Source organism: Hemicordylus capensis, chromosome 2 (genome assembly GCF_027244095.1).
Source record: "Hemicordylus capensis ecotype Gifberg chromosome 2, rHemCap1.1.pri, whole genome shotgun sequence".
Taxonomy (NCBI): Eukaryota; Metazoa; Chordata; class Lepidosauria; order Squamata; family Cordylidae; genus Hemicordylus; species Hemicordylus capensis.
Window position 1 is genome coordinate 789,756 of NC_069658.1, and position 138,044 is coordinate 927,799.

Sequence of the window (138,044 nt, forward strand, 5' to 3'; positions counted from 1 at the left end):
TTGGGTCTCCCAGCAGCAGCCCTCGAGCGGCGGCGGCAGCAGCTCTGGGTCGGGCCCGCCGCCTCGCCTCTGGCTCAAGCAGTGGCTGCAGCGCCTCTGGTGGAAACAGGGGCAAGCTCCCCGCCCCAGACCAGACGCAGCAGCTGCTGCCATAGGGCGGCCCTCTGCACACAGCCCCCTTCCCGCTGCCCACAGCTGGAGGCACCCGCCCTGCTGCCGTCGAGAGGAAATCCCCTGGGAAACTAACTGAGGCACACACTTCGCTAGTTCGGCAGAGGTTAGCCCCCCCCCCCCCGCCGCTCCTTGGGGGCTGGGGACCCCTGCCTGCTGCCCTAGAGACCCAAGCCCGGCAGGGAGCAAGGCAAGCTCCTCGGCTGGAAGGAACAGCTCCCCCCTGCCCCGGATTGCAGAGCCAGACCACAGCGCGGCGGGGGGGGGGGCCCTGGGGGCTCCTCTGACCTGCTCCCAGCCGCAATCCCGACCCGCCACTCCTTTCTGGGTAACTGCACCTGTTGGGAAGCTGCTCTGCCCAACTGCCACTTTCCCGTCAGGCAGTGGTGAAAGAGAGAGGAGTGCAGGCTGGTTTGCAGCAACCCTCCTGGCATGGGCCCGCCCTCCGCCTTGCAGCAAGCCAGCCAGCAAGCCCCCTCTTTGGAAATGTGCCACAGCGGCAGCCACACAGCAGGCCCAGGCCAGAGCGCCCCGCCCCACGCAGCACCTCCCACCCTCCCTCCAGCTGGCGTGGAGCCATCAGGGAGTGCTCTGGCTGGGTGCTGCTGCTGCCGTTCAGCCCGCGGGGAGTCCATTGGACAGCAGCAGCGCCTGGTCCTCCGCACTGTGGACAACTTTGTTGAAGCCGTTGCGGAACTCCAGAGACGCTGCGGCCATGGCACTGATTGATTCCTCCTACATGGCACAGCAGGTTAGCCTCGCCCGGCCTGTTCTCGGCAAATCCATGCCAGCGCAATCGCCAGATGCTCCCCTAAGTGCTCGCTCACAGACAGGCTGGGGTTTGACCAGGCCGCTTGCTGGCCCCTTCCTTTCACCTTCCCCCTCCCACTTCTTGAAGTGAAGGTGGGGACCACCCAGGCTCCTTCGCTCCTGTCTTTGCACACCTCACCTGTTCCCCAGACAGAGTCCTCCAAGATGACCGGCAGTGCCGTGGTGCTGAGACCTCACAAGATCTTCAGGTTCCCTCTGCAGTAGCCGGGGAAGTATGCCAGGATCTGGCCTTGGAGGATCCAACGCCTACAAGGCCGCTCGGTAGGTGGCCTTGCTTCGTCCCTTTGCCTGCCCTGAGGTTGGATGGCGCAGAGGAAGGAGTCTGCCACGATCGTGGTGCTTCCTAAGTACTCGGATATTTGTACTGGCCATTTCCATCTGCTGATAACAACATAAGGCTATTGAAGTCAGTGCAAATTGGCGGGAGGCAGCAACCCAGAAGAAGTCTGCGGAGGAGCAGTAGCCACACTTAGTTTTCCTGGATTGCACCGTTTCAAGCTGGGATAGGGCTGCCTATCTGAATATTCACCCCCCCCCAAACTCACATACAAACAAAAGGAAAGCTTCTCCCCACGACATGTCGTGAGAAATATAGCCTCTCATGAGGAATGTTTGGTTGAACTCTTCTCCCTGACACGCTCCTTTCCCGTGTGCAGGAATATTCTTACGTGAGGCAACACTGAAGTAGTGCTGTCCAGGAAAAGGTTTGCCACTTAATCCTGCTGAATGAAGTGAGCTGGGTCTGAACAATCTCTGTGGAATGGTGGGGTAGTGGTCACCCCCTTCCTCCCTTCAGGCAGCAAAGTTTCCTGAGCACCCGCGTGAGGGCTATGCATGAACACTCTTGTGAGCTGGACGCTGCGCTTCTGCTCATGCCCAAGATTGCATTCGCTTTTTTAGCATCTGCACCACACTGCGGGCTCATGGCCAACTTGTCCACTAAGAGACCTGGATCCTTTTCATGTGTGCTGCTGCCAACCTGGATCTTCCCCCTCCTGGAACTTGCATATTTATTTTTTGTCACCCAAACTGCAGAACTTTGCATTTCTCTAGCTCTGCTGAACTTCATCTTGTTACCTTGAGTAAGTCCCATTGACTGAGGTGGGGCTTACTTCTAAGGAGACATGTATAGAATTCCACTGTATTATAACATTAGATTTAGAGAGGGAGAAGTATCTATCTATCTATCTATCTATCTATCTATCTATCTATCTATCTATCTATCTATCTATCTCCTAATTCGAGAACAGATCTAGGCTATGTTGATGAAGCAAAGCCATAGAATTAGACAAACTAAGACCATAAGGACAGCCCAGCTGGATCAGGCCCAAGAAGGCCTGTCTCGTTCAGGATCCTGTTTCAACGCAGTGGCCCCACAGGCAAGAGCTGAGGGCATGTGCTCTCTCCCCCGCCCCCCGCATCGTGCCTCTGAGGCTGGAGGTGGCCCATAGACAACTAGGAAGGATTGGGAAGGAAAGGCTTCATTCTTAAAAATGGAGAGCTACTCGGCTATGCTAAGGTGAGACCATGTGACTGAAGGGGGAGCCTTGCAGCCTCCTGGCAGGTCAAATCTGTGGAGGTGGCTGTCACGGAGTTGCCACGGGGCCACCACCAAAGGCAGGACTGTCCTTAGGGAGCCCTGGCAGGGTGCGCAGCCCGGGGCACATCAGCCTGTGTGTGTGTGGGGGGGGGCGCCTTCCAGTTCATTCTAATGGGGGTTCAAAGAGCGGGGCCCGGGGCAGCTGTCCTGCTTGCCATGCCTTAAGGACAGCCCCAATCAAAGAATGGATGACTGGAGCAGAATTACGCAGGTTTAAGCGACGGGGATCCATTTTGAAGGGGCTCTGGTGACTGGAGTTGCTTAAACCTGGAATCCTTCCCAGGGAGATCTGGCTGGCAGCTGCCTGTGAAAGCCTAAAAGCCTCTGACTGCCTCCTGGGGCAGACCCAGGCTCGGACTGGCCCACAGGGCATATTCCCAGTGCGCCCCAGTGCACTCGGCAGCAGTGAACACTCCCACCCTTAATTCCCTATTCGGCTCAAAACCCGCCGCCCTCCCCACATACATGCCACCGCCCTCTCCGTGCCCCCAGCCTGGCCCTGGGCAGACTTGGGCTGAGAGTCCCCCTGGAGACTCTCCTCTCATCCTGGGGAAGAGTTGGCTGCCCTCCCCAAGGGACAAGGGCCTCTTCCACCACCGTAGTACAAGGCAGGTCTGAAGGTTGCTAGACTGGCTAGTCTTAACACACACACACACACACACACACACACACACACACACAATCCGTACATCTTCAGGCATGCTTGGGGTGAGGAGCAGGCTGAAGGGAAGTCCTAGTTACGTATCCGGGGAGATGCACCAAAGCCAAGGGCCAAAATGGGCTGCACCACTGCCAGGATCAGAGAGCAAACGAGAGAGAGAGAGAGCGAGAGAGAGAGCAAGCACACGGGCTTTGAAAGGCCCTTGTATGGGATCCAAGACATGTGCTCATTGATGTGAGTCACTGAACACCTAGAAGTGTTTCTGGCTGGGTTACGAAAGCCAGACAAAAGGATGTGGTTTTCTTGATGATGGCAAAAATGACCAACCGCTTCTGAGGGAGTTGGGGAAGACCAAAGGGGTGATGGGCTAAGCCATCATGGTTAATGGGCAACCCAGCAGGAAGACAATGGAGGCCAGGCCAGGTATGGGCAAAAGGAATGGTCCAGAAGGTGCTAGAAAACCTCTACGGGAGATGGACAAAAGAGCCATTCTCCCTGGGGTAAACAGAGTGGACCCAAGAGGAAACTGGGCCAGTAAGGCTTAGGGTTAGGAAAGGAGGAGGAGGAGGCAACATCGTGAAAGTAACAAAATATACTATTCCAAACAAGAAAATTAAGAAATACATTCTGACAACTCTCCCAACTCTAGGTTTCACCTTTCTGCTCCCCATCAATGCCCAATTCTGTCCCTTCCTCACCAATATCACATGCGCTTTGTTTACAAATAGAAGGATAATGATGTTGTAAGAATGGTTGAGGTAATGTCAGTGACGCAGTTAATATATGACCCTCCTTTGGGTGCTATCAGCTTTCAAGGCAAATATCGTTGCTGCTGGAAATGGGCTTCTAGCTTGTGGGGACGATCTCCTTAAGGTGACCATCCACCAATGTTAAAGTCCAGGCCTGATTTATATACTAAATCTGCTTATTAGCTAGCATACCAAATTAGGCCTGGCTCATAGTGTCACCAAGTGACCAAGTTCTTTTATATGATGACCATGTAGGATCTGGGCGCAAGGAAGAAAGGAGATCAAGCCAATCCTCAAAGATTCAATGGGCTTTATTGAGTATAAAAGAGTAACAATATAATCTAGCAGAAAGCAGAACACTCTATCAATATTACTAACAGTATCTAAACAGAACATCCTAGCCAGTACCAATATCCAGCGTGTTCCTAACTACCGTATGTGTGTGCATTAAATCTTCCTAGAGCCTAATACAATTCAGACATAGATGGAAAAGAGGGGGGAGGAGAAAAGCTGAGGGCTGGCATAGTTCAGGAATTAGTAGAGGGAAAGGGTGGGGGGGGAGGAGGGGAAAGGATGGAGGGGCCCAAGGCTTGCAATGGAGCAGCATATTTACCCGGATCAGAGAGACTTGAGAGCGGTGGACTTCTTCAGCTTGAAGGAGTGAGGCGCTTGGCAGGAGACAGGAGCGTTTGCAGTTGCTCAGACCATGGCTGAGAGCCAGAGCACCATGGCTGGAGAAGTCTTGACTTCTCACTGCACAGTAGAAGTCACAGACAGCTCCTGTCCATCAACAGAGTTCCTGCTTCTGCCCCGCGGCTTAGCAGCAAACTCTGGGATCTTTGTGTGAGCAAGATTGCCCGTAGGCATAAGTCTGCTTGTAGGAGACAGTTCCTGTCCATGGACAGAGTTCCTGCCTCTAGCTCCGTGGCTTAGCAGCAAACTCTGGCATTGCTGTGAGCAAATCTTGCTGTAGGCACAAGATTGCTGACTTTCTGTCTAGTAGCCTCCTTCTTTATAGTGTATTTTCCTTTGATCTATAAAAATCTCATCTTTTCCTGGGTCCCAAAAGGTGACAACTTGCTGCTACCTTCTGAAAAATGTCTTTTTAATTATTCAGGATATTGGCCAGTCCAGAGAGATCTCAATCTCATCTTCTGTAAACTGTGCGCTTAGGAGGGGAGGGGGGACATTGCCCAAAGCAAATCTGCATCTCAGAGCTCCAAATTGCATCTTCCCCCAAAAGGTGTTAAAAGTCAGGAGTTAGTGAGAGAATTAGTTGTGAGACAGCAATTACATTATTTCTTGTGTAACTATAATTACCTAGTGTGTAATTATAACATGAGAATATTTAAAGTAACATGGCTAGGGCAGAAGCATCAGTGAGGTAAGAATTAAAGTCTACAGGCAGATCTCTGTATGCATCTTCCTATGTTGAATCTCTATAGAGAGCGATTGAGTTAATCTTTGGCAAGAATTAGCATGGATTTCTTGCAACAGGAAAGAGGAGTTCAGCCCCTGGCCTCTTCCACAGACATCTGGCAGTCAGTGGCATTTTAGCATATGGATATAGCATTCAGCATTCAGGCCTGGCTTTTGTGTTTCCTTGCATATCCATTTTTACAATACAATGCTGGATTGCCTCCTCCCTTCACAGAGCAGGGAGAGCAGTATGCCAGTTCACCTTGAGTTCAGGAGTTAATTCATTTCTTAATATAAAATAAAATCAGACACAGGCCTATATTTCACATACTTCTGAGTTGGTACCTCTGGTTCTGATATGTTTATGGACCATCCATAACACCAAGGTTGGTTTAGTGGTCATAAGAACATAAGAACAGCCCTGCTGGCTCAGGCCCAAGGCCATCTAGCCCAGCATCCTGTTTCACACAGTGGCCCATCAGATGCCCCTGGGAAGCCCACAGGCAAGAGATCTGTGCCTGCCCTCTCTCCTGCTGTTGCTCCCCTGCAAGTGCATTCAGAGGCATCTTGCCTCCGAGACTGGAGGTGGCCTATAGCCCTCAGACTAGTTGCCACTGATAGACTTGTCCTCCATAAATTTATCTAAGCCCCTTAACATCTTTTACATCGAGGGTGCACAACATACACAAGAACATAGGAAGAAGCCCTGCTGGATCAGGTCCAAGGAGTGATGGCTCCCTGACCTGTCTTGACTGACTGCCCAGCAGCTGCGAAAATTACTCTTTTCAGAGGGGAACGGAGAGTAGTCACAAACGGTGCCAGAAGTCAACACCGGGAATTCCACAGGATCAGGGTAAACACGAACCGGGGCCAGACAACAACAAACAGGTCCAGATTTCCAGGTCAAGGTTGCTCAGGGTAGGGCTGGTCACCACAGACCAATTATTCTTTCCAGCACAGACCCAGCTTTCGGGCGGCTTTAAACAGGCAGTGTGGTGAGAGCCCCGCCCATCACTGCAGCTGGGCCTTGTCCGGGAGATGCAGCTGGGTCAGAGCTGGGACACCTGCTCCTTCTGGCCAGCCTCTCCTCCCTCTGAGCCTGTACTCTGGCCAAAGGTCGACTTCAGCGGAGGCCTCGGAGGCTTCATCAGGAGGGAGGGGAGGAGGCAGAGGGGCCTGCAGCCCAGTCGGCTCTGGCTCTGCTGAGTGGACCGGCGTTCCAACCTGCCCGCCCCCCCCTGTGCTGGGTCTTCGTCTGAGGGATCCTCCTCCAGGACCCCCATTGGAGTCATCACTAATACCCACTTGACCGACACCCTGCACAATTCCACACACCTGTCCTGTCTCATCCTCTGCCCTTCGTTCTGAATGAAAAAGGCCCAAAGGCCCTCCTGGTCTTCCCTCCTGGGGTGGGGAAGGGGAGTCGCTCCAGCCCCTGATCATTGGGGCGGCCCTTTTCAAGGGTGCATGATGACCATTTCTCAAACCATGGGCCACTTTAGGCCCTTCGCCACCCACGAGGGCGGCGTTTTATTTGCTGAGCCTGCAGTTGGAGTGGTCTTAATTATGGGCCTGAGTGAGGCTATGACTCTGGGGAGTGCTGCTGGGGGTGCCCCCATGAGAGTGGTTATGGGGAGGGAAAGAGGTGGCATGAGGGCTCACTTTTGCCCGGAGAGGGGGGAGCCCCCAAATCGTTAGGCGAGACCAGTGACAGGCCCAGCAGGCCGGCTGATCAAGGAGGGGGGGGGGTGGAGAAGGAAGGCAGCATCACGGATCTGAACAAAGGGAGGTGTGTGTGTGTGTGTGCAATTGTGTGTGCGTACCTGGAGGCCCAGCCAGACGCAGGAGGCAGTCTTGAAAGAAGGGGGGGGGCGGAAGGAGGCACCTGGTTGCACCAGCTAAAAGCAGGCAGTGTTGGGGGGCAAGGTGAGAAGGGCAGCCTGCATGCCGCCCCTCCCCACCCCCAGTTCTCAGCTTCTGGCACCCCAAACGGCCAACAGCCAGAGCCCCCTCTCCATGCTCCCCACCTTTTGGTTTTCCAAAAGCAACCAGGGGTGGGGCATTGTTCTCAAGCCAAAAAACCTCGCTGCCCCACCTGTGTGCCATTCCTTCCCAGAATGCACTGGGGAAGGACGCATTGTGCTGCCCAATGGGTTTTCCAGCTCCCAAACTACCAAGACGGCCACAGCCACGGCTGCTCTTGGTGTCTGCAGCACTTCTTTGCGGGGGCATGCCTGCCGAAAACACCCCCCTGCTAGCTACCAAAGGTAGCGGCAGAGTGAGGAGGGAATTGTGAGGCCCACAGACTCCGGAGACCAGTTGCAATGGGGCAGGACAGGCAGCCTTTGCCCTCACCCACGGCGGGCAAAGCCTTTTGCTTGTATTATCTGGATGTGATCCTTGGAAGGCCAGTGGGCCCAATGGTCATCCCTACATTGCTGGGGGGCGAGTGGCAGCGACGCACCTGAGGCCACCCGATTGATTTCCCACTCAGCCCCATCTCAACGCTGCTGCCGCTTTTGTCTTACAGTCCAGGACTTCAGGAATGCTTGAAAGCAGAGCAAGTGGCGGCCACCCAAGGAAGGGGGCCTCTGAAGCCGGGAGTGGCTCTGGCCCCTGGGCAGTTGCTGGCGGCCTGTTTCCCCAGCAGCACCCGTGTCCTCCCCGGCCCGCAGCAGCAGCAGCAGCGGAGCAGAGCTGGGCAGGCCGCCCAACCCCTCCCCTCCCCTCCCCTGCGGGGCCAAGCCCCACCCAGAGATCTCCGGCCAGCCCTTGGGCAGGGCGCTCCAGCCGGGGGGGGGGCTCCTCCACAAGTCGGGCTGCTGGACTTTGGCGGCCATCAGGGGAGGCTGCTCCACCGGGGCCCTCCTGCAGATGTAGGCCTACAACTCCCATAATCCCTGGCCACTGTGGCTGGGGGTGCTGGGAACTGTAGTCCAAGAACAGCTGCCATTGAGCAGCCCAGCACCCAAGGCTCAGGCAGCAGTTGAGGCCACTTCCAGTCGGAGTCTGGAAGGGGCTGAGGTGAAGAGGCCCCCTCCCCCCCCTTTACTTCTGGCCAGCGGCAGAGGGTGCCCCACTGTAGGGCAGCCATATTCCGGCTTTCCAAATCTGGGTGCCTAATTTGCATATTATGTGGCTGGGAAATAATTCCTGAGCAGAAGAGCGACGGCACGTTTTGCTCCATCATAACTCCACTTCTACAAGGGCTGGAGCTCAGCTTTTAAAACATTATTATTTAAATGCAAGCTGAAATCCAGGCGAATCTGGGTGGGCTGCTCAACATCCAGGTGCAACCTGGGATTTGGGGGGACATGGCAACTCTATGCCCCAGCTTGCCTGTCCCCCTTGACTGGCTCTCCTGGAATGCCGGCTGACCCCTTTTCTGCTCAGGCCCCAGAAGAGGAGAGAGGAGGCTCCACAGAGAGGGGAGTTTTATATCATGTTTTATTAACAATGATCCCACCAAAGTAACCCCCGAGGCTTGGGAACGCCCACACATCATCTCAAGGCCCCACCCTTGGCCCACGGCAACCGTCTCCCCTTTCTGGACCATTGCACCAAGTGCCCCATGGCCCTGCGTCTCCAGTGCCCCCTTCGATGCCAGACCAGGAGGGCCCAGCACCCGCTGGGAACCAGAGCCCAGCAGAATCAAGCTAGAGGGTGTACAGCTTCTGTTCCATCCCACTCCCCAGCAGGGGCTTTCCTGCTCACCCCACCGACAGCACCATCCTACCCAGGGCCTGATGAAGAGCTGTCATCCCTGCCCCCTGCCCAGTCTGGAGTCCGGGGGGGGCAACTAGGAAGGTGTGCGAGAGCTGGCTCTGCCCCTCCCTGAGCACACCAGACACATCTGGCCAGGCGCCCCCCTCACCCTCGCAAGGGGAGTGCCGAGAGGGGGGAGCCCCAGCAAAGTTGCCTGTGCTCAGAGGACTGGAGGCACGCTGACTCCCAGGGTGGTGTCCTGTACTCGGGGGCAGGGGGTGTGCGGAGATCCCACAGCCAAAGGGTGGACTCTGGCAGGAAGGGAGGGGGCAGTGGTGAGGTCCTGCGGGGTCACCCACACCCAGATGGCCACTGATGCTTCCCCACGCAGGGCGGGGGTGTGTGTTGGGACACCTGTACGGCCAGCAGCACCCTACGTGTGTGTGTGTGGGGGGGGGCATTCAGCAAGCCCACCCAGCCAAGCTGTTCAGAGGATTCTCCCCTCCATGAGCCGAAATGCCTGCCAAGCCTTGCCTTGCCTTGAGCCCAGAAGGACCCCCTCAGGGACTCAGACCCCAAGATGCCCTTCAGGAGGCGGGCAGAAGGGAGCCTCCCTCCCCTGGCTTGAGCGCATCCAGGCCTCTGCCTTGGTCACAGACTGTGGGGGGGGGGTGCTGAGGGGCGCAGCCTGTGCATCATCCCTGCAAAGCTCCCCCACACACTGGGGTGGCCCTTTGTCAGCAGGTGGCTTCCCAGCTCTAGCTGGCTAGAAAGGTGGGCTCAGGGCTTCTGTGCACGGGCTCCTGGGGACGTGCCCAATGGCCTGCAGCATCCACTCCACCACTTGCTTCTGAGGCGCCCGAGATGGAAGAAATGGGGCTTGGAGGTGGTCTCCAGGGTCTCCTGCTGGTTCACTTGACTTGGCGGCTGGTGGCTTCCTAAGCCACTTCCCGCCGAAATCCCCCTGCACGGATCCCTTTCCCTTCTGCCTGGTCATCCCCTGTGAATGCCTGGGCTGCAGCCGATGCAGACCTTCCTGGGAGTAAGCCCCACGGAACCCAGCAGGCCTTCCTTCCAGGCAAGTCGGGGCCACAACGGCCTCCTTCTTATATTTCAGTGTTAAATGGCAGCTCTTTCACTCATGGGGGGGGGGCTGGAGAGGGGTGGTGGGACCAAGTGGTGTGGCACAATATTGCCTGTGGGGTTTTAAAAAATAAAACGGGGGGGGGGGACGGCAGGGGGGAGAGGAGGAGGAGGTGGCTCCATGAGAGGCTGCAGCCGGTGGGGGGCACACGGGGGGGGCAACTCCCCTCCGTGCTCCCTTGTCTCTTTCCCCAGCGCTTTGGCCACAGGCTAGAAGGGGAAGTAACCAAAACACTCCTAGCTGCTTTTTTTCTTGCCAGCACAGAATGAGCATGTTAGACCCACGTGAGGCCATTATCCCAGCCAAATTTCAGCGAGATGGGTGCCTTCTTACGTGATCAACCTGGCACCGCTTTTTTTAAAGGGCCAGAACCAGAAGAAAGGAGGACCCCCACCCCCGGGAGCCAGCCCTCCCACCGCCTACCTACAGGCTGCCTGCCGAGGCCCTTCTCTACAGCCCCTCCTGCTCCTGCGCCAGGGCAAGGCCGGCCTCTTTCCTCATCAGCGGAGACTGGAGTGGTCTGACCCTGGTGACTCACAGATCAGCATCCAGGTCACACGAAGAAGTTAAAAGGAAGGGCAGGATGTCAGCTGGACCACCTGCAAAATCACCCGCAAGACACGCGGTGCTCAAGTTGGAAAAAAAGCACCCTCTGGAAAGAAGAGAGTGGGAAGGAGACTTGAGGGACTGATCTCTGGCGGGGGGGCGGGGCGGGGGGGCACGGAGACTGGTCAGTTTCATGCTCTAAAAAAGAAGAGGCCTTGTGAGATCACGCCTGGGCCACGATCCTGCCCCATCAGAGCGTGCCAAGGACCAGTCACCACCCTGGGGAAAGCACCCGCTGTCAGCCCCGCTCTTGCCTCTGCTGCCCTGGCAGGGGGGTAACTCCCATGAAGCAAGGGGAGGCGGCTGCCTGGGGGCCCCCACGCCTCGAGGGGCCCCCCAAGGCAAGTCACATGTGAAGTGAGTGCGCGTGTGTGTATCAGCGAGGGGCCCGTTTCAGAGCGTTGTCTCTGGGCCCACTGCAGCCTCCTCGTTACGCCCCTGCGCCTTGGCCAAGGGTGGGCTTCCCTGCCCCATATTCCGGAGGGACAGCTGCAAATGGAGCCAAGCATGGCAGGGAGTGGGCACCCTCTTTGTCTAGGGTGGGGCGCTCTGGACCAGCCTGGGCCCTTCGGGGAGGAAGGCTTGCTGCTGCTGCTGCTGCTGCTGCTGCTGTGGAGTCCACCTTTGCCCCCCTTGGGGCAGGACTCTGCTGGGATGGAGCCACGGTGGGAAGAGGAGGCTGCTGCGTCTTCCCCTTTCTCCACTGGGCGGGGGGTTGCACGTGTGTGTGTGTATACTCAGAAGGACTGCTCTGCTCCCCCCACCCCGGCCCAGAGCGCCTGCCACCCCTGGGAAGAGAAGGCCGTCCCCAGCAGCCGCCACCGCCAGAGGGGGCCTCCTCCGCAGTAGCCCCTGGGCAGAGTCCCGGGCTGGGCGGGAGTCCTGGAGGCTCTTCTCCTCTCTCACTTCAGCTTGAGTTTCTCGCTGTTGGGCGAGAAGGAGCCCGTGGCGCGGAAAGGCAGCTTGGCCCGCATGTTCTGTCCCGAGGTGATGAGGGCCCCAAAGCCGTGCTGGTGGGAGAAGGCGTAGCCGGAGCGCCGGGAAATGCTGCGCCGGAGCGGCCGCTTGGGCGGGGGAGGCGGGGGCCTCTTCCGGAGCTCCCGCACCTGGCACAGCACCTGCAACCAACCAGAGAGAGGGCTGAGCTGCCCAAGAGGCCCAGCGCAAGCAGGAGGACCACGCGGCCGCCCCTCCCGGGCCTGCCTGCTCCAACCGCAGCTCTTTGGGGACAGACCACCGTGGCAAGGCTCCGTGAAAGGGCTTTCCCCGGCCCCTGGGCCAACCCACAGCAGGAGCCACACTCCAGACTCTGAGCAGCGCTTCCCCACCATTGTGGGCGGGGGGTGGCTGGGTGGGTGGGTGCGGGGTCTTAATGCAACCGTTTGTCTACGCCTAAGCAGAGATCATGGATGTGGCCCATTGTGCCAGAGCGGTAGGAGGGGGGCAGGCGGACGTGTGAGCAGGGTCTGTCCTGAACAGCTAAGCAGCCCTCAGCAGCTGGCTGCGGGGAGGGGGCCGGGGGAGGCTGCCCCTTCTCCGTGAAGCCTCCAGCCACGGGGGAGAAGCCGTGACTTCCAGAGGGCCTCTGATATTCTTGCTCGGTCAATCAAAACGGACATTTGTATTATTCAAAACGTAGCCAGTTCATTCATTATATTTGAATATTTATATACCGCTTTTCAACAAAAGTTCCCAAAGCAGTTTACATAGATAGATAGATAGATAGATAGATAGATAGATAGATAGATAGATAGATAGATAGATAGAATGGCCCCCTTTCCCAAAGGGCTCACAATCTAAAAAAATAAGCATAAGCAATACCAGCAACAGCCACTGGAGGGATGCTGTGCAGGGGTTGGAGAGGGCAGTTGCTCTCCCCCTGCTAAAGAGTTTTGTGACTCCTTCAGTTTGTGACTCCCAAGGATGTGGACAAGATACTTGGGTCACTGCACCTCACCACCTGTCCTCGTTGACCCTTGCCCAACATGGCTTATACGATCCAACAGTGAGGTTATTGCAGAGGGTCTTATTAAGATCATTAATGCTTCTCTGAGGGAGGGCAGGATACCTCCTTGCCTCAAGGAGGCAATTATTAGACCACTCTTGAAGAGGCCTGCACTGGATCCCTCAGAATTGGGCAATTATAGGCCTGTCTCCAACCTCCCATGGTTGGGCAAGTTGATTGAGGGTGGTGGTGTCTCAGCTCCAGGCTGTCTTGGAGGAAGTGGATTATCTTGACCCATTTCAAACTGGTTTTCGAGCAGGCTATGAGGTTGAGTCGGCCTTGGTTGGCCTGTTGGATGATCTCCAATTAGGGATTGACGGCGGCAGGGGGGAGTGTGACTCTGTTGATCCTTTTGGTATCCAGAGACCAACTTGGCTGCCACATTCTGAACCAACTGCAGCTTCTGGACAAAGGCAGCCCCACATAGAGCGCATTGCACTAGTCAAGTCTGGAGGTGAGCAGCGGATGTGCTAATGTTCTGAGGTCATTTATCTCAAGAAACAGGCTCAGCCGGTGTATCAGCCAAAGCTGATAAAAGGCACCTCTGGCCACTGCCTCAACCTGGGACACCAGGGAGAGTTTTGTGCCCAGAAGCACCCTCAGACTGCGCACCTGTTCCTTCTGGGGAAGTGTGATCCCATTGCCCACGCAACAGCCAGTTTGAAATGGGTCTAGATAAGCAGTTTTCTCCAAGATCACCTGGAGCTGGAAGTCCACCACCTTCTCAGTGTCCTTCACCTTGCCCAGCCACAGAAAGTTGGAGACAGGCCTATAGTTGCTTAACTCTGAGGGATCCAAGGCAGGCGTCTTCAGAAGTGGTCTAATGATTGCCTCCTTAAGACAGGAAAGCATCCTGCCCTCCTTTAGAGAAGCATTTATAATATCTACTGAGCCTTCTACAACAACCCCCTGGCTGATAGGTCAGCCATGATGGACAAGGGTCAAGAGAACAGGCGGCCGCACCGTTCCAAGCAGCTTGTCCACATCCTCAGGAGTCACAAACTGAAACTGATTCAGCTTAACCACATAAGGGGAGTTGCTGGACACTTTCGCATCAGACACTGAGTCTAAGTTGGCCCGAATACAAGATCTTTCATTCATTCATTTAATTTGAAACTCATTAAAAACGTCACAGTGGGTAACTGATGGCTCCAAATTCTGATTCAAGGGAGGAGGGGCACGTACTAGCCCTCTCACAGCCCTGAACAACTCCCCTGGATGTGAGCTTGTGGGTGCAATACAGGCAGAAAAGAATAGCTTCTTTGCCACATGTATTACCTGAGCACAGAAGTTCAAATGCTCTCTACTTTGTAATCTGTCGGATTCGAGTCGAGTCTTCCTCCACTTGTGCTCCAGTCATCTACCTCGTCACTTCAGCCCCCGTAATTCTTCCGTATACCAAGGGGCCAGTTTTGAAGCGGGTCAGATGAACACTGAAGCCCCCCACCCCTATAAGGCAGGGGGACTCCAACGCCAAGCCCGAGACCCAAAGTCTGTCTGCTCAGTTAGGAACTCTGTTGGGCAGCAGGCCGGTCGGTACCCCCACAGAAGCCCCAGTCTATCCCTGGCCCCCAACCTCAAGGCCACGCATGCGATACGGCCGGTAGCATTACGTTGCTTCCCAACCTCTAAAGCAGGGATTCTCCAACTTGGGTCCTCAGGTGTTATTGGACTTCAACTCCCATAATCCCCAACCAAAGGCCACTGAGGCTGGGGATTATGGAAGTTGAAGTCCAAGAACACCTGAGGACCCAAGTTGGAGAATCCCTGCTCTAAAGAGACGGCCAGTTGCCTTAGACCTGGCCAGGCTGCTGGTCCCCTTGGCCCAGCCCTGCCTTCCCTTGCTGACCGGCTTTGGCTCTCCTGTGTCCCAGGGCAGAGGCCTGTGGTGGGAAATGCTGGGGGGGGGGTGCTCCTGTGGGCAGCCAGGAAGCCAGTGACCCCCCCACCCCACCAGAGGCTGCTTGGGGGCTGGCAGGACGAAAGTGCCCCAAGGAAACACTAGGTGGCAGCAGAGCTGCATGGCTGGTCTCGGGCATCCAGGAGGGACCAAAGGGAGACCAGATCCGGCCAGACTCATTCACTGCCACACAGTCGTGGCTCGTCCTGACAAGCCAGCGGGGTGGCGGCGGAGGAGGAGACAGCTGGGCTGCTCCTCTCTTTCCCGCCCTGCCTGGGCAGGGGTGCCTCTCAGCAGGCCTGTGGAGGGGGCACAGCAGGTGGGCCGGGCCGCTGAGCTGCTGGGCTTGAAATCCTGGCCCCCCCCCCAGCCCTCCAGGGCCCGACTGCTGGGGCGGCTGGCTGCTTTGGGCAGTGGCCCTTCCTTCCCTCACCTGCAGAGCACCCAGGGCCCCTCTCCGCCAGGCGCTCCTCCATGGCCTCCCCAGGGAGGAGGCTCCCCTGGGCTCTCCCTGCTGCCGAGCCTCTAATCTCTCTTGGGCTCCAGAAGCATCATCGGCATCCTCCGCAGCAGCAGCAGCAGCGGGGCAGGCAGGCAGGCAGGGGGGCAGGCAGGGGGGCGGGGCTGGGACCGGCCCATCCCGGCAGGGAGTTACCTTGTCACTGAGGGTCGGCCGGAGCTGCACCTTCAGGAAGCGGAAGCCCAGCACGGGCAGGACGCAGAGGGTGGCGCAGAGGAAGATGGCCAGCCACACGCTGGGCTGGCTGAGGGTGTTCCGGGCGGAGCCTGCCCAGAGGAAGCACAGGAGGAGAAGCCCTGAGAGAGGCTGCGGCCATCGGGAGAGAGCGGGGGGGGGGTGTCTGTGTGTGTGCTGAGGGGGGCCCATCCCCAAAGCGAGAGCCCAGGCAAGAGACGCCTTCGGGGTCCCAATCCTCAGCCTGGGGTGTGTGTGTGTGGGGGGTGGCTCCTTCAGAGCTCCCTCTGCCTTCCTGCCCGCCCCCCCCCCCCCCGCAGCCAGTGGCACCCCCGTTAGGAGAGGCTGTGCCTGCATCGGAGCTCTTTCTTCCAGGGCACTGAGGGGGTGCAGTCGGACAAGCCCGTGCCCCCCCGCCCGCCCCCCCCACCTCTGGGCCATCAGCCTCCTGTGTGGCGGGGGGGGCTGTCCGGACGGGAGGCGTCCCCCAGGCGGAGGCGGCCTGAGAGAGAAAGGGGGCTCCAGCCCCACTCGCAGGCTTACCGACAAAGGGGAAGGAGGCGGTGAAGACCAGGTACGTCCCATCGCTGTACATGGCGAAGGTGATGGCAAAGTAGACAGCCAGGCTGCCCCAGATGAAGAGCTGGTTCACGGCCGTCCAGTAGGCAGTGTCCAGCCCCATCTGCAAGGAGAGGCCCGTGGATCCAGCAGGCCCAGCGAGGGGCACGCCACATCCCGCACGGCGACACCCACCGCCTCTGGCCCCTCGGCCCCCCCCCAGGGGTCTCGCCAGAAAGCTGCCCGGGCGGGTGGCCCCCCCATGCCAGTGGCCAGGGGGCCAAGAGCCAGGGTGTGGAGAGAGACACCCGCAGCACACAGAAGGAGGGTCCCTCCCCCTCCCTCGAGGTCTGCCCGTGCGGATTCCCCCCAGTCTCCATTGGGGGCACTCCCAGAGGGCCCCCCAGCTAATTCTGGAGCCTGGACCTCCTCGAGGCCGTGGGCGAGCTCCCCCACCCCACAAGGTAAGCATCATTTCCCAGGACGTAGGTTCTTGAGGGCACAAACCACCCCGCCCAGGACAGACTGGAGAGGATCTGTGGGGCCCAGGGGGTGTGGCGGAGGCCCTGGACTCTGGCCCCGAAGTCCAGGGGTAAGAGGAGCACCTCGGTCCCCTCCCAGGGTCATCTTGGGAAGAAGGTCCTGCTCAGTCCCCCTGGCCGACGAGGAAGAGGAGGCAGGAGCCAAAGCCCCCCCCCCCATCTCCTTTCAAAAAGACTCCTGGGATCTGCAGCTCTTTCTCCGCGGAGAAGTGGCGGCCGCCTGGCGAGAGCCTCAGAAAAGACTAGAGACCCCAGAGCAGCCACACCGTTGCCTGGGCCTCCATGAGAAAAGGTTTAACAAGTCAAGCTGTGAAAAGCGGCTGTTTTCCTCCCTGCTCCGGAGAACAAAGAGGAAGACGAGGGCTCTTCCTCCCCCTCCCCCCCTTACGGCTGTCCCTGGTAAGCGGGGGGGGGGGCCTTGCTTTGAGCTGCTGAGGGGCTTGACTCAGAGGGAAGCAGGGAACGGGGACCCTTCAGCAGCCGCAAAGGGGTCTCCGGCGAGCAGCAGCCCTGCTGTGCATTGGCCCACTGCTCTCAACTGAGTCAGACCATTTGCCCCCGTAGCTTAGTATCGCCTACACCAACTGGCAGCAGCGAACGACGGCGTTAGAGAAGGGTCCCTCTCAGCCCTACCTGAAGATGCTGCCAGGGATTACATCTGGGACCTCTGCAGGCAAAACTCTGCAGGGACTCCGCCCCAGGGTGACAGCCTCGTCCACCCCGCCTTATGGTCTTAGGACAGCTGCCAGCCCAGAGGGGCTGTGGAAACGGGACTCCGTGGGGGTCCCATCCAGGCACGCAGCGCAGCCCGCAGGAGTGGGGCTCTAGCAACCCCCTCCCCTTCTCCAGTGCAAAACCAGCCGCTGGCCAGGGTCCAAGATGATGAAACAGCCAAGCACCGATGACCCCCAGTGAGCCCCAAAGCCTATCAAGTGAGACATGCTGTGAAAGGCCTTTCGGATGGGGTCCACAGTGACCTTGGGAAGGAGGGTGGGGACTCATCCAGAACACTCCCACCCGCGCTGTCCACGTGAGACGGGGGGAACATGTCTGAGTTGCCCCCACCACCACCACCACCACCAGAACTGAGTCCCCCGAGGCCAGGCCGCACTGCACCCCCCCAGCCCCCCCCTTACCTGGACAGAGACCACGATGAGCAGGCAGGTCTGGGCCGTGAGGGCAAAGGACTGGTAGTCGGCAACGGCCTTCCCGTCGCTCCGCGTGGAGTTGAGCATGGCCCCGTAGGGCACGAAGAAGAGCACCAGCGAGCTGTAGATGCTGTAGCCCAGGCACTTGACAAACTCCCTCTGGTTGAAGTAGAGGTTCTGCTGCCCGGGCAAGTAGAGCTGGGGGAAGTGCAGGCTCCAGCGGTCGTCCACGTCCTGGCGGGGGGAGAGGGAGGGGGCCCGTCACTGCCACGGGGCTGCCGGCCCTCCGCCTCCCCCAGCCCGGGGCCTGTCCTCCAAGGCCACCGCTGAAACGGCTCCTGCCCCCGTCCCAGCCAGGAGACCCTCCCCCGGGCCAAGGCGGCAAGCTCCCCGAGGCCGGGCCTCCACGCGGCAGAGCTGCCCCCCTGCTCTGGGGCTGGGCCTGTGGGGGGGAACCCCCCCCCGGGCAGAAGGCCGGGCGTGGCAAGGCAAGCGTACCTGGTCAAAGAGGCTCATCCCCAGCACAGGCAGGGCCGTGTACACCAGGTTGTAGAGGGTGATGAACCACTCGTCGTACACCGTCTGCGGAGGAGACATGCGGGGGGGGGAGTGAGGGGGGGTCTCTGTGTGCAGGGCAGGGGCGAGGGCCACCAGCAAGGAGGCAGCTCTGTCCGCGGGGCAGGGAAGGGGCTTCCCAGCAAGGCAGAGCCAGAAAGGGGCCCGGGGCCCTTCCCTGGGATGGAGACAGGCAGGGCTGCTCTGGGGCCAGCCTGCTCAAGAGCCAAGATGGGGCCCAGCCTCCTCCTTCATGCTGAGCAGAAGGTGGGGGGGGGGAGGCCGGGGTTCTAATCTCTGCTCAGCCGTGATGTCTGGGGCTGGCGTGGCTTTGACAACTGCCCTCTCCGTTGTCTGGGGGAGAATCTGGGACTCCCTGTTAGAGGGAGCCCTGGTGGGCGGGCGTCGGGCCTCCTCAGCGTTTCGGCAGAGGAGAGAGAAGCAGCTGCGAGGAGGACAGCCGAGGGCCACCACCCCTCGCCTGCCCCGCAGCTCTGGCCAGGAGGGAGGAGGGTGGGCGGTGGGCAGCCTCCCCCCTCCTCGGCCAGTTAGAATGCAGCCCTTGGCTGAGGGTGCAGGCAAAGCCCTTATTTTTGTCCCGTGGATTCCTTCCTTGAAAGGAATGGCTGGGGCTCCACCACCCAGGCGATGCCTTCCTGTGTCCTAGCCCGGGCCTCCTGTTGGTAACGGCCAGCTTTTTCAGCCCCAACCCAGGCCGGATTCTCTGTGTCCATTGCACGGCTGAGCTTCCTGGGTGCAAAATCCCAGCTGGCTCCCACCGTGAGTGCAGGCAAGTCCTGGCAATGACAAGCCGCCGCCAGCAGGGGGCAGCAGTGATCCACCTGAGGCCAGTGGAAAGGGAAGGGGCTTCCGGGGATGGGAGCGGCTGCTGGTCCCTCCGGGGAAACTCTTCCAGAGCGGCTGGTCCTAAGGCGGGCGGGCGGGGCGGGGCGGGGGGGGGGGGAGGCAAAGGAGGCACAGCTGCCTCTCCTTCCTGGAGCTCCATTTGCTCCTCTGCCTTCTGCCCCATGCACTGCCTGCAGGCTGGCCATTCATCAGGTAGAGCTGAGTTAACCACCCAGCTCTACCTGGACAAATGACCAGCCTGCAGGTAGTGTGGCTCTCAGTAATGTTGGGGCCGGGTGAGATGGGAGAGAGAGGAGCAGCAGAGCTCCAGGAAGGAGAGGCAGCTGCCCCTGCCTTGCCCTCCCTCCCCGACTCCTGAGGACGGAGGGCTCCTGGAGCCTTGGCCACATCCTGCCCTTGGGGTCGTGCCCAGGAAGGGACTTGGCTGCCCGTCTGATGCAACTGTTTCACATGCAGTTCCAGCACTTGGCACGTGGACACAGCAGACAGGTGGATTTTCTGTCCATTTCTCACCTGCCCCAGAAACACAGTTCTAAATAATAAACACTGTTTTGAATATTATTATTATTTCTTGTTTACACAGTCAGACAGGTGTTGTTGACTGGTTTGTTTTATCCAGACATCGAGTCCTTCGCAAGGACCTGGGATGGCTGAATTTTATTGTCAATGTTGTTGCTGTTGTTATAGATATCGTCGCAGAATATAGGCTGTTCCCAGCAAAGTTGCTTTTTGTAATTACTATTACTACTATTATTATTATTATTATTATTATTATTTTTACATTTATATCCCGCTCTTCCTCCCAGAGTGGTGTACTACATACTTAAGTTTCTCTTTCACAACAACCCTGTGAAGTAGGTTAGGCTGAGAGAGAAGTGACTGGCCCAGAGTCACCCAGCTAGTTTCATGGCTGAATGGAGATTTGGACTCGGGTCTCCCCGGTCCTAGTCCAGCACTCTAGCTACTACACCACACTGGCTCCCTGTTTTAAATAAACACTGTTTTAAAAGTACCACACAGGGGAACCAACGTTATCAAATCGAACAAAGTTATCAATGCACAAGGCAGAAATACACATCACAGTTACTCCACAACTGCTTGACTCCCGCCATCTAAACTCACAAGGCTTGGGATTAGCCAAGATGTAGTGACAGCCAACAACCTGGACGGCTTTAAGAGGGGTTTGGGTAACTTCATGGAGTAGAGTTCTATCAACGGCTACTAGTCGGAGGGCTGTGGGCCACCTCCAGCCTCAAAGGCAGGATGCCTCTGAGTCCCAGTTGCAGGGGAGTCACAGCAGGAGAGAGGGCAGGCCCCTTTCAACTCCTGCCTGTAGGCTTCCAGTGGCATCTGGTGGGCCACTGTGTGAAACAGGAGGCTGGATTAGATGGGCTTCCTTGGGCCTGATCCAGCAGGGCTGTTCTTATGTTCTAGCCCCAAAGTCAGCCACGGCTCTCGTCTCCCCTTGCAAGCTAGAGATGGCAGTGGGATTTGTGCCTCTCTTGAGTTTGGCCCTGGGATCCTGAGGAGCATAGGATGCTGCTGCCTACTGCGTCAGGCCATTGGTCCCTCCAGCTCAGAATACTCTGACTGGTAGCAGCTCCTCCAAAGTTTCAGGCAGGGATCTTCCCAGCCCTTCCTGGTGATGCTGCCAGGGAGGGAACCTGGGGCCTTCTGCATGCCAAGCAGAGGCGCGTGGCTTGCAAAGCGCTTCCCTTCCCATCCGCCATCCCTGTGTGTTCCACTCCCGGCTGCCTGCTGCGGTGCCCAGGAAAACCTCCTGGCCTGCACCCACACTGTTCTGTGTGTCCGGCCGGCCACCTCCGTGGCGGCTGCCAGGCACAAACAGGCCACGCGAGGGTCGCTTGGAGCAGATCGTGATTCTCCTCCTCCATCAGATGGAACCAATTGTGTCCTGCTTCACAAGACTGTGGTGAGCAGATGAGCAAGCAGTGAATGGCCTTGCCTGTGGCATGCTAAGAAATACCACAGGAAGGAGTCTTAAAAATAAGATGAGGGTCATCAGACCCTGAGATTTAAAAGCAACGAGGTGCCGGGCATTCCCGAAATGAGGGGTCTTTCTGAGGCTTCTGCAGGGAGGCCCAAAGGGCAAGAGGCCTCTCTGGGTGTCGTTTCCGTCCACCAGGGCACAGGGAGGAAATGAGAGCTGGCACAGGCATGTAGCCGGGCCAGGAGGGGGCCCTCCCAGCCGCCCCTGTGCTGGCGGGGGGGGGGGCTTGGCCTCTGCCCTCCCCGTCCACTGACTCGAGCATAAGGATTCACAGCAGCAGCGCTTCTGCCCTTTTCTGGTCAAGGCTGCCTTGACAGGACTGGACAGATGGAGGCCCCCCACACACACACACTCTGGAGTGGCTGTCCATCATCACAAGGCGCACAGTCAGAACTACACACACACACACACACACACACCCCTTGGCTGGCAACATTGCCAGCAGCAGCGTGGCGGCAGGGCCTACCTGTGCAGAGAAGCCGGAGAAGAACCCGTACCAGAAGTGGACCAGAGTGAAGGCAAAGTTCTTGTAGAAGAAGTAGGCCAAGAACTTGCACATCCGGATGTACGACCACCGGCCGTGGACCAGGAGCAGCCGCTGCAGGTAGCGGAACTGGGCAAAGGAGAAGTCGCTGGACAGCACCGCCTGCATCCCCTCCTGGCCGCTGATGCCGACGCCAATGTGGGCAGCTGGGGCAGGAAGAGGAGGAGGAGGAGGAGGAGGAGGCCCTTAGTGGCTGGACCCACAGTCATGGGGGCAGAGGAGCCCATCTCGCTGACCCTTTGCCCGGGAGATGGGGCTGCCCCTGCCATGGCGCCCTCTTGGGCAAGTCTGTGGAGCTCTGTTCCCAAGTGAAAGTGCAAACACTTGCTGAAAAGATGCCGCCTCAGCAAGTCTGAGAAAGCCTCTTCTGGGAGCAGCATGGCCGGAGGGGTGCTGCCTGCCCCCACCCGCTCGTACCCAAGCACGGAGGCCATCTGTGGAGGGCCTGCGCTGGCTGCCCCTGACTGAGGTGGGCCGTGGCCCTGGGGAGCGGGGCCTTCTTGGTTGTGGCGCCCACTCATGGAACGCTCTCCCCAGAGAGGCTTGCCTGGAATCTACACGACTGTCCTGCAGGGGCTCGGAAAGACCTTCTGACTCTCCCAGGCCTCCTGCTAACACACCTCTGCAAATCAGCATGACGCAGCTCAGCAGGGGGCACTTCTGGATCACCTCGATTTAATGAAGCAAAGTTAAATGACTTTCCGCTGGGATTCCTGGGCAGGCAGCCACTCCCAGGTGGCCACACTCACTCTTGATCATGCTGACGTCATTGGCGCCGTCCCCAATGGCCAGCGTCACGGCCCGCTTGTGCTTCTTGACCAGCTCCACGACCTGGGCCTTCTGCAGGGGGGTCACCCGGCAGCAGATCACCACCTTGCACAGGCAAGCCGTCCTCACCAGCTCCAGCTCCAGCTGCCCCTCCAGCGCATATGCCTGTGGGGGTGGGGGAAACAGGCAGAGGAAGAGTCAGCCCCGGCCAGCCCCTCCCTTGGGGGGCTAGTGAAGGGTCTGGAGGTAGCCCTGCAGATAAGAGCTCCAAGGCTAGGCAGGGGGAGGGCGGGGTGGGGCGCGGGGGATTCCATGCCTGGGGGCCATTCACCCTGACCAACCCGGAGGAGCGGAAGCAGCCGGCCTGGATAGAAGAAGAGGAAGAAGAGGAAGAAGAAGAAGAAGAAGAAGAAGAAGAAGAAGAAGAAGAAGAAGAAGAGGAAGAAGAGGAAGAAGAAGAAGAAGAAGAAGAAGAAGAAGAAGAAGAAGAAGAAGAAGAAGAAGAAGAAGAGGAAGAAGAAGAAGAAGAAGAAGAAGAAGAAGAGGAAGAAGAAGAAGAAGAAGAAGAAGAAGAGGAAGAAGAGGAAGAAGAAGAAGAAGAAGAAGAAGAAGAAGAGGAAGAAGAAGAAGAAGAAGAAGAAGAAGAAGAAGAAGAAGAGGAAGAAGAGGAAGAAGAGGAAGAAGAAGAAGAAGAAGAAGAAGAAGAAGAGGAAGAAGAAGAAGAAGAAGAAGAAGAAGAAGAGGAAGAAGAGGAAGAAGAAGAAGAAGAAGAAGAAGAAGAAGAAGAAGAAGAGGAAGAAGAGGAAGAAGAAGAAGAAGAAGAAGAAGAAGAGGAAGAAGAGGAAGAAGAAGAAGAAGAAGAAGAAGAAGAAGAAGAAGAAGAAGAAGAAGAAGAAGAAGAAGAAGAAGAAGAAGAAGAAGACGCGTGCAGATCTCAGACAGTGGCTCTGAGATCACACCTGCAGGTTCCTTCAGAACTCAGAGATGTCTCCCATGTGGGCTGGGACGCTTTCCAGACTAGCCGCTCAACAGCAGCAAAATGCTTCCGTTCAGGCAAATCGCTTTCAAAACGTAAACAGCAGAGGGAGCAGGCTCACGAAAACTAACAACCCCCCCAAACAGCAACCTTTTTATGCTGGACATACAACATTTTATCAGTAAATCACAGTGATTAAATTTGAAACAAGTGTCACAACACAGGAAGTGTGGAAGCACACTTCAGAGATCCATCGTGACCCCGTTGCAGGGTCTAATCTGGAAAGCGCCTGAGAGAATTAAACTCGGAGGATTCCTGGAGAATGGGGAAGATGTCAGAAGATTGGAGATGAGCAAATGCTGCCCGTGTTTTCAAAAAGGAGGAAAAGGAGGATTCAGAAACCGACAGACCCGGCAGCTTGACCTGGTACCTGGCAGGATCCTGGAACAGGTTACTGAGCACTCTGTCTGTGAGCACTTAGAAAAGGATCTGAGGAGCGGCAGGAGCCAGCATGGATTTGTCCAGAGCCTGGCATGCCCGGCTAACCTTCTCTCCTTTTGCAACAGTTACTGATTTTGTAGATGATGGGGATGTTGTGGACCGAGCACATCTTGATTTCTGCAAAGCATTTCACCAAGTTTCCCACACTATCCTCGTTGACAAGCTGAACGACACTTGGGCTAGCCCAGGGATTCCCACCCTGTGGGCCTCCAGATGTTGCTGAACAACAGCTCCCATCATCCCCAGCCACAATAAACTGGAATCCCTGGGCGACAGCCGTACCCAGCGGACACTCCTGAGTGGCTCATCCACTTCATTCTGGTGGGAGGGATGGCGTGCAATGGCACCGGGGGGGGGGGACCCCGCCCGCCCTGGGTCTTGTGCTCTACGCTTTCATAAATGACTTGGATGAGGGAGCAGAGGAGGGGAGAGCGAAGACCTCAGGAGGCAGAATCAAGATCCAGAACCAACTGGACAAGCTTGAGCATTCAGCGCAAAGAAGTTCAACAGACACACAAAATCCTGTATTAGGCTAAGAAATATAAATTACACAAGTTTATGAGGGGGGAGATCTGGCTTGGCAGCAGGTCAGCAGAAAAGGACCCAGGTGTCTTCGTGGACAGCAAGCTGAACGATGGGCCAGTGGCATGGAGCCACGGTTAAAACCCCCTCCCCAGTATCCCCTTGCGGGGCACGGGTCCTTCCCCTCCGTTCTGTGCTGGTCAGACCACACTCGGGATGTGGGGTCCCGCCCTGGGCCCCGCCTCTTAAGGAGGACGTGGACCGACTGGAACGGGTTCTGTGGAGGGCAACCAAGAGGGTGGTGGGCCTGGAAGCCAAGACCCGAGAGGAACCGTTGAGGGAGCCGGGGATGTTCAACCTGAAGGAGGGGAGCCCCCTTCAAGTATCTGGAGGGCTGCCCCATGGGTGGAGGGAGGAGCAGCCTTGCTCCCTGTGGCTCCCGAGGGCAGGACTAGAACCAACAGGCTGCAGTGGCCAAGGAGGCAGGTTCCGGCCTGACGTCCCGACGGGGAGTTTCCTGGCGGCCAGAGCGGCTGGGCAGCGCAGCGGTTCTCCTTGGCTGGGCGTTTCTGCACTGGGCAGAGGGCCGGGCCAAGAGGCCTCCAAGGCCCTCCAGGGCGTCCCCCTCAGGGCATCCGAAGAAGCGTCCTGGCTGCATCCGCCTCAGGACGTGGCAGGTCCATCCCGCCCAACCCCGGATTTCCTGCCAAGGCCAAGGGGGCCCGACCCACTTCCAGCGGAACCACACGCTGCCCCCCAAGGCCGCCTTTTTGGCCGCTCTGGCTGGACCAGGAGCTGCCGGAGCGGGACCCTTACCAGGCTGTGCCCGTTAATCACCAGGCCGTACTCGCCGTTGGGCTGCTCCTCATCAGGCAGGACCTTGGACTGGCCGGCTTTCTTCATCTGGACCTCAGGCTCCTGCCCGCCATGGTGCCCCACAAAGGCGTCAGGCTTCATTTTCTTCCGTGCATTCCTGAAAGAAGAGCCGCCGTTGGGAACACGCAGGGAGTCCACCCAGGACCGCCGTGTTCGTAAAAGGAGCGTGTGGGAATGTCAGGAGGGCCCCCCCCCCCCCCGCCACCAAGGTCTGTTTCTCCAGAAACTCCTTCAGGATGCCATCTCGGGGCTTGGGGCTCCCCGGGGGGGGGGCGGGGGGAGCCTTCCGAGGAGCTGCCCACCACTGCTAGGCGGGGGTGCCCCTGCTCAGGCCCCCCAGCGGTGTCTTGGGCCAGACTCAGCCAGGCAGTCCCAGACAGGAGAGCGCACCAGCCCCGGCTTCAAATCCCCAGGCAGCCAGCCCACCCGGGGCCAGCCACCCTCTCCCCACCAACCCTCCCCCCCCCCGCATGAGGGCTGCTGGGAGGACCCGACGGGAGACTCCTCCGAGGAAGGGAGGGAGACGAGCGTGAAAAGCAAAGAGCCCTGGCCTCCGGGGCGGGAGCTGGAGCTGGCCTCGTGGGCCCCTCACTGGCGTGATCCTCTGCACGACACGAGGGGGGGGCGCAAGGGGGGCAGGCAAAGCGCGTTTCTGACTCAGCCTGAGTCAACAGCCCTGATCAGCCCCTCTGTTGCACACACACACGGGCACAGCATCCACACGCTGTGCTGACCCAGCCATTCACCCGCCAACGGGCACGAGAGTGGCCCCCTCGGATTGTCCCTCAGGTCTGAAGGGGGCTCCCAGCGGGCCTGATCCGGGGCCTGGCATGACGGACTCATCCCCCGCACATCTCTCCCTGCTTGCCAGGGCCGGACCAGCCTCGGAAGAAGAAGACCCCCCCTCCCCTGGCCCAGCCCGCCCCTCCCCGAGCCCCTCCGCTTCTCTGGCCCAAGTGGCCCCTTCTGGAGCTGCCACGAGGAGGTGCCGGTGGCCTGGCCACTCCGGAGGCTCTTCCCAGCACCCCCCTCCGGCCAGTGGGCGACCAGCACACAACCCCCCTCTCCTGCCCCCCCCCGCAGAGCGAGGGAGCCCGCGAGGACGGCTCCTCCCCCCTCCCCCCCACCAGCCAGAGAGCGAGAGGCCGGGGGGGGGGGGCGGAGGGGGGAGAGGGCGGGGGTGGCACGCCCAGCTGCGGCAGGAGGGCTAGCAGCTGCCAGCCAAGCCCCGCTGCCCCTCCAGCCTGGGCTCCTGCCCGGAGGAAAGGCTCGGGCGCAAAGCGGAGGCGGGGATCCCCCTTGGGGCGGGGCGGGGGGCAGCAATCCTTCACCTGAGTTCCCGCTGCACTTCCTCCAAGGAGTCGCCTCGGATGATGAAGATGTCCTTCATGTCATCGTAGAGCATGTTGCAAGAGTAGCCAATGTTGACGGCTGTCTCTGGAGAAGGAGAAAATCCGCCCCCAGGAGACAGGACCCATACGGCTTTAGGGCAGAGGGAAACCCACCCTGGCCCCTTCGCTCTCCCTCAGCTGGAGGCCATGCAGCGGCCGGGTTCTCTCTGGGGTGGGCAACCTGTGCCTGGACTAGACCACTTTAGGGGGCAGATGGGGGTCCGCTGGGCTCAGAGAAGACGGGGCTCCTCAGGCTGGACTCCGGAGGCTTGGCAAGAACCCTCCGAGCACCTGACTCCCTGGGATTTTTGAGCCCACTTAAGTCTCACCCACCGGGAGATGCATTCTGAAAGGCAGCATAAAAACTGAACAATGCAGAACACAAATGTAGAAATCCCTGGGAGATCCATGGATTCCAGGGCTGCCCTGGGCACCTGAGACCCTGGGAGACCATCTCCGTTTGGGCCACAGGCACAGCCTCTGCATCAAGGAAGTCTCCCTGAGTGTGCGGCCATGGAGAGAGCGCTGTGGATCAAGGCCCCTCTTGCTGCAGCAGGGACGCTCAGGTGGCAGCCGGCTGGCCGGCCAGCAGACCTTGTTCTCGCCCAAGGCCCCACGGAGCCGCCTTCTTCTGGCCATCCTGCTCTTCAGCAGGCCGGCTGCTGCTGCTGCTGCCTTTCCTGCCACAGCGCAGAGGCCAGTGCAGAAAGCTGCGGGCGCTGCAGTGAGGCAGGATGCTCCAAGGGCTGCCCCTGCAGCACAAGCCGGGCTCCTAGCCAGTGCCAGGCGCCAGCCGCAGCCTCGGAGACTGACCCAAGCACACCCCGCCTTGTCCCAGGGCCAGAGAAGAAGGCGGCACCGTAGACACACAGCCAAGGGGCCCCCCCGGCTGCTGCTGCTCCTCCTTGGAAGGGGCCCTGGAGGCCAGGACCACAGCCTGCCTGGGATCTGGCTGGTGCCCCCAGAAGCCCCCCCCCCGCCCCAGTTTCCCTGCCCCGCCTTCTCATACCTTGCTTGTCCCCAGTGAGCACCCAGATTTTAATCTGCGCTTTCCCCAGGGTCTCAATTGTCTGGGGGACGCCGTCTTGCAGCTTGTCCTCAATGGCCGTGGCCCCGAGCAGCTGCAGGGGGAAGAGGCGGTGGGAGGGCCCTTCGTGGCTGGTCTCCAAGGGCTGCTCTCCAGCCCGCCCCCTTCTAAAGTGACCCCATCAAGGGAGTGGCCCGGGGGGCTCTCTGGCCAGGCAACGGCTTGCAGCGGGTGGGCGCTGGGGGAGGGAGAGCTTTAGTCTCCCCGGCCCGCTCCAACGGGTGGGTGGAGGCAGGCAGGCAGGCAGGCAGGCAGGCAGGGACGGGCTGGGGTTGGGCCGAGAAGGCCAGGATTCGTTTAGGGAGAACTGCAAGCACCGCGCGGGGCTTGGCAAATGTCCGAACCGAGGCCCTGCCCGGAGGTGGGGGCAGGGAGCTTGCTCAGCAAGTCCTAAAGGGGAGAGAGGAGCGCAGAAGGCCCTGCTTGCCAACTGGCCGCTGTCTGGAGAGCGAGGCTGCTGGGAAGGGGAGGCTGGCTGCTGGGCTGGCCACGCGTGGCCCTTGCTCTGGTGTCCTGAGAGCCCAGGCTGAGAGGCTGCCCCCACCCCCACCCCCCGGCAGCAGAACAGGGCCGGCACCTGTGAGCTCAGCCATCACCTGCACCCACCCACACGGCACGGCACACCCGGCGGCTTCATTCGGGGCCTGAACCTGAGCTGCTGCCTCTGCCCCCCCCCCGGATCCTGCTAAGCCACACAAAGGAGGATCTGGGCTGGCGGGGGGGGGGAGCAGCTGAGCTGCTGTAGCTGCCGGGGGCTGATGCCGAAGGACCCCCCCCACCCGCCCCCTCCCTTCTACCTCTGGCTGCCCGGTCAGCCCCCCGAGGCAGCCCTGGGCACCCACCAGCAAGTCCCTTTCAATCTCCTCGTACAAGGCGGAGAGCTTCTCGTCGCGCCCCTCCAGGGCGGTGCTGGCCTCGTGGTGACGCTGCCGCCAGTCCGCAAAGTAGGCCCCCTCCAGGGCTCTGCAGGCCACCACCAGCGTCCGCAGCCCTTCTCCCGCAAACTCCTAGGAAGGCAGCAAGGCCAGAGATGCCGCGGAGGCCAGAGCGGGCCGGCCTTGGCCCGGGGGGTGGGGGGGGCCTCCGGCGAGCGGCACCACTGAGGGGCCCAGGGTGCAGTGGGGCCCAGGCCGGCAGCCCACAGGGAGCCCAGGGAGCCCTTTGCTGAGGCGCTGATGCTCAGGGGAGGCCCAGCTGGGAAACGTTTGGGTCAGGATGCCAGAGGGCCCTCCAGCGGTGGAGTCGGGGAGCCACTTGTCCCATGCACCACCACTCTGCACGGCCAGGTCCACAGCAGGAAACCCCCTCTGTGCACGCAGGCAGGCAGCCCCACCCCCAGGGAAGGCTCAGCAAAGAGGCCCCCCCCAGGACTTTGGCCCTTCCCTGCTGAAGGACGTCGCCTCCCAGGGGAGGAATGGTGCCTTGTGGGAGGATCGGCAGTCAGCATCGTGCCTGCCTTCCGAGAAAGGCGCCAACGGCAGCCTGACCTAGAGGCCTCCTCCTTGGCTGCAGGGCGGACCTGGACCTGGGCTCAGAGGAAGGGGGTGCCACTCACGTCCAGGTGCTCCGTGGTCTCCTCCTTGAGGGGTCCGCAGGAAGGATGGAGGAGCTCATACAGAATCGTGTCGGCCCCCTTGCAATACAGGGTCAGCTCCCCCTCAGGGCTTCGCACTGGAAAAAACCGAGGACGGCAGAATGTGAGAGCAAGGAGCGGCTGGCAGCGGCTCCTACCCCAGAGGGCGATGGGTGGAGGGGAGGGGAGGAGGGGTGTCCTGCAGGGGGGCAGGGCCGGACTGGGGGCACTGAGGGGGGGGGAATGTATGTGGGGAGGGTGCTGGGTTTTGAGCAGAATAATGGGTCCTGAAGGGTGGGAGTCGGGGCGCAGGGGCGTTCCGCGGGTGGGGCGCACCAGGAATATGCCCTCTTGGCCTGTGGGCCAGTCGGAACCTGCAGGGGGCATCCCTCCTCAGCACAAATGCCCCCCCCCCCAACCAGGGCCTCCTCACACAATCCACCACAACGTGCTGCAGCCAGAGAGTGTCTTCATGAGTCTGCCTTAAGCTCCCCTTGAACAGCAAGCCAGGAGCCTGAAGCATCGGCCTCAAGCGCCCACTGCAGGCTGGCATCAAAATCAAGGAGGTCCCACGAGGGAGGGTTGAGTCGGCAGCTGGCTGGCCAAGGCATGAGGCCGGTGGCTGCGCTGGATGGGCCTTGGCCTGATCCAGCAGGGCTCGTCTTGTGTTCTTACAGAACAGGCTGCAAAGAGGTCCTGGGTGCAGAGCAGGGGTGTAGACACTATTGTGCAAAGGGGTTCAAAGAACCCGGGCCGCCAATGAAAAAAAAAGGCCGCCAAGCCCCATGGCAAGGGCTCCATAGGAGCCCGGAGCGAACTCCCCGCTCCCACGCCCGGGCCGCCAAGAGCCTGGGCGAACTGTCCACTAGTTATTTCAGGCAGCGCAGACTGCCTGATAAAACGTTTTCCCCTTTCTCTCCCTCTCTGGGGGGGGGGAGACGCACCGATGACGGACATCCTCTTGCGCACGTTGTTGAAATCTAGGATGGCGATCAGCTCATAGACTTTCGTCTCTCCCATTTCCACCACAGTGATGGTCTCCGGGGTCCGGGCACGGAACACAAAGCCAAAGTTCCGGGCAGCCGTAACCAGGGCCCCTTCGTCGGGAGACTGAGCCTGGTACACCAGCTGGCCTGCCGCATGCAAGAAGAAGAAGCAGAAGCAGAAGCAGCAGTGGGGCCTCCGTTCAGAATGGGAGCTCCTCCAGGGACCCAGGCAGGCCAAGCCCCCCCCCAAGCCCCCCCCCCCCCCCGCCGCCTGGTGCCCCAACTGCACCCTGCCCTGGGGACCTCTCGCCTGCCCTGCCCCCCTCTCCATGGCGGGGCCGTCTTTGCAAAGGGCCTGGAACCCTCCGCGGGTGCAAAGTGCTTCTGCCAGAGCCGGGCCTGGGTGCAGCTTGGGGAGCAGCGGCTGCCCGTCCTGCCTGGCCTTCGGTGGCTCCCAGTCCGTTTCCAAGCCCAGCTCAAACGCACGACGGACTGGCTCACATACTGCGCAGCGCAAAGCTGGCCGTGGGAGATCCCGGCCTCCTCGCTGCTGTCGGGGCAGCTTTCCGAAAACAGGGCTGCGCTGTGTGCAGATGGGGAATGTCCTGCTCCCTCGGAGCGCCCTGTGGCCGCAGGATGTCGCCACCCCTTCTTCCCGACGGAAGGAGCCGTTCCTGGGGGGGGGGGCACGCAAGGCTTCCAGGGAGCAGGACCCCCGGCCCCAGCAAGCAGTGGGGTGGGTGGGGGTGGGGTCTCTCGCCATCAGCGCCCTGCTGCACAGCAGGTGCCCCACTGCTCCAAAAAACATTGTTCTAAAGTGATGGCAATGAAAACCACGGGAATATGAAAGACAAGAGCTCTGTTTTAAAAGAAAGAGGTCGAAAACAAGACCACAAATTGAAAAGCAATATTATTTTGTGGTACTCAATGGTTTCTAAATTGTCTGCAGATTCTTTGGTGGGCCATTGGGCAGAAAAACAACCAATAAATTCAGAGAGAAAGAAAGAAAGAGCCTGGCTCAGCTCGTGCTGGACGCTCCCCCCTGCCCCCCCCCCGGCCAGCAGCACCTCTTCCTCTTCCTCTTCCTCCTCCCCCTCCCCCCCTCACCTTCCTCCTTCTCTTCGGGCATCACCGTGTGGCAAAGGGAGAGCAGGCGGAAGAACTGGTGGGTGTGGGCATCACCCCCCTTCACCGCTTCGACCAGGCTGTGGTCGTAGAAGGCGAACTTTGGGTCGGCCAGCGGGTTGTACGAGAAATCCACTTTCTCCGTTCTCTGCAAGAAGGAAGCAGGAACACCTCTGCTGTCACCGCCTCTCGGCGCCCGGCGCTTTCCCTCTGCCCGCCTCCCCGCGGACTGGTCTCTTCACCCTCGCCAGCGAAGAGGACGCTCTGGGGGGCACCACCCATCCAGGCGGAACGGAGAGCCAGTGGGGCACAGGGGTGAGGCTGTCAGGCTGGGGAGACCCGTGGGTTCAGCCATGATGAAGCTCTTGGGGGACCCTGGGCCAGCCTAGCCTGCAGGGTCCTCACAGGGCTGTCGTTGGGAGGGTGCAAAGGCGGGGAGGGAGAGTGCCCTGGGCAGAAGGCAGGTGGGGAAGGGCGCAGGAGCTCTTCTGCCCCTCCTGGGACCAGCTGGGTCCCTTCCTCTCACCCCCAGCAGAGCTGAATCGCCTCACTGTGGGGTGCAGCTGTAGAGCCAGCCTGGCCAGGGATCCCGGGGGCGGGCGGGGGGGGCACACGCCAGGCTGCTGCTTCGGGGCAGCCTCCCCTCCCCCCCCCGCATGGGGGCGGCCTCATGGCCCTTACCTCGGTGACCTCCACCCGGTGTCCCTCCAAGTCATAGACGTCCCCTGTGGGTCAGAAACACAGCAGGGATTGAGGGGCCTGGACAACCAGCCTGGACCGCCCAGAGAGTGGAGGGGGCGCGCTGGGGGTGGGGCACCGTGGCGGCTGGCAGCTGCTTCCCTGCGTAGACGCCTCCACTCCCTTGACAACATCGGTGGGTCTCCGCTTCGGGCCAACTACAGCGGGCTGGAGGAGGAGGGGCGGGGCAGGGGGCCAGAGCTGGACACCACCAACAAGGACCCCGAGGGCTTGAGGGGCTGCACAGGAACCCCGTGCAGAGGAGGGGCCTGGAAATGAGGCCCTGCGGGTGCCGGGGAGGTCGGAGGCAGGGCCCTGCCGCACACACAGATGGTCCCCGCCCGTGTGCGTGTGTCTGTGAGGGAGGGAGGGCTCCGCAAAGACCGGCAGAGGTTTATGCACCGCCCCCCGGGTGCTGCTTCCCGCTTGGTATGGGGAGCAGGGCTGCCCGTCCCGGCAAGCTCTACCCAGCCACCGGCCACTCCTCCTTCCCCCTCCACCAGCCGTTCTGCGAAGCCGCCAGGCGAGGCAAGGGGCCCGTCCCTACCGTAGGACTTCCCGTGGATGCAGCACTTGTTGAAGACCATGATGTTCTGGGTGAGGGTGCCCGTCTTGTCCGAGAAGACGTACTTGATCTGGCCCAGCTCCTCGTTCAGGGTGGTGGTGCGGGCCTGGGCGGGCGTGTCGTTCAGCGGGAAGTACATCTTGCGGTCCCAGTCGATGTAGAAGCTGTTGCCCAGCCGGATGATCTCTACGCTGAACCAGAAAGGGGACGGCGTCCAGGGGGGGTGCCCCAGCCTGTCTCTCCGGCCGGGAAGCCCCGCAGCCTCAAGCCCCTTCTGCAGCTAGGAGGGGGGCTGAGCTCATCCCCACCACCCCGCCAGGCACAGCAGGCCCCTTTGCCCACTCAGAGGGGAGCCGGTCTGGTGGCAGCAAGCAGGACTTGTCCCCGTAGCTAAGCAGGGTCTGCCCCGGTTGCACAGGAATGGGAGACTTGATGTGTGTGAACACTGGAAGGGATTCCCCCCTTAAGGGGATGGAGCCGCCACTCTGGGAAGAGCAGAAGAAGGTTCCCAGTTCCCTCCCTGGCAGCAGCATCTCCAAGATCGGGCTGGGAGAGAGACTCCTGCCTGCAACCTTGGAGAAGCCGCTGCCAGTCTGTGAAGACAATGCTGAGCGAGAGGGACCCAGGGTCTGACTCAGTCGATGGCAGCTTCCTCTGTTCCTCTGTTCCCAAAAGGGGCTGCTTCCAGGCAGGAACTCGCCCAGAGCTCAACCATCCCACAAGCCCCTCTGTTGCGCATCCAGTTGGCCGTGGCTTCCCAAACAGATGTCCACACTGTGGCTTTGGCCTCGAGGGATATGCTATGGCTGAGCAAGAGGTGCTCCAGCCAGGGGGCCTGCTAAGCCCCTCCACGCCAAGGAGCCTCCTCCTTCAGGAGCTTCTGCACGTGGAGAGCATGCCCGTCCCCCCGGCCCCCGCAGAGCAGCCCTGCCCCCCTCCCTGGGCCAAAGGGGGAGGAGGAGCAGCTGGAGCTGGCTTTCCTGGGAGGCCACACAAGCAGCCAGGCAAGGGAGCCCCCCAGGCAGCTGGGTGAGTGGAGCCCCAGGCCTGGCTCCAGGAGAGGAGAAAGGGCCAAGGCCCTCGGGGAGAAACCCAGGGAGCTCTCCAGGCGCACACACACACCCCCCATGCCGGAGGCCCCAGCCCCTCTTCTGGGCCTGGCCGGCTGCTCCAGAGCCTTCAGGAAGCTGAGGTCCCCTTACCTGACGTAGAGAGAGATGGGCACCACTGTGTTCAAGATGATGACGTAGGACCAGAAGGTGAGGAACCCGGAGGTGGCTGAGGAGTCCACGCCCTCCGCCCAGGGCAGGTACACCTGGAAGTAGTAGCCCTTGTTGTATTCCCAGATGCCGTTGCCGAAGGCCAGGATCAAACACATGGCGGCCAGACACCCAAAGATCTGCCGAGAAAGGAGGGTTCAGGCCAGAGCGGGAGAGCCGGGGGGGCTGACAATGTGGCTCTGCAGCCCATGCACCAGGAAGCCATCGGCTCTGATGCGACGCCCCGGAGGGCAGAGGCAGGGACGGGCCCAGGGGCACCCAGGCCCAGGCTTGCCCTTGTCGCCAGCTTCTTGGCAGTCCTCTACTGACCGTGGGGGGCGGTGGATCCCTAGCGGGCCCCACACATCCCCGGCAGGCAGATGCTCCTCTTCATGAAGGCCAACCACCTCTCGTCCCACCATGGCTGAAGCCGTGTGAGCTCTCCCCACTGCCCTGAGCCCCTCTCGTGGGTCAGCCTAGGCCTGCGGCAGGCTCAGGGGAACGCATGGGCTTGGGGGAGACCTTGGCAGTCGGTGCAACCCCCACAGATCCCCCCAGCTGAACAGACGACGCTTGCAGAAGCTGGGAGGAGGTGCTGCATGACCTGAGGTGGCCTTTCAAGCCCCCGAGTGACAAATCATGCCCTTGAGATGATCATCCTTGGAGAAATGTCTGAGCCCTCTGACAGGGAAGACAAGAAAGAGCCACAGAGCACCCTGGAGCAGGCCACACGGAGGTGATTTGGGAGCCCAGACCGGAAGGGCTTCAGAGGCCACACACATACACACACACACACACACACACACACACACACACCCCCGCTTGGCTTGGCGGGGGGAAGGGACATTTAAAAAAAACTTTTTTCAACTGCTGCTGTGTGGCGGGGATGGTAGCAGAGACGGGGGGGGGGGGGGGGCGGCCAGAAGGGAGACCGAGGCAGGGGAGGCGGAGGCAAGAGCTCCTTCCCGGAGCCCACCTGCCGCCCACATGACCGGTCGGGCCATTTTCGGCCCATTGAGGGGCCTTCTGCATCTGCATACGCAGAGAGCCTCCAAATGGGCCGAAAACAGCCTGATCTGTCATTTGGGTGGCAGGCGGGCTCAGGAAGGAGCTCTTGATTGATTGGTTGATTTCTATACCGCCCTTCCAAAAATGGCTCAGGGCGGTTTACACAGAGGAATCACAAACAAATAAGAGGGCTCCCTGTCCCCAAAGGGCTCACATTCTAAAAACAAAAAAACAAGATAGGCACGAGCAACAGTCACTGGAGGGGTGCTGTGCTGGGGGTGGAGAGGGCCAGTTGCTCTCCCCCTGCTCAATCAAGAGAATCGCCACGTTCAAAGGTGCCTCTTGGCCCAGTTAGCAGGGGCAGCCTCGGTCTCCCCTCGAGTGCCTGCACCCCTCTGGCCGCCCGCCTGCTACCATCCCCGCCACACAGCAGCAGTTGAAAAAAGTTTTTTTTAAAATGTCCCTTTCCCCCGCCAAGCCAAACTGGGGGGGGGGCCCTCTGAAGCCCTGCCGGTCTGGGCTCCCAAATCACCTGGGTGTGGCCCTGCTCCAGGGTGCTCTGTGACTCTTTCTCGTCTTCCCTGTTGGAGGGCTCAGACATTTCTCCAAGGATGATCATCTCAAGGGCATGATTTGTCACTCGGGGGCCTGAAAGGGTTAGGGTTAGGATTAGGGTTAGCAGTTGAAAAAAAGTTTTAAAAAAATATTTAACTTGTGCAGTGGGCACGTGGCAGAGGCAGGGCAGGCGTGGGGCTCTGGGGAGGCTCCCCAGAACATTCGGAGGCCCCCCTGGGACAGGCGGCCACGGACCAGATCCCCAAGGTCCTTGGCAAAGTGCGCCTCTGCCCTGAAGCTGGATAGGGCCCCCCCCCACAAAGGCTCCCGGCTCTGCAGGAACAAGGCCTTGAGTGTCTCGGCCTGTGCCGCTGGCCACGTCACAGGACAGCAAGAGGTGCCTTTGGGCCGGGAAGAACTTAAGAACTGGCTGGGCTGGGATGTCGGAGCAAGAGCCCCGCAGGCACAGGCCTCGGAGGAGGAACCAGTGGAGCAAGGAAGCGACACCCCGTGCGACGACGGAACCCCTGCCCCTGCAGTGCTCACTGGAGGCCTCTTGGCCCAGTCCAGATGCCCCTCCAACGAGCAGATGTGATCCACCCGATCTTAGTTGATCTATCTAGTGAAAGCAAAAGGCCGGTGATGCTAGTGGCCACTTTGATATCCTGTGGAAAGGAACCCCACAGATGAATCTCTGTGAAGTGCTCCTTTCCCCGCCAATCAGCTGGTACAGGGAGCTTTTGCTGCCTGGTGCTAGCAAAGCAGGGACATTTTTCTCTGGGGCGGTATAAAAAACCTAATAAGGAAGGCAGGCAGGCAGGCAGGCAGCAAGCAAGCAGAAGACAGGGAGGTGTTCTCGGGACCTTCCCCGATGCCCAGACTGATGCCTGCCGGGCCGGGGAGGACGCGGCTCAGCCAGGTTTCAGGAGGGGAGGCCAGCCCCCGACTCACCACCAGCACCAAGAAGTTCATGAGGCGGTCAATGCTCGTCCTCTTGAAAATGGTTCTTCCGCTATTCTGCATCAACTTGGTGTCTGGCCCTGGGAGATGGAAGAATTTTTGTATTTATCATTATTCATCATATTTCCACACCGCCTGATAGAGACATCCCTAGGCAGTGTGCAAAGTTAAAACATAAGAAATGTAAAACCATATTAAGCTAAAATTCACAAAACAAGTCAAAACACCCTAGTTGATAAAAACATGTTAAAAGTTTAAAAGCCTGGGAAAACAGGTCCGTCTCGAGGGGCTTCCTAAAAACAAGCAGAGGAGATGATCTTCTTTCAAGAGGGAGAGTTGAAATAACCTCACAATGACAACCAACAACAACAATTTATAGACCACTTTTCAACAAATGTTTCCAGAGCAGTTTACATGTAGAAACAACAAATAGATAAACAAGATGGCTCCCTGTCCCCAAAGGGCTCACAATCCAAAAAGAAACGTAAGAGAGATGCCAGCAACAGTCACTGGAAGGGTGCTGTGCGCGGGACGGATAGGGCCAGTTGCTCTCCCCCTGCTCAATAAAGAGAACCACCACTTTCAAAAAATGCCTCATTGCTCAATTAGCAGGGCTTACACCGCATTGCAACTGCTGCACCTGATCTAATTCCAGGAGCCAAGGACTCCTGGGCAGGATGAGGCCCTGCTCCCTGCCTCCCCATCGCCTGCCCTGAACTGCAACCAAGAGGAGACGTTTCTGCAGCCCAGTGAGGAAGGGAGCTGTGCCTCCAGAAAGAGCAGAGACCTCCCGGAAGCTCCTCTCCCTTGACTCTCCTTCAAGCAGCAGCTCCTCGGGAGGCGAATGGTTGCAGCAGCAGCCGCAGCCGCCACCGGGAACTCCGAGGCATGCGAGGGACCCTTTGCAAAGGGCCAGAGGGCAGCACCTGCTGCACGAAGCACCCCGGGGCCTGGCTCTGCTCTCCTAGCCAGGGGAACAGGTGCGGGGGTCCAGGTGGGGACGGAGCAGGCGCTGAGAAGGCATCGGCATGGAGGAGGCCCCTCAGCCACAGAGTGGAGCAGCAGGGCCACTGAGGGCCAGCTCAGCTTTTAGTGCAGACTTGTAATTCCATGCGTGCTTGGGAGGACGTCACACTAACACAGAAATGTCTACTAGGGCCAGGGGAGGAGATGCTGCCCCTTTAAACCGAGGCCTTGGGCTCCTTTCCTGTGCGGCATCATCCTTGGCTGCAGCTCCTGGAGGGGCCCTTTTGGAACTAGAGGCCTCCCCAGAAACAGATGCCCTCAATTTGGACCTCAGGGCAAGGAGAGGTGAGAGGAGATTCCCACCCACCCCAAATAAATACGTGGGTCTCCCTCCTCTGTTCCTCTAGTTTTCTTGCATTTCAGAGGACAGTTGCATTTCAAAAATATTTACAGGAGCTGACTGGTTAAACCGTGTGCCCCCCCCACCCGCCACACACACAGTGTGCCCAGAGTGTGCCACACACACAGAGTGTGCCCAGCCTGTTCTGCCCTGGCGAGGACTGAATTTATACCCAATGCTGGAGTACAACCCCCCGATCTCTGCCCTGGCCTTGCAGAATACCAGCCCCGGCCTTGATGGGGTCCAGTGCTCAGGTCTGAATCACAGGGCCACGGCAGGTCAGCATCAGGAGGGGCCTCGGAGGTCCTCTAGTCCACCCCCGGCTCAGTGCTGGAAGGATCCGCAGCAGCATCTCTGTCCAGCCTGTTTGGAAACCTCAAGGGAGGGGATGAGCCCATCAGCCCACAGGAGGACTCTGCAGTTGCAGATGTGGCACACATTTTGAAAATGAATGCTCAGAAAACACAGGGCGTTTGAAATCTTGAGTGCGATACTTCTCTGTTCCACATGTGTACAGTGCACCCAACACTCTGCCTATTTCCAGCAGGTTGGCGCTTCCCATGGTTTTCCATGTATGACATTTGGGGATGGGGGGTCAGCCTTCCTTGGAAGGGAAGGCTTCCCAAACAGGGGCGTAACTATCATGGGGCAAGGGGAGACAGTGGTCTGGGGGCCCACTGCCTTGGGGGGCCCCTCAGAGGCAAGTCACATGACTGACTCCCCCAGCCGCGCACCTGCCCGGGCTTCCTTCCGTTGGATTCATCCTCCGAAACTGATGGGGGTGTTAAGACCTGGAGCTCCCAGAACAGCATCTCTTTCTCTAGTACCATCAAATGACTTGCATCGTCCACAATTGACAAAACCTTTTAAAAAATAAGGTAGGATGCTTTTCTCTTGTGGCACAAATGTTCACTCGCCCACCCTGTCCACACCTGCCCGTCTTAGTGGTTTGTGAGACCAATTGTGGGACTGGCAGAGAACCAGCTCTCTTCCTTCCTGCCCTGCATTACGAAGCCCAGCCCGTCTGGTCCTCTCTGGAGTATTTGCCCCTCCACCATGGATGGGTGGATGGATGTGTGTGTGTGAGACCAGTGGGGTGGTCTTGCCGGGTGTTTCATCTCCTGGCCCTGAGCGCGGCTCCGGCATCAGGGGCATAACTATCAGAGGGCAAGGGGAGACCATTGTCTGGGGGCCCACTGCCTTGCCCTCCCCCAGAGGCAAGTCACATGACTGACTCCCCCAGCCGCGCAGCCACCTGGGCTTCCTTCCGTTGGATTCATCCTCCGAAATTGATGTGAGTGAACTGAGCTTCAGTGTGGGGGGGGGCATGTTCAAATCTTGTCTCTGGGCCCACTCCAGCCTTGCTATGCCCCTGTTCCCAAACGCTTTGGCAGGATCTGCTCCTTGCTGGATTGCAAGGAAGCCACCTCTTTTGCATTGCTGGCTACTAACTCACAAAGCAAAGGCAGCCTATTTTCAGCTCAGAAAAGCTGGTGGCGGTTTAAACCCTAAACCTCCTTTTGAATTACTTAAAGAAATAAAAACTCTTGTTAAAGCCTCCTCCTGAGCAAGCCTGTTTCAGCGGAGACAGTCCAGATGCCTCAGGTGAGGATTTGGGGGCTTGCTTGCTTGCCCCCGCCCTGGCCTCAGCAGGATCCCTCTGTCGGGGGGGGATGGCAAAGGGGGGCCTTGGCTGAGATTCACTTCATGGGACTTGTTGCAGGTCACGGCTGGGGCAGAGCCACTGTTGATGGTGGGGCTCAATTGTGGGCCAGTCTCGTCTCTCACATTCTGGGCTATAAGACACACAGGGAGGAGAGCTGGTCTTCCTCTGATAGTCAGCCCGGATGGTCCCCTTTGCTGCAGGGTTTGTCTTTTGCTGGGTGACCACATGCAAGCGCTGTAAGATCTTCCCCTGAGGGGATGGGGCCACAGCTCAGTGCTTTGCATGCCTGCTTTGCATGCAGAAGGTCTCGGGTTCCATCCCTGGCGGCAGCATCTCCAGGGCACCTTCCAGATTACACGCTACAACGGGGTCACTACGGATCTGCTAAGTGTGCTTCCGTACTTCCGGTGTTGGGACACTGCAGTCCCTGCGCTGACAGCAGGGGGCCATTCTCATTACCAATGCCTTCATCCAGATTTTATCTGTCCATTTTAGTACTACAACGTTGCATGTGCGTTGCAAAAAAGTAGCTCTGTCTTCCCACTGTAGGAGGTTTGTGCAAGCTAGAAAATACTGCTCCCCCTGCTGGTGGCTTTGTGCAACAAACAGCTGGAGCTTTAATCTACGTTTTCAATACGATCCTGTCAAGCGGAAGCATTTTATGCTGTTGTAGGGTGTAATCTGGAAAGCACCCAGGAGCTTTTTCAGAGGGCAACTTTACCATGACTTTCCTTTGGGAGGGTGGGTGTCCAGATTTACCCCGAAGTCCGTGGGATATTTCAGAGAGCACTTCACACACGATTTGGGTTTCCCCCTCCATACTCGGTTTATGTCCATGGGGTGGGGAAATCCTCTTCCTTGCGTCGGACTACCCATTACGCCCCAAACTCACAGTCCACCCCCGGTAAAGCCTGCTGTCTGAAAAGCCTCCAGGTAGAGCTGGGAGAGGCTCCTGCCTGCAGCCTTGGAAAGCCACTGCCAGTCAGTGCAGACAATAGTGAGCTGGGTGGGTGGACCAAGGGCCTGACTCTGTTCCAGGCAGCTTCCTGTGTTCCACCCCCCTGGCTGAACTGGGGAAGCGGCCCTTCCCTGGGCCGGGCTAACTGGAGGGCGCAGCAGCCAAGCTTCCGGGTCTCTTGGCTAACCTGCTCTCGGGGGGTGGGGGGGCGGGGAAGCAAAGGGCAGGGGCTGTGGCCACACGCTGGCTCCGCTGCACCCCAGGCGGCCGCCACTTGCCTGCAAAGACCACCAGCCCAAAGCACCACTCGGTGTTCCGGATTGTGCAGCCCCTCAGCAGCATCCGCTCGTTGTCCAAGGCGTATTTCTCCCCCTTCACAGTCAGGGTCCCCATGAACTTGTCCAGCTTGTTGTTTGGTGCTTCACACCTGATCTCACCTGCAGCCAAAGAACGGACATTTGGGGGTGGGGAAGAGCCCCTTCTCCTGGGACCGGCCCGGCCTCCTGCCCATTTGACTGATTCCTTTGGGAAAGGAAAGCGTGGCCGGCTTTCAAAAAACAACACAAAGGGAGAAATCATTTCACAGGGCCCCTCCCACTGGGCTGCATCGGATGCATGCTGGCCCCCGCCCCCCACCGACCCACAACCACGGGGTGTGGCTCCTTTGCCAAACTGGCAGCTCAGTCTATTTTGTCTTGTGGGTTTTATTTGCTAGTGGCTTGTCCTAAGGAGCCTGGGGAGCCCCAAAGGAGGCAGCGTGGGTTGTCCCTCTCTCTCCCGCTCCGCCTGAGAGCCTCGCTGCCTGCAGGCTGGCCATTCGTCAGGTAGAGCCACACAGTTAACCACACAGGTCTACCTGACGAGTGGCCAGCCTGCAGGCAGTGCTGCTCCTGGGCGGGGCGGGAGAGGAAGAAGCCAAGCTCCTGCCGGGAAGCAGATGCAGCTGGGCCTCCTTGGGTGCCCTCCGGCTCATTAGGCCGAACCTAACCCAACATTGTATGGGTGTTGTGAAGTTGTTCAACTGAAGGGCAGCAGACAGTCCAAATAAATAAAGGAAAAGTCAAAGATAGGAAGTGGCCTGAAGCACACACAACCACCCCACCTAGAGACGCTTCCAGGCAGGAAGTGTGGGGGGTATCGCCCCACAGCGGAAGGGGGCTGGAGCAGTCCATGCACCCCCACGCCAGTTCTTTCGAGTCCAAACGACAAGCCGGGGACTGAGTGCAGTGGGCACAGTACAATGGATGGCAATGTGGGAAGGGAACACAAAATTGCCCTGGGATTGTTGCCCACAACCCCACACCAACTTTGCAGCTCTTTTTGGCAGTGCAGCCTGCAACTGCAATGGCTGCTGGCTGGGACCACCCCTAGGAGGCTGCAGCCAAACCGCCAAGACGTTTTTCACACCCGGCTTTTAGACTGCATCTCCTCTGGAATGGAGGATGTGCATTCACATATCCGAAGTCCCTGTGAGCTATCAGGGAACGCTTCATACACAATTCGGGTTTTTCATCCTGTGTTAAGAGTGTAGCCTAATTTATATCTGGGTTTTTAAAAAACTCACTTTTTGTGCCAGCTTTTTTAGGCAACTTTGAACTCACAGTAAAGACTCGCAGAAAACCCGCGGTAAAGGCGGCTGTCTGGGAAAGTGCCAGGAGCATCCCTGCAGAGAACCACCCCTCGGCCCCACCCAGCCCAGACACCACCAACTCCTTGCCAGAGAGCCTGTTCTGGGCGCTTCCCAAATCACACGCTACAACCAGGGTGAAAGGCTCCGACTTGGCTGGATTGTATTGAAAACAACCCCCAGAATCTCAAACTCCTACAACGGGAAAACACAGCTACTTTTTTGCGACACACGTGCAGCTTAGTAGCTCCATAACTCAAGATTTAAACCCGAAATAAGGCATCGGAAATGAGAACGGCCTCTTGCTGTCAGCACAGGGGCTGCAGGGGCACCGCACAGGAAGTGCAGAAGCACACTCAGAGATCCGTAGGGACACCGTGGAAGGGGCTCACCTGGGAAGCGCCCTGGAAACTCCTGCCTGCTGCCGCAAGCAACCCTGGGCGCTTTCCGGAGTAACCCCGACCACAGTGTCACAACGGATCGGCTAAGTATGCTTCTGCACTTCCTGGGTGGTGCCCCCGCAGTCCCTACGCTGACAGCAGGGTGCCGCTCACATGTCTGATGCCTTCTTTTGGATTTTATCGCTGCGATTTAGTGCTATGACGTTGTATGTACTTTGCAAAAAAGTCGCTGTATTCTCTGTTGTAGATTCCAGGGATGGCTTTCAATTCGATGCTGCCAAGCGGAAGCATTTTACCACGGTTGCAGCGGGTAACCAGGAAAGCGCCCACTTGCAGGCCCTGCCTGGCAGATGGTGGGGATGCCTTTGCCAACCTACCCGCAGCCCCGGACTGTGGCAACTTACGCCCAAGCACAGCCTGCCTCAGACAGTATGGCGAATGCCCGGTGGCCCTCAAGAGAGCGGAGTGCAGTGAAGCAGGAAAGGACTCAGAAGAGAAGCAAGGAGTGCAAGAGATCTGTGAAAAGAAAGGCGGGTTGCGGCTTGGGCAAAAGGACAGGCAAGAGCCGGGGGGCGCGGGGCGGGATGTCTGCAGGCCAGTCAAGGCGCTGCGCTCACTTCCGGGCTTGTTCTCCGCGGCCCCTCCTCCCCCCCGCCCCCGCGAGACACAAGGAGGCCATGCAGAGGAGGACAGCCGCGAGGGCAGTGCTGTGCTCTACCAAATCCCTGCCTCACATCAACCCTGCAAGGCAGGCCCACAAAATCCTACCCTGACCCCTTTTCAAGATGGAGGGCTAGGACAGGAAGAGTGACTGGCCCAGTGCGGCCCAGTGAGATCTCGTGGCCACCCCAAAACTCCTTGCCAATGGATGGCTTTCCAGGGCCAGAAGCGGAGGGAGGTCAAAGCTCTCCTCAGGGAAGGGGTCAAGCATGACACCCCCGGGCAGCCCTTACAGGCTGTCCTTGGCTGGAGCCACCTTCTCTCCCCAAGCAAGTCCAGCTGGCCAGTGGGCTCATTGGAACTTGGGCTGGACTCCTGGCTCCCCCCTGCAGCTGGACCCAGCCAGTCTCACAGGCTGACCGGGCACCTGGGCTCAGGGTCTCGGCGGCCGCTGCTGGGAGCCACGCTGCCTTCAAGGGTGAACCGCCCAGAAGGAAGCCCGACCCCCCCACCCCCGCTGGGCGGCTTCCTCTCCGCTTCTCTGAACAGCTCCAGAAGCCAGAGCGGCCATGGACGGGGGGGGGGGGGGGCTGCTCCTCCCACCTAGCCAACAGGCCCCCCCCCCAGCCCTCCTTCCCATTGTTCCTTCCGAGGGGTTTCCTCTGCAAAGAGCTGCCCAGACACGGATTAGCTGCAGAGGCAACGGGAGGGTCGAGCAAACTGCCGAGCCTGGGAGTGGCCCAGGATCAGAGCAGGCGCGGGACTACAACTCCCAGCATCCCCCACTGCAGTGGCCTTTGACGGGGGATTATGGGAGCTGCAGTCAACTTCTGGAAACACTTCACCGCTGGCTGAAGAGACACCGAGGGACACCCTGGCTGGTGGGCACAAGACCCGGTCAAAGTGAAGGGGCCAAAGCGGCTGGTCCTAATGAGCCGGGAATGGGGGGGAGGGCGCCCAAGGAGGCGCAGCTGCCTCGCAGTAGCTGGGGTGGCTCCTCTCTCCCCCCATCCCACCCCGCCAATCACCACACAGCTCCACCTGATGAATGGCCAGCCTGCAAGCAGCGTGGCTCTTGGGTGGGGTGGGAGGGAGGGAGGGAGGGAGGAGCCACCCGGGCTGCTGCCAGGAAGCGGAGGCAGCCCCTTCTCCCCCCCCCCCCCACCTAATACCACTCTAGGGCCAGCTGCTACTGGGCAAAAGGAGGTGGGCTTCCCTGATTATCAAGCCAGGGCAAGCCTTTTTGGGGTGGGGCGGGGGGAGAACAGTCCTTCTGACTGAGCCTCCTCACCAGTGTTCCCTTTAACAGGGATTCTCAGACTACAACTCCCAGCATCCCCCACTGCAGTGGCCTTTGACTGGGGATTATGGGAGCTGCAGTCAACATCTGGAAATTCCAGTTGCAGGGAACGGCCTTCCCCGGCCCCTGAGCCCCTGAAGCTGCCCTCTCTGCAGTGGGGCGGGGGGGGTGCTTGCTCCATCCTCTGTCCTGGCGGGAGGCTGTGCCGGTGAGACAGGCCCCCCACCGCCCCCCTGCAAGCTGACCTAGCCCGGCCCATTCTTGGCCTCGTCCAGCGGAGGACGGGACGGAGCTGCAGGAGACACACCTGGATCTCCTGAGCGTGCCGAGAGCCCTGGAGAGCTTTCCGGGCAGACTCTGCTCTCGGGCGAGCTGCACATCCCGTCCAGAGACGGGCTGCAGAAGCCAGGGACCAGCAAGACGAATACGGCGGATACTTCTAGACCGCTTTTCAACAAGAGTTTCCAAAGTGGTTAACATAGATGGAAACAGATAACGAAACCAAAACAGAATGGCTCCCGGTCCCCAAAGGGCTCACACTGGAGGGATGCTGTGCTGGGGCTGGAGAGGGCCAGTTGCTCTCCCCCTGCTAAATGGAAGAGAATCGGCACTTTCAAAAGGCGCCTCTTGGCTCAGTGAGCAGGACAGGTGCGCCTGCAGCATTCCCAGGTACCGTCGGGCTGTTCGGTACCGCGGCTCTGACGCTTGCCGGGGGGGGGGGGGGAGCCCAGCTGCTCACTAACGGCAGAGAGAAGAGGTGGACAGGACAAGAAGCCAGAGAGGACCCAGACAGGGCGGAGGAAAGGCGGAGAAGGGGTGAATGGGAAAGGTGAGGGCCACCCGCCCAGGCCCCTCAAGGGCAGCAAGGACACCCAGAGGGGGGAAATGAGCCCCCAGGGGGCCAGGAGGGGGCGACAGAGGCCTGCACACGGGTTCTTCCAGAGCTGCGCAAGGTGCCGTGGAAGCACCCGCAGTGGCAGTGGGGCCCCAGGCGTCTCTTCCGGGGCCAGGGAGGGGTCCCAGCCCTGCAGAGCGGAGCAGCGGCGGCATCCGCCCTGCCGGCGGACTCACCATCAAAGCTGCTCAGCTTCTGCAGATCCTCCCCCAGCTCGGAGGTGACTGTCAGGGCCTGTTTCACTTTCAGGTTGGTTTCCCTGCAACGACAAACTGGATGAGAGGACAACCCCACACGTCAAAGCCAGCCTCGCTTGAGCGGCCACGTCTCTGTCCAGGCCGCTGGCTGCCGGGCTTTTCCTGTGGCCGGCCACAGCCTCTGGCTTGAGATGGGAGCTCCCAGCACGGGCCTGCTTTGCACGCGGACAGGGGAGGGCTCACTGGCTGTGCTTGCCTGGCAGCTGGGCTGCTGCTGCTGCTGCTGGGGGAGCAGATTTCTACCTGCACAGTAGGACAACTCAGCACATGGGATCAGAGGATGAGACCAGCCCAGGGGTGAAGGCTGCTCCTCTAAAGGAGGCTCTCCCTCCCTCCCTCCCTCCTTCCCTCCCGAAAAAGCACCTCTGACTGATGTCAGAGAAGGATCTTGGGGTCATGGTGGTGGACAGCTCATTGAAAGTGTGGACTCAATGTGCAGCAGCTGTGAAAAAGGCCAATTCCATGCTAGGGATCATTAGGAAGGGGACTGGAAATAAAACTGCTGATATTATAATGCCCTTATACAAATCAATGGTGCGGCCACATCTGGAGTACTGCGTACAGTTCTGGTCACCGTATCTTAAGAAGCACATTGTAGAACTAGACAAGATACAGAAGAGGGCAGCCAAGATGATCAGGGGCCTGCAGCACCTTCCTTATGAGGCTAGGCTACAACACCTGGGGTTATTAAGTTTAGAAAAAAGACAACTGCGGGGAGACATGAGAGAGGTCTATAAAATCATGCATGGTGTGGAGAAATTGATAGAGAGAAATTCTTCTCCCTCTCCCATAACACTAGAACCAGGGGTCATCCCACAAAATGGAATGCCAGGAAATCTAGGACCAACAAACGGAAGTACTTTTTCACACAACACATAATCGGCTTGTGGAATTCTCTGCCATAAGATGTGGCGACAGCCAACAACCTGGATTGCTTTAAGAGGGGTTTGGATAACTTCATGGAGGAGAGGTCATAAGAAAACAGGAACATAAGAACAGCCCTGCTGGATCAGGCCGAAGAAGGCCCATCTAGTCCAATATCCTGTTTCGCACAGTAGCCCACCAGATGCCGCTGGAACCCACAGGCAGGAGTTGAGGGCACGCCCTCCCGCCTGTTGTTACTCCAATGCAGCTGGTACTCAGATGCATCCTGCCTTGGAGGCCCTCCAACTAGTCTATCAATGGCTACTAGTCAGACCTCCAGAGCTCCAAGGCAGGATGCCTTTGAGTACCAGTTGCAGGGGAGTAATAGCAGGAGAGAGGGCATGCACACACCTCTTGCCTGTGGGCTCCCCAGAGGCATCTGGTGGGCCACTGTGTGAAACAGGATGTTGGACTAGATGGACTTCCTTGGGCCTGATCCAGCAGGGCTGTTCTTATGTCCATCCAGCCTTTTTCTTGCACACTTCCAAAGAACATGGACACCCTAACCTTCCGCGGCAGATTGTTCTGGGCAGAACTGCGCTTACAGGGTACCATACAGAAAATGTTGGATGTGCCAAGGAGGTTCTACTGAAATAATCAATGGGACAAGCACTTGCGGGCCACTGGTCTGTGACAAGCAAGCCACAAAAAGTGTTAGAAAATCCCACAGCAGTGGCCTGCGGAGGGGAAGAGATGCCAGCTGCCCTGCCCGAGTTCTGAGCCACACGCTGGACGGCAGGAACTCAAGAGCTGCCCAACTCCTGTTCTGCCTGCGTGAAAAGGAGCACCCACGATTCACTTCTGTTGACCTGACTTCTTTTGTTTCGACTTGGGATTATTTTGCCCTTCATATACGATTATTTTGCCTTTAGAGACGAAAGTTTGGGTGGTATATAAATTTGATGAATAAATAAAATAAATATATATATGCATGCTATGATTTTGCTATAGCTGGTAGAAATGTTTTATTATTGATACTTTTATGCAGTGATTTTAAATTATTATTTCTCTATGTAAACTGCTTTGAAAACTTTTGTTGAAAAGTGGTATATAAATATTTGATGTCGTTAATGTTTTTGATTCTGCTGTGAATCCCTTTAGGTATCCTTGTATGGAAAGGTGAGGTGATTGTTCTTGGAAATGAACACATTAAAGGAAGAAAGGTAGGCTGGAGGACTCATGTTCCAGAGCTGAAACCAACCCCAAGGATTGGGGGAAGATGAACTGCCCTCAAAGGGTCTCAGGGACCAGGCTGGGCCCTCCGCACGCCTGGATGCTTTCCAGATGAGACCCTGCAACGGGGTCACGTCGGATCTCGGATCTCTGCTTCCACACTTCCTGCGTTGTGACACCGCAGCCCCTACATGGACAGCTGGGTGCCGTTCACATTGCCAATGCCTTGTCTCTAATTTAATCACTGTGATATAGAGCTAGGTCGTCATATATCCGGTGTAAGGAAGTTGCTGTTTTTCCGGGTTGTTAGTTTCCGCGAGACGGCTGCTCCCCCTGCTGTTTCTGTTTCGCATGCGACTTGCCTGAACGGAGGCATTTTGCTGCTGTTGAGCAGCTAGTCTGGAAAGCGCCCTGGAAAGGAAGTCCCAGGAGGAAACCTGCTTCCAGGCCAAGGAGGGCTCTTCTCCGTATAGTTCCCTGCAGTAAAGGAGGGCTAGCAGGACACAACTTGTCTGTTCCCTTCCCAGGAGCCGCTGTGCTGCAAGAGGCAGGCCAGCACGAGCACCGGGCTTGAATCTGGGGGCTCCTGGCTGGAGCAGCCCCCATCTGACTCCAGAGCAGGAGAGGCCAGGACGGGGGGTGCCCAAGGAGGCAAAACTGCCACGGCTCTGCCTGATGAATGGCCAGCTGGGCGGGGGGGAGAGGAGCCAAAGAGCTGCTGCTGGGAAGCCGGGGCCGCTGCGCCTCCTTGGATGCCCCCATCCTGGCCTGCTCGGAGGAGCTGCTCCTGCTTCAGAGGCTGCGCAGCTGACCGGCTGCCTTCACTGCAGAGGATCCAGCCCATCACTGGCCAGCCAGCCAGCCCACCCGCTGCCTTCTCTCTCCGGCCTCGGCCAGTCCCTGAAGGCCTCCTGGTCTCCAGTTCCTGCCTGCACCGGCCTCCATTCCTTCCACGCAGCCTGGCCAGCCTTTCATGGATCGGATATTTGGACACGGACCGGCTGAATTCCTGGAGCCGGCCGTTTTGGCTTTGGATGGACTGTGCCTCCTGCGAGGAGAGGACTGCCGACTGTCCTAGAGGAGCCGGGGCAGGCCCTTCTCCCTCTTCGGAGCACGCAGGAGCAAGCCCTTGGTGGACTGACAGGCTCTGCTGGGAAAAAAGGGGGCGGGGGTCTCTGCAGCCCCCACCCCAAGCCACCATCTCCGGGCTTCAGAAATCTTGGCGGCCATTCTGCACCCGCAGCGGCTCCGGGCAGCTCCTGCACTACTCACCCGTCCAGCTCAACTGTCTCGATGTAGGTCAGGCTGTGGGGCTCACTGCTCGACAGCAACAGCAGGTCAGCCTGGAGAGAAACAAGGCCGGGGCGTGAGTCCCAGAGCTCGGGGCAACCAGAGGCCCGTCTGCGGCTGTCTCTAGACCACCCCCTCCCTCCCTCCCTCCCTCCCTCCCGCCTGTCCTCCCTAACCCTAACCCTAACCCTAACCCTAACCCTAACCCTATCGCTCTCAGTCTGGCCTCGCTTTCCAAAGGCTGCTCAGGAGGGCTTCAGGCGTGACTGTGGGACAGGAAGCAAGAGCTACAAACCAGGCCTCTCCACACAGGAGGCTGGTCCTAATGGTGTGTTCAGAAGACCCAAGAAACTCCACGTTGGCCCAGAAGACCTCGTTCTAACGTAAAGTAACCTGGCCCAGCTCAGGGACATCACTGCCTCTCATGATCAACGTCATTATCTCTCTCCAGCTAAAATGCATCTATGAAACTTGCTAAGACAGCTAAGCTTCCCACGGCCAGAAAACTGGATATAACCAAATAAGGAGTAATCACCGGATGAACAATGAATCGTTCGCATGCGTACTAGATACTTAGACCACCATTTTATTGCCACGTATACTGTGTCTAGGGTGTCAGCATCATTCAGATTGTCTGTATAAATGTAAGATGCACCTGTGACCAAACTGTAATCGGTTTGAGAGCGTGAGCCTACTGATTACCTATTGCTGACTGCAGTAGCAATAGACCTCAATTAATCATTCTCAATCCTTGTGTCTGACTGATTGGCTAAGCGGACCCAGGAACGAGTCCCATCCACATCACTAATCCCGCTGTCATCGTGGGCAAGTAGCCACCTGCAACAACAGCCGCTCTCTCTTTGGACGTGCACCCCAGGCGCATCAAAGGAAGTGGCCACTAGACTCTGCATTTCAAGCTGGATGGTTCAGGGGTCTCTGCTTCGAACCCGGCTCCTTGAGAGTGCTTTTCTTCACACAGTGGCATCTCTGGCGGCTTCCTTTGGTCAGGACTGGCCCAGATTCATGGGCAGCCACCTTCTTATGGGCTCCGGTGGTCACAGGAACATAAGTAGGTGCCGTACACTGAGTCAGGCCCTTGGTCCATCTAGCTCAGTATTGTCTACCCAGACTGGCAGCGGCTTCTCCAAGGTTGCAGGCAGGAGTCTCTCTCAGCCCTCTCTTGGAGATGCCGCCAGGGAGGGAACTGGGAACCTCAGATGCTCTCCCCAGAGCAGTGGCTCCATCCCCTGAGGGGAATCTCTTCCAGTGCTGCTCACACATCAAGTCTCCCACTCAAATGCAACCAGGGCAGAGCCTGCTTAGCTGAGGGGACCAGTCATGCTGGCGACCACCAGGCCAGTTCTCCTCCCAATACTCGGCAGCCCAAGGTGCAGCTGGCACCACTCACCGTCACAAAGTTGTTGTTCTCCAGCTTGATGATGTCCCCAACTTCAACATTCAGCCATCGATCCTCTTTCAGGCTGGAAGAAAGAGAGCCACATTTGGGAAAGGGAAAGGGGCCGCCGTGTGTGTGTGTGTGTGTGTGTGTGTGTGTGTGTGTGATGGCCTCATCTCCCCAGAAGCCAAGGGAGGCCTCCTCCTTCCAGACAGTCTGCCCTTGGCTGTGTTCCTGATTCCCACGTTCCCTTATGTGCTGGGGTTTACATTAACACTCCTCAGGTGTTCGGAAAAGAATTGGTGGTCTCTGATGCATCCTTAATTCTCTGTGGGGCTTCGGGAGGAGAGCTGGTCCTGTGGTAGCAAGCATGAATTGTGCCCTTTGCCAGGCAGGGCCTGCCTGGTGCTGCTAGCAGTCCTGAATTAGACGGGAAGTCCCGTATCTGGAGCAAAAATCGCTTGTCCCTCACAGGGTGCTGGGGCTCTCCCACCCCCCTCGATGCATCTGCACTGAGCCCTTCAGAGTCTGGGTGGCATCCCTGTTATAATGTGAAAGAAACGACAAAGTCCCCCAAAGAAGCCCCGATTGCTTGGCAGACTTGCAGGAGCAATGGCTTGGCTTTATTGACATCTTGCAAGTGGCTAATCATTTTCTTGTCAAATGTAAACAGACCCACAGACTCTCACTAACTGACTCACACTTCTGACAGATAAAGCAGCCTTTCAGTGAGGCTTTCAGTGACAGCTATGGCAAGATGGAGGGGAGATGTAATGTGTGTGTGTGGGGGGGGGAGGAACCTGGGGGATTCTCTTCATTTTTCACCTGACACGTTTTTTCACCTGAACTTTCACCTGATTTTTTTCACCTGACACTTGCTCCATGTCTCAGTGGGCGCAGGTTGTTGGAGATGGAGTTCCAGGGCATCGGCCTTTTGCACCGACTATCCTAATGACCACGAGGGCCACTGGGAGCAGAAGCAGCGAGGGAGGGTCTCCTCTCCTTACCTGTCCCCTGCTGGCCTCTGCTCTCTGACCCCTGCCTTGACTCCTGCTCAGGTACTTCCTGTAGTGAGTCAGTCCTCTTCCTTTCCTCCTAGAGAGAAGGTGGAAACCTCTCTCTCTCCCCCTACCTATCCATTATGTAGATGATGAGAAAGGATAGGGCTTTCCTATCTCCAATGTACTTCACCAATAAATCAATTTAATGTGGAATCTACAGTGATCTCCGTGCGTGTTACTCTAAATAGCTGCAACCACTAAACTCTGCACCCTGCAACTGGAGTGGGAGCTTCCTTGGTGCTTTGCCAAATAATCACAAACCCCAACACAGGCAGCAGCCCTACTCCTCTCCACACACTTCCGGGTGGCTTGCCCCGGACCCTCGACTCACCCACCCATCCTGGGGCACTGCTGGAGAAAGTTAACTAAGCCCCCCACATGGGTGCATCATCAGAGAAGAGGTGCCTGCTCCCCCTCCTGTGGGGCACTGCATCAAGCAAGAGGGCCGGGCTCCCCTCTGCCGTCTGGGGCTGGGATTGCCGAGCAAGGGCAGGCCAGCCTCCCACGCGCTGCTTTTTTCCACACTTGTCGCTTATTGAGCCTTGCTTTGTAAAGGGAATCCCTGCTTGACATGTTGCTGCAAGGCAGGTGACTAAGCCTACTCAGTCCGTTGGAAGGTCTCCGCTGGACAATGCAGCAGGGCAGTAACTGGGGGTTGCAGCCACGCTGCGCATGACTTGCAGGACAAAGGGGAAGCGAATCGTGACTGCAAATGCTAGAGAACAGAAAGACACTGCTGTGAGGAGCGGGTATTACATTTCTCCTCTGGAGACACAGTGTGAGGAAAGAAAGGCCAGCAGGTAACAAGAAACGCCTGTCAGTTGGCTTGACCTTCGGCTGCTCCTGCCGGCAAGACGCTTTGGGAGCCACCCACCTCTCTCCGCGCGGCATTTCCCGTGTCGTGCCGGCACTTCGCTTCGTGACGCTCCCCCAGAAGCAGCAGCAGCAGCAGGAGGAGGAGCAGAAAAAGGCTGGGGGAAGAATCCGGGGCTGGCGGGAAGGGGGAGAGGCGGGCAAGGCCAGCTGCCGGGAGCAGCCTCTCCCTCTCCAGCCTGCACTCCTGCTGCCGCCTCCTTGGCCAAACTCGCCACAGGCTGCCGCTTGGAACAGGATGTAGGGCTTGGCTTGGAGACGGGCTCACTTCCCCAGAGGCAGAGGACTGGGGTCTCCGGCCTGCCAAGTCCTTTGCTGCCTGGGGGTGGGCAGGCTGGCCTGAGGCCTTGGTCAGGGAGCTGAGTGGGATGGAGGGCAAGGAAGGCCACGGCCAGCCTCCAAAGACACCCTCCGCGGCTCTCAAAGCCCGGCTCCCCGCTGCACTCAGGGTCAGCACAGGTAGCCCCACAAAGATGCTTGGGGTGGGAAGAAACTGGCCTTTCCGGTTGAACATTTGCAGGGGACGGCGGGGGGGGGAGGGCGGAGGGAGAGTCTCCTCACCTGCCATCGATTAGCACCTTGACAGGACGGTTGTTGACCTGCTTGTCGCTCTTGTGCCGATGCTGGAAAACAGGGAACTCATCAGAAAAGAGGGCAGGGCAGGCCAGCTCGCCTTCCTTCTCAGAGCAGGATATCCTGGGCAACCTCCTGACTAGTGCTGCGTGCCCCAAAGAAAGTTCTGCACATGCACGGGGGCGGGGAGGGGGGATTTCCACCGATTCCCCTTTCCCTCTGCTTCTCCCAATGAACCCCACCAAAGGACCCCAATCCTCAGGGACATACATGAGGAGTGGCATCGAAGGCAGCGGGGGGGGGGGGGCGCGGGCAGGAGAAGATCGCCCCTCCCCTGGCACATGCTTCCCCGTTTATCCTCAGACAACACAAGGTGGACAATAATTGCCCCTTCTCTTGCTGACGCCCCTTTAAGTCTCTGCACAGGCTCAGAGGCACTCTCCCCTTCCGCCCTGCCTGCTGCATTTCTCGGACTGAAGTCAGTCCAAAGCGGAAGGTCACGAAACGGCTGCTCGAGCATTCCGGTTCACTCCTGGCTAAGGAACGACTCCAGGGTGCCTAGAAAGAGAATGGGGCCCTGGCTGGCACCCTCTGGGACCTCTTGCTGTGGCTCTCGAGGTGGGAATGAAGAGTGTGGCTGGCAGCTTCTGAGGGCTCCCGGGAGCTCCATCCCTTCCCCCCCCTTCCTGTGCCAGTCCCCTCCCCTTGTCCAGGGACTGTGCTTGCCCAAAGGGCCCCCTGCAGGTGGCCAGTCCCTGGGGGTCCCACTCCCAGGGGGTGCCACCAAAAGGCCCCCCTCCTGGCCCGCCCAGTGGAGAGGTGTCCCAGAGGAAGTGGGAAGGGCCATCTGGTGTGGCCAGTCACAAAGCACCCTCCGAGAGGAGAGGTGGCACCCACACCGAGGTCTTACAAAATCGTCCGAGGCGTCCTTCGCTGCAGACACAGTCAGCACCAAGAGGAGAGGCACCACCGTGGTGAACCAGGCCAGGGAGGAGATCTGAGGGATGAGCTGCAAGGGACAGGGGAGAAAGAGGCATGGGACACCGCCCGTGGGGGCATCGGCACAGTCACTAGAAGGGCCCTCAATGGGCACCCCCCTCAAGCAGCTCCAGCTGCCCGGGCACAGCACACTGCCTGCTGGGCACAACTGCTGGGCCTCACCCCACCCCACCCCACCACCCCCCTGCTGCTGCCCGACTTCCAGCAGCAGAGCCTCAGGGCTCTGTCAGGCTGGCTCTCAACAACTTCCCACTTCCCCCTCTTTCTTGCTTGAGGGGGTGTCCCTGCGTCTTCTACCCAAGCAGGAAAGGAGAAGAAAGGTTGTGCCCTTGAGTCGGTGCTGACAGAGCCTGTGGTTGTCTTGGGTAGAATCCAGGAGGGGTTGGCCATGGCCTCCTCCCGCGCAGTGTGAGATGATGATGATGCCATTCAGCACCTTCCTAGATCACTGCTGCCCAATGTAAGAGTTTCCCATAGTCTGGAAAACAACATATCAGCGGGGATTCGAACCAACAGCTTCCTGCTCTCTAGGCAGGTGGCTTCCTTGCTGCGCCCAAGCAGAGATGCTCTTTAAAACCTTCCTAGGAGAGAGAGACACTCTCTCTCTCTCTCTCTCTCTCTCTCTATCACTCACACACACACACACACACACACACACACACACCCCTCCCTTGTTCCCTGTCAAGAAAACCAAGAGCTGCCCTTTGCCTTTGGGCAGCTTTGCTAGGGATCTCCTGCAGCAACTTCAGTCAGAAAAAGGGTCTTCTTCTTTAGATTTGGTGTTTGTTTGTTTACATTTATATTCCGCTCTTCCTCCAAGGAGCCCACAGCAGGCTTGACATTGTTATTACTGTATTTATAATATTTATAATATTACTTATGAGAATGATATGATTTTTTAAAATTTTCAAAAATACATTGGGAGGGGTCTCCAGGGTACTAATTACCCATGTTCATGGATTATATATGTTTCTAATTACAAATGCAAACATCGAAAATTGTAAAGAGAATGTTACAGTCAGAACCTGACTCAATAAGCAAGCAAGTTTTAGGACTGCCTAAATCCAGGGTCTGATGCTGGCATCGTCTCCTCTATGCTATTGCAATACATTGGTTCTAAGGAGACTAAAAAGTGAGTGGCGGGGCTGTGGGGGGGGGTGCACCTTTCCCACCAGGGTGAAGGGCCTGCAGGCAGAGAGCTGCTCGTGCAGGACAATGAACCCCCCCCACCCCCCACCCCCCTCAACCCCGGGTCCAGAAGCAGCCTCCGTCCAGCAGCATCTGCTCCCACCAGCCCCTCCCTCAAAGGCCTTGGGCTAGAGCCCCATTCCCAGCCCGGAAGGTGTGGGGGCTGAAGCTCAGGCCTCCGGCATTGCGCCTGGCCCCCAACGGCAGCCCCGCCCTGTGCCAGCCTCCCAAAGGGGTGCTGTGAGAAGGCGGAACCCCCCCCCCCGGCTGCAGCCGCGTCCAGCTTTGGCGAAGGCTGCCACTTCGGAAAGGGCCGACTGCCGAGATGCAGGAGGACGAGGTCCCGGCAGGCAAGTCCAGGCCAGCGGGTGGCAGCGCCCGCAGACGAGGGGGTCAGCCTGCCCCCAAGGGGAAGCGAGGCCGAGGCCCCCCGGGCTCCTACCTGCAAGATGAGCAGGAAGAGGAAGTAGGCGTTGGCAATCCGCTGGAACTGCTCAAAGAGGTTGAGGGGCAGGAAGGTGAAGAGGTTGTACTTGGACGTCTTGATGGAGTTTTTCTGGGGGGAGACAAAGCAAAGGGAGGAGTGGGGGGGGGAGACCCGAAGCGGCCGTGACCCACAGCCCAGCGCCCAGCGCGGCCCCACTGGCCCCCCAGCATGCACAGCCCCTCGACTGCCCCTCCCCACCTGGATGGGCTGGCGGGGCGGACGAGGCTGCAGGGGAGGGCGAGGAAGGCTCGGGGGCTCCCCGCAGGGTCTCCGGGCAGCAGCGCCCTTGGATCCCACCGGTGGTGAGGAGGCCCCAGGCGTGGCCTCGGCAGGACGCCTCCCCGGCTCCGAAGAACAAGAGTGCCCTCCAAGGGCAAACATGATCGTAGCCAACAGCCGAGTTGGAAAACTGAACAGGGCAGGTGGATTTCAAGCGCCGCGGCAGCCTCACCATTCTGGCAAGGAGCCCCACCAGCAGCCAGAGCAGCAAAGCCCCCCCCAGCCACGTGCCAAAGGCAACTCCGGCCACGTCCTCCCCACCTGAGGTGGGGGGGGTGCTTTTCTGCAGGAGCCTCCATCCAAGGGCTGTGGGCTCTGGTCCACCAGCCCGGGCAGGCCTTTGGCACTTGGAGAAGCCCCAGGTCGGAGCGGCTTCCTCCTGGCAGCAGTGTCAGGACCGGGTTCTCCGCTTGCCCAGACACCAAACACCAGGGCCAAGCAGGCAACCAGGCACCGGAGGAGGCTTGTGAAATGCGAAGAGGCCGGCCAAGCGGCTGGCTCCTCTGGCCACCAAGCCCAGAGCTGCTGGCGGCACCGAGGAGGCGGGCGGAAAGGGCTCCTGGCACGGCTTCAGCAGGCGGGCCCTGCTGCCGTGACCCCAGCCTAGGCAGAAGCCCAGGCTTGATCTGGGGCGGTGGGGCTGGGGGGCAGCCGCCAGAGGAGAAGGGCCAGCAGTCGTGCTGTGGGAATGCCAGAGCCAGGCCCCAGCACAGGGACCCCCAAGGCCGGGCCCCTCTCGCTCTCCCGTGTCCCGTGCCAGCACAGGCAGGCAGCCAGCCAGCGGGGAGCTGGAGGGTGTTGCCCCATGGCAGGCAGCCCCTGGGAAACTCTCCCCTCTCCAACGGGGGAGAGGCGGAGCCTGGGAAGGGCCCTCTGGGCCTCCGCTGAGCCAAGTGCTAAGCCGGGGCCACCCCAGCCTGTCCTGCCAGCTGCTGGGCAGCAGCCCCCTCCAGGCCTGCCACTCAGGATCAGGACAGAACCTCTGTCCATCCTGCAGGGCTCGTTGTGTCTGTGCATGGGGGGTTTGGCTTGGAGGGCTGCAGCCGGAGGCCCCCGAAGGGCTGGACTGCATCCTGTGGGCCCCTGAGAAGGCCTGCCCTGCCCCCAGCAGAGCCGCTGCCCCCCCGCCCCGCCTCCAGATGCACGTCCAGATTTGCCTTGAGATCCGGCTCCAACATCAGCTCTTCCCTTTATGCGCCTCCTGAGAAGCAGTGAAGTGGGGCACAGACCTGCCTCTAAAGCTCCCGATCAAGCAGTTGCTGCCTGAAAGACGCGCGGCCTCCCGCTCCCCAAATCAGGTCAGTGGGGTGGATCAAGGGCTGCAGGGGCTCCTCCAGAACTCTGCCCTGGGCCAGAAGTGGCATCGCAGCCGGTGGGCAGTTGGCCTCTGCCCAGCAAAGCTCAGCACCACTGCCCGGCTCAGCTTGCCTGCTGGACTCGGAAGCAGCGGGTCTGTGCTGGGGAAGCATCCCCAGACCTGGGAGTACTGGCCAGGGTCTTGCCGGGGGGGGGGGCTTTCCTCTTCCCTCGCTGTCCCCGGCTACTCAGCTGAGAGCCCTTGAGATCTATGGGGCTGCCCTGGAGTCTGGCTGTGCTGCTGGTCCCGGAGGCAGCTTCTGCTCCCCCTGCCTGGGGGGCGGGATCTGCTCCTGTGTCGCTCATTCAGCTGAGCAGCCCCACTGCAAGCCCAGCAACCGTGCCAAGCGCCGGGGTGGGGGCTCCACTTGCTTGCCTTTGGGGGGGGTGTCTCCTCCTGTGTTCAGTAGGCCAATCTGCCCAAAGTGTGGCAAGGAGAGAACTGGGGTGCTGCATCTGCCTGTGGTGAAGCATCACGAAGGCCCTTTGGGGTGAGCACAGTGCCGCCTCCCCCCCCCACCGCCGTGACAGCTGCCTTTCAGCGATGCCGCAACAGGAACATTCCCTTTCCAAAGCTCCCCCCACCAGCACGTCCTCCTCAGGCTCGACTGAGATGCACAGAAGATGCACCAGGCAAGGCAGCCCAGGAGGACCTCCAGTGTCAACACCAGTTAGCAGCCCCAACTGGCAACTAGCTGGAACTAAACTCGCTAGCCATTGGCTAATGCAGCCTGCTGGGACTCAGCCGAGCGGGACCGGCTGCCAGATCTGCTCTGACGGGTCTCCCTTGCTGGGCAGATCAGCAGCCACATGGGGCCCACCCAGCGCAGCAGCCGCCACAGCCGCCCTGGACTACCTCCTGGCGGTGGCCAGGCTACTGTGTGCCTCCTTGGGAGTTCACAGGGCCCGTTCACACTCCACACCGCGCAGGGGGGCCTGTCGCCCACACTTTCCGTCTGCCACACCAGGGCGAGACAAATCAGGAGCTGTTGGACAAGCGGTGGCATTGCTGGCAGGTGTGTCTGCAGAGCGCACGGCCGCCTCCTCCTCCTCCTCGCACGTGCGTGTGCGCCCACTCTGCAAGGCATGGGAGCCTGGCAGGGGAGCCTTCACACATAAGGAGGCTGGAAGCACAGGGATTCCGGAGGGGGCTTTGGAGAGAGCAGAGGAGAAGCTCCAGGTGGGACGGGAGGACCCACAGCCTCTGCTCTTCGCACCCACACATGCAATCCCAGACTCTCGCCACAGCAGCCCCCACCCCCACCCCGTGCCCCGCCTCCAGCTCCTTCCTCACCACTTCCTGCCTTGCACAGGAATCAGAGTGCGGGAGACCATTTGTCCTAACAAGTGGCGGGGGGGGGGCTCCAAAGGAGGCACAGCGGCCTCCGTGTGCTCCTCCCCCCCCCATCCCACCTCGTTCATGAGAGCGGCATTCTGCAGGCTGGCCATTCATCAGGTAGAGCTGTGCACCTCATGGAGCCCTGACGGACATCCCCAGAGAGTGCGACCCCATGACAAGCACTGGAGGCCCAGCAAGCACCTGGCCGGAAGAGAGGGCAAGTGGCCGGGCAGAGGCCAGAGCTGCTGCTGCTGCTGCTGCGGGGAGGCTCTGCCTCCTGCAGGTGGGGATGGCCCTGGCTCCTGCCTCCCATCACCAGCCGGCCCTTCCCAGCCGGGGCAATCTCTGGACAGCCGGGTGGAATTCCAGGGCAAACACTGAAATCCCACCCAGCCCTTGTCCTTCTCTTTCTCCAAACATGTGCTCTCATAGGAAGCTGCCATACACTACTGAGTCAGGCCCTTGGTCCATCTAGCTCAGTATTGTCTACGCAGACTGGCAGCGGCTTCTCCAAGGTTGCAGGCAGGAATCTCTCTCAGCCCTGTCTTGTTGGAGATGCTGCCAGGGAGGGAACTTGGGACCTTCTGCTCCAGCTGGTGGCTTGAGCTTGGTGAACCCCCCCCCCCCCGCATCTCTCCTTTGCTTCGGGCTGCCCTATCCTGGCTTTCCAAATCCGGGTGCCTAATTTGCATATTATCTAAACTGGCTTGAAAATAATTTCTGAGCAGAAGAGTGGCTGCACATTTCGCTCCATTATAACTCTGCTTGTCCTCCTCTCTCCTCCTCCTCCTCTTCTGTGGAAGCTGAAATCTGGGCGAATCTGGGTGAGCTTAAGATCCGGGTGAAACCTGAAATTCCGGGGAGGGGGTGCATGGCAACTACTCATTCCTGCATCAGGCGCTGCCGCCGCCCCCCCCCCCCCCCGCCACCTGCCTCCCACCCCCCTGGCCTTTGCCCCTGCAACATGTTCACAGGCAGAGCTTTCTGTGACAAGCCCCCGAGGGAGGATCTCAAGGTGTGAGTGAGCAGCAGGGAGGAGAGGGACTCCACGGGGCTATTTCGAGGACTCGGAGGAGGAGGCTTGGCGGGGATCGGGGCAGCCGGCAGCATGCGGCTCTGCGGGGGGGGGGGGCTCCCCCTCCGCAGCAGCTGCTTGGTGGCTGGAGCTCCCTCTCTCGGGACTCCGAGGCCCAGGCAGCATCGGGCGCGGGGCAGCGGGGAGGCCTGGCGGTGGCGGGGGCTTCTCTTGCCCGGCGGAAAGTCTCTCCTCGGAGAGGTTCTCGTGAAGAAAACAGCTCTCTCCTCTCGCCTCTTCCCCAGCCAGCTCTCCTGATCAAGGGGCTGCCTGCCTGGCCTTCCTTTGGCAGGGGCCCAAAGCGTCGTCCAACCTCAAGGCAGACCCGCCGGTGCCCGTTTTGCTCAGGCACAGGAGAGAGAGAGAGAGAGAGAGACGGGGCCGCCGTCAAGCCAGCCCAGAGGGCCTCAGTCTTCCTACTCACCGCATACTCAAACTGCAGGCTGAACGCCCGGTCGTTGGCCCGCAGGCGCCTTTCCTCCTCTGCAGAGAAGAGAGCACCAGTTAGAGGGGTGAGCGCAGGGTGGGGGGGCGGCCAGGCGAGTGAGGGAGAGAAGGCCGGGGGGCGGCCGGGCTGGCGGCACAGCTCACGGGGCCACTCGTGGGGGCCCCAGGGTGAAGCAGCCCAGCCAGTCGGGGTGAGGGGCCACCCACTGCCGGGCTGCTGGAGGCGAGGCTGGGGCACCACACTCAGCCTGGCCTCTCCGTTGCTTTGGGCAGCCAGGCCTCTCCCCATTTGGGGCGGGGGGCAGAAGCCCACTGCCCAAGCTCCACGGCCCTATCAGTGCTGAGCCGACCCTCTGGCTCGCCTCCTTGTCCTCACGGCACCAGCGCTCCCTCTCACAGGGATCCCCAGGTGTTGCTGACTGCAAGGGCTTTTGCTTGGGGATGATGGATTATGTAGTCCACAACATCTGTGAGAGGGGACAGTGCATGGCACCCCCAGCTCAGCCAGACGACGACGGTGTGTCCCACAGTGTCAGCCCACAATGGGAGGGGCCCCAGCGCTGCCCTGCTGGCCAGAGAGGGGCCCGAGAGCAAGGGGGTCTTTGCAGAGCCAGCGAGGGAAACGGAAAAGCTGCCTCCGTCCTGCGTCAGAACAAATGCCAGGCGCCCCTCGCTTGGGGGCCGCAAGAGGGTCTGCAAGTCAGAGGGGTCCCATCATCATTTGGGTGACACCGAGCAAGTCACCCCACAGGGGGCGGGCTGTGGCATGGGGGCAGCTTCTCCCCACCCCACCCCTCCCGCCCAGACCCTCTTCAGCCACTTCCTCCCCTCTCCTGCCACCCACCGCCTTGGGGGTCTCCTTCCAGCAGCCTCTCTGCAGGGCAGAGCCTTGGACAAAGCTGCCGGCACCACTGAGGGAGGGGCGGGGGGGTGAGACGCCTCCGGGGGGGGGGCATCCGGACAGGCGGCCCTCTTCTGATCTGAGCAGCCCTGCTGGGTCCGGCCCCTCAAGGAGGCCCATCTCGCCCAGCATCCTCTTTCCCACAGCGCCCCCCCCCCAGATGCCACCTTCAAGAAGCCCCCAGGCAAGAGGGAGGGGAGGGCAGCCCCCCCCCCGCTGTGGCTCCTCCAGAGGCAGCTGGAGTGCCTTGCTGGTTGGCGCGTGGCCGGCCGGCCGCCAGGGGCCAGGCACTTCCCCAAACACAGCCAAGGGCGACCTCCACGCAAAGGGCAGGGGAGGGGCAGGCAGACGTCCGGCTGCAGCCACTCAGAAGCGGCCGGCCGGCCGGAGACTCTGCTGCTCTGGCCACTGCCCGTCTGGTCCCTGGGCTGGCACCAGGCAGAAGCGCCAGGAAGCTTTCCACACGGGCCTTTTGAAGCCCTTTAACCCACATCTCTTCCAGAATGGGTGTGTGTGTGTGTGTGTGTGTGTGTGTGTGTGTGTGTGTGCGCATTCACATATCGGCTAGCTGTACCCCAAAGTCCCTGCAAGCTATTGGGGGTTAGTCCACACACCATCCGGGCTTTCCACTGTGCGTTTGTGTAGCCCAGTTTATCTCTGGGTTAAGGAAACCCACTATTTGCATCATTGGGGGGGGGGACGACAACTTCGGGTTCACAGTCAGGCCTGCTGTGTGCAAAAGTCCCCGGGGAGGGCAGGCAGGGTGACAAAGTCCCCGGCCCAAAGTCTCTGCAGCTGCAGAGTTAACTGCTGGGCAAAGGTGGATGCAGGGAGCAGACACAGGCCCCTGGCAAGGGGAGAGGGCTGATAAGGGGCGCCTGGGAGAGCCAGGAAGGCCACACTCTGCACGGCTGGCGGGCGGGCGGGGAGGGGCAGCAGGAGACCAGCCGCTCCACCCCACCCACTCACCCTTTGCCCTCCTAATCTTGCCCAAGGAGAAAGCAAAGGGCAGAGAGAGCGGGGGGGGGAGGGCGAGAGCACAGACTGCTCTGGCCAGAGATCCCGGCCTTCCTCCCATGCTACTGGGAGAGTCCGCAGCTTCTCCAGGAGGGCGTTTATTCCTTATGGGGCCACCAGCAGCCTGCCCAGCCCCAACCCCGAGAAGGAACGGGCACCCTAAACCACGAGAGAAAGCCAGGGGAGGCTGCGGAGGTCAGCCCGGCCAGCAGCTTTGCACGCCAGCACAGTGGCCCCCAAACCCAGGCGGAGCAGCTCAGCCAGTCCCCAACCCCCTGTGCAAGGGGCCGGGGTGTCCGGGCCCCACCAAGGGCAGCCGGCTGAGCCCCGGCAGTGGGACCTTTGGGGTGATGGGCCTGAGAGCAGATGCCAGGCCATGCAAGTCCAGGCACGCAAAAGTGGGCCAGGAGCCCTCTGAGGAGAGTGGCCCAGTGGGGGGCTTCAGCCAGAGAGGCCTGGGTTCAGGACCCCCTCATCCAGTTAACATCTCCCCACCTACTCATGGAAAGAACCCATGGGCATCACCTTGAGCTTCTTGGAGAAGGGAGGAATACAAATATGGAGAGAGAGAGAGAGAGAGAAGAACAAAAAGCCCCGCACTGCTGCTGCTACTGCTGCTGGAAAGGATGGCGAGTCGGCTTGGTTGCGGGGGGGGGGGGAGGGCCTTCCCCCCGCCCCACCCTCAGGCACAGAAAGCTGGGATCTGAGCCACAAGAACAGCATGCCACATCTGGACTGAGCTGGGGCAAGGCCCTGCCAGAAAGCAGCTGCTTCTTCCGGAGTGTGGGGCAGGGCTAGCCCCAGGGCTCTGCCTAGAGCGAGGGCCATCAGCTGGGTTGAGAGAGGAAACGGCCAGGGATGGGCTGAGCCGGCCAAGTGCAGGCAAGACAGACAGCCCGCCTCAAGCCCCCCCACCCCAGTCTGACCCCTGTTTGGAGGCTGGCCCCTTGGTGACGTCTTCAGAGCTGCTTCCTTCCATCCCTTCCTCCAAATAGACAAGCAGGGAGGGAAACCCCCCCCCCAAATGTCAGGCAGGGAGCCTTGTCTCACGCTGGGTTACCACCACCACCACCCCCCTCTCCCCACATTGGGCTGCTGCCCACATTACAGGACAGGCACATTTCCTACTCACACAAGTGGACTCATCTAGGGAAGGCAGGGTGCCGGCCAGCTCCCTTGAACCGGTCCTGGCCTTTAAAAAGAAATTGCTGAGCGGTCCCACAGAGGGACTAACGTGGCCATGCACGGGAGAGGCGACAGGTGAGCAGTGATCATGCATCAGTCACGACTCATGTCCGGCGGGGGGGGGGGTTGAGGGGAGGGCGCTAACCAAACCGCTGTGCTTCAGCAACAGGAAAGCACCCCTGGGACAAAAGCTGGGCAGGGCAGGCAGGGCAGGCAGCCAAGGGGCCCAAGCTCCTCGGGGCAGAGCCCTTGCTCCTCGGCTCGTGGGGGGCAGAGCTAGGGAGGTCCTCTCCCTTCAAGTGGGGTTGGCACTCATTCGGGGGTCAAGCAGGAGCCCCTCGCAAAAGCCTTCGATCAGAGAAGTCGGCTCCAACACAGTTCCCAGAGTCCCTCCTGCGCAGGGTTGCCCCGTCCTGGCTTCCCAAATCCAGGTGCCTAATTTGCATATTATGCAAATTGCCTGGGAAATCATTTCTGAGCAGAAGAGTGGCCGCTCGCTCGTTTTGCTCCCTAACTCTGCTTCTACAAGGGCTAGAGCTTAGTTTAGTGGGGAGAAATAGATGAAAGCTGAAATCCAGGCGAATCTGGGTGAGAGGCTTAAAATCCGGGTGACACCCAGAATTTCAGGGGCCATGGAAACTCTACTTGTTGTTGCTGAATAAATGCTTAGTTAAATCTGCATAACGGTTACTCTGTGAGGGAAGCAGCTAGAAAACAAACGCCTCTCTTGGAAGGGGGACAGGATTTCCCAGCACAAAAGCAGCCGAGCTGCACTTCTGGGGGGATGCAGGGGGCTTCCCCCACCAAGCACATCTGCAGAGGCCACAGTAGAGACTGTGTGGAGCGCAGCGGAGTGAGCATCGCAGGCACCGACTGGCCAGCGCCGGTCACATCCACGGAAACCAGTGAGCAGTTCTCTCACAGACACCGCAATTCCCTGGGCGGTTTAGCAAACCGACGGGGTGGACCGCGTAAGAGGCGGAACCTTCTCCGCTCAGGCACGAGGTCTCCCTGGCCACTTTTAAGCCTGAAAACTAAACACCCAGCCAAACGCCGTCTAGAGTCCTTGCTTGCTCGCTTGGGTCCAGGCTGTGTGCTGCCCACCCCCTCCTTTCCAGAGATGCAGCAGCACACATCCTGGAGGGGGGTTGTTTTGAGCGCGGGGGGGGGGGCAGTCCCTACACCACCCTCCCGACCCACTGGATCCTGGCTAGGGCTGCTTTAGTAGCAAGAATGAAAGCTGCTGGTTTCCTCCCCCCCGAAGGTGCCTGCCACCACGCCCGGCAAAAGCGCCAGTATGGCGGACGCACACGTCCCTTGAGTGCCTCAGCGTCCGGATGCCACCCGGGAAGGATCTCCCACCCCCCCGCCCCGGAGAAGCAACCAGCCATGGCAACAGGAGGAGAGCTGCGCTGAGCGGTGGGACTGTGCGGGTGTCTATCGCTTCTTCTTAAGGAGTGAGGGGACCCCTGCGGAGAGGAATGGGGGGCCGCACAGAGCATTATTCATATTTGTTCCTTGGCTCCCTGACAAACGGGCGGCTCTCATGAATCACTCTTGCCACTTTAGAACAGTCTCAGGCATTGGCAAGCCTGGGAAGGGGCCCGTTCAGTTCCCTCCCCCACTTCCGACTGCTTCCTCCGTTCCTTCTTCCTTTTATCGAGATGCCACTTTATTGATTTAACATTTTTTAAAATTTAACTTAACTTTGCCTTAAGAACATATGAACATAAAAACAGCCCTACTGGATCAGGCCCAAAGCCCAGCTGGTCTAGCATCCAACTTCACACAGTGGCTCTGAGAAGCCCACAGGCAAGCGGGGAGGGTGTGCCCTCTCTCCTGCTGCTGCTGCTGCTGCTCCCCTGCAACTGGGATTGAGAGGCACTGAGTGCCTCTGAGGCTGGAGGTGGCCCACAGCCACCAGACTAGTAGCCATTGATAGACCATGAATTTGTCTAAGCCCCTTTTAAAGCCATCCAGGCTGTTGGCTGTCACCAGTCAACTTTCAGACTGTGCTTTCCAGACTGTGGGTCAAAGTGGTGTAAAATCCCACGACTTCTCCTGATGTTTTGAAGCCACCATGGCATTGAACACTACTTCCTTCCGGGGGGGGGAGTGGGAGAAGGGGGGGTGACTGACAGCTTTCCTTCACCTCCTCTCCCCCCCCGACCCACCAGTCCTCTGGGGACTGCTGTCCACCATCTCCCCAACCCCCACACGAGGCACATTGGGGAGAAAGATTGCAAAGCTGGGGAGTTGTGGTGGGGTGGCGAGGGGAGAAGAGAACAAGCGAGAGATCAGGGCCGAGAGAGGGAATGAGAGAGAGGTGAGGGGCGAAACAACCCCCAAATGAAAACAAAGCTGGCAAATCGGGGAGGGAGATTGTCGGCAAAGCTGGTGAGTTTCAAACCCCTTCCTAATGATCCCTAGCATGGAATTGGCCTTTTTCACAGCTGCCGCACATTGAGGCGACACTTTCAACGAGCTGTCCACCACAACCCCAAGATCCCTCTCCTGGTCCGTCACCGACAGCTCAGATCCCATCAGCATGTACTTGAAGTTGGGGTTCTTCGTCCCAATGTGCATCACTTTACACTTGCCAACATTGAACCGCATTTGCCACTTTGTCGCCCACTCACCCAGTTTGGAGAGATCCTTTTGGAGCTCTTCACAATCAGTTATGCATTTCACTACCCGAAAGAGTTTGGTATCATCTGCAAATTTGGCCACCTCGCTGCTTACCCCAACTTCTAGATCATTTACAAACAAGTTAAAGAACACTCCTCTCAGTACCAATCCCTGGGGGACCCCACTTCTTACTTCCAGTAAGGAGGTTTTCTGCTTCTGATATATTCAAAGAAGTTTTTGTTATTCCCCTGGACACTTCTAGATATATGCTCCTCAAACTCTCTTCTTGCATCCCTTATTGTCTTTTGTCAGAGTTTATGTTGCTTTCTGTTCTCTTCATTTGGGCAGGACTTCCATTTTCTGAAGGAAGTCTTCCTTCCTTGTATAGCTTCCCTGATTCTACTTATTAGCCATGCTGGCGTCCTCCTGAACTTGGTGGTGCCTTTCCTCTTTCTTGGTATACATTCCAACTGAGCTTCTGGTACTGTGGTTTTGAATACGTTCCATGCTTTCTGGAGTGATTTGACCCTCCTGCCTTCCCCTTTCAGCTTCCTTTTTGCAAGTCCCCTCATTTTTGAGAAGTTTCCTCTCTGTCTAGAGGCAGCCGCAAGAGGGTGGGGGAGCACAGAGGCCTGGAGTCACTGAGGACATGTGTCCCCCCCCCCCGCCCCATGGGAAGGTCCCCCGGCCCTCACTTTCACTTCCCAGAGGCAGGTCCACTGCCCCCAGGGTCAGGTGTTCAACTCCTCCCAACGTCATGCCACGGCCCTCTGCCCCACGGGGCCTGTGCTTCAGTCACTGGGTTGCCCCGACCACCAGCTGTGCCGACATGGCCATCTTTTGCATAGAGAAGGAGCGAGGGAAGGAGGAAGCCAGCCGGCCAGATCGGAATCAATGCCAATCAATGCAGTAATCAATGTGATTACTGCACTTAAGTGGGTCCTGTTGTGCAGGCTGAAGCTAAAGGCCGGTCTGGGAAGCCTGAATGTTTGGCACCATCTTAGCAGAAGCCTGGAGCCTCTGCTCGGGCGGCCGGAGGCCCCAGGCTGGGCTCAGCCTGCTCCCAGCAGAGGCGGCCCTCAAGCAGCAAGAGGAGGAGGAGGCTCAAGAGGAGGACCCCTCTCGGACTGCCACCTCCGGGGCTCTGTTACCAGGCAGCAGAGACCATCCTGGCTGGGCTGAGCGGACCAGGGCCTCTGCCTGCTCCATGCTCCTGGGCTGGCTTTATCTGTCCCTGCAGCCACCGGCCGAGCACAAAGAGCTACGTGTGGATGTGGAGTCTGTCACGGGGTCCCCTGGAGAGCGGCTTCCGCGGCCCCATCGGCAAGGCTGCTCCAGCGCATGCCCACAGCGCTGAAGCAGAAGTGGTGGTGCCCAGGGGTGCCTTGCAGACCACGGGGCCTTGAACAGCCGCAGCTGCTGCGAAGAAGCAGAAACCAAGTCTTCCCCCCTTCACCCTGCAGTCGGACTCTGGCCACACTGGCGGTCTTCACTGGGTGAGGGAAAACAACGGATGCCCTCAAGGGCTGGCAAAATATCTCCAGCCTTGGCTTTATTTTGTTCATCCCATCAGCCCTGGAAGCAGGGAAGGGATGGGGGCAACTCCTGAGTGCCAAGCGTGGGATTTATCTGCAGACTGCAGAACCAAAAGAGGCCTCCAGGGAAGCTTCCAGTGGCTGGCCCCAAGGCAGGGGGAGGGGGGAGGGGGAGGCTGCATGCCCACCCCCAGCCCCAGAGAGCGGCTCCCACGGCCAGCACCCTCTGCTGCTCAGAGGCATTAGCACCACTTCTGGATGCAGCTAGTAGTTTTACTTCCAGCCCCCAGACCGTTTTGGGATGGCTTTAGGGACAGAGGGAGCTGCCATCTACTGAGTCAGACCCTTGGTCTATCTAGCTCAGTATTGTCTACACAGACTGGCAGCAGCTTCTCCTAGGTTGCAGGCAGGCGTCTCTCTCAGCCCTGTCTGGGAGATGCTGCCAGGGAGGGAACTTGGAACCTAGATGCTCTTCCCAGAGCGGCTCCATTATCCCCTCAGGGGAGTCTCTTCCAGAGCTCACACATGGAGCCTCCCATTCAAATGCAACCAGGGCAGACCCTCCTTAGCTAAGCCATGCTTGCTGCCACAAGACCAGCTCTCTTCTCTGGGGCTTAGACAAAATCAGGGAGGGCAACTCTGTCAGTGGCTACTGGTCTGGTGGCTACAGGCTATTTCTAGGCGCAGAGGCAGGATGACTCCCAATACCAGTTGCAGGGGAGCTGCAGCAGGAGAGAGGGCAGGCCCCTTTCAGCTTCAGGTTGTGGGCTTCCCAGAGGCACCCCGAGGGCCACCGTGGGAAACAGGATGGTGGACCGGAGGGGCTTTCTTGGGCCTGAGCCAGCAAGGCTCTTCCTGTGTTCTCCCTCTTCATGATGGAAGAATGCATTCCACTCCTAGGTGCTTCCACACACAACCTCTCACATGCTTCCATGTGCAAATCTTTATGCATCAGGCAGCACCACAGGTGGGGCCAGGTTGGGTACGGCCCAAGGGCCCCCCCCCCACCCACACAAGGGCCCCCTGGCTTAAAGCTCAGCCCCTTCACAGTGGAAGGACTTGCTGTGCGTGAGAGAGAGAGAGAGAGAGAGTTGTGTGGTGCCATCGTATTCTCCTTGGCATCTCCTCCTTGGGAGAAAGCTTCTGGCCAGTGGGAGGGGAGGGCTTGGAGATGCCAGGACAGGGGCTAGGAGGATGAGGGGCAGGGCTGCGTCCAGGGCTGTAGCCGGCCCAGTGAGCTCTTTGGGGACCCACTCTGGCCCCAGAGGCCTGTTCATGAGGCTGAGGCAGAGGGACTTGTCTGGCTCTCAGGCGGTCCGGCCGCTTGCCCCCCACCGCCGGAGCACCCGGCTCTCTGCAGAAGCCCCCCTCCTCTCCCTCTCCTCACAGCAAAGTGGCCAGCCAGAGCGGAGCACTCTCCTTCCCCAGGAGGAGGGGTGGGCTTTGTCACGCGGGGCCCTTTCCTGCTGAACCCTGGGCTACCTGCAGGCAGCATCTCTGGCAGCTGCCAAAGATCTGATCTGATTCATTTCCGGATTTTCTGCTGTAACTCTTTCTATACAATCCTCCAGGGAGTTTGCAACAATGAGGGGGAAACAGCAAGAGCTGCACTACAATGTCTTAGCAATTGACAGCAAAGCCAAAAAGGACCCCAAAGAGAAGCAGCTGCCAGCCCCAAAGCCGCGAAGAGCAATCCCACCCCCTCCCCGGCAGGCCCCCTGAAAGGAAACGCCTCTCTGAGCAGGGATGGCGCCCGGCAGGCCTCTCTTGGGTGCTGGGACCAAAGAGGCTGCTGCTTTTGAGTATCCAATGAGGGGGAGGCAAGAAAGGAGCGAGGCAGGATCCCTGCGCCTGGTAGGCTTGAACTCCTTTGGTACTGTGGCGTCCCCTGCTCTCAATTGCGCGGGGGCAGGGGAGCATACAGGGGCTGGTTCGCCTGGAGCTGCTCCCCGGGGGGGGGGGCTTCCGTCACAAAAGCACAGCCTAGGCGCATGGAAGGGCCAACTCTGCGGCTTCTCCTGGGTCTTCCACTAGTCTCTGCCTGATGTGTGTGGACTTGTGCTGGAAACCACACCAAGCAGCTGGCGGGCTCTACCTTTCCAAGCCCCGGGAGGGGGGGCGGGGAGAAGAACCCTTGGCTTCTTTCCACCCTCTGTGCCAAGCAAAATCGCCTCTTGGCGCCCCGGAGTGGCTGCAGCCTGCTCACAGCCTCCGGCCTCCCGCCTCCTTCAGGGCCAAGTCTCTGCTTCCCCAAAGAGGAGGAGGCTGACACTGCAGCTGACCTGAAGGACGTGAGGCTTTGGCTCTGGGGAAAGGGCAAGGCGGAATTTCCCAGGAGGGCGACAGTCATCCCCGGGGATCCTTCTGCTTCCCAGTAAGAGAGTCATCGTTCTCCTTTCACTTTGGAAGCGGCTGCTTTGTCATCTTTCCCAGGAAACCCAGCAGGAAGCTGCAAAGACCACAGCGGCAATCCAGTACATTGTGAAGGGTTGAGCAACCAGGAAGCTGGCAACCTCCGTGCTCAGCCCTCTGGCTCCAAACTGGGGAAGAAGGAGATGTGTTTGCAGGCACAAGAGGAAGAGGAAGAGGGCGATGCTCACGGGGGGGGGCTGGCCCGGCTCCAGCCGCACAAGGAGGAGAACCCTCTCCCCCTCCTCTGCCAGCCAGATCATACAAGGACCTCCCCAGCCCGGCATCTGACGGAGCACGAAGGCAGAGGGAGAGGGGAAGGGCTGGCGGACCCTCCCCTGGCCGGGGCCTGGGCCCTTTGGGCTCCTTGCCAGTGTGGCCAGCCGGCTGGCCTCTGCACCGACCCGGGAGGAGGCAGGCACACCTCTGGGACTTGCACCTCGGATTCCTTTCAAGAATGCACAAGGCAGCTTACAACAGTTGAGGGAAAACAGCCGCTTGTCTCCATCAGCAGGGCACAGAGGGAATGAATGAATAATTGATGGAAACAGATTCAAAGCCACCTTAAGGAGATGGGTTTTCACCTATGGACAGAAACAGGAAATGGTGGCCGGGGGGGGGGTGAGCAAGACGAGCCTCTGGGGTCCACCTGACTGAGCACCTGATTCCTTGGAGGAAGAGCAGGATATAAATGTAACAACAACAACAACAATAATAAAGCACAGGGGTTCAAACAACCCAGCCCCCCAGCCCCTGAGGGCCCCCAGGTCCACCCCTCCCTCTTTTCTCCATTGTCGCTCTCCCTCCGAGGGGCTGCTACGGGGAGAGGGGTGAGCATGGCCCCCCCTTCCCTACCCCGGCTACGCCTCTGCCCCAGCTCAATGAATGGAACAAAAGCAGCCCCTTGGGAAGGGTGGGGGGTGCTGAAGGCATTGAGGGGAGGGAGGAGGGTGCCGCTCTCTGATGTGGGGCCACAGATTGCTGCCTCGGAGGGGCTCAGATGCCGCTTGGCCCCACGGATGCTCAGGGCTCCCCCACGGGCACCTCCCCCGCCTCCCGGGGACTTCTAAGCCGTGCCTATAGAGGGGCAACCATGTTGGTGCCTCGTGGGCTGTTTCAGCCCAAGCACCTGTGGGGCAAAAGCCATCCTGCCCCAGTCTTTGCCGGGGTGCTGCCAGGAGGCTCTGCCAAGAACAAGGGGGCGTGCGGTGTGCGTGCGTGCGTGCATGCCTGGGGGTGGGGGGTCCAACTCCACGCTTCGCCTCTGCTGCTGCCGCGGTGGCTAGCATGTCGCCAGCGTCAAGAACCAGGGCTCAGCTCCGGAGAGGGGGGCGGAGAGGCCAGGCAAAGTCGGCGAGGTCTCGCCAGCGGTGGCTCCCCAGCTCTGGCCTGTTTCCGAATCGGGCAGGTTGTGCAACTTCTGTTCCTGTTGCTTGAGGCACTGCTGGTTGTCCTGCTGAACAAGCAGCCGGTCCTGAGGGGGCCCCCCCGCCCCCCCCCCACACTCTCCACCGCCAGAAGCCAAGCCAGTGGCAGGAAGGAGGAGGAGAATAGCTGGAAGGGAAGGGGAGGGAGAAGGGAGGGAGGCCAGCCCCGCCCCAAAGAGCCAAGCATCACTCCTTCCTCCAGAGATGCTGTTGCCTTCTGCCCAGCCAGACCCACTGAGTTCCGTCTTGCCTGCACTGACAGGCAGCAGCCCTCCAGCCCCGGGGAAGCTGCCTGCCAAGGATGGAGCCTGAGCCCTGGAAGCAAACCCTCTTCCGCTGAGCTGGGCCCTCCCCTGCAGGGCTCCAGGATGATCCGACAGGCCCTCCCCCCACCCCTGCAGTGCCCACACGGAGCCCTGCCCCACTCCCTGCCCCAGCGGGAGCCCAAATGAAGAGCAGTGTGTTCCCTGCCCCCCACCCCGAGATTTCTTTCTCCTGCCCCTTACAGAGGTCAGGGCCGGGCTAAGGATAGTTCCGCCAGCATCCCACAAAGCGCTGGAGGCAGAAAGGCAGCCTCCTGGGACTGCCGAAAAGGCAAACGTCCCACTGCCTGGAAGAAGGCCACGCCAGGCCTGAGCGCATGAAGGCAGCCCCAGGGAGCCTCTCGGCTTCCCCAGCAAGCTGAGTTCATGACGGCGAGGAGGAGGCCGGAGCCTGGCCTTGGTCCCTTGGCAGGGAAAGGGAGACTCCAAGCCCCCTCCTTCTCGGCTGCCCGGCCTGGCCAGCATCCTGCTCTGGGTGGGTCCCTCCTTGCTGGCAGAAGAAGAAGAAGAAGTTGCTCCCCCGCGGAGGGCATCCAGCGCCACACCCCAGGTGGCAGCTCAGCCCCAATGGATGGCCCCAAGCGCCGCCTGGGGCCAGGCTCCTTTGGCTGAGAGCACCTCCTCCCCAGGCAGCAGCTGGGTGCTGTGTTGGCATCGGGGGGGGGGGGCAGCACGGGGGCAGCTCCTCTCCGGGGCCCACAGATTCCTGCCGAAGCCAAGAGGTTGTCTCCCTGCTGCTGCGGCTGCACGAGGGGCTCGCTTACCTTTCAACCTCTGCTTGCCAAAGTTCAAGCCAAAGAGCGGCATCCTGGCCCCTTCCTTCAAGTCCAGCAGCCACGATCGACGGCAGCAGAGTTCCTGGAGAGGAGAGGAAAGGAAAGAGGCAGGCGCTTCAGCCTGGGGCCGCTCTCCTCCTCCGGCCTGGCTGGCCACCTGCACAAACCGGGTCCTGAGCCCATCTCCCGAGGAAGCGGACACGGTTCACGAAGCGGCTACGATTACACACACCCCGCCGCCGCCGCCGCGGTCTCGCTTTGCAAGTCATCCTGAGCAGAGGCAGCAGGTGGGTGGCTGCAGACGGGGGCCGGCTTCAGGGCTCAGGTGGTGCTGCTGCCTCCAGCCGCAGGGGCAAGAGGGAGAGCAGCAGGAGAGGGGGCCCCTGCCCCCCCCGCCTGTGGGCTCCCCAGGTGGGCCTGATCCAGCAGGGCTGTCCTTCAGTTCTGACGGTGGGGGTGGCACGAGGTGGACAGAGCTGGGTATGCTCATCCTAGAGAAGAGAAGCGGGGCGGGGGGGGGGGACAAGAGCCGTCCTCCCATCTCTGAAGGGTTCTCACCTAGAGGGAGGAGCAGGGTCTCCCTCTGTGGCCCCTGAGGGCCGGACCAGAACTGGCCCCCAGGAGCAGATCCAGGCTCAATGTGGGGAGGCACTTCCAAGCTCCCTTCCAGCCCCCAAATCCCATGGTCCTGAGCATGTGGGCTCCAGGTGCTCAGATGAAACCCCTCCTCCATGAAGCAGGAGAAACCCGGCTCCTTCCCATGAGATCTGGACTGGGTACTCCAAATGCAGGGAAGAGGGCAAGAGCCCCCCCCCCCACCGCCCACCGCCCAGGCTGCTTCAGGCTTAACATAGGCAGGAATCTCTTTCAACCCGATCTTGGAGATACTGCCAGGGAGGGGACTTGGAACCTAGATGCTCTCCCCAGAGCGGCTCCATCCCCTAATAAGGGGAATCTCTTCCAGTGCTGCTCACACTTCTAGTCTCCCTTTCAGATGCAACCAGGGCGGACCCTGCTTAGCTAGGGGGACAAGTCATGCTGGCGACCACCAGACCAGCTCTCCTCTCTGAGAGGAGGAGACAGGAGAGAGGGTCCTCAGAAGGTGCTGGACTTCCACTCTCACCCCCCCCCACATACACACACCTTGGGCTACAAGGGCCTTTGGCGGCCTTTGGCCATTGTGGCTGGGGAGGGTGGGAGTGGAACTGGGGACATAATGGAGAAGCTGCCCTCTCCTGCTTTCCCCCTTTGGTTGCCCCCTTTGTCTTGCCTGCCTCAGATCACGAAGAGCCCCAAAGCTGAGCTAGTTCAGCACCATCCCCCCCACCCAGGCAGGAGGGTCTGCAAAGCAGGGCGCTTCCCCGATCACATGCTACAAATGGGGGGGAAAGGCTTCGGCTTGGCAGGACCATATTGAATACGATCCCCAGAACCCCAAACTCCAAGAACGAGGAAATACAGCAATTTTTCTGCAACTGACTTGCAACGTTGTCGCTCTACCGCGCAAAGGCAACATCCAAAAGGCGGCATCGGAAAGGTGAGCAGCACTTTGCCCTGGAAAGCAACCGAGGCGGCTCTTCCACCCCTCCCAGGCCAGGTCTCTCTCTGGGGCACCGAGCCACAAGCGCCGCAGAAGCAGGCTGGCTGCGGAGGGGCCATCAGCCAGGAGGAGGGGCAGACTCGTCCTCCGGGAGGGCAGGGCTCTGGAGGGCAGGGGCAGAAGCTCTGGGCAGGGGCAGGCTCTGGAGGGCAGGGGCAGAAGCAACGGGCGGGAGTGGCAAGGGAGGCGATTTGGCCTTGGGAAGCCCTCCTGAAGCAGAAGAGCAGCTCCCAGGGAAACATTCCGCCTCATGCAGTGGGGTGGGGTGGGGTGGGGGGCTCTGCTCTGCGGGAGGCTTCCAGCCAGGCAGCCATCTCTCAGGGAGGCTGCAGGAGCCTGCTTCCTGCACTGAGCGGGGGGCTAAACCAGAAGCCCCCCAGGGACCCCCTTCCAACCCTACAGGGAGGCCATCATCCCACCCCGGTTTCTCCACTGCCCCCCTCCCTACATGCTGACAGAGCCTGTCACAGGCATGTGCTTCTGTGTAGAGCACCAGATACACAGAGGGTGTGGCAGTCACAGTCCAGACAGAGAGGCACCCGGAGCAGCCCAAGGGCTGCAGATGAAAACTGCAAAGGTTTCCTCAAAGATTAGCCAACCAGACTCTGGTGGCAGCAGGAGGGGGGCAGGCCACCTTCACTTTGGGGACTTCTTCACCACATCACCACCACCACGGTTGTGCAAATCTGCTTTCCCCGTCAGTCCCTGCAGAGTTAGAGTTCACCACTCTCTGGGCAGCAGCAGCAGCAGCAGCAGGAGCAACCCAAACTCCCCATGGAGTGGGGAGTAGCCCGAGAAGAGCAGGCAGGCCCCTCTCTGGACAGAAAGCCATCCGCTGTGACGGAACCCGAGCAACTCAAAGGCACCTTCTTGGCAGTCAGGGCCAGGGATTGTGACTCTTCAAGGGAGCAGAGACAGAGCCAAGAGCCACCGTGGAGAGCTGGTCTGGTGGCAGCAAGCAGGACTTGTCCCCTTAGCAAAGCAGGGTCCACCCTGGTTGCATATGGATGGAAGATGATCTGTGAGCTCTGTAAGATATTCCCCTCAGGGGATGGAGCCGCCGCTCTGGGAAGAGCAGAAGGTTCCCAGTTCCCTCCCTGGCAGTTAACCCCTGCTAACTTGGCAAAGAGGCACCTTTTAAAAGCAGTGATTCTCTTTATTTTGCAGGGGGAGAGTAACTGGCCCTATCCACTCCCAGCACAGGACCTCCAGTGACCGTTGCTGGTGTCTGTCATGTTTCTTTTTAGATTGTGAGCCCTTTGGGGACAGGGAGCCATCTTATTTATTATTTCTCTGTGTAAACCGCCCTGAGCCATTTTTGGAAGGGCGGTATAGAAACTGAATATATAATATAATATAATATAATATAATATAATATAATATAATATAATATAATATAATATAATATGATCTCCAAGAGAGGGCTGAGAGAGATTCCTGCCTGCAACCTGGGAGAAGCTGCTGCCAGTCTGTGTAGACAATACTGCGCTAGATAGACCAAGGGTCTGACTCAGTATAGGGCAGCTTCCTCTGTTCCCATGACTGACAGGGAAAGCAGATTTGCACAACCGTGGTGATGATGTGGTGAAGTCCCGGACCTGAAGGAGCCCCCACCCCCGACTGGAGCCTTTTGAAGGCTCCAGCAGGTGTCATGGGGGCGGGGTGTGTGTGTGTGTGGAGCTCTACACCTCCAGAGGAAAGGAAGGGGGAGATAAAAGCCCTCCCTCCCTCCCTGGCCCAGTGGCTGGCCAAGCCAGGCCAGGCTCCTCTTGAAGGGACCGAGGCGCTCAGGAGGGGTCCCTTGCATGGCGTTGTTAGCAAGAAGAATCTTGGCCCCGATCCACCCAGACTCCTTGGTGTAGGCAGAGCAGCCTGAGCCTGGCCCAGCCAAGGATGGTTGTGACCCATCAAGCCCTCTGCAAAGGGCTACCTCAGAGACTGCCCCCCCCCACCGCCCTGACTGTCACCCCTGTGTTGGAAGTGAAGGACTTTGCGCTGTCTCTTGTCTCAATGACAGTGGAGGACAGACTAGTAAGTCAGAGGGCTAGAGGGTCAAGACATTGGTCACCCCTTCTCCACTGCTATCCCTTTGGATATGTGTAGATTGCTAATCTCAGGGACTAACTTCCTTCCTCTCTCTCTCTCTCTCTCTTCCCTACCTGCCCTTCTGCCTTGCAACATGTGTGCAGAGATGCAGAATCCATCTGCATCCAGCTAGATAGATAGATTAGCGATCCTATCTCTTCACTTTCCTATCTAGAATGGAGTTCTCTAATAAATACTCCATATATTGATTTGAAACTATGAACTGACTCCAAGTTACTTTCCTCTCAGCATACATGCATGCCTCACCAAATTCCGTTGTGTTGTGCCTCTGTGCACTCTGCTATAATGAAAAAGGGATTCTCCTACCAGAGAGAATTCCCAACACCTTGGGCATGTCCCAGCGGCCAAGCAGCGGCACAGAGCGGGGGCTCCTCTGGAGCAGCCCACCCCCACCCCATCCAGCATCCAAGCAAGTCTGGACAGGAGCTGGCATCCAGTCCTCAGGGCCTGGCTCTCTTGAAAAGCGGCCCATGGAAGGATGGAGTATTTTAAGCTGCCCTTCAGAACAGGCTGGGCTAAGGAGCTCCAGAAGTTGTGAGGCTCTGAGAGCAGGTGGCACAAGAAGGAAGGCTGGAGGGAGGGAGGGAGGGGTGGGGGGGCATGCGATCAAGGAGAGGTCTGAGGACAACGCGGCCAGTGGGGTCTGCCAATAGTTTCCAGGGGGCTGGCGGGGCTCTTGCCACAGGAAAAGCAGCCGCCGGGCTCCAGCGGTCGGAAGGTTAGAGGAGTGGCTGGATCCGTTGTGCGTCAGTGTGTTTTAGATATTTATCAACTGTTTTTCAAAGCTAAGAAGTGGCAAGTTAATTTTAAAAAAGGTTCAAATAACGAACACATGTTACTTAAACAAAAACAGCCCCCCTGGAATCCCTAAAGGCCAATTTGCACAGACCGCTCAGTCTGGTAGTTTGTCTCTGCTTAGCGGAGGCCACACCCTGAAGATGCTCGTGCTGCTGGGGCGGGGGGGGGGCGGGGGGGGGCTTGGCACCTTCTCCTCCGATCATCTTTCCTCTAAAAACGCTTCCCATGAGCTGGTTTTGTTTGTCTGTCTGATGCTGGCCCCTGCATTTTCTGTGCTTAAAAGGTTTCTGAAAACACTGATACTGTAAAAGAGGTCTGAGTGCTGACTTCTTAAAAACTGGAATTGGAATGTTTTCATTCCCTGTAAGTTGTTAGCATCAGCCTGCTGCTGCTGTTGCTGCCACCACTTATATACTGTTCCACTTTTCAAGAAAAGAGTTCTCAAAGCAGTTCATGGAGGAGGAAGAGGAGGAGGAGGAGGAGGAGGAAGAAGGAAGAAGAAGAGGAGGTCCCCAAAGGGCTCACAATTAAAAAAAAAAAAGGAAATGCAAGGCAGACACCAGCAACAGCCACCCTGCAGAGGGGCTGTGCTGGGGATGGAAGGGGCCAGTTGCTCCCTCCCCCACCCTGCTTAATAGAAAGAAAACTCCCACTTTGAAAAGTGCCCCATTGCCCAGTTAGCAGGGGTTACCCTGCGGGAGGGACATATATGACTTTTTGGAGTCATTTTTTGGATTGAAGGACTATCCTGTGCCTCACCGAACAAGCACCTAGCAGCTTAAAGCACATGTGTACATGTGCATGTGTGTACGCACACAGATACACAAATGGAGCACATCCGCCCTCTTCCAAGATGAATGCTTGGGGGCAGGATGCTTCCAGGCGGGGCAGCAGGGGCTATCACGGCCCTTGCAGAGACCCACAGCGCAGGATTCACAGGAGAGCCCCCTGGCAGGCTGGCACTAATCTACCCCCAACACATTAGTCCAGCCCCTGCTGGGCGCTGGGACAAGGCTTGGGGCCAGCAACAGACCCCATCTGGCAAAAGCTGCCCTCCTACAGGATGCCACTTAGACCTGGTTTCTTGCAGAAAGCAGCAGACAGGAACGGAGGCTGCTGCCTTCTACGGAGTCAGGCCCTTGGTCCATCTGGCTCAGGATTGTCTACACAGGCTGGCAGCGCCTTCTCCAAGGTTGCAGGCAGGAGTCTTTCTCAGCCCTATCTTGGAGATGCTGCCGCCAGGGAGGGGACTCAGGACCTCCTGCGTGTGAGGATGCCCGTACTCTTCCCAGAGCGGTGGCTCCGTCCCCTGAGGGGATTATCTTGCAGGGCTCACACTTCAAGTCTCCCATTCAAGTGCAACCAGAGCAGACCCTGCTTAGCTAAGGGGACAAGTCATGCTGGCGACCACCAGACCAGCTCCCCTCCCTACAGACCAGTTCAGAGGTAGCTGTCCATGTCCCTGGCTTCAGACAGCAGCTGGGAGCTCACAGTGTACTGCAGCAGGGGCTGATGGGAGTTGTAGTCCAACAGCATCTGGACAGCCTCATCCCCCCCCCTGCACACTCAAGGTGGTCCTTCCCTGCTCTAGGACCCAGGGGAGCAGCTGAGAAACAGGGTCTGCATCCAGGCATTCGGGCCCTCCTCCCTGCCGAAGCTGACAGACCAGCACCACCCACGCCAAGGGATGCAAGCAGGGCTCCGGCTCCAAAGATGGCCCACGAAGCCTTGCCTGGGGGAGGCATTCCCGGGGGGGCAGCTGATCCGGAGCATCTGGGGCTCCCTGCTGCAGGAGGGGAGGCCTCGGAAGGCTGCCTGCTTGCCTGCCCCTCCCGCGTGCAAGAGACAGGCCAGCAGCAGGGCCTCCTCCTGGGAGGGGCTCAGCAGAAGGAAGCCCCCCTGGCCCCACAGCCCTGCCTCACTCTGCAGTCACTGCTGCAGCCGCCCACCACCAGCAAGGCGGCAGGAAGCAGGAAGCCCCGGCTGGGGCCACGGGGAGGGAGGGGCCTCGTGCCGCCACCCCTCCATCAGAGCAGCTGCCGACGACAAGGCCCCCCCGCTCCCGCCTCCTCGCCCAGAGCAACCCTCTGAAGGGGATGTGTCAGGGGGTCAAGAGAGGCCTGCTGCCTCCAGGCCCACCCCTGGCGGAGGCCACTCTCGGAGGGAAAGAGACCCAGGCAGCCTGGCCCCAAAGCAACCTCTCCTTCCGTTGCATTTTGCCGTCTGGGATGCATCCAGGGCAGGGAATTAACTTGCCGCTGTCCCCTTAAGCCCAGCCCATCCTCCAGGTGCCCCCCCTCCTTCGGCCTGGGTTGAGAGCCCTGCCAGGGAGCGGGAAAGAAAGAGAAGCCAGTTCAGGAGCCAACACCTGCCCAGCCTGGATTGACCAACCGAGATCCAGCACCAACAGATAAGACGCTCTCAACACGTTGCTCATAACAGACCCAGCAGGCAGCAGTGAGCCAGAGGGAGCCGGTTGGGGGCGGGGGTTAGGGTAGGGTGGAGGCCGGCCATTTGTCAGGTAGGACTGTGCACCACCAGCTGCACCAACACAGGAGAGGGAGGAGCAACCCACTGGGAAGCAGAGGCAGCTGTGCCTCTTTTTGCACTCCCCCCCCCCGCTCATTAGGACAAGCCACTACTGGACCCAGGGGGTGCTCAGAAGCAGCCTCAGGACCCCCGCTCACGCAGAAGCCATTACTCTCCATCCATTCTGTGAAGCACACTCTGGACATGCTCACATTGTCATGTTCTAAACCAAAGCATGGTGGCAGCAGTGAAGTCTTCTCAGCATTGGCTGAGCTGTTGTGAGGCAATGGAATGCGCACAAACATTCTGAATGCCAAGAAGAATGAAGCTCATCATACAAAAGAGAATGCATGTGGCTATCCTAGGAGAAGAATACCAGACTCATTTGACTGGGGGAAGCCTCACATACATTTATATACCAGAGAGTTTAAATGCCCAGAGAGACAAGGGATGAATTGCTGAAGAAAGAGGGCAGACATTGGTCTCAGAAGCCAGAGGGAGGGAGGGAGGGAAGGAAAGCATGATCTGAGGTCACACAATACAGTCCCCTTGCTGAAGCTAAGCAGGTTGAGATCTGGTCAGTGCCTGGCTGGGAGCCCCATGCCTTGAGTTCCATAGTGGAAGAAGGGCAGGGGGGTATCCATGTGATAAGGGCCAACGGGAAGTGGAGCTGGGAGGAAACGGAGAAGGCCGGGGACTAGAGAAGCTGCCTCTTTTGGCCAGGCAGGGGGCAGGTGGGGGGCCCGGCTGGAGGCCGAGGCCGGAGAGAAGAGCCTGCAGCCCGCCTGGCAGCCTGCCTGAGCTGAAGGGTGTGGCAAGGCTGGCTCCAGGGGACGAGGAAGGGCAGGGAAACCCACTTGGGGCTGAGTGCAACGGCCACTGAGCTGCCCGCTTGGCTTCCTCTGGGTTTCAAGAGAGCAAAAAAGAACATCGGAAATGCAGGGCTTCCCTTCCCGCCACCAAATGGCAACATTTGGCCACTGGGGGGCCAGTTCCCAACTGAACTGGGGTTTCGGTGATACACAAACATATCATGAACCCTGCTGCCTATTAAGATCATCTGGAGAGGTCCAGTCAGGGTTGCCACCAGCTTGTTATGTGGTGACTTGGGACCAGGCCTTCTCTGTGGCTGCCCCAGGGGCTTTGGAATAGGCTCCCTGCTGAAATAAGAGGGTCTCCTTCGGTTTGCATTTAGGAAGACCCTCAAGACACACCTGTTTTCTCAGGCTTTTAACTGAAATTGATTTTAAACTGTTTTTAATCCCATGAGCTAGTTATAACGTATTATTCTGTGAAATTGTTTGTTGTGTTATTTGTTTAAACCGTGTTATTTAACTGCCGTGTTTTAAATTGTGTACACTGCCTAGAGAGACACATATCAGGCAGTGTTTGTGTGGATGAATCCGTTAAAAGACAAAGGGCTTAGACTGGTGGGCATCAGGCCCAGGGCTACTGTACGGTCTCCAGCCTGGAGATTCAGGGCGAGGTGGAATCAAACCACTGAATTTGGTCTCTTAATTTGGTGTTGTAAATTGTGGTTTAAACGCTTGTCAGCCAGCTTGCATGGCCCAGTTTGGACTAGAAAGGCGGGAGGGAAGGATCCTTCCAGAAATACTCTTTGGAAAATCTGCCTCTGGCACAAGGGGCCCATCTTGTGTCAAAAGGGTCAACCTCTACATGCAGTCTGGACACAAATCCACTCTGGGCGGGGTTTTGCACCATGCGCGCACGCACGCACGCACACACACACAACACACACACCCTGGAACATTATCAGCAACTCCAGGCCAGGCCCCCAGTCCTGCTCCTCTCCCCCCCCCCCGCCAGTAATGCCACATCGGGGTTCCCGGGGCTTGGCTCTCCGCTCCGTCTCCGCTGCTGCTGCTGCTGCCGCCTCCATCGCCAGCACGAGTCCTGGGAAGATGGAGGCCCCAAAGGGGAGCAGGTGCAAGAGGGAGCAGCGCAGCCCCGAAGGGGTGGGCTGGCCGGTGGCCTCATCACCGGGCCGGCCCTTCCTTCGGGGAGACCCTGCTCTGCCCTGCTGCTGCTGCTGCCGCCACTCCTGGTGCTCCCACCGGGCGGGGAGGCCCTTTGCAGCTCCCCAGGGAAGGCGGCTGCTCTCCACAGTGGCCGGGATCTGCGGGCACCACCGCGGGCCCAGCACAGCCCCACCGGGCAGCTGCGACCCACCCTCGCCGCCACTCGTCCTCCTCCTCTCCGGCTGCTCAAGAGGCGCACACGCGGCGCGCAGCTTCTCAGCCAAAGCGTGGCCCGCAGGAGGCCCTCCTCGGCGGCGGCGGCGGCGGCAGCAGGGCTCACCCCAGGCTGCTCGGGGAGGAAGGCGCGCCGCCTGCTGCCTCTCCTCCTCCTCCTCCCCCCTCGCTGCCACCACTACCCCGCAGGCTGGGGTGGGAAGCTTCCGCCCCGCTGCTGGCCTGCCCTCTGCCCCGGGCGGGAGAGGGCTCGGCGGTGCTGCTGCTGCTGCCGCCTCTTCCCCCGGGGCGCCCCCCGCTCCATCCGAGGACAGGGCGCGAGGGCGGCAGCAGGGAGGACTCGTCCCCCCCGCCTCCAGGCCAGGCCTGCGGATCCCCCCGCCCAGCCCCTCCTCGCCTTCTCCTCCCGGGCCAGCCAGGCCTGGGCGCCTGGACTGCAGCGGGCGGGCAGGAAGGGGGACAAGTGCCGCCAAGCGTGGTCCCGCCGCTTACCCTCCTCCTCCTCCTCCTCCTCGAAGGCTCCTTCGGCCGCCGCCGCCGCCGGTCCCCCAGCAAGCAGCAGCAGCAGGCGGGCCCCGCTGGCCGACGCCTGCACGCCCCCCCCCCCTCAGCCGTCCATCCCGCCCGCGCGCCCTCCCTCGGTCCGCTCCGACTCCTCTGGCCCGGCGCCGGGGACTGCTGAGCGGGGGCGGAGGAGGAAGCGAGGAAGGAGGCGCCCCCGTCTGAAATGAGGAACCGGCCGGAGGGAGCTCCCTGCCCTCCTCAGAGGCGCCCCGAGGCCGGCGGCGGGCTCCGGAGGAGAAGGTCCCAGCAGGGAGTGCCCGGCTCTGCTGCTGAGCCTCCCCCGGGCTGCGCTCCGGCGGGGCGGCGGCGGCGGCGGCCACTTTCCCCACCCGGCCGGGTTTCCTGTCGAGAGGGAACGCGCCTTCGCTTCTTCTTGGGGAGGAAGCCGACAGAGGCCCCTCCGGCAGCGGCACAAGGAGGCTGGCTGGGACGGCGGGGCCCCGCGGCCCCACTCGGAGAGAGGAAAGGCGGGCGGCGGAGGAGGGAAGGGAGGGAGGCCTGCTGGACGGGCGCCCCTCTCCCTCCCCACCCAGCCCGGCCTGCAGCAGCAGCAGCGGAGCCTTCCCGCCGGCGCCCGCCTCCTCGGACACACGATCCCGACCCTGCCCTGCTGCTGCCCTCCCGCAACGTGGCGACGACCCTCGAGGAGGGCTGCGCCGGCGGGCACCGTCCGCTCTGGGCTCGAGGCCGCCTGGCACGCAGCAGCCTCACCGGGGCGGGGGGTGCTCTGGAGCGGCGGCCCCGCCATGGCACGAGGCCCGGCCCGGAGGGGCTTCAATCTGCGCCCCTGACCCGGCGCGGAGGAGGCCGCTGGCGGTGGTGGCTCAAGAGGCCGAGGAGGGGCCTGTGGCTGGGAGGGATGAAGGCGCCGCCAGCCCCCACCGCGGTTGCTGCCAGGATGGAGAGGAAGCAGCAGCGCGCCTGGAGGAGCCCGCGAGGCCTCTCCGCCTCCGCCTCCTCCTGTGGGGCGCCCCGCCACCAAAGCAGCCCCCGAGGCCTGCTTGGCCAGCCTGCTCAGGGCAGCCAGCAGCCAGTGAGTGTCTCTCTGCCAGACGCAGCCCCGCCCAGCCTGGATGGCAGACACTCTCTCTCCCGCAGCATCGGCGGAGCTTCCCAGCCAAGGTCCGAACCGGCAGCTGGTGAGGCGGGGCAGAGCCGGAGGGTCAGGGCACCCCTTTCTGGCGCCTATGACCACCCGTCCTCCTCCGCGTCCCAGGGCCCCTCTGTCCTGCATCCTGCCTGCACCGCCTTCCCGCCCCATCCCCAGGGGCAGCACCCAGCCAGAACTGGCTTCCAGTTGTGGTGGTGAGCAAACGGCAGAGAACGGTGCTGGACAGGTGGAGCAGAGGCAGGAGGGGAGGAGGCTGGAGGGCCGGCGGGGCCCCTGGGCTCCCCACGAAGGAGCCAGGCCCTGCAGCTCAGGGCAAAGGCCATGGCCAGCGTCCACGCAAGGGCACCGGGGATGGCTCATTCTCTCTGCAGGGGCCTCGGCAGGAGGGTGGGCACCGTTACTGACCTCTCCCCCGGCCGGTGGGCTTCTTGCCAGGGCCCTGGCTGGAATCTTATTCAGAACAGTCAACCAAACAGTATCCAGAGCCCTCAGCAGCAAGATTAATGTTTGCAAGGCCTTGGGAAACCAAAACAAAATCTAGAAAGGTTAGACTAGATTGCGGATGTGATTCAACTGGCAACGTTAATGGCACAGCGAAAACCAAATAGGATTTATTTAATGACGTTTGTGGCTGGGAGGAGACCAGCGATGCAATCTAGCAGAGAGAGCAGAGGTGGCTGATGGAATCATGCAACTCATCAGCCTCCTTCCTCCCGGGGCTGACACGGAGACCGGACCCTTATCTGCAGCCCAATCCATCTTCTGCGCTGCACCCCACGTGCGCTTGCAGCCTCCTCCTTCTCTGCCCTCCTCTCCCCCATCCGTCTTCTCTTGTCAAGCCAAGCCCAGGCTCATCTTGTCTGCCACACAACTTGTGCAGAAGTGATGGGAGGCATCAGTCACCGCAATGGCACACCCACACCCACAGTTTGCCCCACTCACAGGTGTCCTGGATCGGAACATACAGGTTAGGAGAGTCAAAAGGAAGGACTCCTCCTTCACACAGGGCAGCATTAGCCTCGGGCATGCGCTGCCACAAGGTGTGGTAAAAGCCACTCACTTAGATGGCTTTAAAATGGGACTAGACAAGAGCACAAAGGAGAAGACTCTTGATGGCTCCTCCTAGCCTGGACAGCTGTGAACGATGCCCAGCAGAGTCAGGATGCGACCAATCCCAGTGGTGAGGGAGCAGAGCCAGGGGAGGGGGCGCCGGGCAGGGCTTTATCTCCTGCTTGTGGGCTTCTTCCCAGAGGCATCTGGTGGGTCACTAGGAAAGAGGGAGCCGGGCCAGAGGGGCTTGATCCAGCAGGGCTCTTCTTGTGTTCAGCTTCCATGCAGTTGTCAGGGCAGAGAGTTGAGACCCTTGCTCTTTCCCCTAAAACGGAGCCGATTGTTCAAGGTGCGTCAAGTGGCAGCAAGACGCCCTCCAGCTTGCCTTGGAGCAGCTTCCTGGCATCGTCAGGGCAGGGGGTCCCAGGAGGGGAGGATCAGGACAACTAGTCAAGCCTGAGAGAGAGAGAGAGAGAGAGACTAAAACCCAAGACTTGGAAGAGATTCGTGGGGAGCTGCCAGAGCAGCAGCAGGCTGGCTAAGGCCGCACAGAGATGGGAAAGAGCTCTTTGGAAGCAGCAGCAGCAGCAGCGGGTCATGCCAGGTCTCCTGCTGGCTGCCCACGCAGGCTGCAGCCCCAGCAAATAAATGCCTGCCCTGGACCATGGGCCCCTCCTGCTCTTGGCTGTGGTCCTGCTGGGTGCCTGCATCTCCCCCCTCCTGAGGACGAGCCACCTCTCTCCCCACCTACATCCCTGCTGCTGTGCACATATTCTAGGATGAAATCCACCCTGCACACCCACACACCTCCAATTCCTCTCAGGGGGTCTGAGCATAAACCTGATTTGAAGGTGGCAGAAGGAAACGGGAGGAGCACCTGCCATGAGAGCAGCAGATGCGGAAGACGATGACAGCGGTGACATTTCTGTTCCACAAAAGGTTACTCTTGGACAGGGTGGCTTTTCTGGTAGGGAGAGCTAAGGCTGGTTATGGAGAAGAAGGTCGCCAAGAGCTCCTGGCCCCAACCCATCTAGAATGTTCTGGTCACCACATCTCAGAAAGAATGTCTTGGACCTGGAGAATGGCAAGGCAAAGCTGCCAGGGAGCTGGGCGCCTTCCAGACCACACGCTACAACCGGGCTGAAAGGCTTCGGCTTGGCCGGATCGTACTGAAAACGACCCCCAGAAACGGGAAAATACAGCCATTTTTCTGCAATGGACTTGCAACGCTGCAGCATTTTAATGCAAAGATAAGATCCAAAGCCAGGCATCGGGAAAGTGAGCAGCCCCTTGCTGTCCGTGCAGGGACTGCGGTGTCACAACACAAGAAGTCCGGAAGCGCCCTCAGCAGATCCGCAGGGACCCTGGGGAGGGGCTTCCTCTGGAAAGTGCCCTGGAGTACCTTTCCTGCAGGGGAAGGGAAACATGATGCGGGGGGCTTTTCAGCTCTGAAAGATAACAGTGAAGGTGGAAGGCAGGTGGTGAGAGGCACGGTGAAGGTTAACACATCTGTGAACGGTTTGCAGAAAGCAGAGAGGGGCCCTTCCTTTCTCCTTTTCCTTTTCCATCAGCCTAGAACTCTGCATCAGCTCGTGAAATTCCCTGGCAGCAGATTCAGGATAGAGAAGCAAAAGTCTCTTACACAACGCACAATGTATGGATGGTGCTGCCTGCCCCCAAAGGCAGTGATGGCCGCTAGCCTTGGTTGGTTGATCGATTGATTAAGTGCTGTCAAGTTGGTGTCGACTCTTAGCGACCGCATAGAGAGATTCACTCCAGGATGATGATCTGACTTCAACTCTAAGGTCTCTCAGTGGTGCTCAAGGGCTTCCAAAGTTGACAGAGGAGGAGGAGGAGGAGGAGGGTGGTCACTCCAAGGCTGGGAGCCATGCAGCCAAGCAGAACTCCATGCACATGGCTGGGGTGCAGCTGCAGCAGTGGGCGGTTTGCTTGCCTCTCTGCCCTGCTTGTGGTGGGTTTCCCAGAAGCAGCTCTCGTGCTCCAGGAAGGCACTTGCAAAAGAGAAAACCGCTTGCTTCACCCGGCTCTGCAAGACAGACTAAGTTCTGGGTTTCATGTGTGGCAACGCTGCTTGGATTTCCTCCATGGCCACCCTCAGGGGCCTGCTGCTGCCCGCCTTCATGGGAAGGGTGCAGCCCCGATACAGAGCTAAAGGGCTTAGGGGGAGAGGGGCCGCTCGCTCGCCCTGCCTCCCAGGTGGCTCTTCCAACCAGCCGCAGCGCGCACAGCCACGCGTCTTCCAGGTGGACACAGGCAGTCCGGCAGAGGCTTGTCTGGATCCTCCGATCATCAAAACACACGGGCTAGAAGGGAAGGCATCGGCTCTGCACTCGGCTGGCGGGGGAGGCAGCCTCAGGCACCCAGCAGCTCTTGCTGAATGACCACTCCTCCGACCCCCACCCAGCTGCAACACACTGTGGTGGGGCATGACGGGAGCCCTGGCCGTCCCTGCTGAAGACGCCCCCCCCCCTTGTGCTCCCAATGTCCCGCCTCTTGGGCTGAGCCATGAGGCCCATGCGGAGAGGGCAGGAGGAGGAGGAGGAGAGAACCGCCCCACCAAGCCCCCAGCAGACAGGGCAAGGCTTTGGGCTCCCTCCATTTGGCACACACCTTTGCCTGGGAAAACCAGCCCTCTCAGGGGCTGGAGCAGATGATGAGCTGTCATGGGATACGATCTCCCATCAGCTGAAAGCTGGCAAGGACCCCTTTCTTCAGTCAAGGGCGGGACTGGAGGGGACTGAAGTCAAGAGCAGCCCAGGGAGACCGGAGGCTCCTGAGCAGCCTTTCCAGCATCCTCAGTCAGGGGAGCAACAGTGTCTGGAGATCACCAGTGGGGTTCTCATTTCCTTTGAGAAGCACGACAGTAACCCCCAGAGAGCCAGAACAGGCTGGCCAGTCATCAAGCAGATGGGGCCAAAGCCCCCCAGCACAAATGGAGGGCCCCACCAGTGCCCTTCCCGAGGACATGAGCGACCCGCAGGCTGGGCTCCTTGCTCAGCTTCCCCCTCCCCAGTCTGGCCACTTTGCCCCGCCCTCCTCCCAGATGGAGCAAGGGCAGCCATTTCTCCCTTCACAGCTGGGAGGGGATACGCAAGCCCTGAGATGCGATGATCATCGCTGGAAGAGATGCTGCCTGTAGGACGCAGCGCATGTGCACACACGCCGGAGAGAGTCAAACTCAAACCTCCTGCCTCAGATGCTGCCGGAGTGAGTGGTGGCCAGACCCCTCTTCCAGAGCCTCTGGCTGAAAGCAGGCAGCAGGCCTGCCCAGCAGGAGAGCCTCTGCCTAGAGTGGCCCCCTCTTCCCCACCGGGAGCTCATTCGCCCTGCGGATCAGGCCGGATTCTGACCGCATCATGTGCCGGCTGTGCAGATGTCTGCAAACTCCAGGACTGGCCACAGCCTGGCATGAACGGTGCCCCTATGCCAAGTGGGGCAGGGCAGGGGCTGGAAGGAGCGTGCATCTGTTGGGGCCTCTTGCCTTCAGGGTGCCATGTCTCCCCAGGGACCTGTGGGCAGCACCATCTCCACTCTCATTTATTGATTGATTTGCTACATTAATAGCCCACTCTTTCTCCAAGGAGCCCAGAGCAGTATACATGGTTATGTTTCTCACTACAGTCCTGTGAAGCAGGTTAGGCTGAGAGAGGCGTGACGGCCCAGAGACCCCCAGTGAGCTTCACGGCTGGATGGGGATTTGAGCTTGGATCTCTCTGGCCCCAGTCCAGTGCTCTAGCCCTACACCCTGCTGGTTTGATGGCAAGTAAAAACTATGCTTTTCTCTTGAGGATTTCCCTGAGGAGCACTCACCACTAGGGCCAAGCTCAACGAGACAGCCCAGCCCCACATGTGGGGCTCCCAAGGTCATGGTCTTTCTCTAAAAAATAACCACAGGGATCAGTTGGGATGGGGGCCACAGTGCAGGGGGAGGGGGGTTGAACCCCCTTCTCATGGCCCCAGTCCAAATTGCCCTACCAACAAGAGCGGCTCCAGGCGTGGGCAGGATGAGGGTAAGCACACCCTCAAAAAGTTAGCTCTCCCCAGCTGCCCCCCATTTCTGTTCCAGAAATCTAACATGTGGGATGCAGCATGCTCACCCAGAAACCCACTTGACCCCTTCTGTGCCTCCTCCACAATGTTTTATTCTGGTGCTGCTGCTGCCCACCAAAGCTGCATTTGGCCATGGGGAGGGTACAGCTTCTGCCCATAACTTTCTCTTTGTGCAGTTGGTGAAAAATATCCAAGATGCTTCAAGGGGTGAGGGAGGGGTTTGAATTGGGGAACTGGTGTGGTTGGGGAAGAGAAGAGAGCTGGTCTGGTGGCAGCAAGTATTACTTGTCCCCTAAGCTGAGCAGGGTGCACCCTGGTTGCATATGAATGGGAGACCAGAAGTGTGAGCACTGGAAGAGATTCCCCTCAGGGGATGGAGCTGCTCTGGGAAGGGCATTCTTGGCTTCTTCAAGATAGGGTTGTGCAAATCTGCTTTCCCCCGTCAGTCCCTGCAGAGTTAGAGTTCACCACTCTCTGGGCGGCAGCAGCAGCAGCAGCAAACACAGCATGGGGCAGAGCCCCACTGCTAAACTCCTGTTGGGGGGGGAGTAGCCCGAGAAGAGCAGGCAGGCCTCGCTCTGGACAGAAAGCCATCCGCTGTGACGGAACCCGAGCAACCCAAAGGCACCTTGTTGGCAGTCAGGGCCAGGGATTGTGACTCTTCAAGGGAGCAGAGACAGAGCCAAGAGAGCTGGTCTGGTGGCAGCAAGCAGGACTTGTCCCATTAGCTAAGCAGGGTCCACTCTGGTTGCATATGAATGGGAGACTTGATGTGTGAACACTGGAAGGGATTCCCACTCAGGGGATGGAGCCGCTCTGGGAAGAGCATCTAGGTTCCAAATTCCCTCCCTGGCAGCATCTCCAATATAAGACTGAGAAAGACACCTGCCTGCAACCTTGGAGAAGCCGCTGCCAGTCTGTGAAGACAATACTGAGCTAGATAGACCAATGGACTGACTCAGTAATATGGCAGTTCCTTATGTTCCTAGGTTGTTCCTAAGGTTGATCAAAGGCACCACATAGGCCTGGTCCAAATGTCACGGTCGTCTCCCCCACCGCCGCACAGATGCCTTTTGAGAAACAAACACCCAGATCTCCCTCCTTGTTTCTGGTTTGGTTGCTGTAGTTCCGCCTCTCGGACTGAATCTTTGATGGTGCATTTGACTTGAATAGTTTTTGCATCAGTCGATGTTTCTATAATTTTATATCAGTTGTCATGGGCGTTGAATCACGGAGAAGAAAGAGATGAGTGGTTTAAGTACAAAAAGTGATGGGAAACTGGCTTAAGTGAAGCAGCTTCACTGGGTACCAGGCCAAATTCCAGGCTAGATTCAAGGTGCTGATCTTGACCTTTAGAGCTCTACATGGCTTGGGGCCGGGGTACCTGTCAGACCACATTTGCCCATCTGAACCCGTCAGGGCCCTCCGCTCACCATCTCAGGCCCTGCTCATGGCCCTGCCACTAATGGAGTTCCAGCTGACAGGGAATAGAGACAGGGCCTTTTCAGTTGTGGCCCCTTGACTTTGGAATGCCGGAAGCGATTTGCCATGCTCTCTCCCTCAGTGTTTTAAAGAAAGATGCATCTTTTTAGAGCGACTTTTTAATACATTATCCTCTGCTTTTTATTGGGGAGGTTTCTTAGTGTTTAGCTTTTTATTGGTAACTCTTAATTTCAGTTTCTAAAAGTTGTTATTTTAATTGTGACTTTAGCTTGGTCTTTTAAAAACTTCATTAATTTTTAATCCTATATTGTATGTATTTTAGTAATGTTGTAAGCCACCCTGAGCAGTAGTGCACTGAAGGGGTGGTTAGATAGATAGATAGATAGATAGATAGATAGATAGATAGATAGAATTTATTATTGTTTAAAAATGTAAGAGCTCCTTGAGCCATCTGACCGTGGCCATGCACTCCTGCCCTCCCTTAGTCCAGATGTTTTGCTACTGCAAGGGCCAATTCCCTGCCGAATGAAGGCAGCACCTCTGCTTTCCGCCCCCCACCCCCCCGGCGCGGGTAGTTACCCATCCAGGAGAAGACCGCTGAGAAAACCACAGCCCACCAGGCTCAAGCCATGAGTCCAGATTGTCCCAGGCAACTGAGCAGTAGTCCAGTAGCACATTCACCAGGGTCAAGGGCTCCACCTCTTTGTGCCTCTACAGCGCAAGACGGCTTCTAAACCGTTCGGTGGTATGAATTTCCTCCTGGCACAGCCTCAAAATAGTCACAAAAGCCTCCTCCACTGCCACCGTGCAGAAACCTCTTTCTGCAGGCTCTTCCCACTCCCTGCGCGGTGTGGCTTGCCTTTCCTCTCTGCTGCACACTGTCAATGTTGACAAGGAATCTTGACACCAAACAGTCCAACCTGCAAACTGGCACAAAGGGAAAGGATTCTGGCCCAAACTGCCCACCTGCCTGCCTGCGGGGGAGTGCCTTCATGCTGCCTTGGACAGCTCAGCTCCAGGCTTGCAAAACAAAAGTGGAACTTAATAATGCAACTCCCTTTGACGGGGCTGCAAGAGCTGGGCCCCCTGGAGAGCCAGTGTGTGGAGCCCAGCAGGAAACCGTGCCCAGGACTGAGTGTGCAGGCAGACGTCCGAGCGCTGGAACTCTGTACTGGAACGGAGCCCTTTGCTGCTTGGACCTGCCTGGATGGCGAGGGCACCTGTGGAGGCCTGTCCTGGTGGGCCAGCTGCACCCCTTCCTGGAGAAGGAAGATTTAGGCTGTTGTGCACTCGGGACAGGGCCTTCTCGGTGGCTGCCCCCAGACTCTGGAATGCTCTCCCGGTGGGTACCTGCTCCTCAGTCTCCATCACAGTTTTTAGAAAGCATGTCAAATCATGGCTTTTTACTCAGACTTTTATATGATTGTCTATGCTGTTGCTTCTTGTATTTTGTACTGTTTTAATGCTTGTGTTTTAATTTTTTAATTTTTTTAAAAAAATCAAATTTGTTTCTATATTTTTTAACTTAATATTTTAATGTGTCTTTTTAATACTCTTGTTTTAAAATTTTATTGTGAGCTGCCTTGGGATTTTCTTAATGAAAGGCGGGGTATAAATTTAACAATAAAATAAATAAATGAATAAATAAATAAAGATCTGGGCACTGTCCCACACGGCACAGAATGCTGTGGCCCGGCTGCTGCCAAGGGTTGGGTACTCAGAGCAGATGGCTCCGGTTTCTGGAAGCACGGACTGCCAGTCTGTTTCTAGGTCCAATTCACAATGCCAGGCCGTGAAGGCTTTTAAAGCCCGGAATGGTTGGGACCCAGCACACCTGAAGGGCCTCCCGTCACCCATTGTGGGGGGGGGCTGTGCTGGGGGTCCCGCTGCTGCCACCTGGGTGGGGCCTTCTCCGAGGCTAGACCTAGGCGGTGGTGTTCCCTTCCCCAGGAGGTCTGCTGCGGAGTGGCTCCCTGCATGGTCTTGGGAAAGGGGGCAAAGACCAGACCTTTCCCCCAGGCCTTTGGGCTGGCTTCATTGCTCTGCTGGACTTGATCTTGCTGTGGTTTGTTTTTGCTATGACGCTGTGAGCAGTTCTGCTTTTTTCTGCTTTCCATCATGTTTTAGTGGGTTGTGGTGTGCCTGTATGCACGCACGTACACATAGTTTTGTTTGATAACTGGATTTAGATGTTTATCATTTGCTGGGGGGGGGGTGCGTGTGTGTGTGTGTCTACAACCAGCTAGTGATGGAGGGTGCTGACATTTCCTTCCACCTTTGCTCAAAAGCATCACCAGAGGGCGTCTGCCCCGGCAGCCTTCCCTCACCTCCGAGCCTCCCCCACCATCGTTTCCCTGCTGATTGGGAGATTGGGGTGGGCGAAGAGGTTGAATCAGGGGTCTCAGTTGTGTCAGGCTGAACCCCGGAAGAGGCCACATGAAGAGAGGCTCGAGGGTTCAGAGAGGCCGCTGCCAGTCTGGGTAGATAACCCTGAGCTAGGTGGATGCAGGGTCTGACTTGGCACAAGGCAGCTTCATAAGAAGAACAGAAGAACAGCCCTGCCGGATCGGGCCCAAGAAGGCCCATCTAGCCCAGCCTCCTGTTTCACACAGTGGCCCACCAGATGCCACTGGAAGCCACAGGCAGTAGTTGAAAGGGGCAGGCCCTCTCGTCTCCCACTGTGACTCCCCTGCAGCTGGGACTCAGCGGCATCCTGCCTTGGAGGCTGGAGGTGGCCCTCTGACTAGCAGCCCACTAGCAGGATCCCCACACCTCAGGCGTCGGAGGGATGACTTCAAGTCACAAGGGGTCCCTTGCCTGAAAAGGGGGTGGCCCCGAGGCTGCCACCACTGAGACCATCTAAGTGAGCGGTCCTACCTGCTGGCTGCTTGAAGATCCTCCTTTGCTCTCTGGAGGTGCCCAGCAGAACAGGTGCCCTACGATTCCCAGGTGCCATAAAAAAGCTCCAGCGCCTCCGAAACACACCCAGAGGCCTGAAAGGACGCGACCAAGAACTCCTGTCGGGAAGACGGCTCAGTGGAAGCAGGACAGGTCTGAACAGGCAGACACACAGAGCGAGAGAGAGACTGATTTCCTCTTTCGGAGGGCGGGACGTGGCACCGCGTAGCACTGAGCAAATAAAAGCACCTGATCGTTGGACTTGCCGTGGTGTCAGGTGCTGATGCAGCCTCTGCACCACAAACAGAGCTCTCCAGTGTGCAGTTGGGCCCCTCCCTCCAAGGCCACAGCTATGGGGGGGGGCACTGCACAGAGTGGGGCTCCTGCACGCAGATACACCCAATTGCAGCCAGGTGTGTGGGGAAAGGCTTTGAACTTGAAGGGACATTGCCCCTCACCAGGGCAGGGGCTGGGTGTTTCCAGGGCCTGCCCTGGCTCTCTTGAGGGTGCCCCATTTCAGGAGAGCTGGGACTGAAGCCCTCTAAGCAGCAGGCCCCGCCTCTCCCCTCCTGGCCCCTGCCACAGGCCAGCCCCTGGGCCCCTCTGTCCCGGCATGGAGTCTGACCAGCAGTCTCACCAGTCTCACCCCGGACTCACCCGCCGAAATCCCAGCCGCCCGTCAGGCTGGCGTTTGGCAGACCACAAGCACGTCCTGGGCTGGCTGCCTTCTCGGGGCACGTGCAGCCTGCCTGCCACAGCAGCTCACACTCATCCTTCATCACAGCAAGACAGCTAAGCAGGAGGCCGCTGCACAGGAGGGCAATCGCAGAAGGCAGTCTGGAGCGGGGAGCCTGGGCCTGGGCTCAGGCTGGAGCCCCTGCAGAGCCAGCGTGGGGCTCCCGGTGGGCCCACGGCCGGACTCCGCATCCAGCCTTCGCCTGGGCCCCAAGGCCACTGCTGGGGGGGGGGGAGAGGGGGCTCGCAACTGGAAAGCCTGCCACTCGTCCCCACCTGCTGGGCTTCCAAAGGCAGGAAACACAGAGCAGGGCCTCCGTCGGCAGCCCAAGAGGGCGGGCAGAGCTGTGTGGGGAAGGCGTCCTTCAAATGCCAAACAGATGACCTCCCAGAGCCCCCGTAATGGCGAAGGAGCCTCTGGGAGAGAAGAAGACGGACCCCCCCCACCCCCCCAACAACCCCCCCCCCTCGGCAAATGGGCGGTGAAGTGGCAGATCCCCTGTCCTCCGAGGGTAGTCAGGGGCTTCCCCGGGTGCAGAAGGTGGCCACCAAACTCTTGGTTGGGGCCAAAGAAAGGGAGCTGGTGACTGGCTACATTGCCTTGGGGCAAAGCCTGGCACTGCCCCGCCCCATCGTGTGACAGCTCCCCTGTGCCCCCCCCCGTGTACAGTGGAGGAGGAGGAGGGTGATGTAGTAGAGGTAGTAGCAGCAGCCGTCACTTCACCCAATGAGGGGGAGGCCCCCCCCCGTCTGCCACAGAGACCTCCTCTCTGCTATTTGCTGGTACAGCGTGTGTGTGTGTGTGTGAGGGGGGGTGGGTGGGGGAATGACATGCAGTGTGGCAGAGGGGAGCCATCACACTAACGGGAGCCTGCACAAAGCTTTGCTCCAGGGCACCGAAGCCAGCATAGTCCATCACTGGCTCCCTTTCCTGGGCCCCAGCAGGGAGCTTGGTGGCCACCTTCGGCACCAGGGGAAGCATCTGGACACCCTTCAAGGGCCGCCCCACATGGAGCACATGGCAGTAGTCTAAGGGGCACAAATGACACACACATGCAGAAGCTGCACAAGAGCACCCCTGGCCACGGCCACCGCCTGACCATCCTAGAGTAAGGCCAGCTCAGGATCCTGGACTGCCAACCTGGTTTTTCCATGGGATTTATTCTGCCTCAAGTTCGGTGGACACTTTCGGCTTGTACTTGGCTCCAAGCCCTCTGGACGAGGCAGGCCAGGGAACTTTTGCCAAGTGTGAAAACTACGGCCGGGGTCTCAAGAGTTACATGAGGGGCCGCAAGCTCTTGGAGGGCCTGTCGGAGATGGCTTGTGGGCACTGCCAGGGAGCTGGTGGAGCCGATGAACTGGGAGGCTTCCTGCCCAACTCCAGGGCTGCCCAGCTGTGAGCACGCAGAGAATTCACGTCCGTGGAGTGCAAACGTGAAGCAGCCTCGAAGGCCGGAGCAGCCCAGAGGGTTCCGTCGCCCCAGTGAGCAGCATCCTGAAACGGGGATCTCTGCGGAAACAGCTGCTCCTTTCCCCATGGAAGGGCTTCGTGAGCCTGCCTCCCTCTTGGCTCTCTGAGAAGGCCTTCGGCGCCGGGCTCGCAATCCACTTCCAGCCCAACAAGTGATACCAAGTCCAAGTCTAAAACTAGCCTCAGGGCACTGGCCTCTCTTCCCAAGTGGGCCCTTCCAGTCACAGCTGCAAAGTGCTGGGAAGGTGACTTCACACACAGCGAGCCGAGATGCCCAACACAAAGGCTTGGACAGGATAGTCTCTCCCCCCCCCCACCGCCCACCTCCCGCTCAGGAGCTGCCCACAAACACAATGGGAGCCCCAACACGGATGTGGCTGCGGAGGGAGGGAAGCGGGATCCTGTGCAACACGGACCTGAACCTGGAACGTTTGTCTTACAGAGATGCAAAACTGGTTTTGTGCCAGGTGCAAACGTGGTGATAACGGCTAGAAAATAAGGAATGGAGTGGGGGTGGGGGTGGGATGCACCCAAACCCACAACTGAACCCTTCCCCACAAGGCAAAGAAGCTGACTAAGGGGCAATGAAGGGACCAGTCCTCATAAATCCCCTCCCTCCGCTGAAGAGAAAGCAACAAAATAGGCTGAGCTTGCAAACAGGACAGAAGTACATAAAAGTAGCCCTTTTGGATCAGGCCCAAGGAGGCCCATCTAGTCCAGCATCCTATTTCACACAATGGCCCACCAGATGCCGCTGGAAGCCCACAGGCAGGAGTTGAAAGAGGCATGCCCTCTCTCCTGCTGTTCCTCCCCTGCAACTGGGACTCAGAGGCATCCTGCTTTTGAGGCTGGAGGTGGCCCACAGCCCTCCAACTAGTAGCCATTGATAGACCTCTCCTCCATGAACTTATCCAAACCCCTCTTCAAGCCATCCAGGTTGTTGGCTGTCACCACATCCTGTGGCAGAGAGTTCCACAAGTGGATCACGCGTTGTGTGGAAAAGTACTTCCGTTTGTTGGTCCTAGACCTCCTGGCAATCAATTTCATGGAGTGACCCCCGTTTCTAGTGTTATGCGACAGGGAGAAGAATTTCTCTCTGTCCACTTTCTCCACACCATGCATGATTTTATAGACCTCTATCATGTCTCCCCGCAGTCGTCTTTTTTCTAAACTAAAAAGCCCCAGGTGCTGTAGCCTTGCCTCATAAGGTAGGTCCTCCAGGCCCCTGATCATCTGGGTTGCCCTCTTCTGCACCTTTTCCAGTTCAACAATGTCCTTTTTAAAATGTGGTGACCAGAATTGTACGCAGTACTCAAAGTGTGGCCACACCATAGTTTTGTAGAAGGGCATTATAACATTAGCCGTTTTATTTTCAATCCCCTCCCTAATGATCCCTAGCATGGAATTGGCCTTTTTCACAGCTGCCGCACATTGAGTTGACACTTCCAACAAGCTGTCCACCACAACCCCAAGATCCCTCTCCTGGTCAGTTACCAACAGCTCAGATCCCATCAGCGTATACTACTTGAAGTTGGAGTTTTTTGACCCAGCGTTTTGTCCCACTTTGAATTAAAGTCACAGGAGCCCCAAAAGCCTTACCAACACTTTGCTGGTCCACATGGGGAGTGGCTGGTGCTACAAGTGCATTCAGAAGCTACACAAACCACCTGAAATCAGGTCTGAAAAAACACAGGGGGACCACCCTGAAGTGCAACCCTCTGGCAACAGCACCATCTCAGTGGCAAATGCCAACGAAAAAGTGTTTGAAGGCAGGATGGCAATTCTAGCCCCAAGGACCAGTAAGGCAGCAGTCAGCCCAGCACGGGCAGCAGATCCCCAAATGCCAGAGGCACCGCCACGGCTGTGGATCCAGAATAGCCTCCAGCACTGCTAGTTCCGTCCTTGTGGGCATGAAGGGCCCCCCTGAAAAGGGGGGGGGGGGCGGAGGGGGGCTTGGGTCACCTGCACTCACCAGGCACTTGAAGAGCCTTCAGCAGTAACTAGTCCACACTAAGTGATCTTGAAGACCCCCCAAACGTCAGCATTTCAGCCACGCTTTTGTGCAGCGTGACAAGTCTGCCTCCAGCCGCCCTGGCCGTCTCCATTTGGCAGCTCGGGTCAACTCATCAGTGCTGCCCTGGAGGCCAAAGATACTCGGAAGAGTCATGACCCTAAAGGAACGGCTGAGCAAGCCACGGGGGCTGGAGGAGGAATTGGCCCCCTTCCCTGTGGTGGTGGCGGCAGCAGGAGGCGGCCAAGGGAGATTCTTCCCACTTCCTCTGAAGAACCCCTGCGCGCGAGAGAAGACTCTGCCACAAAGGCAGGAAGAGGATCCGCAGAGGAGTTGCCTTCAGAGCTCCTGGCGGAAGCAGCCACGGACGAGACTCTCTCTGGCCCAGCCGGGGAGAAGGCCAAATACATCCGTGGAACCGCTGCCATGGAAACCACCCAGAGGCAGACCAGAATTTCCCCCTGGGGGAAAGCGGGGGCTCAAGGGTCCAGGCCAGGAAGCGCCTCCTCAGCCTTGAGCCCTGCCCCGGCAGCCCCCCGGTGATTCCGAACGGCCCCTGCTCCCGAGGGGACCCTGCCTCGCTGACTGGGGTGGGCCGGATTAAGGCGAAGGGGACACGTGAGGGTTGCCCAGGAGCGGCGCTGGCCCTCCCGGCCCCCTGTGAACCCTGGGCAGCGGCCATTCCTGCTGGGCAGAGCTCAGGGGGTCCCCAGGCACGGATCTCGCTCGGAGGCAGCCTCAGCGGGACCTCACTCCAGGAAGAGTCTGCAGGCAGCCAGTGCTGCTAAAAGGTGGTTTATTCCCGGCTACACCCTAACTGCTTCTTGCCACAGCGGCACGTTTGAACAGAGACTGAGAGTCGCAGCAAGAACATGGTGGTGATCCAAGGAGCATCTACACATTACATCCACTGAGAACAGAGCAGCAGCATCTACAAGCAGGATTTGTGAAATGCAAGGTCTGTACAAGTGCTCAGAGAAAAATAGAAAAAACAACCCCACCAGATCCAAAGAGCCCCCCTGCCCAGCCCCGCCCCACACGCAGACCTCGAGCGGTTTCTGAAAGAGCCACGCAGTGCCTGGCGGGGCTGGCCGGGACCGCCCCACTCCCGGGCCGCCCAGGAGGGACCCCGGCAGCTGGCAGCCCGGCTTGCTCCTGCAGCCCAGAGCCGACTTCTTTCCCAGAGGCCACACTGGCTGGCCACACTGCGCAGACCGGCTCCCGGAGCGGGGCCCAGCACGGCACTGGGCGGGCGAGGCAGAGAGGGAAGCACTTGGCTGGACAAACGCAGGACAGGGCAGGGCAGGGTGGGAAGGACGGCAGCCCTGGAAGAGGACTGCGCTCAGGTGGCCACCAGCGGCTGTGGGTCCGTGTGGTGCTTGTTCCCCAGGGGAGAGAGCCGCTCCTCCAGGCCACTCCGGCGCCACGCCGATCCAGGCCCGGCACTCGTGTGCACAGAGACGTCGCTCAAGGCCCAGCTCTGGGGAGGACGCCGCTGCAAGCCTGCCCCCCCCCAAGGGGAGCTCCCCAGCCCTTCTTTGCAGTTGCCTAGAGGCCAGTCTGGAAGAGGCAGGGGCCCGGCCTCCGCTCCCTCGCGGGCACCAGGATCCTCGGCAGAAGGAAGAGCCCCGCCGCTGCCCATGTCTGCTTTGCCCCTTGGCTTGGCGGAATACGTGCCTGCCCGAACCAGAGCAGAAGCTCCCTTGTCCTGCAGCACCGACTCCCGGGAGACAGCCGCGGAGGCACCCAAAGCAGGCCCGCACAGCCGGCAGCAGCTCCCAGCCAGCCCACCTCCAGGCCCTGCCTCCTTCCGGGTCCTCAGCAGGGGTCTTCTGCGGGCCCCAGGGGGCTGCAGGAGGCACGTCGTCGTCCCCTTGGGGATTCAAGGGGGCAGACCCCTGCACAGATTGGCACAAGGCCCGGGCTGCGAGCGGAAGCCCAGGGCTCAGCTCCCTTCCTCGGCGGAGCGGGACTCCGACTTCAGCTTGACAAACTCCTTGGCCACTTCGTCGTTGGTTCTTTGCGAGAGGATCCGCAGGATGGTGAGCCCCGTGTCGTCCATGTGGACCCTGCGCCCCAGTGGGCACCAGCAAGCACAGCTCCCCTTGTCGGCAACATCCCGCAGCTGCATCACCGCGATGCCCAGGACCCGATCCTCGCGGGCAAAGCAGTAGTCCTTCACGCACACCTGCAGCTCGTAGGCATCCGGCCCATCCTCATTCCCCAGGATGCTGAAAGAAAGAGGCCGAGGAGCCGTCAGGGAGGAGCAACGCAGCGCCCCTGCCTGCTCGGGAAACCCAGCCGGCAGCACCCCCCCCCCCGCCCAGAGAGGAGCTGCCCCACAAGCAGCGCTGGAGCTTCTCTGTGCAAGGAATGGCGGGGAGACTCGAGGGCTTCCACAGGGGATCCATTGGGGCCCAGTGCATTTCGGGTCCGGCAGCTCTGTGCCAGGGGAGACTCTCAAAATAAAACCAACAGGCAGCCCAATGATTCATGTCTTAAACACTTGATGAACCCTGAACGTGAGCTTGAATATTAAAGACAACGTTAGCTCTGCTGACCGGCCAGAACAGCACTGCATCCTCTTTCTTCCAACGGTAACCATGTCAAGAGCACTGAACCTTTGCCCCCCATAAACCAGGGCTGCAAAGGTGGGAACCTCCAAAGAAATCCTGGGGATCATGTCTCCTTTCCCGCAACCTTTTTTGCTCCCTGAAGCTGGAGAAAGCGACCAGAAGTCTTACCAAATGGGAGCCCTTTTCTCTTTGCTGCCTTGACTTGAAAGCCCTTGATGTCTGCAGGTCATGAGTCAACGAGTTCCAAATTAATCCTGGGTCACTACTCTGCACCCAAACTACACTTTCCATTAAACATGTAGTTGGCACTTCAGATTTTAGTTCCCCTTTTAGTAGCTGTGTGGGGTGGGAGAGAGATCAGGGCTCAGAATCAATGAAACTGACAGCCAGGAAATTTAGGAGCAACTGCTACTAGTCTGGTGATTGTGGGCCCCCTCCAGCCTCAGAGGCAGGATGCCTCTCCATACCAGTTGCAGGGCAGCAGCAGCAGGAGAGGGGGGGGGATGCCTTCAGCTCTTGCCTGTGGGCTTCTCAGGGGCGTCTGGTGGGCCACCATGTGGAACGGCATGCCGGACTAGATGGGCCTCCTTGGGCCTGATCCGGCAGGGCTGTTCCGATGGAATTGTGACCCTTTCCCCTACACTTTGGCCCTAGTGACCACTCCTCCCCTTGGAGTGGTTTACCTGGGCAGTGTCACAGATGCCCCCTTCTTGGGGCAAATAGATGGGGGGGGTAAAGCTGTGGGGTACTGGGGGGAAAGGGTGAACCCCCATTCCCCATACATTGCAGTCCTGACCTTCTTCCCATCGCTGTTATTTACCCCAAAAAAGGGGGCAGGCAGGGGGGCAAATGACACATTTAATGCAACCTGTAGCTGGGCCCTGAACGAAGTGATCCCATGACTGTCTAGAGGGTGTCTGGCACAGACCTGTGTCCATGTTCTGTGAGGCCCCAGGAGGAGGAGGAGGAGGAAGAGGAGGAGGAGGAGGAAGAGGAGGAGGAGGAGGAGGAGGAGGAGGACTCACAAGTGGAAGGTCTCGTTGTACTTGGGGGCCCAGTTGTTGTTCTTGGATTTGGTGGTGAATTTCCGCTTCTTGTCGCTCTGATGGGGCCCGATCATCGTCACCTCCACAAAGGGACGGAACATGCTGGAGGTCTGCCACTTCAGGTCATTGGCAGCGACCACTGCACGAGAGAGAGAGAGAGGAGGAGGGAGATGCAGGCGCCCCAAGCCTCACTGGCCTCCCGCAGGGAAGAGGCCGAGCTGCCGCGTGAGGGCGCCTGGCAGCAGTGCTCTGCAGAGGCCCCGGACCCACTCCAGGAGCCCCCCCAAGCCCTGCGATGGCTCAGCCCACGGCTCACACACAGGCCGGCTGCCTCCGCCAGACACAGCCTGAACGGCGGCTTCCCCCGGCCCTCCCCTCCCTCCGACACCAAACAGCCCTCGTCTCCAGGTCCGAGGCGGAGAAGTTCCACGGGGGGGGGTGTGTGTGTGTGTGGCCTCTGCCACCGGCTCCCCCCCGCCCTTGCAGATCCCACCAGGCAGCCCCGGCCGCCACTCAAGCCCTGGGGGGCCGAGGCGAGGCTCGTGCCCGGCAGCAAACGCCCAGCAAGTGGCCTTCTTGGTGAGGCCTCGGAAGAGCCGCTCCAGCCGGACCGACGTGCCTCTGGCGTTGGGGCCGCGGGGCCGATGCTCTTGGCAGTGGGATCCCGGGCGCCAGCTCCTCGGAGGCTGAGCCACCGCTAGGAGCCCCGAGAGGGGGGCGGGGGGGGCGCTTCCCCTTACCTTTCGCGGTGACCTTGTGCTCCCCGGTGCCTGGGTGCGTGTACAGGTCGATCTGAATGGACACTTCGCCCACCGGGTCATCCACTCCGGAGCCTGCGAGGAGGAGAGAGTGCGACAGACGGGGCTCAGGCGCCTGCAGCCCGGAGGCAGGGGCGGCCCTTGGCCCCAACCCTCCCAGCCCCCCCACCCCCTCCCTCGGGGGCGCCTCCTCGCGCTCTGCCCTGCCCAGGCCCAGCTCCTCTGCTTGCTGCCCAGGCAAGCTCCACCGCAAGGCCTTGCAAGGTCCCCCCACCCCACCCCCCCACCCCACCCCCCCAGCTCATCAGCAGGCCAGCTGGGGCTGCTCCCCGGATGCTCTTGCAGGGCTCGGGAGCCACACGGGCAGCCTGCCGCTCTCCCACGCAGCCCACCCGACAGGCACGGGGCGTTGGGGCCTCTTGACGGGCCGAGCACCAAAGGGACAGACGACGACGGAAGGCAGAGGGCAGGGGAGCCTCGGGAGGCAGCCGCCTCTGCTGGCAGCAGGAGGAGAAGCAGCCCACGCCAGCCCACGCCAGCCAGCCAGCCAGCCTGGGGCTTCTGTCCCTCTCTGCCAGAGGCTGCCCCCTCGGCCACACAGCACAGGCGGTCAGAAGGCTCACCCGGCAGAAGGGGGCTGCCTTGGCCAAGGGAGGGGCCCTGCCAGGCTGGAGCTCCCCCCACCCTACAGACACTTCCAGACGAAGCCAGCGCTGAGCCCTCCTCCGAGGCCCCCAACTCCCAGACCCAGAGGGTGCACGGCCACCCCGGGCACTCAGTCCGTCTGGGCGGGCAGTCTGGGGGGCTCCAGCGAGCCCCATCGTGGACAACTGCCTGGCGGTGGATCCAGGGCCCCGGTGTGCCCCGGGCAGCCCCCGGCCATTGCCGGCTGGATGCGCGAAGCACCTGCCCTTCCCCGGCCCCGCTCCGCCTAGGCAGCCGGGGGGTTTCGTCAGCTTCCAGCCTGGCGGCGGACGATCGAGCCCTCTGGGCAGCCCCAGGCGGGGCCCAGGAGAGGAGGGCCAGCCCCACAAGACGACACACTACCAGCACCACCAGGCCTAGGAGGGAAGCCACCCGGCAGGGAAGGGAAAGGCCTCGGGGAGCTACGGGGCGGGCAGGGCCACTCCACACGCACGGCACGTCCGCAGCTGGCTGATGTTGTTCTGGCAACATGAGCCTCGAACATACCCTTCTCAGGACGGACATCCTCACTCGCCGTCACTCTAATCCCTTTCCCACCGTGCACTGTGGCCAGCAGCAGCAGCAGCAGGCGGGCAGAGAGAGGAGAGCCAGGTTAGCAGCCACCTTGGGCACAACACACCCACTCGCACACCGGCCGGCTCCGAGGAGACCCCGCTGGCCGTGGAAAGTGGCCCGAGTCAGCGGGGAGGAGGAGCGCTGGGGGCCGACCAAGGGGCACAAGGCCTCCCCCGCCCTGGAGCAGAGCTGCCGAAGAGCCCAGCCGCCTGCCGGAGCAGACCACAGCGGCTTCGTCTCGACCAGCACCCCAGTCCACACGTGGCTATAGCCAGAGGCCTCTGGGAAGACCCCCCCCCCGGGCCACAGCCCTCCAAGGCCCTCCACAGCCAGGCAGCCACTTCGGCACGGAGGGAGGGAGGGAGGGAGGGAAGAGCTCCTTCAGTCCAGCCGGGTCTGGCCGCAGAGGGGACCGCTGGCCAAGCAGGAGGGGCTGGCTGGCTGGGGAGACCTCCCTTTGGGACTCCCTGCCTCAGCAGCTCAGCTGATCCCTCCTCCTCGGAGGTCTGGCAGCTTTTAAGGACAGCCGCTAGCCCAACTAGCTCCCCCCCACACCCGCCACTTGCTGGAAGAGGTTCCCGCTCTCTCTAGATGTTCTGGCTTTTGTAGGCAGCCTTTGTAGTGTTAGGAGGTTGACACGACCAGACTGTCTTTGGATGCTGCTTGTGTGAGCCCCCCAATGTGGGGGGAGTGGGGCATCGTTTTTAAAAGCCAATGGCTGGAGCTGCCCGGCCTGCCCCCTCCCCACCACTGCCTGGGGCATCTGCGGAGCCGGGGCTGGGCTGGGGCCAGGCAGCTGCCTGCCTCCCCCGGCTCAGCCCAGCAGCTCCGGCTCTCAGGCAGCCTTGGGCCCATGGGCTGCCAACCATGAGGAGGATGCTGCCAGCCCGGGCCCAGCCTGCCCTGCCGCCTTCCTTGGCCTCTCTGCAGCCACCCTTCGGGGGATGGGGGAGGCGGCCAGTGGCCATCCAGCGGCTGGGCCGAACTCCCGCGGGCAAGAGGCCTGCCCAGGACGTGGGCTCCAGAGACGCGCCCTGTCCAGTGCTGGAGGGGCCCACGGCAGCCTCCCACCCAGCACCCCTGCGCCATATTCCGGGGCCCGGCCCAAAGGCTTGTGACACGGGGCCCCGGGCCTCCCCAAGGCCTCTTCTGTTTTTTAAATGGGAGTCTCGGGTAGAGCCCGTTCGCTTCTGGAAGGCCCTTCCATGGAGACTGTGCTGGCATTGGGCACTCTCCCCTCGGCAGCCGCTTTCCAGGACCCCACTGATCCCAAGAGAGAGGGCGACACGAGCCGATTCAGGAGCAGCAAATGCCTTCTGGGGGCTGCTCCTTGCCCCGGGACCCCATCTCAGGTCTTTGGAGCACTTTGGAGCCCAGAGGCAGAGCTCCTCCGGCACGGACACAAGTGCTGCTGGGGTCTGCCAAGCTCATCCTGGGAGCTCAGCGTCCCGGGCCCTGGGGCGGGCACACCCCCCCCCCCGGCCCCACTCTCTCTGGCCTCTGCACAGGATGGGCCAGCAGGAACTCTGGAGCCTGTAGTTCTGGAGAGTGCATGACACAAAGGGGGCACACACATCGCCCCGCCCTCTCTCCCAGACGAGACGGGTCCTGGTGCTCCCTGCACAAATGGGCAGGCATGGCCCCACTCCGCCCCTTTGCTCTAGACTCCTGCTCACAAATCACCCCAGAGCTGGACACCCCATTGGGATGCAAGGAATCGACTCGGCAACAACGCCCTCAAGCACAAGCGACAACTGAGCCCCACTTCTCTTTGTCTTGCCACCCAGACCAGGACCCCAGGCTCGGATCCCATGGCTGTCCCCACACAATCCAGAAGGTGCCCCCCAGCAAGTGGGGCTGCCCTCAAGGGATCCTTCCAGGAGGCGCCTCTCAGACTGCCCCCAAGAGCTTCAAAACCACTGCCCCCCAGCCCCCCCAGCACCTGGGCTGCTTGCACAGGACTTGACTTGGGCAAGGGCTCTGTGGAATCCTCCCACCAGCGCATGGACATGCAGACCGGGCTGGGCTGGCATCGGGCACTCTCCCCTCGGCAGCTGCTTCCCAGGATCCCACCGATTCCACTCATGGGACCACCCCCCGGCCCCGAAGAACCCAGCCCAGCCTCCCCACCCGCTGGCCGGCACTCCCTGGAGCCGCTCACAACGCCCTCCTCCTCCTCCTCCCCCCCCCGGCATCAATCACCGCCCTCCAATCGGAGCTGCTTCCCGCCCCGGCATCCCGCCAGCCCTGCCCAGAAGAGCCCCCTTGCTGGCCGACCGGCGCAACGCTCACCCTGCGCGGTCTGCGTCTGAACAAAAGTCTTGATCAGGGTGTCGGTGGTCTGGGTGTAGAGCGACAGGGCGTAGCGCAGGGACTGCAGGTCCGGACTCTTCTCCAGGAAGGTCTTCTTCAGGCCGTTCCCGCCAGCGTGGAAGTATTGCTGGGGGGGGGGGAGAGAGGCAGCCCTTGGGGTGAGCCTCCCCAGGAGCCCCGCGAGCCCTGGCCACACTGGGCTGGGGGCCCTGCGGCTCAGCTGCAGTGGATGGCAGGGGCGTCCGGAGAAGGGGCAGCCAGCAAGGGGGCAGCTGCCCCACCGCCTTCCGGCTGAGCCCGCCCCCGCAAATTCCACAGGGCTTCCTCCCAGGTCAAGGGGCACAGGACTGCCACCAGCCCCAGAAAGAGCCCTGCAGATGGGAGGTGGGTCATGCCCAGCCTTGCCGCTCGACAGAGGGCCTCGGCCAGGGCCTCTGCGACCTCCCTCTGGACCCTCCAAGGGAAGAGGCCCCCCAGCCTGTGCCCCCTCCCCCCGCAGAGCCCCATGTCCTCGTGGCTCCTCCTCCTCCTCAGGAGAGAAGCACAGCGCCCTTCGCAGCCCCCGGAGCCTCCGCCTGCCAGCTGCCTTGGACCAGAAGGGCCCCAACCCACCCCTTCCAAGCCCTCTTGAGCGGAGAAGTCCAAAGAGAGAGGGGTTCTTCCTCGGGCTCCATGGAGCGGATCCCCATCTCTGCCGCACTGCCAGCTGGCAGGCTGGGCAAGCCACGGAAGCCACGAGGGACCCCCCCCCAGGGGGCGACTTCTCTTTGCCCGGCGCTTGAACGTGCGGCATTTCTCGAGATGGGGGGGGCACTCACCTTAATGGTGTCTAGCGCCAGTTCCAGCACGGCACACTGCCTCGGGGTGAGACTCCGCGTTTCTTCCCTGACCATGTGATCCTGAAACAGCAGCAGCCAGCAAGGCTCGCATCAGTTTTGGGCCGGGGCAGTCTCTATGGGCTGTTCTCAAATGATCCAGGCCTCTGGATCGAGTGGCCAGGAGTTCCGCTGAGGCTTTCATGCCGCGGAGCTGGATACCTGGGGGCCACCAGGACTGGAGGTCTGCTACTGACCGTTTGAGAGGAAAGCGGGGAGGGTGATGGGGCCCAGGGGCCCACTTCCGCGCAGACCCGGGGAGGGAAGAGGGTGCCCCCAAAGCAAGAGGGGAAGCCCGAAAGAGCACCTCGCTCCAGAAGGGAAGAGGGATTGCTGCTGGTGGGCAACTCTTCTGCCGGACTCCCTCCAAGAGGGCTGCAGCCGGGAGATCACGGCAGCCTCCCAAGGAGTGAGGCCAGTGCTGAGAAGTGGGGCTCTCTGTGTGTGTCTGAGGACGGGGAGCCCACAGGCAGGAAGGGGAGACCCTCGCGGGCACCCCGGCCCTCCAGGCAGGCAGGCGGGCGCCATCTGCTGTGGCCCAGAGCCCGAGAGCTCAAGCCCTTCCGTGATCCCAGCCCTTGCCCAAGGAGCCGGAGGGATGTCCGCCAGGCTTGGGCGCTTGCCGTCCGCCACATCTTCCAGGAGCCCCCTTGTCTGTTCAGGCCCTTCTCCGTGGCGCTCCCCGGAAAGGCTGCTGCTTTCCTGGCCACGGTCAGAACGGGCCCTCCTCTGCTCCTCTCAGGTCTCCAGCCACAAGCCCACGAGCCAGCCTCATGGCCGCAGAGGAAGGCTGGGCAGGCAGCCAGGCAGGATGCAACGGGGGACAGGAACACACAACGCAAGGCCAGCTGACCCCCACCCCCCCAGCGGCCAGCAAGTCGCCTTGGCTGGGGCTTGGCAGCTGACCCCATGTTGCCCAGTGGCAAGTGTGTGTGTGTGGGGGGGGGAGACACCTTGGCCTTGCAGGGCTGGGCTGTAAAGCCCAACCCTTGGCTGGAGGGCCAGGGCTGCCTGCCTCCCCGCCTCTCTCAGCCGGGAGCCTCGACTGAGCTGCCCCAGCCCAGGGAAGCAGGGGAGGGAGGGGGATGCCAGAGGCCCCGCACAGCGCTGCATGCGCTAAGAGGAGGAGAGCAGCCACGGAGGGGACTTCAGGAGCCCGTTTGGTTCTGCAGGGCGCTTCCCAAACCACACGCTACAACCGGGCTGGAAGGCTTCGGCTTGGCCGGATCGTGCTGAAAACGACCCCCAGAATCTCCAACTCCTACAACAGGAAAATGCAGCCATTTTCCTGCAACGGACTTGCAACGCTGCAGCACTTTAATGCAAAGCGAAGACCCGAAGCCAGGCATCGGGAAAGTGAGCGGCCCCTTGCTGTCCGTGCTGGGACTGCGGTGTCACAACACAAGAAGTCCGGAAGCGCCCTCAGCAGATCCGCAGGGACCCTGGGGAGGGGCTTCCTCTGGAAAGCGCCCTGCGCAGCCATGTCCGTCTCCCTCCAAGGCCGAGCAAAGCACGGCCCACCTGGACCAGGCCGCAGCAGGTCACTGCTGGGGAGCCGGCCAGCCCGAGACCGGCAGAGCTCCGGCCCCCTCCCCACTCCCTCCTCTGGAAGCTGATGCCCAGGGACCCTCCCGCTCCCCTTGCGGGAGGGCCAGTGCCTCTGTGCACCACGTGGCTGGGGAGGCTCTAGAGCCCGGGGGGTGGGGCTTTGCTTTTGTCGGGGCGGCTGGCCGCTGAGGGCACAGCCGGTTTGCAGCCAAGCTCATCACCGGACGGGGGTTCAGACACATCCTAGCGGCAGCCACGACCACGGCCACGAGGCACACGACACAGACACGGGACACAGGGCGTCTCAAGCATGCTCCTGCACAGAGAGCGGGGCGGGGGCTGCACGTACAAAACCACCACCACCACCCCATCAACACTCCCCACCGAATACCTTCAGTTTCGACAAGTGTCCCAACTCCTTAGCAGCGCTGAAAATCAGCGGGGTGCCCTTCGGAAGCGACAAGCAGGAGAGGCAGAAAGGCAGAAGGTTACCAAGCAGAGTGGCAGCAGGCCAGGGCCGACGGGAGCTGCCCAGCTCCCAGACACCCCTCGTGGCGGCAGCGGCGGCGGCGACAAGAGGCAGCAGGAAGCCCGGGGAGGGGGTGGGGTGTGTGCCTGGCCAGGCCTGTCCCCACCCCCCAGGCCACAGCCCCGAGCCCGACCCCCAGAGGGCCAGAGAGGGTTTTGCCGAGGAGAGCAAGAAGAGGAGAGCAGAACCCGGCAGGGCAGCAGGAGAGAGGCCTGACCCTTCTCCGGAGCTCGGGGGGGGGGGGAGGCGGAGGACCCCGAGGCTGGGAGCGCCCAGAAAGGGCGGCCAGGAGCAGGCCTTCCGGGCTACGCCGGGGGCTCAGCCTCCCTCCAGGCAGCTTTGGGGAGCAGGCAAGGCCGAGAGCGCGCCTGAGCCGGAGCACTTGGGGGGATCGGAACCAGCCGGGCCCTCCCTGCCCAAACCCAGCAGGCCAGCCAATGGGAGGCTGCTGCCCACGCCCCCCCCCCGGCCAGGCATGCCCCTGAGCAGCTCCTCTGCCCCAGACCCCTCCCTATCCTCCCCTCGCCTGCCGGCTGCCTTTGCCTCAGAGCTGCCCGGCGGGAGGACCAAGAATCCACCAACGTGGCGGTGGGTGGGGGGGGGGGGGTCGGCATGCCATCTTCTGCCTGCAAGGGCTGCTTTTCTGCACCAGCCCTGCTTGCGTTGGGGCTGAGCCCCTCTGGGCTGCTGTGGCTGCCCTCCTGGGCTTCCTTGGCAGGAGCTGTGCAGTTCTCCCCCCTGCCAGGGAGGCTGGCCTGTCCCTCCGGGGGCCGGAGGGTCAGCTGCAGAGCCCGGCAGGGAGAAGCCACCGTCCTGCTCGGCTGCAGCCTGGCCCGGCCTGAGTCCAAGCAGCTGTGCACTGCAGCGGGATTTGCACACAGGGCCGGGAGAGGGAGGGGCTCCCCCTCCTGCCAGCTTGCGGCACTGAGCCGCCCCATTCGCATGGTCTCCACCCACACCCCGCTCTGCAGAGCGAAGCGAGGGGAGGAATGCCCCCTGCGTCACCCGGGGCACGACTCAGCGGGACGGAGAGGCCAAGCAGGACTCCCGCTCACGCCCAAAGCAGCTTCCTGGCTGCCTCCCTTGGGAGCGGCTGGCCATCTGGCCCCTTCTCCAGGGCAGCAAGCGAGGGCTGGGGTGGGGGGACCCGGCTCTCCCTTCCCAGCAGCCTCAGCTCTGGAGGGAGCAGGCGCAGCCCGCGGAAGCACAGCTGCAGGGACGCCCCCTCCCAGGCTCCCGCCCCTCCCTGGGAACTCTGCCCCCCCACCCCACCTGCTCTCCAGAGGCAAGGCCAAGCCCCCCCCCCACAAGGCAGGGGCTGGGGAGGGCCTCTTACCGTCTGGTCGCCGAGAGGCGGCAGGACAATGATCTTCTCCAGGGTGTTCATCACCACCCTCCAGAGGTCCTTCAGCACCCGCTTCAGCACCGTCTTCTCGCAGACGTCCGCAAAGAGCGTCAGGCTGCAGGGAAGGAGCCAGGCCAGCTTCAGCCCGAGAGCGCAGCCGGCGGCGGAGGAGGAGAGGCGGCCTGCGGGGGGGGGGGGGCCGCTGCCAGGACCCCCTCGCTGGGTCCGCGGCCCCCCAGGCCCCCTGGAGGGCCAGGCATGAGGCCACGGCATCTGCCCTCCACTCCAAGCAAAGGCTCCCTCGGCCGCCCTGCCCTCCTCTGGGGCGCGAGAGGCACCAGCCCTCCTCCACGCTACTGGCTGCGGTGGGGACTGCTCTGGGTGCTCATTTCCACCAATGCTGCTGAGTCCAGCCCAGGTGATCCTTGGGACTCTGATCAGGCTCAGGACGAGGAGGCTGGGTATGGGGAGCAGGGGAGGGTCCAGGAGGAGACTCCCACCCCCCACCCCCCCAAGGGGTCCAGGGAGGGCCCAGTGCACAGCCAGGGGGAGCAGCAGCCCACGGCTCACCCCAGGGAGAACGCTGGGGGTTAGTTCACACTGCCCAGGCCCAGCAGGTGGGCCACCAGCCCTGCAGCCAGGGCTCAGCCTGGAAGGCGGAGGGTGTGGCTCAGGGCGAAGGGGGCCGAGGCGCTGCCTTTGGAGACACCCCGGCCCTTTCTGAGGACCCAGCCAAGCCCTTCAGGGCAGCTCGAAGCCCTCCTGGGACACGGCCAAACATTCAGGTGCCCAGCAGAAGGCCGTGTGCCTTGGGCCAAGGAAGAGGGGAAGAGGGAGGGAAGCCGGCCCAAGCACATCTCAAGTCTCAAACCATCCCTCCGCGTGTTCTCCCAGAGACCCCTAGAGCCCTCTCCCAGGCCAAGCCCTCGGGGCACAAAGCAGGGCCTCGGGACTCAGTGGCAGCGGAACAAAGGCCCGGCTCTGGCCCAGCTCGGCCCGCGACGGAACGGCCATCAGAAGCGAGGGACCCCGTGGCGGGAGAGCAGCTGGAGCAGCCATTCGTTGGGCCTCGGACCGACCCTCGACCCCAGGCTGCCAAGGGGGGCTGTGTGGACAGCTGCTCCACACGGCCTCCCAGCTCCGCTCTGCCCGGCCTTCGGTCCGCAGAGCAGGCGGGCCGCTGAGCCGCCCCCAGCCGCAGAGCTCAGGGGGCTCCTTGCTTGGCCACCGGCTCCTGGCAGTGAAGCCGCCAAAGCGACTCTGGAGAAAACCTGGAGCGGAATCTGATCAAGCACGGCGGCAGCAGAGTCCTGCCATCCCCCCAGCCTGCTGCTGTCCGAGCGACACAGGTTGCCAGCGTATTCCTGGGTGCAATTCAAGGGGACCTTTAACGCTGGAGGCAGCTTAGGCCAAGGACACCGGAGAGACCGCCTGGCCCCACAGAGTTCTGCCGAACCCACAAGGACTTTCAGGAGGCTCCCTCGCATCTCCCGCCACCCTCTGCAGTGGGAGAGCAAGAGCTGGGTAGCAGCCCCGGTCCTCAGGAGCTCCCTGCCCCTCATTTCCGGCTCCTCCCCACACGATCAGGCTTTGCTTCAGCAGCTCTGCCCTCAGGCTTTAGAACTGGCCCCTGCTGCTTTGTTGTGTTGGAAGAAATGGCCCGGTTTTATTGTTTTCACGGCCCTTTTAACTTCTTATTGTGAGCTGCCTTGGGAGTGTGTGTGTGTGTGTGTGTGTGTGTGTGTATAAGCAGACAGGGTCATCATGAGCAGGAGAGATGGCAGGAGTCTGACGGCAGAGGGGCCACAGCCAAGCCACACCACAGGAGACTTCTCAGGGGTTCCCGCAAAGACCCAGCACCGTCAGCAGCCTGGTGGGTCCAGATCTGCCCCCTGGAAGGTTCTCGTTTCCTTGCCAATAGGGGTACCCCCCAGCCCTGCCTGGGTTGAAGAACCTCTCTCTGCACAGGACCCACAAGACCTGCCCAAGCCCTCTAGATCTGACCCCAAGGGGGTGCTGCCTTACTTTCCATCCAGGAAATCCATCAAGGGCCTGAGGACGTTGTCTGCGTCTTGGGCCACGGCATTTGGAGGGGCATTTCCAGCCCCCTTCACCTGGCACAGGATGTCCGACATCTGCTTGACACACTCGTCGATCCGGGTCTGGAAGCTGAAGACAAGAGGAGGCATCATACTTGGAAGTGCCCCAGTCCCAATCCCAATCCCACCAGCGTTCCTATTGCACCGGAGCTCACTCAGGGTAGATTCCAGCTGGTGACCCTAGCCATCGCTGCTGGAATCCACCCACATTCTGGGATCCTAGGAACTACTCTAGGATCTCCAGAGTGACCTTTTGCAACCCCAGATTGGCTTGGGCTCGGGAACCCATGAGCAGTTTGGATTCTGGAGGATTTCTCCCTGGTGGTGAAGGCAGCACAGGGACTTCACCACCACTGAGCTGCTCTCACAACCCCTGTTAAGCCAGCCTCCTACTGGCAGAAAGGCTGGAAGGGGCTCAGGCATCCCTGGCATTCGCAGAGCTGTTGCTGGCTCCACCTTCAACCTCGCCCTGCCCCACCCGTTTACACTGGAGCACCGGGGTTTGGTCAGTAAGTGGGCCAGCTGGGTTTGGCCAGCGACAGGACCCCAGCCAGGCACATGGACTTGGCAAACAGATCTCACAGTTCAGGGAGTATTTTGCTTTGTACCAAGAGAGTGATACATGCACATTTCTCAGTTGCTTGTGTGTGTCTCAGGGGCGTAACTATCTCAGTGTAGCTTGTGTGTGTCTCAGGGGCGTACCTAGGGCAAGGGGAGACAGTTGTCTGGGGGCCCACTGCCTTGGGGGGACGGGCCCAGAGGCAAGTCACATGACTGACTCCCCCAGCCACGCACCCGCCCGGGCTTCCTTCCATTGGATTCATCCTCCAAAACTGATGTGAGTGTTAAGACCTGGAGTTACCAGAACATCATCTCTTTCTCTAGTACCATTCAATGACTTGCATCATCCACAATTGACAAAACCTTTTAAAAAATAATTTAGGATGATGTTCTATAGTGGCACATAGGTTTTCTCTCTCTCTCTCTCTCTCTCTCTCTCTCTCTCTCTCTCTCTCTCTCACACACACACACACACACACACAAATAAAACTATGCTTTTTGTTACCACTATTCAGCCTCATTTAAGATTTCTTTCGTTCATGAGCTGAGCTTCAGGGGCGGGCGGGGGACATTTTAAAGTCTTGTCTCTGGGCCCACTCCAACCTTGCTACACCCCTGGTGTGTCTGATGATCTTTTTGTAAAAAAAAGCAAAGACAAGCCAATGTCTCTGTGCATTAGAGTCCACTTCTCTCCACACCTTGTGAGGGATGTAGCAGAGGCAGGGAGAGGCAAGGCTGCAACACCTGGGGCTATTGAGTTTAGAAAAAAGATGACTGCAGGGAGACATGAGAGGTCTATAAAATCATGCCTGATGTGGAGAAAGTGGAGAGAGAGAAATTCTTCTCCCTCTCACACAACACTAGAACCAGGGGTCATTGATTGCCAGGAAATCTAGGACCAACCAACAGAAGTACCTTTTCACACAACACATAATCAACTAGTAGAATTCTCTACCAGAAGATGTGGTGACAGCCAACAACCTGGATGACTTTAAGAGGGGTTTGGATAACTTCATGGAGGAGAGGTCTATCAACGGCTACTAGTCGGAGGGCTGTGGGCCACCTCCAGCCTCCAAGGCAGGATGCCTCTGAGTCCCAGTTGCAGGGGAGTCACAGCAGGAGAGAGGGCCGGCCCCTTTCAACTCCTGCCTGTGGGCTCCCCAGAGGCATCTGGTGGGCCGTTGTGTGAAACAGGATGCTGGACGAGATGGGCCTCCATGGGGGGCCTGATCCAGCAGGGCTGTTCTTCTCTGCTGCAAGGAATCAGCTGTGCAGAGCCAGAGGGGCCTACCTGTTCCCAAAGACAGCACTGAGCTCATCCAGGACGTTGTTGAGCTTCACTTGCAGCTCCTTGAGAGAGTCGCTGGCTTCTGGGTCCAACTGCAGACAGAAGAAGGGAGTTGAGTGGGGAGAGCAGAGATCGCCGCCTCTGGCTGAGGGCGATGACAAAGCAACAGGGACAAAGGCCCGCTACCGCTAGGCATCTACGCGAGGAGCCTGGCATGGCCCTAAGTGGGTGCAACTCAGCGGCAGTGCCAGGGGGTGGCCCTGGAAGCAGAGAGTGCTCCTCTCTCCACCTTGGAAAGTGCTGGTCCTGTTTCCTGGCTCCTGCAGAATCACAGCACTGGAGCACTGGGAGGGGCCTCGGAGACCATCTAGTCCACAGTTGCGCAACCGCTGGTCCGCAGACCGTTGCCAGTCCGTGACAGGTTGAGTGCCGGTCTGTGCCTTCGCGAGTGAACACCTCCCTCCCTGCGAACCTCCAGGTTGTTTTTTAGGCAGGCAGGCAGGCAGGCAAGCAGCTTTCCGCTTGCCTTCCCCTTGCTGCGAAACTCCGTGTATCTTTTAAAAACCCAATGCTGAGAGGATGGCTACTGCTCTGGGAAGAGCAGAAGGTTCCCAGTCCCCTCCCTGGCAGCAGCTCCAAGAGAGGGCTCCTGCCTGGAACCTCAGAGCAGCCACTGCCGGTCTGTGAAGACAATACTGAACTAGATGGACCAGTGGTCTGACTCAGTATGTGGAGGCTTCCTGTGTTCCTATGAGCCAGTCCCATTGAATTCAATGGGGCTTAGTCCCAGGTAAGTGGGTAGAGGAAAGCCGCTCTTGCCCTCACAGCTCTTTCGCCGCCTTCTCTCCGCCCCGCCTGCAGTCAGTGGCGGTGCCTTCAGTTCAGCCGCAGCACACCTGTTGCCAGTCTGCCCGCCCCGGGTGCACCCTGCCCCGGCCAGAGCCATTCACACCGTTTGGGAGGCGGGAGAGCCCTTGCCGCCATCCCTGTTCTGCCGCTGCCACTTTAACAGTTTAAAAAGAGAGAGACAAGCCCTGCCCCCTAGGCACCCCCCCCCGGTCCCTCTGCCCCCCCCATCCCAATTTCAGCCACGCAATGTTGGCAACCCTATTTGTGTTCTACGTGGATTGGATTGTTTTAGCAGAGCTGTTGGGACACTCTGGGTCTCTCTAGGAGGCTGCTTGAGCAGAGCAAGAGTCAGAGCGGAAGCCAAGAGGCCAAGAGCGGAAGTGCGAGCCCTGAAGAGAGAGAGAGAGAGAGAAGGAGCATCGCTCCGAGGACCCCGCGGGAGGCTCAGAGCGGAAGAACTGCGGGCCAGGCTGAGGGGGCCAGAGCGGACGTCACAGAAGGGAGGGCCAGGCTGGACTGAACGCCAGCCCTGCGCGGTGACCCGGGCAAGCCAGGGGACTCGGAGTGAGGGTCAGGCGAGTGGAGCCGCTTCGGACCACTTTGGGTTGGTTGCCTGTGCTCTTTGGGTCAGTGGTGTGTATTGAACTTGTGAAACAACTTTTCATTGAACTAATTACAAGGAAAAAAGGCTTGGTCATAGGAAAACGGCACCTTCTGTTCACTCTGCCTACAGACCTCACCACTCTACCAAAGCCTGCGGCAGACTCAGCCTAGAACACAAAAGTCCACCTGGCAGCAGTTAAACGGGTCACGGTCCCTGGGGATAATTGTGCGTGCGGAGACACGTGCGTGGCCCACGGCCCTGGGAAAGGTGCCTTTGGGTCCCAGCTCCGTTTCTGCATCTCCTTCCCTCCTGGGACTCCATCATGCCTGGCACAGAGCTCTGCCCCGCTCCGCCCTGCATCTTTTCTTGTGGTCACTCCTGGCCGTTGGGGCTGCTGCTGGAGGAGAAGGAAGAGGAGCAGCAGCAGCAGCAGCAGCACCTCTGACTCCCTCCTGGGCAGAGCTATAGAGAGAGCATCCCCCCCCCGCCCAGGACTGAGCCCAGGGGAGTGCCTACAACTGAACGGGGGGGGGCATGTCCCAGGGCCCCTGAGGGAGGGGAGCCCCACTGGCTGGGTGACAGCTTGCTCTTTGCTCCCTCCCCCTCCCCTCTCTGCAGAAGGCAGCGGCAGGCGGCAGGGGGCCCCTCTCCCCTGGATGCCCCAGGGCCCACGCCATCCCCGCCACACCCCGACGGAGCCTTTTCTTTTCAAGATGGCAAGTCCCTTGGGGTCAGGGCCTTTCACCTGGAGGGGAAATGCCGTCCACCCCCGGGCAGCCATGCGACAGCGTGGGGAGCTAAGGACACCCCTACCCTGTCTTGGGCGGTCCTGGCCTCAGCAGCCATTTCCGCTCCGGCTTCCCATCTGTACAGTGGGGGCTGCCAGATGGGGGGGGGGCTGCAGTGCACAACTCATGACGACGCAGAGAGACCAGCACTGGCCAAGGCTGCTCCTCCAGCCTCCCCGTCCCGCCAAGAGGAGTCGGTGCCTTTCTCGGGCCACCTGATCTCGCCAGTGACTGATGGGGGACTCAAGGCCAGCGGAAGGCGGTTCTCCGAAGGGAGGCTGGCACTGGCCAGGAGCTGAGTGGCAGGGCCGCCTTCCAATGGCCTGCCCAGCTTGCCTCAGCGGCCGGCACCTCCCTGGCCTGGCCAGAAGCAGCAGCACGACACACCACACAGGCGACGGGAACAAGCACCACAGCCAGTCCTAGCAGCAGGCGGAGGCTGCACTGAGCAAAGGCCTAGGCGGAGATGCCAAGGGGAGAACCCGAGGGCAGCACTGGAGCCATTTCAAGGCACGCCCAGCCTCTGGAGGCTGAGAGGCACAGCAACAGCAGCCGCCTCCACCACTCTCTGGAAAAACCCTTTGCCCCAAGGATCAGGCAAAGCCTCCACCTCCCTACCCAGCCTGCCCCACCAGCCTGCCTGCAGCCCCACTCCCCCCCCCACCTCCATCACCACCCTTTGGGCCTTTTGACAGAGAGAGTCTGGAATGGAGCCAGTGCCACGCCACCGTGGAGCCCCTCCTGGGCTAGGAGAGCGAGGGTCAGGCTAGGGCTAGGAAGTCACTGCTAAGGAGGAAGCGTCTCTGGGCTAAGAGGGAGCAAAACGGGTTCTAACAGCTTTAGGGTCCTTCTGCTCGGGACCCTTCTCATCCTCCTCCTCCTCCTCCTTTTTCTCCTGCACCTTCTCTTCACCATCCTCAGTCTTGAAACGCAAGGAGAAAAGAGGAGACAGACAAGACAAGCAGGTTAAACTAAACATTCTCATGGCCCCGGTAGCAACTTTATGGGGCAGAAGTCTGAGGCAGAATGAGGCAGAACACACCCCATCCGTAAAGATGGCCAGGATTAGCCAAGGCCAGAGGTGCTCCCAGCACTCGTTTTTGGAAGAGGATCCCCAATCAGACCAGTCCTGGGAGGTCTGCACAGAGTTCAGCCCCACTCAGGAGCACACCTGCTCACCCACATGGACCATCCCATGGTGAACAGCTGCAGCTCCGCTTCAAGGAGTGGGTCGGCATGCCAGTGCACACCTTGCAGAAGGGCGGCTGTCCGCTCAGCGGGGACACAGCTCCATGCCGGTGGTGATCTCCTCTGCCCTTGCTGAGGGCAACCCTCCCTCCACCTGCCTCAGGCCCAAGAGTTGCCAGGCAGCCCCCAATTCCCTCCGGTGAGCTTCAGCGGCCCCTGAGGTCCCGACCCTGCCTAGCTAGAGACAGCCCACTCCCCTCTTCCAAGGAGGAGTCCCTCGAGCCTGCCTGGCTGCAAAGCATCCTGCTTCAAGGGAGGGCCCGGCTGGCTGGCTGGCTGGCTGGCTGCTGGGCCCCTCCTGGCTCTTACCTCCTTTGCCCCCATGGCCTCAAACATCTTCTCCAGCTGCACCCTCAGTTGCTGGATGTTGTTCATCAGGATGCAGGGCTGAGCAAAGAGGAAAGACAGTAGCGCTCCGTCACTGACCAGGGCTGTGCTCTTCAGCTCCCAAGCCAGGCACAGGGGAGAAGGCAGGGGGTGGCGGGGCGGGGCCGGGGGCGGGGCGGGGCGGGGCAGGGGAGAGAAGGGATGATTCTTCCCGGCTAGAAAAGAACCCACCTGCGCAGACCGAAGGCCCAGCGTGTGCAGCTGCAGAACTGGCCTGCCTCTCCCAGGTGCCACCGATTCATCCCCAGCCAGCTAGCTCCCCCCACCCCCACACCACCTCTCCCTCCTGGGTGGCTTGAAGAGGGGCTTGGATCACTTCCTGGAGGAGAGGGCTATCAGTGGCTACTAGCGGGAGGGCTAAAGGCCACCTCCAGCCTCAGGGGCAGGATGCCTCTGAGTCCCAGTTGCAGGGGAGCAACAGCAGGAGACGAGAGGGCCGGCCCCTTTCAGCTCCTGCCTGTGGGCTTCCAGCAGCATCTGGTGGGCCACGGTGTGAAACAGGAGGCTGGGCTAGATGGGCCTCCTTGGGCCTGATCCTGCAGGGCTGTTCTTTTGTTCCTCGGTGCTGTTTGGAGAAGCCCAGCTGACTGACGAGTGTATGCTCTCCTCCTGCTCCTGCTCCTGCTCCTCCTCCCTTGTCCTCAGGACCCCAAAGGGGAGGAGGGCAAGGGAAGAGCTGGGCTCCCAGTGCCCGGACACACGCGGCAGCCAGCTGGGGCAGGGAGTCCTCCCCTGAGCTGAAAGGGGGAGTGTGTGCCAGGGCTGTGCTGGCCTCTTCTCTCCAGAGCAGCACGGAAGGCCCCCAGGAGGACCGCTGTGCAAAAGGCCCATCTGCACACAAAGTCCCAGGGCACCAAGTGCATACCGGCAGCTTCCAGTTCAACACAGTGCTCAAACCACCCATGCCAAAGTGCTTGAGCAGGCACCGGTTCAGAGGCCCAAGGCCTGGGGGATCTGGCTGGGCCTGGGCGGGCTGGTGACCTCCCCGCTTTGTCCTTGGAAGGAGGCTGCACACCAGCCCCCAGCTGCCGCCCAGGAGCAAGCAGCCTTCCTGTTCATCCTGCAGCGGGCACCCAGGCGGGCCAAGGGCAGGTAGCAATGCAGAAAGACCCTTGGAGAGCACCAAGTGATGAGGGCCAGAGGGGCAAGGGGGCCAAACCCCACCAGGCTCTGCCGGGAGAGCAGGGCGATGCCCAGGGCAGCCCTCTGGCCTGCAGCCCGGCCCTCCTCCTCCGCTCCATCCCGTCCCTTCTGGCTCCGTGCAGAGGCACCAGGGAGCTGGCCCGGAAGGGACGGGCCTGCAGGGGGCTGGGTGAGTGGAGGCTGCAGGGTCTGGCGCTTCTGGCTCGGGGCCTGGATTCCCAGACTGCCTGCTTCCCCCGCCCCCACCCCCACCCCCAGTCTGATTCTGAGCAACAGCTCAAGGCGGGGGTCACAACACAGGGACTCACCACCTTCTCCTTGGAGCAGTATGACTGGAAGCTCCTGGAGACAATGTCCGCGTACTGCATCAGCACCTTCCCGATGGTCTGCAAGGAGATTGGCAGCGTCACCCACCTTGCTCTGCGCAGGGTGCGGCCAGGAGCGCAGCAGGAGCACCACCCCTTTGCACAGAGGCCTGAGGGAAAGCCCAAGGCCAGGAGGGGGTTACCTTGGCAAAGCGGCGCATGTAATGGGCCACGATGACGGGGTCTGGGCACTCCAGCTTCTTGATGATTTCAAAGCTCTGGTTGAGCTGGGTGAAGACGTCCACCACCGAGCAGGAGAACAGGGCGTGCTCAGACGTCTGCTGGAACTAAACCCAAGGGGGAAACAGCAGGGATCACATCCAGACATCCGGAGCTCAGGAGAAGCCCTAAGAAGCAGTGCTCTGCCCTGCCAGAGCCCCAGGCCCCCGAACACAAGCATATCCCCCGTCCCGAATGGCAGCAGCAACGGCAGCTCTCTTTGGGAAGGATTTCAACTGCAGATGCCAAGACCGTCAGCCTCAGACCTTCTGCACCCCCACCAACCCAGGCAGCAGAAAGCTGGGAAGGGCCCAAGGCTCAGGGGCAGAACACATCTGCAGCATGAGGCAGGCCTGCCTTGGCAGCAGTACGACAAGTCAACAACAGCCAGCAGTGTGGAGCAGCTGCTGAAAAAGCCAATGTGGTCTTGGGCTGCGTTAACAGAAGAACGGCGTCCCTCTGACTAGAAGAAGCCACCGTTCCACCCGACTCCTCTGTGAAGTCAGACCTCCCTTGGAATAATGTGTCCAGTATCCTGCATTTTAAGAAGTGGGTCTGTCATCCCAGAGGAGGGCAAGCAAGACAGTGTGGAATCTGGAAACCAAGTCCTACATGGAAAACTCGAAGGAGCTGGGTGTGTTTAGCCTGCAGAAGAGACGATGAGGGGAAGTCGCCTTCAGTATATGAAGAGGCAAATCGATCCCTGCTGCTCCCGAGGACAGGATTAGAACCAGTGGGTGGAAATGGTTCCTCTTGTCTAGCCTAACGGTAGGAGCTGTTTGGCAGAGAGGGGGGCAGTCTGCCTGGTGCACAGGCAGGCTCTCCTTCCCTGGAGATGGGCGCCTGTCTGTCAGGCAGGCCATCGCAGTTCTCTGCCGGAGCATGGAGTTGGACGGGATGGCCTCCCAGGTCCCTCGCAACGCAGATTCTATGGTGGTTCTACTGCCATTTATGGGCACAACGTCCACCTTCACCAGGAGACGGGTGGATTTCCTGGCTCCTACACAAATCAGCATTAGAGGAGTTGAAGCAGGCAGCTTCTTAGGGACTTGATTTGACAAGACGCTCCTGCGGGGAGAAGCCGGGAGTGAGCCAAGCTGCTCACTGGTGCTTTGGTGGTGGTGGCAGCAGCAGGAACAAGACAGGGCCTAAAGGAATTGCCTGGATATTCCTTGTGGACTAGAATCCTAGAGCTGGAGAGAACTTAGCAGGCCATCCAGTCCAACCCTTGGCTTGGTGCAGGAAATCCAGAGCGAGAGCAGCCACCCAAACTCCAACGGCCCAGCCTCCGGGGAGGAAGAGCCCATCCCCCGCATCCCCTTGGAGACTGGCTCTATTGTCGTACTACTCTCAAGAAGTTGCCTTCTCATCTTCTCCAGAAATCTGTCTCCCTCAAGCCCATTCGTTCTCGTCGTCATGCGCTTCAGGGCAGCAAGAGGACCTGTCTCTGCCGCTTCCATGCAGCAGCCCTCCAGCAATCTGGAAAGAGCTGCCCATTTCCCCGTGGTCATCTTTTCTCCAGGCGAAACTCCCCTAGCTCTCAACCACTCCTCAGAGGGTTTGTTTTCCAGACCTCCTCTGGACCTGGACCAATGTGTTGCTTCTGCTTGAAGCGGAGTGCCCAGGACTGGACGCAGGGCTCCAGAGGAGGTCTGACCAGTACAGAATAAAGTGGAACAATTACTGCTCCTGACTTGCAAACGACAGTTCTGTTAGTGCAACTGAAAATGCATTGCTTTCTTTGTGGCTGCATCATGCTGCAGCTCATGTTCAGCTTGTGAGCCTTTTTACATCTGCTACTGCCAAGCTGGGCATCCCCATCCTATATACCTGTGCATTTGCGCGTTTGTGTGTGTGTGTGTTCGAGATGGAGTTTCAGTGCACCGGCCTTTCGCACCTCTTATCCTAATGACCACTAGGGCAATTGGGATCAGAGGTAGCTAGTGAGGGTCTCCTTACCTGTCCCTGCTGGCCTCTACTCTATGACCCCTGCCTTGACTCCTTCTCCGGTACTTCCTGTAGTGAGTCAGTCCTCTTCCTTTCCTCTTAGAGAGAAGATGGAAACATCTTTCTCTCTCCCTACCTATTCATTAGATGATGAGAAAGGATAGGTCTTTCCTACCTCAAATGTAAAGAAAAGTTATGCTGTCAAGTCAGTGTCGACTCCTGGCAACCACAGAGCCCTGTGGTTTGCTTGACAGAATACAGGAGTGGTTGACCACTGTCATCTCCCGCACAGTATGAGATGATGCCTTTCAGCACCATCCTATATTGCTGCTGCCCGATATTCTGGGAAACACACCAGCAGGGATTCAAACCAACAACCTCCTGCTCTCTAGGCAGGTTGATTCCCTGCTGTACTTCACCAATAAATCAATTTAGTTTTGTACTTCACCAATAAATCAATTTTAGCCTCTACAGTGATCTCCGTGCATGTTACTCTAAATAGCTACAACAACTAAACTCTGCACCCTGCAACTGGAGTGGTAACTTCCTTGGTGCTTTGCTAAACAATCACAAACCCCAACAGGGTTATGGGCCCAGCAGCCCAAAAGTCTGCAGCAGAGTTTTTCTTTTAAAGCGCAGCTGAGTGAGTTGGTAAGACAGCATGGATCCAGAGGTGAGCAATGCTGCCCTCTCCAAGCTGAATGGGAAGAATTACGATCAATGGGTCATGAAAATGGAAGCCCTCCTGAAGGACTTGATGGAGCCCTCACAGAACCAAGACCGACAGATGGGGTGGCTGTCCAGAAGGAATGGGATTCAAAGAGCGACAGAGCATACGGCTTGATTCTCCTGAATGTGAGTGATGACTTGCTAATGCATTTCAAAGAGACTGAAATTGCCTTGGAGGTTTGGGACAAGCTTAAAAAGCAACGTGGGAGAGTCTCTCCCAACGCTGCTGTCCTTTTAATTCAAAAGATTTGCAAAATGCAGCTGGAAGAAGGAGGGAATCTTTCAACCCATATAAATGCAATGCAGGAGTCACAGATTACTTAAACAACATGGGTCTACATGGGATGATCAAGTGTTAATTGGTTTGATTCTGAGATCTTTGCCACAAAGTTATAATCAAGTAAAAATGGCACTAGAGGTTCCAAACAGTAAAGTTGAATTGGAAACTGTAATTGCATGCCTGCAAGATTTCAACCGTAATCAGGAAGAAACTGTTTTTGAAAAGCATGGAGACAGTGCTATAGCTTTTTTTCAGGAAACAAAGGAAACTGTAACAAAGCAGGGCATTTGCATGCTAGTTATTATTTTTATTATTAACTCGATTTCTATACCGCCCTTCCAAAAATGGCTCAGGGCAATTTACACAGAAAAATAATAAATAAATAAGATGGATCCCTGTCCCCAAAGGGCTCACAATAAAAAGAAACATAAGATATACACCAGCAACAGTCACTGGAGGTACTGTGCTGGGGTTGGATAATGCCAGTTACTCTCCCTCTGCAAAATAACAAGAATGACCACGTTAAAAGGTGCCTCTTTGCCAAGTTAGCAGGGGTTGCCCAGAGCCTAAAGATGGGAAATGCAGAAAGAATCCTAGAGGAGGAAAACCTGGTTACCATAGCTACAGAGATGACTCACACTTTATGAACACAACAGAAAGGAAGATATGCGTTTCTCACAGACAGAAAAGCAAACAGCATGCTGGATTTAAAGAACAGGAAAAAGAGAGAGACAGCCAATGAGCCAAGGCTTTCAATGTAGCAAGCAGGAATACAAGAAATGGTTTTATTATTGATTCAGGTGCTACCCAAAATATCCTGAATTCCCCTGAACTGTTTATTGGTTTAGACAAAGATTACAAAGTTGCTGTTTGTGCTGCTGATGGGAACAGTCTTTATTTGATGGGGAGAGAATCAGCTGAACTGTACTGCAGGTAATCTGATGGAAAATTTGAAAATATTTTAATCTGTGATGCATTCTTAGTCCCTGATATGCAGAGTAACTTGATCTCTGTGGGACAGGGAGCCAATAAAAGTTGCAAAGTGACTTTTGAGGAGAAAGTTTGCTACATCACCAAAGATGATGATTTAATTATGACAGCCTATTTGCATAAAGATGGTATTTTTCAATTGGACTGTGTAACTGAACAGGCAAGCCTTGCAGCCTCACACAAACGCAAGAATTGTTCTACCATATGGCATAAAAGACTTGTGCATAGGCAAACAAATGTGATAAATGAGCTTGGGGGAAATGGACTAATTACGGACTTTAAAGTAGAGTCTTGCAAAGATGCTGCCACAAGATGTCAGTGTTGATTACTTAATAAAGGGGTGAGACCCAGCTTTTCTGGAGAGACACAGAGGGAGTCACAGGATCCTCTGGAACGAATACATTCTGATGTCTGTGGTGCACTTGAACACAGTATGGGTGGCAATTGCTACATACTCACATTTATCGATGATTTTTCAAGATTTACTTATGTATATCTTCTGAGAGAGGAAAGTCAAGTATTTGAAGGATTTAAAGAAAATATTGCACTGGTCAAGAACAAATTTGGAAGAAAGCCTCAGAGACAATGGAGACAATGAAGGTGAATACATGTCAAATGACATGAAAAGATTCCTAAAGCAACATGGGATTCCATATGAAACTATTCTCTCATATACACCTGAGCTCAATGGTGTGGCAGAGAGGAAAAATCGCTCTCTACCAGAAGTGACCAGATGCATGATAAATGATGCTAGCCTGGCAAATAAATTCTGGGGAGAAGCAGTGATGACTGCAAATTACTTGCAAAACAGACTGCCCAAGAAAGCAACAGAGAAGACACCATCTGAACGATGGCATGGGCACAAACCCTCTCTAAACACTATGTCAGAGTGTTTGGATCAAAGGCTTATGCATATGCCCCTAAGTCCAAGAGAACCAAACTCAATTGCAGAAGCGAACTGGGAGCATTGGTTGGATATGCGCCTTCCCAAAAGGGATACAGAATCCTTGATTGTGCAAGTGGAGAAATCAGAATTCGCAATGTGGTGTATTTTGATGAGAGACAAGGGCCAACTAGAGGTTGTGTCAGAACTTGTGCCAGAGATCCAGGTGAAAGAGGAACCCTGCGAGTGGACTCTCATGAGGCAAGACCCAGACAGTGAACCCAAAGAATCCATGCCAGAACCAGAAGCACGTTCAGAAGGGGATACAGATTCAGAAGAGGCTACACAGCCTGAGCCAGAACTGAGGCGCTCACAGAGGCCCAACAAAGGGGCCCCACCCCAAAGACTCTCACTCATGACCAAAGGAGGAGAGATACAAGAACCCACCACATGGCGATACGTAGACTGACGGATGCCAGCGAAGTCAGTACACCAATGGATGCAAATTTCTGGAAGCAAGATGGAGACAGACAGCCTTTACCAGCCAACAATCAATACAGAAAGGTAGATGGAAAGCCACAGTGACAAGGCCAGATATTGCTTCAGCAGTGCAAATCCTGAGTAAGTAATTACACCAACCAACCATGATTGGATTGCAGTCAAAAAGATTGGGAAAATACCTAAAGGGTTCTGCACACGATGCGTTGGAAATTCCAGTGAGAAGCAATCCCATACTAGTGGGATACATGGATGCAGACTGGGGCGAAGACAGAACAGACCGCAAGTCCACCAGTGGACATCTGTTCTTGTACGGAGATGGAGCCATAAGTTGGGCTAGCCGCAAACAGTCACTTGTTGCACCCTCATCCACAGAAGCAGAATATATTTCCACAGCTGGTGTGTGCAAGGAAGCGGTGTGGATACACCAGCTACTAGCAGACTTTGGGATTGAGGAACCAAAGCCCATAGTAATGTTTGAAGATAACCAAAGTTGTATCCAGATCTCCCAGATGGAGAAGATGAAGTCTCGAACGAAGCACATTCCCCAAAAGTATCACTACGTTCGAGGCATGGAAGGAAAAGGGGTAGTCCAGTTGGAGTACAGCTCAACAGAAGAGATGGTGGCAGATGGATTGACTGAGCCCCTGCCCAGAGACAGATTCCAGCTGCTTCGTGAGAAGATGGGAGTCATGAACCGGTGTGACAGGTGATGAGAAGCGGTGTTGCAGACAGAGTTCCAGGGCATTGACCTTTTGCACTGACGATCCCAATGACCACTAGGGGCACTGGGAGCAGAGGCAGTGAGGGAGGGTCTCCTTACCTGTCCCTGCTTGCCTCTGCTCCATGACCCCTGCCTTGACTCCTTCTCAGGTACTTCCTGTAGTGAGTCAGTCCTCTTCCTTTCCTCCTAGAGAGAAGATGGAAACATCTCTCTCTCCCCCTACCTATTCATTATGTAGCTGATAGGTAGGACAGGTTTTTCCTATCTCAAATGTACTTCACCAATAAATCAATTTAGTTTACTCTACAGTGATCTCCATGCCTGTTAGTTACATAGCTGCAACAACCAAACTCTGCACCCTGTAACTGGAGTGGAAGCTTCCTTGGTGCTTTGCTAAATAAATTATCAGAAACCCCAACAGAATGTGAGAAAGAGGGTGTGTGTGCGCGTGCTCTCACGTGCCAGAATGCTCTCATGTGCCTTGCATTTGTCTCTGCTGAATTCCATTCTGTAAGTTACATCCCAGTTTTCCAGTCTAACAAGGTCATTCTGAACTTCATCCTCATCTCCTGAGCTGCTAGCTATCCCTCCCAATTCTGTGCCGTCTGCAGAACAAATAAGGATTTCCTCCACCCTTTCATCTACATCACTGATAAAACCGTGGGATGGTCCTGTGCCCAGGAGAGAGCCCTGCCACGGTTTCCCACTCGAAGCCTGATGGGGAGCCCTCGAGGAGGAGCAGGCTCCGAGTCCTGCTTCCCCAGAGTGGCGAATCCACCCAATGGCAGCGTCATCCAGCCACATCTGATCAGTTTGCTCACCAAAATGCATCCCAAGTGGAAGGTATTTTTCAGCTGACTGCACCAAGAGAATGCACCCCGCCGCTGTGGGCACCACCTACCCCGTCCTTCTTATCTCTCTCCAGGGCTCCATGCAAGAACTCCAAGGACACGTCTTCGTTCTCCTCCAGCCACTGCATCACAAACTGCTCAAACCACCTGCGCCAGGAAGAGGAAGCAGAGGCGACTCAGACTGGCCCTCCTCCCTTCCCGGCTGCATGGTCCCCAAGCCGGGGGCCCCTCGTCCCAGTGACAGCTGTCCTGCCCGCTTCAGAATCCAGGCAGCCTGGACCAGCCGGAGGCCAGGAGGCAGAGCCACCGGAGCGCAAGACGCCCGCTGGGCTTGAGGGAGACGGCTGGCCGCGCTTCACAGAAACCAGCAGAGACTTCCTGCAGCAACCCCCCAGCAAACGCCCCCCTTCCCCAGAGGGCACTTGCATCTTCCATAGCACCATCTCCTTGCTTTGCTTTCCCAAAAGTATGCTTCAAAACACTCTCCTATGAGCAGAGGTGCACCTGGGTAATTCTGGAGCCTGGACCGAAAGGCCTTTGGAGGCCCCCCTTCCCCTGGGAGGGGAGCTGGTCTTGTGGTAGCAAGCATGACTTGTCCCCTAAGCAGGGTCCACCCTGGTTGCATCTGAAGGGGAGACTTGATGTGTGAGCACTGGAAGATATTCCCCTCAGTGGGTGGAGCCGCTCTGGGAAGAGCAGAAGGTTCCAAGTCCCCTCCCTGGCTCAATCCTCAAGATAGGGCTGAGAGAGACTCCTGCCTGCAACCGTGGAGAAGCTGCTACCAGTCTGTGAAGACAATACTGAGCTAGACAGACCAAGGGTCTGACTCAGTATATGGCAGCTTCCTAGGTTCCCTGCAACTTGAGCACCATCATGCTCAGCCGGGCAACACCACCACCTGGGACAGACTAAAGAGGATCTGGGGTTCCCCAGGGGCTGTGGAGGCCCTGGACTTCGGCCTGGAAGTCCAGGAGTCAGAGCGCCTATGAATTCTGGCTCCCCTTCTCGCCAGGCTTCACCACAGCAGCATCCTTGTCCTGCTGCTTACTCACCTGCATCCTCTGACATCTGCCCAGAACTTGACCACCTGCCTCCTTTGACCCATTGCTCCTCCCAGGAGAGGGACTCTCCCTTCTTCTCCTGGGCATTACTGCACCCGTGTGCCTGAAATCTCTGCATAACCTTGCGCCATCCCTTTGGGTCCTCACCCTCTCTTTCTCCGGTAACGCTCTGGCTTCCAAAGCGGCGGGTCGCCTGTCTCGAGCAGGGCACAGCCCCTGTCCCTATTGGCTGCTGCTGTCTCTCTAGAGTCTCCCCACCCCACCCAATTGTGAGCTCCTTGGGGGCAGGGAGCCATCTTTTTATTTTGCTGTGTGAATGGCTTTGAGAACTTTGCTGAAAAGCAGCATATCAAGAGTGTATTTCTAACTGGAGGCTCCCCTGAGATGCTACTCGTGGAGAGGCTGGCAGTGTTGCTCAGATTCATGCACCAGCCTCTGCTCTCCCTCTGGGTAGAGGGACCGACCGAGCTGGGGAGATCCTGCCACGACTGGAGCACAAGAGTTCTCTGGGTCTGCAAGATCAAGCCTTGCCAGAAGCAGGCTCTCGCACACAGAGCCCGTGGAATCCGAGTGGGAGCCCTGGCTGGGGGGCACAGAGGCCTGCGGAGCTGGGGCAGCTCTTTCCCCTCTCTCTGGCACTCCCTCGGCACAGTTCCCGCATGCCACCGCCTGCCATTTTCAGCTTGTCACAAGATCATCTGAAGCCACCTCTGCCCTCTTCCGATACCTGACAACCGCCGCGCAGGAGGCAGGCAGGCAGGGAAGGATCTCCACTGGCTTGCCCCCGCTCCCCACTCCCTCCCGCTCCCCCCTCCCGCCTTCCCAGCTCCTGCCTCGGTAGATGCAAGCCGTAACCAGGGAATCATTTGTTCCTCGTGATCTTTACTGTATAGTTCCTGGAATGATTTTTGAGGGGATAATAAAAACCACTCTCTCTTGGGAACGCAACCCTGCCCGGTGGGGATGTGGGAAGCAGAGCTCTGGACGGAGTCCCTCGGGGGCCCCGGCATTCCCTGCAGCTGCTCACAGCTCTTTGCCAAGACCCAATGGCAACAGAACCCCAAGCGGGCCACTCCCCAAGATATGGAAGAGGCCCAAAGGGCAAACCTACAGACAGGAGGTGGCCGTGGCAAAGCAGGCACAAGTTCCCCGGCGGGGGTCTCCATCCATCTCCTGTCAAGAACTGACGAGCAGTGAGGGGGTTTCTTGGCTATGGGGTGGAGACCTCTTGCAGAGGAAGGAGAGTTCGCCTCTGCTCTTCTGTCCAAGGAGGAAACCCAGGCCCTGGCAGGCTCCTAGCCCGGAAGGCCTGGGCCGCTGCTACCCTTTATTTGGAGGTTTGTCCTCAAGACTGGCTCAATGGCCTCCGTCTTGGTCCTGGGTGTTTCTTCATCACGCGCCATCCTCACCTGACAAGCTCTCCCCACTTCCCATCCATGAGCACCAAAGGGCAGAAGGCTCAAACTGGCTTTCCTAGGGAAGGTGGCAGCCCAGGGCTTCTTCTCCATCCGGCATTGACTGCAGCCCAGCTGTGCACCCAGAGTGGTTGCCTCCTGGGCCGGCTAGGCCACGGGAGCCCTGAGTCCTGCCCAGCCAAGGCTCTGCCTTGGTCTCCTTCCTCGCACCAAGGTGTGGCTTCCCCATCCTTCCTTCACACCAAGCATCTGCTCTTCCCTCCTGCAGGTGCTTCTTCTCATAATCCTTTGCCCACTGCTGGGACTTACCGCTCTCAGCCTCAGACAGCAGCACCCTGGAAGGCAGCGTCTTTGGACCCACCCCCCCACCCCCCGCCCCATGGAGGAAGACCAACTCCCTTCAGCAGGAGAGCGAAATCACAGCCTTGGATGCTGCTGCCGTCATCTGCAGAGCCTGCGTGGCGGGCCATTGTCTGGGTGCACTGCCAGAACCAGGCTCTCATCCATGTCACTCCAACAAAAAGTGCTTGCACACAAAGGAAGGCGAGTCCAGAAAGCTGTGCAGGGGTTGATCTTTGCAGTCGATTCCAGCCCTCTCCAAACCAACAGCTGAGTTTATCCAAACGGAGCTAATTATGGGCTGCTTAAATTTGCGAAGAACGTGAGAGACACTACTGAGGGAGCAAAAGCAAGCCCAGCGCATGCTGGGAAGCCTGAAATAACCCTTCGCACTTCAGAATAGAAATGCACGGGCTGTCTAAGATGGGAAATTAAAATTGGTGTGGTGTTAAAATGCTCAAGTCGACTTGTCTGCACCACAGCCAGCAAATTGCCTGCAAGTCACACGTTCTGCAAAGTGGAGGGGGGGTTTCATTTAATGAACCCATCGCAGGGCGTTTTGTTGTTGTGAAATTTCACAAAGGCGACGAGAAATGTGCCAAGCCTCCCTCCTTTCGTTTGCACGCAAAGGTGGTCAAGGACTTTGGGCAACAAGATGCAAGAAGCAGAATGTTCCCTCTGTCCGGTACAGGCTGGTGGCAGGAAGGTCACCTCAGTGTCTGAACGCGTGGAAAGGATGCTACTGAGGGCAACAGCAAGCGTTTACAAAATGGTCCTCAGATTGGAAGGGCAGCTTTGTCCATCTGCATCTACCACTTGGCAAGAATGTCCAGACAACAGATTTGGTCGCCATGTCCCCGGGCCCTCTGAAAGGCCTTCCAGGTTCCACCGGCTGCCTGCTCTGAACTTGCTGGCTTCCTGGGCTTCAGCAGCCTCTGTCCCCAGACTCCAGCTTGCCTGTCCTGCTCCAGAGCCAGGCAGCACCTGCTGCCTCCACCAGAGGTAGACAGGAGCCTGGCGGCAAGTGCATGGCCTTCGAGTCAGGCCTGGCGTGTCTAATTCTGCCGCTGGTCGTGCTAGTGTTGAAGCCATTTCTATAAGACAGATGAGCCAGGATCAGGAGCCACCAAGACAGCCCTCGTTGCCAGAGGGAGGGCAGGAAAGGCAGTGTGGGAACAAGGGGCCCCTGAAGCCCAGGGCTGAAGACAGGTAGCAGGCAGAATCTAGAAAGGCAAGTAGGGCTTCCAAAGCATAGCTGAGGGCCAAGACGGCAGCCCCTGAGGCATCCGGGGATTTCGGGCCATGCACGGCTGCCAGCAACAGGTGGGCATATTCTGAAGAGCTTCAAGGCTTCTTGCAACCAGCTGAGATGTTTCTGAACAGCCTGGCTAGTTCCCCCCAGGAGGGGAAACACTAAAGCAGCACACCACACCCTCTGGAGCGCAAAGAAAATGGCATTTGAGCCGAGAGGCAGTCTCTCGGGGGGGGGGCTGCCACTCCAGGCAGAGAGGGGGTGCTCTGACACCCCGCTGGCAGGCGGTCTGCCTGTGGATGGCGGAGGCAAGGAGGCAAGAACCCGATGGCGAGAGCAGGTAGCCCTTTGCCTCCCCTTTCAAGCAGCCAGCGTGAGGAAAGGTCCTCTCTCCCACCGGCAAGAGGCATCCGTGGCGCCCCTGCTTGCCCACACAGCCGGGGTTTCTGTCTCTGCCGAGGCTCCGGGGGCCTTAACTGGTTTGCTGACATTTAGAGAGAAAGCAGAAGCAGAGACATTTTAATACTGTCCGTATCTGAGGGAGACGCAAAGGATTAGTAAAGCAAATGACTCAGCCTCCCAACGTGCATCCCAGTCGGCCTCCTGCTGCAACTGCTGACACGAGGCGAGGCGAGGCGAGGCAGGTGGCCAGCTGGGGCAGGAGGTGCCGGCGACAGCCCCAGCCTCCGGGTCTCGGCCTGGCCCAGAGCAGGAGATGAAGCAGGGAGGCAGCCCAGAAGCGCCATGGCAACGGGGCGGAATCTAGAACCGGCCCGGGCAGGAACCCAGGGGGCTCCCCCCCCCAGCTGAGTCATGCTCAGCATCTGCGCCACTTCTCCCTCTGCAGATGGCGGGCTGACTCACAGGCCCATTCGCCACACCGCCCAGCCAGAGTGGCTGACTCCAGCCATGACTGAGAGCCAAGTTCCTTGCCTCAGCAGCGGGGTGGGCGCCACCTTGGCCTGACTCTACAGGTGGGGTGTGGGTGAGCAGCACGCACCAGACTGGGAGTGTAGACGCATCGCCCAGTCCTGTGGATCCGCTACCCTCTTGGCTCGGTGGCATTGCCCTTTGGCGCGCAGGGCCCCTCAGGCCAGTCATGATGTGGGGCAGCAGCCTGGAACTGGGGCGGGCGGTGCGGCTGCCCTGATTCATCCACAGAGCAAGCACCTGTGAACTTGGCATGTGTGGGGAAGTGCACGAGCCGTCCAAATCCCAGATACAAATCTGGGCACTGGGGCTGCCGAGCAGGCGATCCACTTCGCTTACTCCCAGGGTTCTGCACAGATCCAGGAACGGAGTTTATACCCGGCTATATTTAAGAGGTCCCACTCTTGACCATTCCCTCCCAAACACCTAACAACAACACTAATCAAATCCTTTAAAAACCTGGTGCTTTCACAATTTGATCCTGGTTGGCTTGAGCGAACTCACGTGAACTGTGGCTTGTTCTAACCACCCAGGAGAGCAAGCAAGCTGTGCTGTCAGATCTTGGCCTGAGAACAACCATCGTTAAATCGAACCATACACAGTTCCCTGAGTTTGGAGGATATGTGGAGCTATGGTTGGTTTGCAATCAAAGAGGGAGAGAGGAGGGGAACGCACACGTTCGCAGCCGAGGCCCTTATGCTGTCATCTGCAGCCTGGTCTAGAGGAGGACGACTCAACTGCAGACCTCCAGCTGTTTTTGGACAACAGCAACCAGCACCCCCAGCCAGTGGACAATGTTCAGGGATGGTGGGAGTTGGAGGCCAACATCTGCAGGAGGGCTCCAGTTGTGCAGCCCTGGCTGAGAGGATGGTCTGAACTGGCCATGATCTCTCTCTCCCACTTCCAGCCATTAAAAAGTCCATCCAACTTCTGGGAGGAAAAGTGCAGGGCTATTTAGCCTACAGAAGAGTAAGGGAGTGGATCTCTGCAGACAGTTTTCACATACATGAAACGGGATCTCAGAAAGAAGCAAAAGACTTCATCATCCTCTCCACCAAGGACAAGGCAAGAAGCCTGAGGCAGATTTCAGCTAAAAATGACGAGGAATGATCATAATGTATCTTGCACTTTACAATAGGGGTGTGCACAAAACCGCCTGGCCCAATTCTGCACTCCCTCGAACCTCCCCCAGTTGGGGTGTGTGTGTGTGGTTTCACAATCATTGTTTAAAAAAATGTTTTTAATTGTTTTGTACTTACCCCCTCTGGGGGGCTTCTCCGGAGGTTCCCCCTCCCCCCACCAGCTTCCATTGAGTGGAATCACCTGTTTCGGGTGGTCTTTGGCCAGTTCCGGGCCTCACTCCCGTGGTGGTGGCCATTTTGGAGGCCTCTGTGCACGCCCAATGAGCCTCTGTGTGGCCTGGGTCATGAGCCCCCCGGAGGGGATAAGTTCAAAATAAATAAATAAATGTTAAATAGAAGATGATCACAACCCCACCGAACGGCCGGGTGTGTGTGTCCGGTAACAAGCTGAACTGGGGTGTGTGGAACACAGGAAACATAGGAAGCTGCCGTATACTGAGTCAGACCATTGGTCTATTTAGCTCAGTCTTGTCTTCACAGACTGGCAGCGGCTTCTCCAAGGTTGCAGGCAGGAATCTCTCTCAGCCCTCTCTTGGAGAAGCTGCCAGGGAGGGAACTTGGAACCTAGATGCTCTTCGCAGAGCGGCTTCATCCCCTGAGGGGAAGATCTTGCAGTGCTCACACATCAAGTCTCCCCTTCAGATGCAACCAGGGCAGACCCTGCTTAGCTATGGGGACCAGTCCTGCTGGCTACCACCAGACCAGTGTGTGTGTGTGATGTTTCCCTGCCCTTTCTGGCCCCTGGAGGCACACCTGGTCCCCTACAGGGCATGTGAGGGCACAAGGGGTGGAGGAAGCACCCCATTTCCAACGGCCTCTGGCCAGCACCTCCCATCAGGTGCAAAGGTGTGGGCTGGAAGTGGCATCCAGGGCAGGATTTGAACGCTGGAACTTCACGAGAGCAGCCATGTGAGGGCCAAGTCAGTGGGGGAAGGAGGCTAGCGGAGGGCAGCAGCTCTTGCGCCCTGGATTGGGGCCTCTTTGTTGTGCTGCTTTGGCTCACCTGATACTTCTAGTGATGAGCTTTCCCCCTTTTGTGCTAGCGGAAAGTGTGTGCCCCACTGGGCCCCCAGAGCAGGGGGCCAATGGGGCCAACGCCTCCTCTAGGGGAACCCCGTCCTCCCAGGGCTTGAGGGGGCACGGCAGGCTGCTCCTCCGGTGCAAAGAAGCCCCTGCAGCTCCTCCTGGACTCGGCCGCCCCTTGCAGGCGGGTTGAAGGGACCAGGATGAGGCCAGGCAGCGGAACCCCAGGCCCCTGAGCAGCCCCCGGGAGAGGGCGGGCCGCAGGGGGCCAGGGAGCGACTTACGCGGGGTACTCCGGCACCTTCCCCTTGAAGGCCAGCAGGCTGCAGACATATTCGTTGTGGAGCCACTTGACTTTGAAGTGCAAGTTCATGTAGTCGGCGCTCTTGCACAGCCGGTGCTTCTCGTGCTCTGTGGGGAAAGCGGGGTGGGTGGTGGGGGGGGGGGGAGAGAAAGAGAGCCGTCAGGCCGGTGGGGGGCAGCCGGGGGCAAGGCCAGGAGCTGGGGCTCCTGCCACACATCCCGTGTCCAGACCTGGCGTCATGATGGCAGGATGGCTTGGAGTTCAGCAGGTTCAAACCTGGAGCTGGTTTTCCACCCAACCTTTCAAAAATAGAAGGGAAGAGTTCCTGGTTGCCATGGCAATGAGAGGAGAAGCGCTGCTTACGGCCCGTCCTCCTCCTCTTCCGATGCTCCCCATTTCCTGCTCAAGGGGAGGAAGCACCAGGCAACTCTCCGGAGACGGAGTCTGCACTTCCCTCACCCCCAGCTGCCTGGCCAGTCCCTGGAGCACCTGAAAGGCAGGCAGGCAGGCGCTGTGTGGGGCTGGCCTCCCCGCTCTCTCTGGGCCCCGTCCTGTGTCTCACTTCTACAAGCTCCCAGCAGATTCAGGTCCAAGACCCACTTCTTACATGTTTACCACATGTCAATATTTCTTCTCCCTCACTACATGCTCTTCTCCAGTCTCCCCTCTCTTTCTTCACAGAAAAAGTCCTCAATGGAAGGAGGGCAGGGCAGGGCGTGGGCCCCTGGTACAACCTGCCACTGGAGGACCGCTCCCCTCCAGCCAGCCCACAGGCTCTGCTCCTCCATGGCCCCTCTCTGCAGAGGGGCTCTCGGCCCACAGCAAGGGGCAGCAGCCCCCTTATACTCCATGGCTAGTGCAGGACGCCTCTGGCCTCCCTTCCTACCAAAGGGCTTGGAGGACTTTGGGTTTCTCCTCAGTGGAGGCCAACTTGGTTGCCATCGGTTGCTCCTGAGTTGAAGGTGCCTCTGTGAAGAGTGGCCTACCTAGGAGCAGGGTGCTGGCTCCTACCCACTGGGAAGGGGCCTGGCCCCCAAAGCAGGAAGAGATGCCTCCTAGAGCCCCTTGCAAGCCGCCTGCTTCAATGTGGCCCTCCGGAGTCCGGAGGCAGCCCCCGCCCCCAACGCCCAATAAGCTCAGAGCTGAATGCCAAGAGACCGTGCAGAGAGTCTCCCACACAAGCCGCATTCTGGCCCAGACCCAGGAGCCCAGGGACCCATCCTTCAAGCCCCTCGAAGCAGTGGCTGTGAAGGAGGCTGGAGCGCTCTCACCGACGCGCCAGGCCCGGGAGAGGGTGGCGGGAGCCGAGTGGTTTCTTGACAACGAGGAAGCTGGGCCCAGCAGTGAGCTCTTCAGCAGCTGAGAATTCAGACCAGGGGGCCTTTCCTTTTCCCTCAGGCAGAAAGGGATGTGGCCAGGGGCAACTTAAAAGCCATGGCATCCCCCAGCGAAAGGTGGTTGGCCAACTCTTTCCAAGTCTACGCCGAGATTCCCAGAGCCCATAGCTGGGCAGAGCTTCATTGGAAACAGATGACGAGCCCCTCTGTGGCCCAGTTAAGAAAGCTGGGGCCTTCTCTGCCAGTCAGTAGCCTTATTTGGGGAGTGAGGGGTGTCCACCACGTAATGACTTGAGGAGCACAACTCTAGACTGGGCAGCTGTTTTCACATTAAGGCTGCACACAGTTGAAGGACCCCTGCTAGAAATCAGAGGTCACTGGAAACTGCCGTCTTGCAAGAAGCACAAGACTCCCCAAATTAGGAAGGGGTGTTCCCTAATCCTCAGCTTCATTTTTTATTTATCAGGGTTATGCAATCTGGGGGGAAATCCCACTTCCACTTTTCCTCACGACCCATTCAGGGCTACCATGCCATGCCTTGGAGAGCATCCTCAAGGTCTCTCGAGGCACTGTGCAGCGTGGCTTTGCATGGCTTGGCTTGCCTGTCTGCCTTTGATCGACCTCCAGTCACAGACGTAAGGACCACGGTCACTTCCACCACTCAGGAACACTCCACTAAACACAAACTTCATTTCGGGAAAGTAGGAGACACTCACTCTTTAGCCCCCCCAGATGGATTTGGTACATTTATAGCCAACTTTTCAACTCTTGTTCCCAAAGTGGATTAGGAACAAAATGTGTGAACCAGTCCCAGTCAGATGTGTACTGATCCATGTTGATTTCATCCTGCAGATGGCCCCTGAGCAAGACCATCTTCTTGTTGCCTTAGGCCACAGGGACATTGGCCCTTCCCAGGAATCCTTAAGATTTTAAGACACCCCAAAGAAAAGGTCACAACATGCTGACCTTTACCTGTGAGTTTCAGAGTGAGCTGCGCGCCTTCGGTAAATGTCACCTTCATTTCCAGGTCAGAGACATTTCCATGCCACCAGTTTGAAGTGCAAGTGTCACGACACAAGAAGTTTGACATTTCCCCCTGGTCTGCCTAGTCATTTGATGAGCTGCTAGATCTCAGCATCTGACACATTCTTGTGTATTTACAATCCTAAACATAAACGCACAACTGGAGCTAATGGCACAGGGCCAATGCAGCCCCAGGAGGTATGGGTCAGGGCAGCCTGCCTAGGACTTCTGACCAGACCTGCTGAGCTGCAGCAAGGTGGCAGAGCCTCCTGTGACTTCAGGCCACACCCAAAGCCTTCCATGGAAGTCCCAACAGCAGCTAAGAGAATACAAGAGGGAAGGAAAAGGCCGGCTGCAAAAGAGATTCACTCCAGGACTGGGTGACAGCCACTAAGGAGTCCAGATAGTGCCTGACCTATTGTGCAACATTACATGTGCAACACGTTTGCGCAGTTGTGCAAGAATAGTGCTATTGTGCAAAACGCAAGCATTGTGTGACTGACTGCCACTATCTCCAATGGCCATCTGTTGTGTAACTGGGTTGGTGCAATTCCTGCTTTTAGCGCAAAAGTGGTCTGGCACAACTGTGCAAACGTCACATGCAAGGTGCATACAACATTGCACAGTACGTCAGCCACTGTCTCAATCAAATGGTTCGTTGGACTGGTAGGACCAAAGCTTGAAAGGTTTTCTACAGTGTGGTTATACTAGGATAAAGAAGACACATACTGTGCAACCAGAAAACCTTTTGGTACCCACAGGATCACAAAGAACCACCAGACCCTTGATCTCCAAGCAGCCAGCCGAGATAGGCAGGCCTCCCATGAGGGCCTCAGGCTGGGTAATGCACACAGCTGCAGCAATCACTAAAGAGGCAAGTTCTCGCCTCTCCTGATGGGAACCCAAAGCCTGCCTGGATTCTGCCCAGGTCCCAGGAAGGCAGCTCCAGATGCAGAACAGTGAGGCTTCCTGCGGGAACAGCTCCCCTCTGCCACAGGAACTCTGAGGTTGCCAGGATATAAATCCCTCACAGCCTAAAAGTTGGCACCAATCCACAGCTGTCTTTGGATTTAACCACAAGTGCCTAAAGCTTGCCGATCCCCCCATGGAAGTGTCTGGAGGGGACGGGGGCTTCCCTTGGGGGAATTGACTCCTCTACTCCAGCTGGGCAGGGAGATCCACCTTCTGCTTTTCTCTTAGAAAAGGTGTGAGGCTACTGGGCAAAATCCAGGCGTGCCGGCTGTTCTAGCCAGGGAGCGAGAACCCACGGAGACAGCCTTGTTCTGGGCTGGGACAGGCCTGCCATTGCCATGAAGAGGCAGAATGACCTGCAGGGGAGTCGCTTTCACTCAGTGTCTCACATCCAGCAGCAGCAGCAACAGGAGCAGCAGCTTGAAAAACCAGAAGGAGGAAACCACCAGCAGCTCACCCCACAAGCTGCCCAAGCACTGCCTGGATCCACCCCAGGAAGATGGCAGTGCTGAGGATATGGACGGCAACAAGGGCCAAGGCCATTGAAGGAGTGAAGGGCTGCCACTCCTCAGGGTCCCATTTAGTGAAACACACACCAGGAATGGGACCCATGTGAGAGATTTCCCATCAGCTGGGCAACTCTTCTGGCTGCAAGTGCTCATTTCCAAGTGGGCCGGACACGGAAAATTGTCCATGAAATAGAAACTTGCCCTGGCTTGTGTGCATGCCTCTCCCTCCCTGGATGCAGACATCCCACTCCACGGAAGTCTAACCATCTCCTCCCAACACCCAAGGACTGCACATTTCCTCCCAAGCTACCCATCAGAGAGAAGGAGACGCTGGCTCTAAGATCAGGCCAGACCATCAATTGCCGCAGAAAGCAGCGGCAATTACAAGCAAGAACACCCTTCCAGTGACATCTGAGGAACACACAAAACCCAAAGAGCTCCATCAAGCCAGCCAGTCAAGTGCACTCAACACATGGCTCTCTGGAAGGAGGACAAGCCGGAAGATGGTCACCTGCAGGAGCTGAGAACAAGCTTAGTGGGGAAGACGCCCCGAGCAGAGAAGCAGAAGGCTGGGATTGCCCACAGAGTGGGGGAGAGGGTGAGTGCATGTTCAGAAGCAGGGCGCCCTGCCTACCATGAAAAGGCGACTAAGGCGCTCAAGCAAAAGGCTGCTGCACCAGCTGAAGCACTGCTCTGCAACTGGACATCTAGATCTATTCAGCTGTAGGTGGGGAGATGGGAGGGAGGATTTGCTCTTTGCAAAACTAGAAAAATGCGAAGGGAAAATAAAAGTAGATTCTTACCACCATAAAAGAGGACCATGCGGATGCGAAACACAGGTGGGGCTTGCGACAGAGAAGAGAAAAGCATGAACTACAGAATTCCTCCCACTACGCAGAGCCCTGGTGAACCAGCCGCCCACAGAAGCCTCCTTCTGGGAAGGATTTCCAAAGCCGCTTTGATCTCCTTTGCTCTGGGTTTGCTTTCTTTCCCACCCAAGAGTTATTCCCTGCAGCAGGACCCGAGACTTGCCCAGAAAGGCA

The 138,044-nt window shown here is 59.0% G+C and overlaps 2 protein-coding genes across 20 annotated transcripts in view; both read right to left on the reverse strand.

The window, feature by feature from the left end:
* Positions 1–4,307: 4,307 nt before the first annotated feature.
* On the reverse strand, positions 4,308–92,922 carry LOC128345780 (phospholipid-transporting ATPase ID-like). Of its 9 annotated transcripts, none has more exons than XM_053298233.1 (28): positions 92,754–92,910; positions 72,380–72,473; positions 60,168–60,226; positions 55,650–55,763; positions 53,931–54,029; positions 53,009–53,070; positions 50,526–50,598; positions 49,100–49,170; positions 45,650–45,732; positions 40,869–41,027; positions 36,592–36,680; positions 34,021–34,217; positions 32,801–33,009; positions 32,197–32,240; positions 31,498–31,663; positions 30,349–30,537; positions 29,387–29,502; positions 28,674–28,838; positions 27,754–27,865; positions 26,685–26,790; positions 25,294–25,450; positions 22,460–22,643; positions 21,633–21,856; positions 18,232–18,315; positions 17,722–17,967; positions 16,029–16,167; positions 15,447–15,577; positions 4,308–12,004 (listed from the first exon to the last, which is right to left on the reverse strand). In XM_053298233.1, exons 2-28 carry the CDS (start codon positions 72,420–72,422, stop codon positions 11,789–11,791), a joined length of 3,537 nt encoding a protein of 1,178 aa, XP_053154208.1. In that variant the 5' UTR covers positions 72,423–72,473; positions 92,754–92,910; the 3' UTR covers positions 4,308–11,788. The 9 variants fall into 9 exon arrangements, with proteins under 9 accessions (XP_053154208.1, XP_053154209.1, XP_053154210.1 ...); XM_053298234.1 differs by lacking the exon at positions 92,754–92,910 and adding an exon at positions 82,130–82,240; XM_053298237.1 differs by lacking the exons at positions 4,308–12,004; positions 15,447–15,577; positions 16,029–16,167 and adding an exon at positions 22,258–22,370 and having other exon boundaries at positions 17,832–17,967; positions 92,754–92,914.
* A 4,848-nt stretch (positions 92,923–97,770) lies between these two features.
* Positions 97,771–138,044, reverse strand: part of UNC13B (unc-13 homolog B) — a 267,593-nt gene continuing 227,319 nt past the window's right edge. For 8 of the 11 annotated variants that reach the window (XM_053291917.1, XM_053291914.1, XM_053291913.1 and 5 more), the window contains 15 exons: positions 133,141–133,267; positions 125,745–125,841; positions 118,717–118,860; positions 118,517–118,594; positions 116,988–117,065; positions 113,193–113,281; positions 111,267–111,410; positions 109,233–109,356; positions 107,759–107,815; positions 105,763–105,843; positions 104,924–105,071; positions 102,563–102,619; positions 101,354–101,446; positions 100,593–100,752; positions 97,771–99,222 (listed from right to left, as the gene is read on the reverse strand). In XM_053291917.1, the coding sequence (XP_053147892.1) occupies positions 98,937–99,222; positions 100,593–100,752; positions 101,354–101,446; positions 102,563–102,619; positions 104,924–105,071; positions 105,763–105,843; positions 107,759–107,815; positions 109,233–109,356; positions 111,267–111,410; positions 113,193–113,281; positions 116,988–117,065; positions 118,517–118,594; positions 118,717–118,860; positions 125,745–125,841; positions 133,141–133,267 (1,763 nt within the window). In that variant the 3' untranslated portion in view covers positions 97,771–98,936. The remainder of the gene's footprint in view (positions 99,223–100,592; positions 100,753–101,353; positions 101,447–102,562; positions 102,620–104,923; positions 105,072–105,762; positions 105,844–107,758; positions 107,816–109,232; positions 109,357–111,266; positions 111,411–113,192; positions 113,282–116,987; positions 117,066–118,516; positions 118,595–118,716; positions 118,861–125,744; positions 125,842–133,140; positions 133,268–138,044) is intronic. The other 3 variants (XM_053291915.1, XM_053291924.1, XM_053291916.1) reach the window with 2 other exon arrangements.

Excerpts from the sequence above, each read along its gene's own strand:
- LOC128345780 (XM_053298233.1), bottom strand. The coding sequence starts at position 72,422 with ATGCCGCTCTTTGGCTTGAACTTTGGCAAGCAGAGGTTGAAAG. Across the intron at positions 60,227-72,379 it reads TGGCAAGCAGAGGTTGAAAG|AGGAGGAAAGGCGCCTGCGG; the intron begins GTAAGCGAGCCC and ends TCTTCTCTGCAG. Across the intron at positions 29,503-30,348 it reads CAAGAGGATGTCCGTCATCG|TGCGAAGCCCTGAGGGGGAG; the intron begins GTGCGTCTCCCC and ends GGTTTTTTCCAG.